This window comes from Pelophylax lessonae, assembly GCF_965119305.1.
Source record: "Pelophylax lessonae genome assembly, chromosome: 9".
Taxonomy (NCBI): Eukaryota; Metazoa; Chordata; class Amphibia; order Anura; family Ranidae; genus Pelophylax; species Pelophylax lessonae.
Genome location: NC_138776.1, coordinates 129152849 through 129297027, shown reverse-complemented (window position 1 = coordinate 129297027; position 144179 = coordinate 129152849). Strand labels below are relative to the sequence as shown.

Genomic DNA, 144179 nt, shown 5'->3' with positions numbered 1-144179 from the left:
ACCTCCAAGACGACCACTGCCTTGCTAAAGAAGCTGAGGGTAAAAGGTGATGGACTGGCCAAGCATGTCTCCAGACCTAAACCCTATTGAGCATCTGTGGGGCATCCTCAAATGGAAGGTGGAGAGCAAGGTCTTTAACATTCTCCAGCTCCAGGATGTCGCCATGAATGAGTGCAAGAGGACTCCAGTGGCAACCTGTGAAGCTCTGGTGAACTCCATGCTCAGGAGGGTTAAGGCAGTGCTGGAAAATAATGGTGGTTACACAAAATATTGACACTTTGGGCCCAATTTAGACATTTTCACTTAGGGGTGTACTCACTTTTGTTGCCAGCGGTTTAGACATTAATGGCTGTGTGTTGAGTTATTCTGATGGGACAGCAAATTTACACTGTTATTAGTGACCGACCGATATCGTTTTTTCCCCGCCGATACCGATATTTTGGTCATCTGGTATCGGCCGATATCTGCCAATATTTTCAGACATTAAAATGATTTTTTTTTTTTTAATGTCTACAGGTACTGTGGTGGAGGGATCTGGTGGTCTAAAAGACCCCAAACCTCTCCTCTGCACTTAAGCATTTAAAACGCCAAGTTTGGCTGCTTTGAATGCTGTAAGTTTTTTTAATTCGGCACCACCAGTACCCGGAGGTGATGTCATGTCATGACATCACTTCCGGGTACACGGCGGCACAGAATTCAAAGAAATGGAGACCCGGATCAGACGGCAGCAGTGAAGGTAGGATTCCCGGGTCTCCCGTTAGGATGGGAGACCCGGGTGAGCCGCGGAAGGCGGCGGGAGGGGGCGTCCCCTCCCGCTCCTTGGAATGACAGCCGAGCGGCTTCTCAGCTTTATATGGACTAGATATGGTCTTATACTTATTGGTTTGTGTGTGATGAAACTAGCGCTACTCATATGCCTATATTACAAGACAGCCGACCGTCGGCTATGGACACCGGTACCGGGGTGATGCCTCTAGCTGCAGGCATCACCCCGGTACAAGCACTTTCCCTGAAATATCGTCAATATTGGTAAATAAAGAGCCGATTCCGATATATCGGGGAAAGTCCATATAGGCCCTTGATATATCGGCTTTGCTGATAATCGGTCGATCTCTAACTGTTGTGCAAGCTGTACACTCACTACTTTACATTGTAGCAAAGTGTAATTTCTTCAGTGTTGTCACAAGAAAAGATATAACAAAATATTTTCAAAAATGTGAGGGATGTACTCACTTTTGTGAGATACTATATATACAAACAGACACATATATATATATATATATATATATATATATATATATATATATTATATATATTATATATATATATATATATATATATATATATATATATATATATATATATATATATATATATATATCCAATAAAAAAAATCGAATTTTTTCATCAGTTAAGGCCAATATGTATTCTGCTAAATATTTTTGGTAAAAAAAAAAAAATCCCCAATAAGCGCATATTGATTGGTTTGCACAAAAAGTGTAGCGTCTACAAGCTATGGGTACAAAATATAGTTATGGAATTTTTATTTATTTTTACTAGTAATGGCGGTGATCAGCGACTCATAGTGGGACTGATCTTGCGGCGGACAAATCTGACACTTTTTTGGGAACCAGTGACACTAATACAGTGATCAGTGCTAAAAATATGCACTGCCAGTCTGCCACTGTACTAATGACACTGGCTGGGAAGGGGTCAACATCAGGAGTGATCAAAGGGTTAACTGTGGGGCCAGCTACTGTTTTAGTATAGTGTGGGAGGTGCTTTTACTAGGGGAAGACATGGATCCTTGTCCCTGCTTTGCAGAAACACAGGATTCAATTTTTCCTTTCTGACAGAAGGACAATCTGCCTTGTTTACATAGGCAGACCGCCGTTCTGTCTGTGTACTGGGCGATGAGTGGGTGCGGGTCGACATCAAGTCTGTGGGACCCACTGATTAGTTCCCACTGTGTAAAATCACAGCTGAAGCGAGCTGGTGGTGGCGCACACTCGCACCCGCTACTGGGAAATGCCGGATCATGTATATATACGTAATCCTGTGCGGTGTGGCTGCCCTGTAGCAGTAAAACGGCCATAGGGTGGTCAGCAAGTGGTTAACCACTTCCCTTCTAGGGCAATTTTCCATTTTTCACACATAATAAAACCTACAGTTTTGGCAATAGAATTACTGTATATTTTCAGATCACAGAGGCTCTGCAGAGTAAGTAAAAACATTGGGGTGTTGGCGCTTGAAGGCTATGAGAACAATTATACTACAGCAGAGAATAATAGCAAAAAATAATACACACACACACACACATATACACATATATATATATATATATATATATATATATATATATATATTAGCACCCTACAGGTAGGTGCTAGGTAAATGCATAGTGGGTCTTGTCTGCCTAAAAGCAGGGCTATGATTTCTTTTTGGTAGGGTGTCATGGCTTCCAGGTGTGTCTGCTGAGGGGGGAATCTCCCCTCTGGCTCTGTGAGAGGCTTCTCATAGGGCAGTGAATGAAAACCCAATCAGGGACACATTCAGGCTTGTAACTACCCCAGAAGGCAGATTCTGCCGCTAAGGACTCTGGGAGTGGGTATAAGTTTGAGGGAGGTGCGTGACTCAGCATCTTTGGCGGGAAGCAGAGTCCGAGGAGGTAGAGGACGGCTGTCTATCCTCCTGTCAGAGAAAGCAGATGTCTCGGGTGCTGCCTGAGAATCCAGAGAGTGCTGAGTTGAGCTGAAGGGGATCCGGTGTGCCGAGAACCAGTGAGAGGGGTCCAGTCCCAGGAATGCCTACACAGGTCGTGAGTACTGAGGATTGCCCCTGGGGGTCTGCCTAGAGTCAGAGGGGACCACTCCGGAGAAGGTTCTAGGATCCAAGTATCAGCTAGCTGTAAAGGGGGTACCTGGTCAGAGGACCCTGAAGTGTGAAAGGAGGCGCCTGCAGTTTGGGCCCTGAAGAATTAGTGCACAGTGTGAGTGCATCAGTTGAGAGTTGCAGCCATACAGGAATTCACAACAAGCTACCTCAAGCCAGTGCAAGGCTGGAGGGAGTAGTCAGTGACTTGTGAGTGCCAGTAGGGTCAGAAGTTCGATATTCTACAGTCCTGGATCTTCTGGACTTAAGTCAGAGATACAGTGTGTTCAAAGCGTCAGTAAGCTTTGGTTCGCGTCGGATGGCATCAAGACAGCGCTAACGGGCATTTTTGCTATAAAAGTACCAGAATTGTACATAGTCAAGCCAAAGGAGTATCCCACTCATTCCCTTCGCCCATCCCCTAAAAATACAATACAACAACCAAACAAAGATGCCGGAGTTGTCAATGTCTCAGTTCTCAAACCCAGGGTCGCAGCTCACATTGGCTGGAGAGGTAACCGGTAACAATGGCAGGCCCAATGCCTGGAAAACCTGCTACATATAGTTTATATATATATATATTTACTCCAACAGAGAAAATAAGAGGGACCCAGGGATATTGCAAGCACAGGGTAGATTAAAAGTCCATGTGCATATCACAGGGGTTGGAGGACATGAATGGACTATGTGAGAGTCCAACTGGGGGATCCAGGACAGTCCAGGGGCTGATGGTTGCTACACAGGGCAGGCTTTCGGGAAGAGTGAAGTCAACTCTGCATAGTATAAGTAAAAGAAGAAAAGAGAGCGCCTCTGAGTGCAATCGATTTAAAATTTAAATTGCACTCAGAGGTGCTCTCCTTTCTTCTTTTACTTATACTATGCAGAGTAAGTAGATGGTAGTGAAATTTATGTTGCATAATATTTGCTCAACGGTTTATCAAATCTATATTAAGACTGGGTTCACACTTGAAACGGATGCGGCTGACAGCAGGGGGTCCAATGCATTCCTGTTCTCCATTTCAGGGATGAACCAGGCCCAAATTTTTTGCTGAATTCGGACCTGAAACTGAGCCAAAGATGCACAGGACCCCTGTGCAATCCGCTTTGCATCGAGAGCCGGTCACAATTTCCTGTCATGTGAATTGGATGCGGGGAGACCTGCACCCAATTTGCATAAGTGTGAACCCAGCCTTAGACGACAAAAACACTAAAAAGCATTTTATTGTACACAAACACAATTTAAACCCTATGTTTCGTACTGAATAAAAAATAAGGTAGTGAGGAGTAAATCGATTTTTCAAGCCTCAAAACTGCGTGCACCGGCAAAATGGCTAAAAAATTGTGATACCTAAAATTATCAATAGCTGGTACTTTATGCTTATACAGTTCAGTTTAGAGTAAATAAGGGAACTAGAATTATAGCTCTTACGTCTGTGGCTTTATATATGTGAGTTTGCATACATGTTTTTGCCTGATACTTTGCACTTGTGGGTGTTTGCAGGTTGATTGGGTAGTTTTGAATTTTTTTTTTTTTTTCTAATATATCTTTTATTTGACATTTATTGCTTGTAAAAGGGGCCCAACAAGCTCTGTATGTGATAGCACTGGGCAGGTGACAGGTACTCTTTATTGGGACATCGGGGCTCTTTTAGACCCCTAATGTCCCCACTGCCCTCCGAGTGCTTCCGGCTTCATACACAGCAGAGGAGATCAGAGAACAGATGGAGTGGGGGCAGGCCAGCAAGAGATGGTATGTTGTAAAGAATAAAAATGGATTTTTGTAAAATCTTACCGTAAAATCCTTTTCTCTTAGCTCATTGACAGACGTAGTCCTCGGTGATACACCACCTTCGGGTTATGTTGCCTCCACAGGAGCAGGACTAGACAGGAAATTAAAAAGCTCTGGCCACACCCTAGGGGCAGTCCCAGAGGGTATATCCTCTCTCTCTCTGCCTCAGCAAATCAGTTATGTGAAAAAGCAGTCTTTAGAGATTTTAACCCAACCCAACTCAAAAAAAAAAACAGAGGGGCGGGGACTACGTCTGTCAATGAGCTAAGAGAAAAGGATTTTACGGTAAGATTTTACAAAAATCCATTTTTCTCTAGCGCTCATTGACAGACGTAGTCCTCGGTGATACACCACCTTCGGGACGTCCCAGAGCAGTATCACAACTGAGGGGTGGGAAAATGAAATCAAATCCCAATCTAGAAGGCCCAACCGGTGCCAACTAGAAGTTTACAATGCTCATCCTTAATGATGAAACTCAACAAAAGAGAGAAAAAATTTTTCTTTTTTTTTTTTTTTTTTTTCAAACAGAAAAAAACCCTCGAGGTAGACCACCGGTCTCCTCAAATTGCGGCCTGCAAAACCTTGCGGCCAAATGAGGCATCCGCCGATGCCGTCACATCAATTTTATAGAATTTTGTAAAGGTATGTACCGACGACCAAGTGGCCGCCTTACATACCTGGACCACTGACGCCTGATGGCGAAAGGCCCAGGAAGTACTGAGCGCTCGAGTGGAGTGCGCCCTAACAGGGAACGGAGGACTCTGACCCTTAATAGAATAAGCCTGTACCACCGTTTGTCTAATCCATTTGGCAATGGTCGCGGCAGATGCAGGCAAACCCTTTCTGGGGCCATCCGTGATCACAAAAAGTGAATCCGTCTTACGGAATGATTCCGTAGCTTTCAGGTATACCCTGATTGCCCGAACCACATCTAAGGAATGCAACGCATGTTCCCGATGATGCTTGGGCTGAGGACACAAGGAAGGTAGTACAATATCTTCATTCAGATGAAAATCTGAAACCACCTTAGGAAGAAAAGATGGCTTAGGATGAAGTACTACCTTATCCCTATGAATCACTAGGTATGGGGACTGGCATGATAATGCAGCCAGTTCTGACACCCTGCGAGCAGAAGTAATAGCCACCAAGAAGACCACCTTCTGGGATAAAGTAAGCAAGGGAATCTCCCTGATGTTTTCAAAGGGAGGTTTCTGTAGAACCGACAAAACCAAATTAAGATCCCAGGGCGGTAAGGGCGCGCGGACTGGAGGAGCCAGGTGCCGCACCCCCTGGATGAAATTCCGCACCAAGGATTTGGTAGCTAAAGGTTTCTGAAAGAAGATTGCTAATGCTGAAACTTGACCCTTGATGGTGCTCAAGGCTAGCTTCTGCTCAACCCCTTGTTGCAAAAAGGCCAATATTCGAGACACCGAATAGGTAGGTGGAGGAAATCCTAAAGATTCGCACCACGCAATATAAGTCTTCCATGTGTGATAATAGACTTTGCTGGAAGTCGCTTTCCTTGCTTTAATAAGGGTAGGAATGACTGAAGTAGACAAACCTCTGTCCTTCAGTACTTGGGTCTCAATGGCCAGGCCATTAAAACCAGCGACTGTAAAGCACAAAGGTAAATTAGTCCTTGAGACCACAGACACTCCCTGAGACGAAGTTCCCACGGAACGTCTGCGACTAACATGTCCAAGTCGGCCAGGCCGGCTTGAGGAGGCCAGCCTAGAATTTCTAGGACCACTGGCGCTGATTGGATCTGAACCAGGCGTCCCTAGAGCTATCTGGCCCCGACCATCCGAGAAAGTCTGGTCGTTTTCTGTTTCCACACATTTACCAGATACCTGATAGTTATCAGGAAAGGTGATCTTTTCTGGTTGAACCTCAGGGACCGAAGTCACCCGACTAGAGGCTACTTGGCCTATCTGGTCAATCAGATCCGATTCCTGTGAGGTATCGGGACTAATCTTAGGAAAAGGTAAAGGAAAAGATCTATTCAGGGAACGGTAACTACCGCTTCCTGTGGTACTTAAATGTTGGAAGGGAAGAATCGCACCGGTAGTAGTGGTTGATGCTCGATCTAATGTCCTGAATACCGGTGAAAACGTCCCCCCACCCTGAAACCGGGTGGGGGCGCACCTTCAGGCTGTGTACTCCTTTACTTCGGGTTTGGCTGGGTTGGTCCTCTGCTTGTCCGACCAGCCCTTCTTGAACCCTCCTGGAGGAGTCTTGCCTTTCCCGGGAGTACCAGCCGGGCGCCCTTTATGGGCGGTAAAGAAAGGTCCTCGCTTGTTGCGAGGTCCCTTAGCTTTTGCAGCCTGTGGCAAAAAAGTGCTCTTGCCCCCAGTGGCATCCTTAATGATTTCATCTAGGTTGGCCCCAAATAGACGATTCCCCTGAAAAGGGAGATTGGTCAAGGTCTTTTTGGAACCTAGGTCAGCTGACCAGCATTTTAACCACAGCACACGTCTGAGGATCACTGCTAACTTAGATGCATGCCCTAACAAGGGAGTAGTGTCCAAGGCTGCGTCACAGATAACCCGTAGCCCTTGTATGATCTGTTCCATCAAATCAGATGTCTCCTGGGGAATATCTTTTCCCCTAAGATCTTGGCGTACCATTTTCGCCCATTCCGTAAGTGTCTGGGAAACTAGACCAATAACAATTACTGGTCTAAATGCTGACCCTATCAGAGAAAAGATAGTGCGGGACTCTGCTTCTATCTTTCGATCCACCGGATCCTTAAAGGACGAAGTGTCCTCCACTGGAATAACCGTGGCTTTATTCAGCCTGGAAATAGGCGGATCCACGACTGGTGGTACCGTCCATTTCTTAATGATGGATTCCTCAAACGGATAGCGTCTAGCAATACGCTTGGAAATAGTAAAGGTACGTTTAGAATGCTCCCATTCTCCTTTAATCTGATTACCAAAACATTTAGGTACAGGAAAAGCCTTCGCCGTCTTGATGGGCTTATTAGTCCCAAAAGGCCTCTCTGTTTCAGTTGCCTCTGCCGGTAAAGCCTCAAGTTTTAAGGTTTCTTGCACTGCCACAACTAGTGCGTCCACCAATGCTTCTTCCTGAATTATAGCAAGAGAAGAAGCGTCCTCCTCACTGTCTGAGGGGGCTTTACCTGGGATAACAGCCCTTGCAGAGGAACCTGCAACTGCCGTGACCATCTCTGAATCTGAGTCAGAGGTGTCAGATAGTATAGGAGTAGGCGGGGGTCGCTTCCTTGACCCCCGTCCCTGACAGGCCGCCTCCACCCGAGCCACCATAGACTCCAAAATTGCTGTAAATGACTCTATACTCTGTGCACTGGCGGGTCCCGAGGCCCCCTCGAGGGAAACAGGTGGGGGAATATGTGTGGCAGGGTCCATAATAACTCCAGTTACTTCCTGGATAATATAATTCAAAAGTAAAGAAAAAAACTTTTTTTTTTTTTTTTTTTCTTTTCTGACCCCCAGCGCCACAAAAAGCCCCTTAGTGTTACCTGCTAGGGATCCCTATCGACCGAGAGAGAGAGAGATAGACCCCCAGGCTCACCACTTGATGCTCAGAGTTAAACTGCAACAGCTTACAGCGCTGTCTTGACAAACAGGAAGTCTTTTGGCTGGCTGCCCAGGAAGAAAGGAGGCGGCTCCGCCCCTCTGCACGCCTTCCGGCGCCTCCCCCAAGCTCCACGAGGTGTAGGATCACCTCAAACATGGCCGCCCCCATGCTGGAGACACGAGGCTACGCCAAAATGGCGGCTCGTGCGATCCAGCAAAAAAAATGGCGGCGGCCTATACTGAATAGCGGTGTGCTGCAGGGCACACAACACTCTCTCTGCATGGGGATATGGCGTGGTTGGCGGTACCGGCCCTGGCGGACCGCATGGCCGTTCGGGAGGCCTGCTAATAGCTGGAGATCTGATTTGGAAGGCAGTCTACATGTCCGTGGCTTCTGACTGGTAGGTAGCTTATACTTAACCCATAAGATTCCCAGAATGCCACAGATTACATCTTTTAAACATGTATACAATAGATTGTTAGCTCCCAAACCAAGCCTCCTGGCTTTTGCACACATAAAATCACACTCAAAGTAGGAGGATTTGTGACATGTTATAGGATAGAAAGGACTCTTTCTTACCATACAGAGAGGGGCCCGCGTTCACCACAAAACCCGTCAGGGAAAAAGGGGGAACATACTACTCACCATACCGGAACCAGGCGGGCACCAACTCCTGACAGTACCCCTCTCCACCGGGGCGGGAGGGCTGTCGACCGATACGGACGCCGTGACTCATGGTCTTTGGCGTTTCAGCGAGACGTTTAACTCGCGGGTTCAGTCCTTTTAATGGGACTTTGTCGCGGCCGACCCAGCGCGGAGCTATGGCCTGCACGCACTCGTAGGCTGAACTGGGGTGACCACCGGATCTCAACATCCAGCCCGTCGCCCAGTTCAGCTTTCTTGCTTGAAGATCTCACAGGAACACTGGAGAAAAAAAGCTGTCTAAAAATCCTTTAAGAAAAAAATTCTTGCCAGGACCTAAGATCCCAGCAAGGTATCTAGGTCCTTACTCCTAACTAGACAGAAAATAACTGATTTGCTGAGGCAGAGAGAGAGAGGATATACCCTCTGGGACTGCCCCTAGGGTGTGGCCAGAGCTTTTTAATTGCCTGTCTAGTCCTGCTCCTGTGGAGGCAACATAACCCGAAGGTGGTGTATCACCGAGGACTACGTCTGTCAATGAGCGCTAGAGAAAAATAGTTTCGGGGGCATATTGAAATAAAAAAAACATATTTATCAGCATCCGATTCAGGAATTTGGTACCCACTGTTGATCCAGGGCTGGCTCATTTTTAAAGAGGTGTCACTCAAGAGAATTAGGGGACAGGTGGATTCATTTTTCTGTCACAAAACCATATTGCGTTTAGAACAACGACACTGACGTGCAACAATTTTGTCACAGCAGGTGGGAAGAGAGAGTACCCTTGCCGCCTTTAGGGGATCTGCGGGCCCCGAGGGACCAGCGCCCCCCCCGTTAACATTTTATGCACTGATGCAATCAGTGCATCCAGCAGTGCCCTTGCATGCGCATGTTGCGCATGTGCAGTAAAAAAGGAATCATCCTCACTGCAGAGCACCCGAAGTGCATGGATGCAGACCCATTAGAGTCGCTATATGCTAAGCTCACCCTGGGAGCATAACAAGCAGGGGAGGTCGCCGACCGCAGTCCCACACGGAGACGCCAGCTAAAGACCATAAATGACAGAAGAGGACATAGTCCCCTATAAAGGGGAAGAGGGGGGCCAGCCATGACGCAGACGGGCACGCAGCGTACCCCCTGGTCCAAGGGGGGAGCCAGGCAGTCCATATGTCCACCCCCCCTGAGGAGGGGGGGGGAGGGCTTGATGCCCATCTGCTGCTCTATCACCCTGGTTAGCAGCTCAAACCGACTAGTAAGCAGCTCAGTCAGCCAGCCTCGAATAGGCCCCAAAGCTATGACCTAAATTTGGGGCCCGATGCGGTCGCGAGTCCACCGTCAGCTCTATCAGCTTGATCAGCAGTTCAGACAGCCTGACATGGTACTCGGACAGCCACAAGCCGCAGCCTCAATTTTCAGCCCAACGTGGCAATCCATCGGCATCCGCCGGTCAGCCACTTCAGACAGCCTGACATGGTACTCGGAGAGCTTGGCATGGTACCCAGTCAGTCGCGAGTAGGCCGCAAGCAGCGGTCTCAATTTTTGGCCCGACCCAGCCGTGTGAGGCGATCTGTTGGCCCCCGCCAGTCGGCTCAGTCAGGCACTTCGGACAGCCTGGCATGGTACCCAGACAGCCGTGAGTAGACCACAAGCCGCGGCATCAATTTTCAGTCCGATCCGGCCGTGTGAGGCAATACGTCGGCATTCGCTGGTCAGCTCAGTCAGGCAATTCAGACAGCCTGGCATGGTACCTGGACAGCCACGAGTAGACCGCAAGCCGCGGCCTAGATTTTCAGCCCAATCCAGCCACGTGAGGCTTAGACCCACGGATGAAGAAACAGCTGCTCCCCTTCAAGCCTATAACCGTCACAGGGAGCCCAAAAAGACATTCCCGTCCCAGTCACTAATCCCCAGGGGGCCGGGAACTTGCTCAAAGACCCCCGGTGCGATACAAACAGCCCGGTCAGCAACAACTGCATCCATCCCCCCTTACTGGAGCAAGTGGCAAAGCCAGTTTCTACCTAACACAGGGAGGGGGTGTGGGGTAGGATGGAGCCAAAAGACCACCGTGACTGTTAGAGGGGCTGGGGAAATGGAAGGGGACCCGGGGGTCTGACCATCTCAAGGAGGGGCCCACGTCCACTCCGAGACCGCCAGAGGATTGGGGGGACAGTATTACTCACCATACCACGGTACCAGGTGGGCGCCACTCCGAACAGTCCACCTCCCATCCAGGGTGGGGGTGCTGCCAGCCACCAGGGGGTACGCTGCGACTCCAGGGCATTCCAGGTCGATCGTGTCCCAGCAACACTTGTCCACTCCCAGGCTCGTCCCCATCCATCAGGGCATGGTCGTGGCAAGGCCTAGTTTTGGACTATAACCTGCTCACGCTCGCTGGCCAGGCTGGGAGACCTTAAGGAACTAGATTTTCCAGTCTGAAACGGTTGCTTGTAGTTCTCCAGGAACTAACTATTGAATACAAAAAATCCTAAAATAAAAAAATGTCCCTATTAACAGCTAAGACTAAAGTCCCAGCAGGGAGCTAGGTCCTATTCCTAAACTAGGCAGAAACAAACTGCAGGCTGAAGCAGAGTGTGTGGGGTTATGCCTGCAGGGACAGCCCCATAGGTGTGGTAAAGTTTTTTTCCTGCCTAGTGCCTATTCCTGATAGGAAGAGCATAACCCATTGGTCTAAAGATGATGGAGCTGCGTCTGTCGATGAACGATAGAGAAATTATAATTTTAGTTTAGAACCTTGGTTAGAGAGTCTTCCCCATAATTGATGTTTGTTGATTTTTATTTGCCCCAGAAAACATACACAAAAGGACCTTAGGGACTTTTCTGACCTGGGCTTGTCTTCCGCTCATCTGTTGATCACGGTCACCTCAGATATATATCTTGCAGCTTCCAAGTTGTCCCTAAATGTCTGAGAGCACATCCAGTAGTTATTAATCATGTTGTCTGGCCATAAGCCGGATTCTTTCTGGAGGAATGAGGGAGATCTATTACATTGTTCCTAACAGCTAGAGTTACATTATTACCTTGCTCGGTTGTAAGATTTTATGAACTGTGGCAGTTGTATTGAGCTCTTGACCTCCACTGAACTGTTAGAATTGCCATTCTTCACACTTCTATAGGAATAATAATTTAGGTGAATCTATTAGAAGGTACTGCATTAACCAATTATGGCATTACAATTAAGGAGCTACAATATCTATGTCTCTTATTTTTTTATGTTCAATGCCATATAGAGGGGCAACCAGCAATTTAGATGTATCTTGATAATAGGATTTGTGAAGCATTGGAATACTGTTATAATGTAGAAAAATTAATACATCAATGTTTAAATATTGTAAGAATGATCCTGTGTGTATTCTATATTATACGCTGTTCCTGAGATTATAGTTCAGAACAGACACAACTATACCTAAATAAAATAACTTAAAACAACGTAAATTAACATATACTACAACTAAAACAAATGTAAAAGACAATACAGATGCAATCCACGTGTTCCCCGGAGACTTGACTTGGTGACGCTGACTATGACAACTAAGAACAGTGTACATCTGTGCGAATGAACAGCATTTGCCAAAACTGATGGAAAAATAATAATTGCCAGCATAGCTGACTTGGCAACAAAGTGTAGACCATGTGTAGAATCTGCCCATGAAGTGTAAAGTGTATAAAAAAGCATTTTTTTTTTTATATTGTTTTAAATGATATTGCGGTCAGTGTCCCAGCTGGGGAAATTCATGGCTCTGTTTGTCTTCTGACCATTGTCACAGACATAAAGTGAGGAGAAATTCACTGCAAAAAGCCAAACTGTATGATGTTATTTACATGCCCTACTTGCTTAATCTTCAGCCTGAATGCACATGAACGTAAACACAGATGTATGACTGTACAGCATAAATATATGCTGAAGAATGAGTTATTCATGATACTGAATAATAGAGGTTTCAGGAATTTTCCTATACTGGGCACCACTGGATAAACTTCTGGTAACCATCACTCAAAACTCCTCTGTGGACATAATTACCACATTTTCCCCCTTATCCAACAGTTTTAGAATTGTCCCACCAATGCTTTAAATTCCTAGTCTTTGTCGACTTGTCAAGTTATCATTTTCAGGGTTCATACACATTTTCACCAATAAAATTCCATGACTTTTCCAAGATTTCACGTAAATATTCATGACCTAATGTTTCATGAAATGTCTATGTATACATGTTATATAAGAAGAAAATCCATGTCACACCCAGCATATTTTTACTAAAATAAATGACAATCTTTGTAGTGTACAGTACCTCTGCAGTTAGGGTTTCGTTTCTGGATACAGCGTGACTCAAAATGGTCCCTTGTTTTACAGTGGATGAGATGGAAGCACCGCTGCCGCAGCTGGGAGCCGGTGTCACTTCAGGTGCACGGGTGAAAAAGCCAGCGATCAGATTGGAAGCTGTCAAGCACGCAGCTGCAGACTGGTGCTTTGCACCTTTAGCGTGGCTAGACAGCGCTGCCTCTCCCATGTTCGAAATGTCAAACGTTTTAGGACACACACTGTACATTTGGCGGACATGATACAGGAGGTGGTCAGAGGCTGCGGACATGATACAGGAGGTGGTCAGAGGCTGCGGACATGATACAGGAGGTGGTCAGAGGCTGCGGACATGATACAGAAGGTGGTCAGAGGCTGCGGACATGATGCAGGAGGTAGTCAGAGGCTGCGGACATGATAGAAGATAGAAGAGCACAGGGGAAGCAGAGAGCACTGGAGGAGCTGAAGGGTGAAAAAGCCAGCGATCAGATTGGAAGCTGTCAAGCACGCAGCTACAGACTGGTGCTTTGCACCTTTAGCGTGGCTAGACAGCGCTGCCTCTCCCATGTTCGAAATGTCAAACGTTTTACGACACACACTGTACATTTAGCGGACATGATACAGGAGAATGTCAGAGGCTGCGGACATGATACAGGATAAGGTCAGAGGCTGCGGACATGATACAGGAGGTGGTCAGAGACTGCAGACATGATACAGGAGGTGGTCAGAGGCTGCGGACATGATACAGGAGGTGGTCAGAGGCTGCGGACATGATACAGGAGGTGGTCAGAGGCTGCGGACATGATACAGGAGGTGGTCAGAGGCTGCGGACATGATACAGAAGGTGGTCAGAGGCTGCGGACATGATACAGGAGGTGGTCAGAGGCTGCGGACATGATACAGGAGGTGGTCAGAGGCTGCGGACATGATACAGGAGGTGGTCAGAGGCTGCGGACATGATACAGGAGGAGGTCAAAGGCTGCAGACATGATACAGGAGGTAGTCAGAGGCTGCGGACATGATACAGGAGGTAGTCAGAGGCTGCGTACATGATGCAGGAGGTAGTCAGAGGCTGCGGACATGATAGAAGATAGAAGAGCACAGGGGAAGCAGAGAGCACTGGAGGAGCTGAAGGGCACAGGGGGGGGGAAGACTGGAGAGAATTAAGGGGGGGGGGTTGGAAAGCATTGCAAGGGGGTTGGAAGGCGTGGGGGGGGGGAGCATGTAAAACCAGGGGGATGGAGAGCACGGGGGGGATGGAGAGCACAGGGGGAGGGGGGGGCTGAAGAGCACTGTCTGGGGGGAACTGCAAATCACTGAGGGGGGAGCCAGGTAGCACTGGGGGAGCCAGAAAGCATGGGGGGGGGGGAGATGAAAAGCACTGTGGGGAGCTGAAGAGCACCGGGGGGCTAAGAGCATGGGGGGGCTAAAGAACACTGGGGGGGCTAAAGAACACTGGGGGGGACTAAAGAACACTGGGGGGGCTAAAGAGCACTGAGGGGGGGCATTTTTACATTCAGCGTATAGCACTGGTACAGGTAGGTGTCCTTCTGGGTCCGCAGTTTGACCTTACTGTCACTCACTGGCCAGCAGCAGCCGAGGAGATGATCGTGAACCAATCAGGCATCGGGGAGGGCCGGCCGCGGTTTGCCTGGACACACTGACTGGCTAGCAGCAGCAATAACAGCCGGGAGATAACAAACCAATCACAGGCAGCGGAAGCGTCACTGGAGGGCGGGCCGGCCGCATGAACGTGATGACGTGGGGGTGCGGTAACCGAAACGGAAACATTTTGTATTTTACGAAAAATTCCTTTTTGCAAATTCAGTACAGACTTTCTTAGCAAACTTGCAAATGGCCGGATTTAGGGAGCGGAGGATGGTAAAATGGTCGACTTCCTTTTGAATCCATTTGGTTTCTTTTGCCATCTTTGTTCCAAAATCTCTATGTTCTCATTCTCCTCTGACAACTCATTTGGGTCCCTCAAGGCTCTGTATTCTCTTTTAAATAAATCCTTCCAGTCCGAGATCATCCCCCCTGATGGTAGATTATACTTTTTATTCATTTTAATTATTTTCTTACAAACAAGTTTTTATGACTATGAACTCATTCACATTGGTCTCAGGACAGATAGTCCCTTGGATATGACTTGATATTCCTGTTCTCTAAACTGTAGGAGAGTTAAATAGATGATCTGAAAGACTTCCCTTATACTCTCTTTAACAGGCACCTTAAAGAAGAACTACACTGTATCTGAGCACCACAAACCCCATTTAATTAATTTTTGTTTTTCAAAGCAAATTCACTCATTCGTGTCTCCATGTTTTATTTTGCTGAGAAAAAAACTGAAAAACAGCCACTAGCATTTCTGGCTGCAGCCATCTTGACTGAGGGCAAATGATTCATGTATAATTTACCTCCTGGAATTCATCTATCCTTAGTTCATGCATGCAGGAGGGTGTGCTTAGCTCAGTAAACCCCTCCTCCCTTCCTGAAGAGTTCTGGGATATAATACATAATTTGCCTAAGCATGGAAACCAGGAAGTAACTGGATATGTAAGGTATTAAGATAAGCAGAAAGTCTGTTCTATAGAGTTGAAATGTATATCTCTACACTCTACCTCTGATATTATTCTAGCTTGGAGGTGAACGCTCCCGTTATTTAGACAATAGAATGCATTGCCCATTTCACAGCACATATCAATACAGAGTGTTGGTTATGTGTTCACAGTTTGGGACACTCACAGTAGGTATGTTTGATCACATTGGGGACTAGATAGGTCCTGCACAAATAAGTACAAAGTTATATCAAAATAAGTACAAAGGTATATCGGAGTCACAAGGGCATGCCCTGCACGGAAAATTTGTTTAAATTGGTTTCAAATGTATGGTGTGCTACGCAAGTTATTTTGATATGGACTAAAAATAAAAAATTATTTTAGTCTATTTGTGTATAAGTAACCAAAACAGGGAAATTCTCACTTTTCAGAGATCATTTGTAAAGTGTAAGATTTAGGGTCTGCCTGGATCTCAGCAGGGTCTGCGCAATCCGATGGACAGTGGCTGACCAAACCTGAATCAACCATGTCTTTAGAAGAAGGTCATCCAATATCCCACTGTCGAAGCATGGTATGTACAGGAGCAAGCATCTTTGAAAACCCAAGGTGCTGTGGACAGGCCCAAGAAAGGGCAACACTTATAAAAGGGCAGAGAACCTCCAGCAAAACGATGCAAGAAACTTAGAAGTGCTGGGAAAATGGGAACATGCAATAGGCATTCCACAAGTTTTACAGAGGCTCTTAAGTCCCCATATGGAGACAAATTGACAGACCCAGCAGATTTCATGTGAGATTTTAGTACACAAAGGAAAAAGATAACCCTGATGACGTCAGACGCCTCTGACGAAACGCATAGGGTGGGATCAACGTGACACGTCACTTCCACCATCGGAGCGCAAGTGGAACGCATACCGGCGTCCCTGCTGAATGACAGAAGCCTAATTGATTTGCAACATTGTAAGTGAGTTCTATTTTGCACTTTTAATAAATATTAAACATACTGCACTATGAAGGATCTGTTACGCTTTCCTTAATCTTATGGTTTACCACTTTGGAGTCTGATTGGTGTGGATTGCAAGAGGAGAACATCTAATGATGTGAGGGTTTCGTCTCTCAATAATCCAACATGTGTTATCCATGCTTGCTTCTGATGAGGAGATTTGCTTTATGGTGGTGGATGAGAGCACAAATACCACGGTTCACTGCATGGAAGATCCAGAAGGAGATTTCTGTAACCCCTTTTTTCACAATTGGAGCACTTTGGCGTTTAATGGAAACTTTTTTGTATTCTATTTCCATTCACTTGTACATTGAGTGGTTTTGCACATTGTTAACCCTCCTCTTATGTTAGAATTCCGTTACTATCCATGATGTTAGGGTCAGTTTTGACCCGTGTTTTAAATCAGCCATAAAATACCCTCTGAATAATTATCATCAAATTTGTTTCTTACCTCTTGGTTACCTTCTTAGGCTTCTTTATCCTTGAAAATATTGGTTTTAATATTTTTGGTGGGACCCCTAGACCTTTCTTTTGATAGCATACCTCTCATTGTCAAATTTAAAAAATGGTAAAATAAAGTCAGCAACTCTGAAATGAATTTATCCTATGTTTCTTCACTTTATTTAGAGAAGCAGACAAGCAGGAAAAGAGATAGGCCCCTCCCTAACTACAGCTCACAGGGTTGAGAGGGGATTGGCTGTCACTGTTACTAAGCAGAGAGAGTGTTTATGATTTCAGTTTTGGAACTTATTTATTAGTGTCCTAAAATCCTATATTATAACTGGGTCAGAATTGACCCTAACACCATGAACGTCTTAATTTTCACGACAGTATTTTATAATTTAGTGAAAAGGATTATTTTTCTATTACATTGTTTAAATAGAGGTTCCTGACAAAGTAAAAAAATCTTGATGCAATAAACAAATTTATGTGATACTTATAGACATTCAAAACCTGAAAACGGGTCAGTTTTGACCCTAACACAAGAGGAGGGTTAAGGGAGCTCGGTTAATTTGATTTTATACAAAAGGAAAACATAACCACCATTAGATTTTTTTATGGGGTGGATGCCTCCTAGGCCATGATCCCAGTGGACTGAATCGTGAAGGTTCGTCAAGCCAAAAGGCAACATATATCCAACTGTCTGAAAGTGCAGGGGTTAGTAGTGAGGTGAGGCCTTTCCAGCCTAGAACAGCTGATACAATACCTATAATAACTATGGTGTGCCCACAGACAAGCTGTTGCACAGAGATAGCCAACAGAATATATAATTATATTAGGCCACACCAACAAGGTGGTGTCCAGCTGAGGGATAGATGACCGAGGCCCTTCATACAAAGACTGTCCTACAACAGCCCGTAAACAAGTTGGCAACAAAAAGGTGACTAAAGGACCAACGGCAGAACAGAGGGTAAATAGCCTGGCACAGTTCATCATAGGTGAAAGTGTATCAACGTGCCTTACAAAAAATTATATTTCATATTACATTTTGTTAGGGCTCATTCTACAATGGAATGTGGCCCCCTGCAATTACAGATTTAACGAGCCAGACTAACACTCATTCATAACACCCTGGACAGCAGACAGCTGTATTTTGCATATAGATTACAAGACGCTGATATGTTAAACCACCTTTCCATTCATTCATTTGAACACTTGACAGTTGGACATTTTGCATAGAGATTACTGACACCACCCATAAACAATTGACAATTGCTTACATTAACACATCAGGCAAGCTGAACACAGACGGGCCGACTCTCCAACAAAACACAGATTCAGATACAAGACACCTCATTTTGACACAAATGCATAGGGAAACAAAAGCCTTTCATGTACTGTTTCTGTGAGACATGTTCTATTGTCAAATTGACCAGTAAATTGTAAACCAGTTTAAAGCAGTTTTTTCCCGCTCAAACTTGCCTTAAATACAAGCTAAACTTACAATAAAATCAGTTGTGTCTGCGCTAAGTTTGAGTGCTATGTGTCGTCACAATTCCTGGCCGGATGAGAGAGAATTCACTATCTAAGGGGGGGTTAGCAACTGAAGGGCCGTATATCATCGTGAAATTGGCTCCTGACGAGATTTGAGTTAACAATAGGCCAGCATACAAACAGTATGCAAGTTATATAGTATCAGCAAGGGGGACAGACACACCACCTTAGGTCACCTTAGGCTATCACACAAAAAAGTAAGAAAGGCAGACAAAATCTGTAAAGGGTAGTTTATGGACCAACTACTGACTGGGAGGAGTGAAAGGCCATTTGTGACTGAGGCACCCTAGGCGTCATGCAAAACAGTATGTGGGTGAAACTTTACCTGCAAGATACACTCACAGACCTTCCAAAACGGGAGGGTCAAGAGCCGTTGTTACTAGGTCACCAGCAGGAGGTACGGGTGGATCAACCACGAGGTAGATGGAATTAAAGATCACCCGTGAGGACTTCACCATAGGCCACTGTGAGGACAGTATACCAGTGAGATGGAACCACCAGAGTCACTCACAGTGTATTTTAGAGCAGCAGGGGTTAATGGCCTTTAGTGACTCACTTCTGAACAAATTATATACATAAAATAACTATGAACATGAGATACTCACAGACCCCTACAAAGCAGTAGGGTTATTGGCAATGCGTAACCAGGGCACTACAGGCCACTGTGCAAATAGCATATATCGAGAGAGATAACTGATAAGGGTCACTTCATAAACCACAACAGAGAGACCTTACCAACAAGGGTTACTCACAGAACACTGAATAGCTGTACATTTGTCCCACTAACTATACATTAGAAGATGCTAGCATATTCTTTTTTGGAAAGGGTGCATTAGCTCATCTTGTTACCATATACCCAGGTCCTTTGAGTAGTCATTACTCATGAATTAGTAATAGTGTGTGTCATTTACTAGGCATAAGACATGCAACATGTGATGTTACAGTAGGTGTTCCTTTACATCACTGCCATCTTGCCAATGAACAGCCCCTGCTGCTTCCAACATTGGAACAGTCCCAAGACCAGCAGCTGTAGCCATATAGTATGTAGAGCATGTTAAACTATGTAACTCTAGAGCAAAGTTAAAGATGACACCTGTAGTAAGAAACATTTCATGTCTTCTCTATATATGTACAGCATTTCAGCAGGTAGGACATGTCAGTAAAGACCATTACTCACACTAGTGACCTACTGGGCTCTAAATAGCTATTGAATAGCCCAGAGATGATGCAACAAGGCAATTATGACCAGCAGTGCCAAAACAAATTCATCTTTGTCCAAGGATATTTTAGGCCCTGGGACAATAGCATTTCATTATTCAAAAATGGTATGTTTTTATGGAGATATGCTATTTTGTCCCTTTTTGTTGGTGTAGCGTTTTAAAATTGTCAAATCAACTGAACACACCTAAGACTTGTTTTTAAATTATATATATATATATATATATATATATATATATATGCATACACACACACACACACTATCTCACAAAAGTGAGTACACCCTTCACATTTCTGTAAAAAGTTTATTATATCTTTTCATGTGACAACACTGAAGAAATGACACTTTGCTACAAAGTAAAGTAGAGTGTACAGCTTGTATAACAGTGTAAATTTGCTGTCCCCTCAAAATAACTCAACACAGCCATTAAAGTCTAAAACGCTGGCAACAAAAGTAAGTACATGCCTAAGTGAAAATGTCCGAATTGGGCCCAATTAGCCATTTTCCCTCCCCGATGTCATGTGACTCGTTAGTGTTACAAGGTTTCAGGTGTGAATGGGGAGCAGGTGTCCTAAATTTGGTGTTATCACTCTCTCTCTAATACTGGTCACTGGGAGTTCAACATGGCAACTCATGGATCTGAAAAAAAAAAAAAAAAAGAATTGTTGCTCTACATAAAGATGGCCTAGGCCCTGGGCTATAAAAAGATTGCCAAGACCTTGAAGCTGCACAGTGGCCATGACCATACAGCGGTTTAACAGGACAGGCCATGCCATGGTCAACCAAAGACGTTGAGTGCACATGCTCAGCATCATATCCAGAGGTTGTCTTTGGGAAAAAGATGTATGCGTGCTGCCAGCATTAATGCAGAGGATAAAGGGGGGGGGGGGGGGATAAGCCTGTCAGTGCTCAGACCATACGCTGCACACTACATCAAATTGGTCTGCATGGCTGTCATCCCAGAAGGAAGCCTCTTCTAAAGATGAGGCACAAGAAAGCCCGCAAACAGTTTGCTGAAGACAAGCAGACTAAGGATGAGACCAAGGCGAGAAGTACAAAGACAAGTGTGTCTTGCCTACAGTTAAGCATGTTCATTGAGGGAACCATGAATGCCAATATGTAATGTGACATACTGAAGAAGAGCATGATCACCTCCCTTCGGAGATAGGCCGCAGGGCAGTATTCCAACATGATAACCCATGATGACCCCAAACACACCTCCAAGACGACCACTGTCTTGCTAAAGAAGCTCAAGGTAAAGGTGATGGACTTGCCAAGCATGTCTCCAGACCTAAACCCTATTGAGCATCTGTGGGGCATCCTCAAATGGAAGATGGAGGAGCGTAAGGTATCTAACATCCACCAGCTCCGTGATGTCATGGATGAGCGGAAGAGGACTCCAATGGCAACCTGTGAATCTCTAGTGAACTCCATGCCCAAGAGGGTTAAGGCAGTGCTGGAAACACAGCCATTATTGTCTAAATCTTTGGCAACAAACGTTAGTACACGCCTAAGTGAAAAATTCCAAATTGGGCCCAATTAGCCATTATCCCTTCCCAATGTCATGTGACTCAGTGTTAAAAAGGTCTCAGATGTGAATAGGAAGCAGAGGTGTTAAATTTGGTGTTGTCACGCTCTCATACTGGTCACTGGAAGTTCAACATGGCAGCTCATGGCAAAGAACTCTCTGAGGATGGAGTGCTGGCAACAAAATACACCCCTAAGTGAAAATGTCGAAATTGGACCCACAGTTTCAATATTTTGTGTGGCCACCATTATTTTCTAGCACTGCCTTAACCCTCTTGGGCATGGAGTTCACCAGAGCTTCACAGGCTGCCACTGTAGTCCTCTTCCACTCCTCCATGACGACATCATGGAGCTGGTGGATGTTAGAGACGTTGCGCTCCTCCACCTTCCATTTGAGAATGCCCCACAGATGTTTAATAGAGTTTAGGTCTGGAGACATGCTTGGCCAGTCTATCACCTTTACCCTCAGCTTCTTTAGCAAGGCAGTGGTCGTCTTTGAGGTGTATTTGGGGTCGTTATGTTGGAATACTGCCCTTCAGCCCAGTCCCCGAAGGGAGGGGAATCATGCTTTGCTTCAGTAAGTCATATTACATGTTGCATTCATGGTTCCCTCAATAAACTATAGCTCCCCAGTGGCGGCAGCACTCATGCAGCCCCAGACCATGACACTCCCACCACAATGCTTGACTGTAGGCAAGACACCCTTGTCTTTCTACTCCTCACCTGGTTGCCACCACATACGCTGGACACCATCTGAACCAAATACGTTTATCTTGGTCTCAACAGACCAAAGGATATGGTTCCAGTAATCCATGTCCTTAGTCTGCTTGTCTTCAGCAAACTGCGGGCTTTCTTATGCATTATCTTTAGAAGAGGCTTCCTTCTGGGACGACAGCCATGCAGACCAATTTGATGCAGTGTGTGGCATATGGTCTGAGCACTGACAAGCTGACCCCCCACCCCTTCAACCTCTGCAGCAATGCTGGCAGAACTCATACGTCTATTTCCCAAAGACAACCTCTGGATATGACGCCGAGCACGTGCACTCAACTTCTTTGGTCGACCATGGCGGGGCCTGTTCTGAGTGGAACCTGTCCTGGTAAACCACTGTATGGTCTTGGCCACCGTGCTGCAGCTCAGTTTCAGGGTCTTGCCAATCTTCTTATAGCCTAGGCCATCTTTACGTAGAGTAACAATTCATTTTTTTCAGACCCTCAGAGTTCTTTGCCTTGAGGTGCCATGTTGAACTTTGAGTGATCAGTATAAAAGAGAGAGTGAGAGCGATAACACCAAATGTAACACACCTACTCCCCATTCACACCTGAGACCTTGTAACACTAATGAGTCACATGACACCGGGGAGGGAAAAAGGCTAATTGGGCCCAATTTGGACATTTTCACTTAGGGGTGTACTCACTTTTTTTACCAGCAGTTTAGACATTAATTGGTTGTGCGTTGAGTTAATTTGAGGGGAAAGCAAATTTACACTGTTATACAAGCTGTATACTCACTACTTTACATTGTAGCAAAGTGTAATTTCTTCACTGTTGTCACATGAAAAGATATAACAAAATATTAACAAAAATGTGAGGGGTGTACTCACTTTTGTGGGATACTGTATACTGTGTATATACACATACATACACACACAAATATACATCCAGAAAGTATTCACAGTGCTTCACTTTTTTCACATTTTGTTATGTTACAGCCTTATTCCAAAATTAAGTAAATTCATTATTTTCCTCAAAAATCTACAAACAATGCCCCATAATGACAACATGGAAGAAGTTTGTTTGAAATCTTTGCAAATTTATTAAAAATAAAAAACAAAAAAAAAAAAAATCACATGTAGCATAAGTATACACAGCCTTTGCATGACACTCAAAATTGAGCTCAGGTGCATCCTGTTTCCACTGATTATCCTTGAGATGTTTCTACAACTTAATTGGAGTCCACCCATAGTAAATTCAGTTGATTGGACAGGATTTGGAAAGGCGCACACCTGTCTATATAAGGTCCCACAGTAAACAGTGCATGTCAGAGCACAAACCAAGCCATGAAGTCCAAGGAATTGTCTGTACACCTCTGAGACAGGATTGAATGGAGGAACAGATTTGGGGAAGGGTACAGAAAAATGTTTGCAAAATTGAAGGTCTCAATGAGCACAGTGGCCTCATCTGTAAATGGAAGAAGTTTGGAACCACCAGGACTCTTTCTAGACCGGGCTTGCCCGGCCAAACTCAGCAATCAGGGGAGAAGGGGCATAGTCAGGGAGGTGACCCAAGAACCCAATGGTCACTCTGACAGTGCTCCACTGTTTCTCTGTGGAGAGAGGAGAACCTTCCAGAAGAACAACCATCTCTGCAGCACAACATCAATCAGGGCTGTATGTTACAATGGCCAGACAGTAGCCACTCCTCAGTAAAAGGCACGACAGCCAACCTGAAGGTTTGCCAAGAGACACCCGAAGGACTCTCAGAACATAAGAACCATAATTCTCTGGTCTGATGAAACAAAGATTGAACTCTTTGGCCTGAATGGCAAGTGTCATGTCTGGAGGAATCCAGGAACCGCTCATTACCTGGCTAATATGATCCCTTCAGTGAAGCATGGTGGTGGCAGCATCATGCTGCGAGGATGTTTTTCAGTGGCAGGGACTGGGAGACTAGTTAGGATCAAGATGAATGCAGCAATATACAGAGACATCCTTGATGAAAACCTGCTCCAGAGCGCTCTGGACCTCAGACTGGGGCGAAAGGCTCATCCCCCAACAGGACAACAACCCCAAGTATACAGCCAAGATAACAAAGGAGTGGCTATGGGACAACTCTCTGAGTGGCCCAGCCAGAGCCCAGACTTAAACCCGATTGAACGTTTCTGGAGAGATCTGAAAATAGCGGTGCACCAATGCTCCCCATCCAACCTGATAGAGCTTGAGGTCCTGCAAAGAAGAATGGGAGCAACTGCCCAAAAATAGACGTGACAAGCTTGTAGCATCATACTCAAAGACTTGATGGTGTAATTGGTGCCAAGGGTGCTTCAACAAGGTATTTAGCAACAGGATGCACCTGAGTTCAACTTTTAGTGTCATTGAAAAGGCTGTAAATATTTATGTACATGTGATTTTTTTCCGTTTTTTGATAACATTTTAATAAAATTTGCAAGGATTTCAAACAAACTTCTTTCACTTTGTCATTTTGAGGAAAATAATGAATTTAATCAATTTTGGAATAAGGCTGCAACATAACAAAATGTGGAAAAGGTGAAGCACTGTGAATACTTCCTGGATGCACTGTGTGTGTGTATAAATATATACTGTATATATCTATTCATACACACATCAGCCATAACTTTATTGACCCACCTAATATTGAGTAAGCCCCTCTTTTGCCATCAAAACTGTCCTGAGTTATCCAGGCATGGATGCCACTAAACTTCTGAAAAGTAACACGCATAGGTGGGAGGAGCCAAGCCCGTGATGTTATACCCAGGAAGTGTTGAGCAGATTGCATGCTTGTCTAAGGAATTTTGTAAAAATTGCATAAAGGTAGTCAGACATCAGAGGGTGGCTGGAAGCAAAGGCATGATTCCACTGAGAGGCACTAATGCCCACTAAGGGACACACTGTCGGTAAAGAATTCAAAAACATACATTACTCAACCATACATTTTTCTTTTATCATGCAATGTCATTTAGAACAAATAAAATCAGGGTCAGCAAGGGAGCCTCTTCTCTCTCAGGTAAGTAACCAGTGATCACCACTGTAAGGAAGAAGTGGGGGTACTTCTCCATTGCAACCCAATGTAAGAGGGCCCTGGTTCTGTAAACCGACTACTCTCATACAGTACTCACAGTAAACTCCCCCTTCAACAGGGCTTCAATTAAAAGTGAGAGAACCTTGAGTGGACTGAAAGTAAGGCTTTCCTGTTTGAATCTGTGCAGGGAAGCAGATTGCTGGATTAGGATTCCTGGACAGTGATGTCTGCATCAGCAGTCAAAATAAGAAGATTCTTATTTTGACTGCTGATGCAGACAGTGCTGGCCAGGAATCCTAATCCAGAAATCAGCTTCCCTGTACAGATTTCAACAGGAAAGCCTTAAACTCGGTCCACCCAAGGTTCTCATTTTAACTGAAGCCCTGAAGGGGGAGTTTCTTTAACCCTGAAACATTTTGGAGGGCTTTTAACACCACATCAATAAACAAATTTAGACTCCTATCTTTTGGTCTGGCATTCCTTCCATATACTCACTTCTTTTCCTGGTAACTTGCTGGTGTACCCACAGTAGGGTAGCCTTGCCGGTTGTGAGCAGCCTAACCTAAGCTAGTGGGCTCTTCAAATGTTTTTTTGCCCTCTCTACCTTGTTTAAACTCATTTTAAAAGTCCCAGTGCCTCTTGGATGCCCATTTTTATTGGAGTCTATTTAAAAAGGAACATCACACTCCCAAATGATGAGATTTTGACTTTCCGTAAAATCCATTTCTCTTTCATTCATTGACGGACACAGCTCCTGATATTCATAACAATTGGGATATACTGCTCCCTACCACATTAGGACACTAGGCAGAAAAGAATTCTGGCTACACCCATGGGCAGTGCCAGGGGGTATACTCCCTCTGCTATAGCCACTCAGTTTTGTTACAAGCGGTGTCAGGAGAATTATTACTCCACAGAAGGGTGGGTGCTGTGTCCATCAATGAACATCAGAGAAATGGATTTTACAGAAAGTCAAAAATCCAATTTTCTCTTTAGTTCATTGATGGACACAGCTCCTGATATTCATAGCCATTGGGACGTCCCAAAGCAGTTAAACATGAGGGATGGGATCAACAAAAAAATGAGCCAACCAGGCAACAGGAGCTCAAGCAAACAACTGGAGCCCACCTGAAAAAAAAAAAAACACACCTTCAAAGAGGATCAGGTCCTTTCCCAGTTATGAAACTGAACACTATTGAAATACAAGCATCATCATGTTCAGGGCCAGACATCTCTTTATACCATTCAGCTAGGCTGTTCTATGGGCTAAGTGCAATATATGGTTAGTGTTTACTCAAGAAATTTATGTTTTTCACCATTATACAGCCTTTTTCCGTGCTGACCATCATACTGCACATATTTCAGTGTCCAGACGCTATACAGTGACTTATTTGCCTCATGTTTCTATTATTGTACACTAGACATATGCCGGTTTTCGGTAATTCGATATATCGCGGTATTGCATAGCCACAGTATTGTTATTGTGGCATTTTTAAAATACCGAGTTTCTCTGCTCCTCAGTCTGACTTGTAAATTGATACATTTCAGTGAGCTGGATGACTCATTCACTCACACAGCTAACACCTAACTATAAACAAAAATGATTACATTGTATCTTTTCCTTCCCTCTGCCAGGGAGAAAGGAAGTTTAACCTCTTAAAGACTGGATCTTTTTCTGACACTTGTTGCTTGCAAGTTAAAATCAGTTTTTTTTTTGCTAGAAAAGTACTTAGAACCCCCAAACATTTTATATATTTTTTTAGCAGAGACCCTACAGAAAAAAATGGCGATTGTTGTAATATTTTATGTCACACTGTATTTGCGCAGCAGTCTTTCAAACGCAATTAATAGACTTCAATGAATAAAAAAAAAAAAAAACGTAACAGTAAAGTTATCCCAATTTTTTTTTTTGTTACACAGAGAATCGTGATCTTTATTCCAAGCTAAAAAATCGTGATTCTCATTTTGGCCAGAATCGTGCAGCTCTAATATATATATATATATATATATATATACACACACGCATAGCAGCCCACATTACATTATTATATAGCCATCAAGCAGTGTCTGGCCTACCTGGTGATGACTGGTCCTGGCGCTCTGATCCGGTGGCCTGGTCTTTAAAGGGGCAAATCCTTGCGATCCAGAAGTGGTTAAACCTGCAGGAGGACCGGTGTTTTTATCTATTAATGACTTTACTATTGCTTTAGGCCTGGTTCACATGTATGCGGGTTGGGGGCCCACATTTGCACAGGCATAGCAGCCCATTGATGTGAATGGGCTTGAGCTGCTATGCCTGCATTTTCAGCTGAAAAAAGGTGCATGCAGAATTTAAAAAAATGCAGTGGCCATGAAATCCATCCTTCTTTTGCACCATGCGACTTACCTGCCGTTGCTGCACACGCAAACTGTTTTTAAATGCCGTGCCCACGTATACAAAAAATGCAGAAAGCTCGCCAGAGCAGGAACTGCAGGTTAGTCGCATGGTGCAAAAACAGGATGGATTTCAAGGCCACTGAATTTTAAAAAAATGCTGCATGCACCTTTTTTCTGCGGAAAATGAGGGCATAGCAGCCCGTTCAAATCAATGGGCTGCTATGCCTGTGCAAATGTGGGCCGCCAACCCGCATACATGTGAACCGCCAACCCGCATACATGTGAACCGCCAACCCGCATACATGTGAACCACCAACCCGCATACATGTGAACCAGGCCTAAAGCAATAGTAAAGTAATTTATAAACAACACCTCCTTCAGGTTTAACCACTTCTTGACCACAAGGATTTGCCCTCTTAATGACCAGGCCATCGGATCGGAGCCGAGCGCCAGGACCAGTTATCACCAGTTAGGCCAGACACTGCTTGATGACCTATTTTAGGCCTGGTTCACAGAGTCTGTACTGACTGACTATATAATAATGTGCATAAGTGAACCAAAGCCCCTAAATTCAGCAATGAAATTCAAGTGAGGTAGAAATTTAATAATTTAAATCTAATAATAGAATACCGTGATAATACCGTATACCGTGGCAAAACCTTAATCAATTAATCGCAGCATGAAAATCTGATACCGTCACAAGCCTATTGTACACTCAATGTTGTCTGTTTTGTGTGGGTGACACATGTGTGGTGAATAGGTGATGGGTATAGGTACATACTGTGGTATTCTATAAGCCATACATGTCATTGTACATGTGGTTTTACTTGAAATATTTTTCAATAAACGTGTGCACTTTATACATTACAACATGTCAAACTTGCCAACCATTAACCTCTTTCCCTATACCACTGCGGGGCTTTACCCCCAGAGGTATATTTCTTGTTTTTTCTTATATGCCTTTTGGTTATTTGGCGAGAACCCTATTGGCGACATGGTCTATAAATAACGATGGTACTGTTTCCCCACAGTTTCTTTTTAGTTTTTTGCCCTCCTAACCACTTCTGGACCAGAAGGATTTGCCCCCTTAATGACCAAGCCCTTTTTTTTGCGATTCAGCACTGCGTTACTTTAACGGACAATTGCGCGGTCCTGCGATGCTGTAACTAAATAAAATTGATGTCCTTTTTTTCCCCACAAATAGAGCTTTCTTTTGGTGGTATTAGATCACCTGTGTGATTTAAAAAACAAAAAAAAACAAAAAATATTTTTTACTTTCTGCTATATAACATTCCCCAAAAAAAAAAAAAAAAAAAAAAAAAAAAAAAAGTAAAAAATCTATTTTGTTCATCCCTTTAGGCCAATTTGTATTCGGCTACATATTTATGGTAAAAAAAATGCCAATAAGCGTATTTTGATTGGTTTGCGCAAAAGTCATCGTGTCTACAAACTAGGGGAGAGATTTAGATAATTTTTTAAAAAATATTTTTTACTAGTAATGGCGGTGATCTGCGATTTTTAGCGGGACTGCGACAGTGCGGCGGACAGATCAGGCCCCTGACATTTTTTACACTTTTGGGGGGACCAATGACACTACACTAATCAGAGCTAAACATATGCACTGTTACTCTATTACATTGGCAGGGAAGGAGTTAACCCAGGGGTGAACAAAGGGTTAAGTGTGAGCCTAGGGGAGTATTTTCTAACTTTATGGGGGGAGGGATTAGCGAAATGAACACAGAGGTCTGTGATCCTATATAAGAGGACCGAACCAAATGTCAGGTGAGAAAAAATAGTGGGTAAGGGTGATGGCTAGTAACATGTATCACTGACAGTACCCGTATGGAATTGTCCGTCTGATACCCGAGCCAGTTTTAAAAAGCTTTTTGATACTGGCTCTGCTATCAGAAGGGACAATTCCATATGTACACTAGCCTCAAGTGTCTGGCTGCTCTGCAGTGTGCAGACCCAGAACAATACACTACATGGAAGATTCGGGGACTGTCAGGACTACATGTTACTAGCCATCACATGTACCCACTTTTTTCTCTCACCTGACATTTGGTTCGGTCCAAAAGGATATATGCTCAGTTACCATTTACAACAGGGACCTTTGTTGGAGGCAACTGGGACCACCTTCCTGCTTTATTTTCTGCTGCTGTTGCTATTTTCTTTCCATTGGTCTACCTTTGGGTTCTATACCCCATCGCTATGTCAGTGGCTTTTTCACTTATGAAAAGCTATATACGCACATGATTTCCCATATCCATACCCCTGATGAAGGGCTTCTCCCGAAACATTTTGTATAAAAATATATCCTGATCACTAGGAATGTGATACTGCACTAATCTCCATGATTTTTGTATGATTATTTTTTCCTTGTATGTATGTATGTATTTATACACCTGTTTATTTGATTTTAACATGATTGATTACATTTATATCTTTTCATATATATGTTTGTTTGTGGTGTTCTTTTGACCTTTAAAATCACGCAACCCTGAGGGCGGTCCTTCCTTTTCGAAAACACCAAATTAGGATCCCAAGGCGGCAACGCAGCCCGCACTGCAGGAACCAAAAGTCAGATACCCTGATGAAAGGTACGCACCAGGGAGTGTGTGGCCAAAGGTCATTGGAAGAAGACTGCCAAAGCCGACACCTGGCCCTTGATGGTACTCAAGGAAAATTTCTGTTTAACCACCTGTTGAAGGAAGGCCAAGATCCAAGAAGGAGGGAGGAAGAACCCGCCACAGACTCACACCACGCAATGTATGTCTACCACGTACGATAGTAGATCTTCCTAGAGGTACATTTTCTAGCTTTCAACAGTGTAGGAATCACATATTTAGATAAACCCCTATCCTTCAGCACCTGGCGTTCAACAGCCAAGCTGTCAAAGCCAGCGATTGTAAAGCAGGATGGAAGATTGGTGCTTGGGACAGCAGATTTTCCCTGAGAGGAAGCGGTCAAGGAACGTCGGTGACCAGCCGCACCAGATCAGCGTACCAAGCCCGGCAGGGCCAGTCCGGAGCCACTAAAATGACCAGAATCCCTTATGCCTTGATCCTGCATAGAAGTCTAGGCAGAAGCTTGAAAGGAGGGAAGGCATAAGTCAGACAATACTGACCCCACTGGGCCACCAGCGCATCTGCGGTGTCTGCCAGTCTCCCTTGACCGAGGCCCAAACCTCTGCACCTTTTTGTTGAGCTGAGATGCCATCAGATCCACCTTGGGTGTGCCCCACTGGAGACACAGCTGATCAAACCCCTCCAGGTGAAGGGACCACTCCCGTGGTCCAACGTCTGCCGACTAAGGTAATCCACCTGCCAGTTTTCCACCCCAGGAATGTGTACGGCGGGGCTGGAACAAACCGTTCTGCCCCTTCCTAGATTGTCAGCTACTTCCAGAGCCGCCAGGACACTTCTTGTGCCCCCTTGGTGATTGACATAAGACACGGCCATGGCATTGTCCAATTGAATGTTCACTGGACAACCCTGAAGACAATCCGTCCAATGATCCAGACAGTCTGATCGCTCTGAGTTGAAAGACATTGATCGGTAGTCTGGACACTTCCAGCGTCAAGATCCCCTGAGCAGTATACTTGCTGAGGACGCCTCCCTAGCCGGACAGGCTGGCATCCGTGGTGACCACTGTCCTATACAAGGGGAGGAAGGATTTTCCCAGCCGAAGCACCAGAGAATGAAGCCACCATATCAGGGACCCCTTCATGCCCCGAATCAGCAGGATCTGATTGTCCACAGACTGTGAAGTCTTGTTCCATTTGGTCAGAATTTCCCTTTGCAGGGACCTCATATGTAACTGTGCAAACGTAACAGCCTCAAAAGATAGACGCCATCAGGCCCAGCACCCGCATGCAAGTCCGGAGGGATGATCATTTGTTGGACAGCAGGAGGTGAATTGCAGCCTGCAATTTCTGGAGTTTTGTCCAGAGGAAGGAGCACTCTGGCTAAGGCAGAGTCCAGAGTCAGGCCCAGATAATCCAGTTTGTGGACGGAACCAGAGCAGACTTCTGAAAATTCAGAATCCAGCCGAACTCCCACAGAGTTCGTATTGTGATCTCCAGGTTCTCCACCAGAGCAGAGGGAGACTCCACTTGCAGAAGGAGATGGTCCAAGTAGCCCAGTACTGCGATCCCCCGTTGGTGTAGCAAAGCTAGCACCAGGGCTAACACTTTTGTGAAGACCCGAGGAGCAGATGTGAGACCAAAGAGTAACACCACAAACTGATAATGCACCTCTCCCACAGCAAAGCTGGTGACTGGCACATATTGGAATGTGAAGGTAGGAATCCTTGATGTCGAAAGAGGCAAGGAACTCCCCCTGATGCAGGGATGCCACCACCGTTCGAATGGACTCCATTCTGAACTTCTGTACCCGCACAAAGCAGTTTAGCGCCTTGAGGTACAGGATTGGACGCACTTTGCCTTCCTTCCTGGGAACTGAACAGGTTTGAGGAAAAACCCTGAAAACTATCTAAGGTTGGAACCGGGACAATCACCTTTGAAGGAACAGGTCTTGTACCACCCCAAACAGGCCCTGTAAGCGGTCTGGGGATAGGCACAAGTTAGAAGGAAAAAACCTTGCCGGGGGACAAGAGCGAAACTCGATTTGTAGCCAGACCGAATGACTTTGTGGACCCCCACTTGTCGTGCACCAGGGAAGTCCACAGGTCCGAAAACCAGAGAAGACATCCCCCCCAACCTAGATATGGGTGAGGGCGCACCTTCATGCAGAAAAAGCCTTGTCAATGGGTCTCAAAAAGCCAGATTTTGGCTTACCAGACCAGGTTAGGTTGGATCCTCCAGAAGAGGCCCTGAAAAGCTTTGAGCCCTAGTCAGGCGACCCTGAGGAACGAAAAAAACGTCATGTTTGCCATTGGAAACAGCGGCGGCCATGACAGTGAGCTGAGAAGGAAGACTCACATCTATGAAGAGATTCCTTGCCCTTAGTAGCCTGCAGAAGAAAAGTACTCTTCCCCCCTGTGAGACCTTTTATGATGTTTTATCCGCAGACCGGCACTTGAGCCAAAAGACACGCCGAAGGACCACTGCCAAAACAGAGAGGTGAGCCATCAGGGCAACCGCATCCAAAGAAGCAGCACAGATAAACTGCAGCCCCTGGACCAGCCTTGGCAAAGGCAGGGGGGAGCGGTTCCCCCTCCAGGTCATGGTAGAGGAGCTTCCACTCAGTCATAGTTTGCGACACTAGGGCAATGGTGAATACCGGCCTCATTGCCGAACCAGCCATAGTATACATAGAGTGGGCCACAGCCTCTGCCTTCCGGTCAGCAGGATCCTTAAAGGCCGGGAACTCTTCAAGCAGAATCATGGTAGCCTTGTTTAATCTGGAAACCGGAGGGTTCACCACCTGTGGCACAGTCCACTTCTTAAGAAGAAACTCCTCATACAGGTAACGCCTTGTAAAGTGCTAAGGGGACCCCACAGAGATGCTTTGGTTGACCCCACTCTTTATTGACAATTCTGTCAAAATATGCAGGGAAAGGAAACCCCTTTGCCGCTTTGAATGGCTTGTGTCCCCCAAAGGCCATCTGCACCTCTGTCGCAGCTTCAGCTGCGTCGTCCATCTTTAGAGTCTCAGGCACAGATTCAATCAGAGCATCCACCAGCGCCTTTCCGTGCTATCAGAGGATTCCAGGAACGTTGTTGCAGACCCAGCAGGGTGACCCACATCCGTGGCGGCCAAATCAGATTGAGGATCTGATGAGACAGATGAGGCAGGGGGCACTTTTTGCTAGCCTGTTGGCCGCAAGCCACCTCTACCTGGGTCACAAGGGACTCCAGGACCGCCGTCAGTGCATGGATGGATGGTTGGAACCCAGAGGGCCCTGCAGCCTCAGAGAGGATCAGGTGGGAAAATATGCTACAAAGACTCCATGAGTCACCAGGGGACCCCACAAAAATTGTAACACGCTGCTAAGGGACAACCCCCACCGTGCTGGCAGCACCACCTGGTCGCCAGGCACCAAGGGATCCTCAGCAGAGGGAGAGGACCCCACCAGACTCACCACCCACAGAAACAGGCACCTGCAGCCACCAGGAGAATGTGCACTACACGTGCAGCGATCAGGAAGTAAAATGATCTAGGAGTCAACACCAGGAAATGAGGAGGGGCTCCCACCGCTGAAATTGCCACCCACAGGGCCCCACTGTTATGTCGGCCGCTATTTCCAATGGCAAACAACAACAAAATGGGTGCTGGACTACACACACACACACAGCCGCCGTGTATATAAACACACAGGCTACAACAAAATGGCAGCCCTGCATGGCACCACGAGGCTTACAAGGGCCCAGGAGGGAGACCAGACCTCAAGGATAGATCCAGGCAGGACGGGGGGCTCTGGCAGGAGCCCCCACCAGGTGCAACCCCCCCTGCACAGTCGATCATCTGGTTGCCGGCAGTGCGCGGGGGGGGGGCAGGATGAGGGACTTGCAAGAGGGGTGGCTGTGGGAAGGAGGGGAATCTGGGGGTCCGATCATCAAGGAAAAGCCCATGTCCACCCCAAAACGCCCCAGGGGGAGTGGGGGGACAGCTACTCACAATACCAGGAACCAGGTGGGCACCACTCCAGACAGAACCCCTCTCCATCAAAATGGGGGGGGGGGCTGTCAGCCAGGAGGAATGCTGCGACTCGGGCCGAGACCTGGTCGCATGTGAACTCGCGAGGCGTTAAACTCGCAGGCCAACCTTTGTCCAGTGGGGCTATATCGTGGCCAACCTAGCGCTGAGCTGAGGTCTGTGTGTGCTCGCTGGCTATTCAACCCATTGCCCAGTTGATTGTACATCTCACAGGAAAAAATCCAGGAGGGAAAAATGTTCTATCTAAAACATTTTGCCAGGACCAAAGATCCCAGCAAGGAAATAGGTCCTTTCTCCTGACTAGGCAGAAAAAAACAGTGGCTATAGCAGAGAGAGGGATTATACCCCCTGGGACTGCCCATAAGTGTAGCCAGAATTATTTTCTGCCTAGTGTCCTACTCCTGTAAGGGACAGTATAACCCAATGGTTATGAATATCAGGAGCTGTGTCCGTCAATGAACCAAAGAGAAATTTGTTTTTAACCACAAATAGTGATCATTTTCTGTAGTAATCGGATATTTACAAACCAAATTGATCCAGAGCTGTTGTCCTCTCTCACCCTGATATCCTCACACAGGTTCTGTCCTGCGCCTCCATATCTCTTCTTTATGTCATAAGGGCCAGCTGTCTCTTCCTGATTCTTCAGCGGGCCTCCAGATGATCTGGTGCAGTGACGGTTAACATACTACTCTATCAATGGAGGCTAGTAATGTCACCTGGGATACTGATGTTACATATCCTTTGACGCAATATTTTCCCTCAAAACAGAATGTAAGCAGTCACAGTGCCAGATCTCTCTCCGCACATGCACAAGATATGTGTCGGGTCTGTTTGACTAAGAAGGATTCTCCTCCTGCAGCCTCCAGGGACAAACGTGACGTTAGCATCCCAGGCGGCTGCAGTAAGAGAATGAAATGTCATTCTCGTCTAAGTGAGAATGGCAACGGGGGGGGGGGGGGGACAGAAGCACCACGAAAAATAGGAAGAAAAAAAAAGTACTGTAAATACATTTTTATTCAAATCAGTGTTTATTGAGAGGTGTAAAGGAAGGAACAATCTGTTACAGGCTGCATCAACATGTAAAGCGATTAACTTCAAACATATAATCTGCAACTATGTAAATGACATGGCACACGATAAGAGAGCTTTTCTACTGCAACCCAGTGGAACAAAGTCCTCCTTCACTTCCACTCAAAGTAAAAATCCTTTTCCAATTTGCACCAATGTAAGAGGGCCCTAGTCCACTACACTGACACCCTTCGCCCCCTACACACTGTACATAGGCTATGAAGATTAGTGGGGGAAGAAGTCCAGTCACTACTTCCCATGACACGCTTTGGCCATTAGATAGAAAACAGCTGGACCAGGAGCTTGTCATCTAATATCTATGGTTACTTTTAGAGTACCATCACCATGGACAAGGCAGAACAGTGACCAGGAAAGACTGAGGGCTATTAAGACAAATACTGAGAAACGTTTTTATTTATTCGTTTTTGAGTATAGCTTTTGGCTCTGTCTGCCTATCAGAGGAGCAGCAGGTAAATTCTATATTGCTCTCTTAACAGGAAGCAGGATCTGTGAGTTAGGTCTGCTCAATGTGCTCAGTATGTGATTCATGTTGTCTAGGGGAGTGTCCCCATTTGTCCAATGGGGAGGCTCATTGGAACGGGGAGGAAACCAGGCCAATGAGTACACAGGCTTTGATACAGCCCCAGTGATTGGCACAGACTGGTTGTCTTGGTGTATCGTGGGGTGTGGTATAAAGGCCAGGGGCACAAGTGCTCGGAGTCTTTGGCTGGTGAGCAGAGTCCCGGAAGGAGGGTGGTGGCTGCCTCCTCTTCTGCAGCGGCTGGTGTATGATCACAGGCAGTCAGTCTGGTGAGCCAGGAGTGAGGAGCTGAACCCAGGGGTCCAAAAGAGCAGACTGGGAGGAGCTGAGACACTGGAGAACCTGGAAAGCAGTATCGTGAGTACAGGGGATTGTGTCTAAGGGCCTGACCAGGAAGGGGGCCACTCCAGAGAAGAGTAGTCAGAGGACAGGTGTCAGCTGGAGTGAAAGGGGGTGCTAGACGAGTACCCTGAAGATAAGTACTAAACAAGTGTCTATTCAGGAACTTTACCTCAGATTCATCTAGAGGCAAGGTGAAACTGCGGCCTAGCCACATCCTCAGCTAGAAGTCCTCAGCATTGTGAATAGTTCAAGTTCAAGCGTAACCACTGGCCCTATAATTCTCCTCTGATGCCCCTATTAGGCCATTCTTACTTTTTACCAGGGAATATGGACCCTGCTTTTGGTAAGTGGCTCCCTATTTTCCCGCCTACACTCCATCATGTTACTTCGGCCACAGGAGTGCAATCCCTTTCAGAATTGATCCCCGATTCAACAACAACCACCACCACAATGATTAAATGGCAATATAGACAAATATTTGGATTTGTTCATGCTTTACCTAAGCCTATTCGCTCATTGGCAGAGTTTAATCCTATTGAAGAGATCATGGCAAGGTCACAAACAACCAAAGGCAGCTTATCTGACTTATATAAAGCATTAATAAAAATTGAGAAGACATCGGGTAGCCCATTTTTATTTAAAAGGGAACAGGACCTAGACCGCCCTTTAACTGATCAACAATGTAAACAGATATTACAGCTAGTACATACTTCTTCTATTTCTACACAATCTTCAGAACTAAATTATAAACTGTTGTCTAGATGGCATTACTCTCCTAGAAAGTTGCGGTCAATGTTCCCAGACTACTCGGTTCTCTGTTGGAGGGGATGCGGAGAAGAAGCCTCTCATGCCCATATATGGTGGTCATGCCCGGTTCTGCGCCCATACTGGTCCTCTGCGTTGCATTGGATCAACATCATCCAGGGGCATCCAGTGTTGGATGATCCCTGGGTGGGCCTGTTCCATTGCTCAGGGGAACCAGTGGGCAGGTATAAGCGATCTATTACCCCTCATCTATTAGATGCGGCAAAATCCCTAAACTATGGAAAAAACCTACTATCCCTACTGTCCAAATGTGGTTAGAACAAGTCGCACATGCAGCTCGGATGGAGGATCTCTCTCTAACTTTAAAAGATCAAAACCATACATATCTTAAAAGATGGGCTGGTTGGCTTTCCTTTACATGTTCATTGGAATATATCGAAACTATGTCATCTAATACAAATACTTTGACTTAAGAAGTCCACGGAGGTCTCCGGATGATACCTTCCTTTTCTTCCCTTCCTTATCCTTTCCTTACCCTCTCTTTCCCTAATTTTTTTTCTCTCTTGTTATAATCATATAGAAGTTTAGTGTGACAATTTGATCCATATATGTCACATATCTTACATATGGCTATTTGATTTGTAATTTGAACAATGACATATGTTAATATGTTGTAATACGTTATGCCAATACGGCAAAATGACCTATTATTTGAATAAGGATATGTACTCACATACTATACCATGTTATGCTAATATGGCCATATTTTGCATTTAATGTTTTGTTTGGAATCTTTTGCATTTTTTTTTTTCATCTTTCTTCTATTTTCTTGTTTTTCTTGCTGGAAAATCCTTTTTTCTTTTCAATAACAAAAATTAAATAAAAAAAAAAAAAAAAAAAAAGTTCAAGTTCTGGAGTATCCCACTCATCCCTTCTCCTATCCCCATATACAGTGGGTACGGAAAGTATTCAGACCCCCTTAAATTTTTCACTCTTTGTTTTATTGCAGCCATTTGCTAAAATCATTTAAGTTCATTCTTCTTCCTCATGAATGTACACATAGCACCCCATACTGACAGAAAAACACAGAATTGTTGACATTGTTGCAGATTTATTAAAAAAGAAAAACTGAAATATCACATGGTCCTAAGTATTCAGACCCTTTGCTCAGTATTTAGTAGAAGCCCCCTTTTGATCTAATACAGCCAGGAGTCTTTTTGGGAAAGACGCAACAAGTCTTTCACACCTGGATTTGGGGATCCTCTGCCATTCCTCCTTGCAGATCCTCTCCAGTTCTGTCAGGTTGGATGGTAAACGTTGGTGGACAGCCATTTTTAGGTCTCTCCAGAGATGCTCAATTGGGTTTAAGTCAGGGCCCTGGCTGGGCCATTCAAGAACAGTCACGGAGTTGTTGTGAAGCCACTCCTTCGTTATTTTAGCTGTGTGCTTAGGGTCATTGTCTTGTTGGAACGTAAACCTTCGGCCCAGTCTGAGGTCCAGAGCACTCTGGAGAAGGTTTTTGTCCAGGATATCCCTGTACTTGGCCGCATTCATCTTTCCCTCGATTGCAACCAGTTGTCCTGTCCCTGCAGCTGAAAAACACCCCCACAGCATGATGCTGCCACCACCATGCTTCACTGTTGGGACTGTATTGGACAGGTGATGAACACATACCGCTTAGAATTAAGGCCAAAAAGTTCTATTTTGGTCTCATCAGACCAGAGAATCTTATTTCTCACCATCTTGGAGTCCTTCAGGTGTTTTTTAGCAAACTCCATGCGGGCTTTCATGTGTCTTACACTGAGGAGAGGCTTCCGTCGGGCCACTCTGCCATAAAGCCCCGACTGGTGGAGGGCTGCAGTGATGGTTGACTTTCTACAACTTTCTCCCATCTCCTGACTGCATCTCTGGAGCTCAGCCACAGTGATCTTTGGGTTCTTCTTTACCTCTCTCACCAAGGCTCTTCTCCCCCGATAGCTCAGTTTGGCCAGACGGCCAGCTCTAGGAAGGGTTCTGGTCGTCCCAAACGTCTTCCATTTAAGGATTATGGAGGCCACTGTGCTCTTAGGAACCTTAAGTGCAGCAGAAATCTTTTTGTAACCTTGGCCAGATCTGTGCCTTGCCACAATTCTGTCTCTGAGCTCTTCAGGCAGTTCCTTTGACCTCATGATTCTCATTTGCTCTGACATGCATTGTGATCTGGAAGGTCTTGTATAGACAGGTGTGTGGCTTTCCTAACCAAGTCCAATCAGTATAATCAAACACAGCTGGACTCAAATGAAGGTGTAGAACCATCTCAAGGATGATCAGAAGAAATGGAAAGCACCTGAGTTAAATATATGAGTGTCACAGCAAAGGGTCTGAATACTTAGGACCATGTGATATTTCAGTTTTTCTTTTTTAATAAATCTGCAACAATGTCAATAATTCTGTGTTTTTCTGTCAGTATGGGGAGCTGTGTGTACATTCATGAGGAAGAAGAATGAACTTAAATGATTTTAGCAAATGGCTGCAATATAACAAAGAGTGAAAAATTTAAGGGGGTCTGAATACTTTCCGTACCCACTGTAAAATAAAACATCAAAAAGAACAACCCCTAGACTGTCCATTGACTGAGCCGAGAAAGTAAAGTGTTAATTTTCTGCATGCAGTTGCTAACGGTAACCCAGAGGGACCCGATAAGGTGAGAAATCCAGCAGCCCTCAAGAGGGCAGTGCTACATTTCGTTAAAAGATTATTGTATGTTTAAAGTACTGTATAAAGCAATCTGTATCTGATATCAGCCTTTAGGTTTATTAGTTAGTGGAGGAGGGCCACGGGAGATGAAATAGGGAGCTTAGTACTTGAACGCACACTTAAGAGAATCTGTTACCAAGAGTGCTTGGGCATGCAGTCACTAATTAGATGTTCCTGTAGAGTTTACTAGTGTTCAGAATAATATAAAAACACAATACTAAGATCAGTGTGCAGCCATGATAATGTTGAAAAATTTTCAGAGTTCAGCCCTCTTAGTTCTACATAATTTCACAAAATACTTATAAAAACGATCATGGATTTAAAACTATTTCTCTGCATTGCTTTAGTTATTTTTCAGCACTGTGACATCACTTTATACATTGCCATTATGGATATCTGCTGTGCATCCAAGTGATTAAATTTAAATAACATATATAACTTAAATGGTACAAGAGTGTAATAATACCTCCACATAAGGTACGGTAAATACATTTTAAAGTACGCAAGGCTTTAGTAAAAAGGAGAGGAGGGAGGAATACAAGACTGCAAACTTCAATTTTAGAGTGCAGGTCTGCTTCAAGAAAGACTCCTCATTCCTAATAAAGAACAATTTTATTGAGATGCCAACAATAATACATTTAAAACAGGTGCATCCATACCTAATGTTACAGAAATACTATTCATTATACAAATTTGCAAACATATAGCTCCTATCGCCTCTGCAGTTCCTCCCAAGTGACATTATAAATGCCATTATTGGTGCAGCAATCTATCCAGTACAAAGTCCGCAGAGGCCAGACCCGGAGTAGCCAACCATCTACCCAACCCCTTCTCAAATTTGTAAGGGGAGCCCCTATGTTGATATATACATTTTTAAATACGCAATGTATTACCCAACTGTTCAAGCCACATCTCATGCGTAGGAGGTTCAGATGCAGTCCAGGGTATTAACAAGAGTCTACGTGCCTAAAAACAGGGCTCTCACTGCCTGTCCTGGGTGACCGTATCAAGCATGCCCAAAAAGCATTGTCTAGGATCAAAAAGGGACCACTACACCTAAAGCAGTGTTTACTGTGGTCACAACCTTGGACCAATAGCGGTGCAATTTGGTGCATCTCCACAACAAATGGATAAGGGTACCTGTCTCCCCCCTGCATTTACCACATAATGCATCTGGCCTCATCCCCATCAGATGTAATTTAAGCGGAGTATAGTGAACTCTGAGGAGGATATATAGTTGGGAGGCATTCAATGAGCAGGTCATGAAAGTCTCCAATACCCCCTCCCATTGTTCCCCTGATATTTCTCCCACGTCTCTCGCCCATTTTTCACAGGCATTACTAGGAAATTTCTCTGAATACATCCCCAAAAGAAGCGCATAGCAGCCCAAAATAAATCCCTTAGTTATAGCCGTGTGTTGCATAAGGGAAAACACAGGAGTTGGGGAGAGCTCAATGCGTCTGGGCTCTTATAGCATGCTGTAGTTGAAGATAAGGGAATTTCAAATTTAGTGAAATATTAAATTTAGCCTGCAGTTGAGCAAACAACAAAAAATTTCCGCCTTCAAAAATGTGGTAGAGGTGTATCACCCCCACAGCTCTCCACTGGACTGCGTATTGTAATTTTAAAAGCTCAGGGTAGGAAATATTATTCCATATCAGGCTATATTTCATGAACCCAGATACGCCTTGTAACTGCTTGGTTTTATCACATATTTTTTGGACAAGTCTATACGTGGGAAATGATTTATTAGATTTGGAAAATAATTGCGCCTCCAGGCCTTCCGCCGAAGACTTTGCACCACTATATTGAAGCATAACACGTAACGATGAGGCCACCGGGCCAGCCGCCAGTCCCCCCCCAGATGCTGTAACTGTGAAGCTATATAATACAGCCAGGGGTTCGGGAGGGAGAGCCCTGCCCCCTCCTAAGGCTTCTGAAGTTGTTCCAGCCTTATCCTAGCAGTACTTCCCTTCCAAACTACATCCCTAAAAATAGAATTTATCATCCGAAAAACCGGCAATGGAATCACCACCGGGGAATTATTCAGACAAAGTAATTGAGGCATGAGAATCATTTTAACTAGACTAACACGTCCGGCAACAGATAGCAATAGCTTCCTCCAGATCTTGGCCCGATCTTTGAGTTTTACCAGTAGTGGTAGTACATTAAGTCTACAAAAATCCAGCAGGACTGGCGAAATCACCAGCCCTAGGTACTTAAATGAAGCCACTACCGGAACGGGACAGAAACTACTCACCAACAGATCCACCGCCCAATCTAGGGGCATCAGAGCACATTTCATCCAATTGATAGTAAGCCCAGAGTACCTCCAAAATTCAGTAATAATGGCCATAGTTTCCTTGAGCGAGGAATCTGAGTCCCCCAGAAGCAAAAGCATATCATCTGAATATAGTCGAAATCTTTTCATGAAAGAACCGTACTTGAACCCCACAATATGCTCATTATTTTAAATACACACCGCCAGTGGCTCGATTGCCAGGGCAAATAACAATGGGGAGAGGGACACCCTTGTCTGGTTCCCCTCTCCAATTGGAACCCAGCAGATTGCATTCCCCCTTCCCTAATAGATGCACAAGGCGCATTATATAGTAAACGTATCCAGGAAATAAACCTGGGACAAAACCCAAATCCCCGCTAGATGGCACACAGATATTCCCACTCCACACTGTCAAATGCCTTGTTGGCATCTAACGACAGTAGTACCCTCTGTCCCCCATTGTCAGTTGGAGTCTGCATATCAACATATAGCCTCCTCAAGTTCACTGATATAGATTTATTGGGCATAAGTCCTGCCTGGTCCTCGTGTATTATGGAGCTCACCACTTTATTCAATCGTTTGGCGATAACTTTTGCCAGAAGTTTCACGTCAGTCTGCAGAAGTGAGATAGGGCGGTATAAATTTGGCTCAGTCACTGGTTTATCCGGCTTAAGTATCAATACTATGCTAGCTTTAGTCATGGATTCGGGCAACCTCTGTTTTACCCTTGCCTCACTGATTACCTCTAACATTTTGGGCAACAATATTTTTGAGTAATTTTGATATACCTCCATCGGTAACCCACCATCCCCCCGGGGCGTTGGATTTGGGAAACAGACCTACCGCCTCCCATAGTTCTTCCATTGAATGTGGGGCCTCCAATTGCAACCTTTGAATATCCATAAGCTGAGGAAGGGTAATATTTTGTAGATAAGTATGTAATTCTTCGGAAGAGTAAGTCGCCCGAGATTCATACAAATCAGTATAAAATCTAACCAATTCCTGCATAATCCCCTACTGGGAATTAACCATTTTACCATTCTGAAGTGTCAGGGCTAGAATAGCTGGAAACGATGGACGCACATTAACAATTTTAGCTAAGAGGCGGCCGGTCTGCTCCCCCCTCCTGATAAAGGTTTCCTCTCCGCCTTTAAATTCATTTCTTTAGTCAATATATCTTGAGCTGCGAGCCAGCTTGCCCTAGTGGCATCCCCAGGGTCAGCCACATACTCCTCCTCCAACTCCAGCACCCGCCATGTCAACTCCTCCTCCAATTCCCTTGTGCAGGATTTAATTTGATTTATTGCAGAAATAAAAATACCCCTAAGAAAGCATTTAAAGGCATCCCTCATTCAGATATATTTATTTTGTGTAAGACCCTAAAGTCTGCTAGTTGCTCTGTAAACTACTTGGCCCAATCCTGATAAGGTTCCAGCTCAAAGGTGTGCGAACACCATCAAGAACGCTCTTATAGTTTAGATTCCTCTTTATTACAGTTCCTAATAAACCACATTGAAATGTACTGTAGGGCTGGACCTAGTGTTATATGGAACAAAAAGTTCCCAAACTACGTCTGTATTAGGCATTTCTTACCATTAAAAGCCTGTACTCAAATCCTTTGCCTCAGGTACTCAGATCACATCCAACTTTACTGAAGCTAGCCAAAGCCCACTGCAACCCCTACCATGGACCACCCCTCTAGGGTTTTACCCAATACAGGCTTGATACCATTTTGTATTTTCATCCATATTTATGAAAAAAGACTGCCATTGTGCTGTACTAGAAGCATAAAATCATGAATTTATACTTCTATTACAACACAACAATGTCAGCCTGTTTTCATAAGTATACTGGTCTCCACATAATAAATGTATAATCGAAAAAAAAATGCATCAATCTATAAACTACCTATATGTTCAACTTATAGTTTTAATGCATCATGCCTAATGAAGTAGCCTGAGTAGCTATGAAATATACTGAATGTGTTTTTTTATGTTTACCAAATAAAGCTCCTTTTGATATAGAAGACATAAGAGCTGATCTACTAAAACTGGAGAGTGAAAAAACGAGTGCAGCACTGCATAGAAGCCAATCAGCTTCTAACTTCAGCTTGTTCAATTAAACTTTGACAATAAAACGTGGAAGCTGATTGGTTTCTATGCAGAGCTGCACCAGATTTTGCACTTTTTAATTTTAGTAAATAAACCCCATTGTGTCATCCCAGTCCTCTTCCTCCCAGAACACACACTTTTTTCCACCAAAAAGAGACTACAGCAAATCGGACAACTGATGAGGTCCCCATCCAAATATCTAGAGAGTGATCTATTACAAAAGGTCTACGTGGGGAAACGCATATTCTCCGTGTACATTAATATCGGTTGCCGCCATCATAGGTTTTAAGCAACTTTACAGATGCAAGTACAGATATATCCTGTTTATCTGACAATATTTTAGGACAAAACAATACACTATAGTGGTGCCTCTCTCTTTTTCCAAGAGTCTACTCTACAGAGCTAAATGCTATCCAGATAGGGCTTACATCAGTGGCCTCTAAACTGCGACCTGTGGGCCAGATGTGGCCCTTTGCTTGTCTTTATCCATCCCTTGGGGCACTGTTCCTCCCACTGTTGCGGGGCACTATTCCTCCAACGGACACCAACTACAGAGCTCAACTCCTTCAACTAGCACCAACAGAAGGGCATAATTCCTCCCACTGACACCAACGATGAAGCACTATTCCTCCCACTGACACCAATAATGGGACACTATCCCTCAACTTATACCAACAATGGGGCACTATTCCTCCCACTGACACCAACAATGGGCACTATTCCTCCCACTGATATCAATGATGGGGCACTATTCCTCCCACTGACACCAACAATAGGGCACTATTCCTCCCACTGACAGCAACGATGGGGCACTATTTCTCCCACTGACACCATTGATGGGGTAATATTCCTCCCACTGACACCAACGATAGGGCGCTATTCCACCCACTGATACTAAGGAAAAAGCACTACCCCCCCACTGACCCGAATGATGGGGCACTATTCTTCCCACTGATACCAAAGATGGGGCATTATTCTTCCCACTGATACCAAAGATGGGGCACTATTCTTCCCACTGATACCAAAGATGGGGCACTATTCTTCCCACCGATACCAAAGATGGGGCACTATTCTTCCCACCGATACCAAAGATGGGGCACTATTCTTCCCACCGATACCAATAATGGGGCACTATTCTTCCCACCGATACCAAAGATGGGGCCCTATTCTTCCCACCGATACCAAAGATGGGGCACTATTCTTCCCACCGATAACAAAGATGGGGCACTATTCTTCCCACCGATACCAAAGATGGGGCACTATTCTTCCCACCGATACCAAAGATGGGGCACTATTCTTCCCACCGATACCAAAGATGGGGCACTATTCTTCCAACCGATACCAAAGATGGGGCACTAATCTTCCAACCGATACCAAAGATGGGGCACTATTCTTCCAACCGATACCAAAGATGGGGCACTATTCTTCCCACCGATACCAAAGATAAGGGACTATTCTTCTCACCGATACCAAAGATGGGGCACTATTCTTCCCACCGATACCAAAGATGGGGCACTATTCTTCCAACCGATACCAAAGATGGGGCACTATTCTTCCAACCGATACCAAAGATGGGGCACTATTCTTCTCACCGATACCAAAGATGGGGCACTATTCTTCCCACCGATACCAAAGATGGGGCACTATTCTTCCCACCGATACCAAAGATGGGGCACTATTCTTCCCACCGATACCAAAGATGGGGCACTATTCTTCCCACCGATACCAAAGATGGGGCACTATTCTTCCCACCGATACCAAAGATGGGGCACTATTCTTCCCACCGATACCAAAGATGGGGCACTATTCTTCCAACCGATACCAAAGATGGGGCACTATTCTTCCAACCGATACCAAAGATGGGGCACTATTCTTCCAACCGATACCAAAGATGGGGCACTATTCTTCCCACCGATACCAAAGATGGGGCACTATTCTTCCCACCGATACCAAAGATGGGGCACTATTCTTCCCTTTGATACCAAAGATGGGGCACTATTCTTCCCTTTGATACCAAAGATGGGGCACTATTCTTCCCTTTGATACCAAAGATGGGGCACTATTCTTCCCACTGATACCAAAGATGGGGCACTATTCTTCACACTGATACCAAAGATGGGGACCTATTCTTCACACTGATACCAAAGATGGGGACCTATTCTTCACCCTGATACCAAAGACTGGGCACTATTCTTCACCCCGATACCAAAGATGGGGCACTATTCTTACCACTGATACCAAAGATGGGGCACTATTCCTTCCACTGACACCAACATTGGGGCACTATTGCTCACAAAACCAATCATAGGACACTATTCCTCCTTCTGATCACAGGTGCTATGTAATTTCTTTACTACCACTGACCACTAATCCTTTAGGAATTGTTTACTCCCACTGACGCCAGAGCATTTTCTATTCCCACTGGCCAGAGCATTTTCTATTCCCACTGGCCAGTTTGGCCCCCTTAAGGATAGTAAATTGGCCCTTTGTCTAGAAAGTTTGGACACCCCTGGTCTACATATAATTGAATTTTCCTTTTAGTTTATGACATACCAATGCCTGTATCAAACGCACACATAAAAGTTAAAATGTTTAGATTTGTTTGGCCATTCTTCAGCGTGACAATTTTCTATCAATAGAAGGCCCTTCTCTATTATGCTAATAAATGTCCATGTATAACTAGATTTACAACTTGTTTACTAGCCTTTAAAAAAAACGCATCTTTGTTGTATTTATATGGTGACATCATTGTCATTTTTAGTTTAGGAGACACAGGGCTTACTCTTAAATTCTCAGGAAATTTCAGCCCAACAAATATAGAATGCTACTGGAATTCCACCCATCTCCCCCACAGCCTTGTGTCAACCATGACATGAAATGAAACAGAAATCTCTGCCCCATATCGGCAGTGACAGCTCATTTATTGCATGGGGACTTTGATTCAAGTCTCTTTCCAGCATCTTTTAGTCATCAGACTGTCAGTTGATAAAACTAGTGCAAAACCAACAGACAGCTGTTACACCGGTACAGATAGAATGACTTGCATTGCTGAGCTCTTTAGTCACTCCCAATGAAATGGTCATCTCACATTTCATACTAACTGGGGTATGCAATGTGGTTAGTGTATGGGATTTTTTTTTTCATCATAAGGCCCATTGCTACTCCTGCCCTCCCCTCCTGGATTCTCACATGACACAAGATCTGGCTAGTTAGCATGTCTGGAATGAGAAAGCACCTATCTCTGTGTCTGAGCTAGGTCCATAGATGCTGGTTCCCAGGTTGGAACATTACCTCATTCAACCTTGCCAGAGACACAGTATATAAAGCACAACGGGGCAAGGCTTAGAGTAGAACTAACTTGTCTTAATTAAGGTTAACATCAGGAAAGGACATTGCAAGAGACCACAGGCAAAATGCTTCTGAAAGTAGAAGACCTGGTATGTTTATTGTTCTATTTTTCTATTAAACCTAAAATCATTGTATCGGAGTATTTATGCTGTGAACTAAATATTTCACTGCACTAGTTTTATTTTTTATTTTATTTTTTGTCCTGTCTAAAATTTGGGTGAATACTAGCTTAACACCTTTACTAAGCCTTTATTCATGTACTTTTTGAGGTTTTCTCCTGAACAAGAAATGTTTTCAAATACATGCAAGTTTAGAATGTATGATCAAGGGTACAGTAGTGTGTGTATATATACATTCATACATGTTATTTAGTGTTCCAATTGTGATCATGTGAAGATATACTAAACATCTCAACATGAAAGCAAACCCAAACCAAGATGTTTCTTAGTCCATAATCTATCTCTCAGAGGACCATAAAATATATATTGGATGGAATTTATGAGCTGCTATTAACCACTCACAAATTTATCTACACTACAAAAATCAGTAGCATTTGCTTAGGTTACTAAAAAATAGGATTGCCAATGATTGTTACCTGGATCTTGGTCAAAGTTTCTACTGATGCTAGTGCATGTACAAGATCCTTAGCTTCTTGGAAGAATAGGGCCTGTATTGAATACAAGTTTTAATATATTTCCCCACATTGAAGATGGTTGGTGGGTTTAAAAAACAGTACTGAACATGTTTATTACTTTCCTGCTCTACTATTAGAATGACAATGTAAAGGGATTCTATTTAAATCAACAAAGTATCTTCAACTTTCCTCTATGTAGCTGCGGAATATCCATTTGCATAAAATGCAAAAATTAGTAAAAAGCAAAACTCTCTCAACGGCATGAGTTATTTCCCTGTGTGTTAATCCCTCACCCAAAACAGATCTTTGTGGTTTCCTTAGTAGATTATATTTCTCTGTAATTTGCTTAGCTTTTGAAATACATTTTGTCTAACTGATCACTGCCAAGACTAGAGAAACTGGCTAAATGTAGTTAATTTTCCTTTCTTTCCCAAATAATTTTGGTGTAAATGGATCATCATTTCTGTAGGTCATCTGAGGAAAATTTTACATCTGCTCTACTGTATATTGATTTTTCAGTTGGCCAACAGATTGATAAACATATAAAAGATTTTATTTTTTAATTTTTTTTTTTATGGTAACTACCATATATACATGGGGTGAGGTTTTATATGTTTGTTTATATGAGCAGGTGACTGGAAAGATGACCAAATTAATTTAGGTGTAACTGGATCATCATTTATGTATGTCATCTGGGGAAAATTGTACATCTGTTTGTTCATGTATATTGATTTATCAGTTTGCCAACAGATCGATCAACATAAAAAGGATTTTTTTTTTTTTTCACAGTAAACTTCAATATACATGGGGTGAGGTTTTATATGTTTATTCATATTAATCAACAGGTGACTGGGAAGAACACCAAATTAATTTTGATGTAAATGGATCATCATTTGTGTATGTCATCTGGGGAAAATTGTACATCTGTTCTTTCATGTATATTGATTTTTCAGTTTGCCAACAGATTGATCAACATAAAAAGATTATTTTTTTTATTTTTTTACGCTAAACTACCATATACATGGGTTAAGGATTTTTATGTTTATTCATATGAATCAACAGGTGACTGGAAAGACGACAGAAAAAGACACTGGAGATTTTGAAACAGGAAATTTTAGGCATGGAGAATATGAAAACGCCGTAACACTAGAGAAACAGGATGATTTAAAGACAACTTCAAAATCACTGCTTGAGCGTGAGGAGGAGAAACAAGCAGAGCAGAAAAAGCTCAAAGCCGAGGTATTGATAATCATTATACCTATATAGTGTGCAGTCTGTACAGTGCAGGGATGTATTGTCACAGTTTCGCATTTATTTGTATGTGCAAAGAATAGAATACTTGCTTTTCAAAAGGTTGTGGTAACTGGTCAATTGTCCAATATCAATGAATTAGCCCAGTTTTACTAGCCATATTAGCTTTATGAATACGGTTAATTATGTGATCATGGGTACCTACCCTAACCAATCTGTCTAGAAACACTCCTATCCAATTTGTCTAGTCATAATCAATTTTTAACCATGCTGTCTAGATAAAAGCAATCCTAACAAATCTGTCTGGCAATAAGAACTCATAAAAGGCGGCCCATGGGCTTAGCCATAAAAATTCATATAACAAGCCCAGTACATTTGCCTACATAAGCATAATAAAAAAAGCACCTCTTGACTGACGGGTAAATCCACAGTTAGGAGACCTGAAACACAAAAATCACAAGAACACTAGGATATAAGCTCCAGTCACAATTGCCAAATGTAAAACTCCAATGGCACCAGTGCCAAGGTCTTTTGTTGAGTCTGAATGCTACAATGTCACCTTGAATACCTACGGTAACAAAAAATTGCATCCTGTAGCAAAAAAAAAAAAAGGACAGAACATGCTGCACTAATAAGCAAATCTGCTGAGGATATCCCCACTAATCCTTTAGGATGCAGTTGTTGACATTTTATCAAACCACAATGTGTATGAACTTTAACTACATAAGCGGTCTCATGAAATAAAAACAAGACAGAAGATGTAAAGACTAATTACCACATTATATATGTTACAGATTACTGTGAACAAAGATAGAGATATTATAGGCAAATCTAAAACAGGCAGATGGAGTCTATTAATTTCAAAATCAAACGATGTAGCTACCTAAAATTGAAAATTTCAGTAGTTTAAACAGAATAATTAAATTTGATGAACAATCAGTTGTTGTGGCAGACTGCTCTTTGCCCCATTAAATAAATATGCTGGATGTTAAAGTACAGTACATCTAAAATCCATAACATTTTGTTTATTAATTTGACTAAAGAATAGTTAAAATCCCTGCCAGGTTTTCTTTTGCCATCTGTATCCCATTTGAGAGATATCTCATCACCTGGTCTGTGGACAGAACAGGAACTCTCCCCAAGGACAGGTAAATCCAGCGGTCACTGGAAAAAAAAAAATCGCAATAGTTCCTTTTCTGATTAAAACTCCAGATCTTGGATTTTCCCTCAGTTACAGCCCTGATAATAGTGGGCACTAGGAAAAAGAGTGAGGAAAAAGAATATCCACAGTGGGGACATAGAGATAGCAACAGAAGGTTCTTACCCTTACCCACTTTATGAAAAAAAAAAAAAAAAAAGATTTGGATGTAGATAGACTTTAATTCCTATCCTACTAATTGCTATGACATCATACGATATGCGTAGTAAAATCATTTTACAATAAATGGCTAATTGATGATCATGTAAAACTTCTTGATTTGTCTTTAGCTCCTCAAAAAGAAAATAGATGAAAGACCAAAACTAGACAACTTGGAAGATCTGCAAACTATAATAAAACTAAGAAAACGAAAAAGATGCAAAAAAGTAAAAGCACCTGTGGTCAAAGAACCAGAACCAGAGCCAGTGGTAAGTTTTAAATATTCAGAATAAATAATGAATTATGTGGGAAAAATGTAATACTCACAAAAAGCACAATCTATCATTTTAAGATTGAACGTGTGGAAGAAACAACATTTTTAAAAGCTGCACTAGAAAACAAGATGCCCATCATTGAAAAATTCCTGGCAGATGGTGGAGATCCAAATACCTGTGATGAGGTAAGATATTTTTTTATCTTTATAGATTACCTATAGCATATGCTAAAATGAAAAATATTTAAAAGCAGGAGCTGGCAAAGCTGAGAAATCCAACTGGCACTTAGCTCAAATTCCCATCATGCTTGGCATGGAAGCAAGAAGCTGAGCATCAATGGTGGATGTTGCAGTTCAGCAATAGCTGAAATACAGGAGGTAGCTAGACTATTACAGTAAACATCTCAGCTTCTCACACACTAAAAAACGTATTTCTTAAGCTCATCTACCTTAATAAATCATTGTTCTAATAGAAACAATCTCCATAGTTTAAGAATATGACTGAGGTGCCTGTACATGAACCCACTGACCGAACACTTATTTATATCTTTGTACACATGCCCATGATCTATGAGCTATGTTTCAATAAAATGTATTTATGTACATATACTCATGCTTCCATTGTCCACATTTAAATCAAATATTGAATAAAATAAAAAACAATGTTCACATTAGTAGCGCATTAACCACTTAAGCCCCGGAAGATTTTACCCCCATTCCGACCAGGGGGTATTTTGCGATTCGGCACTGCGTGACTTTAACGGAGAATTGCGCGGTCGTGCGACGCTGTACCTAAACGAATTTGGCGTCCTTTTTTTCCCACAAACAGAGCTTTCTTTTGGCGGTATTTGATCACCTGTGCGATTTTTTGATCACGCGCTATAAACAAAAAAAGAGCGTCCATTTTGCAAAAATAGCAATATTTTTCCCTTTTTTTTATATGAAATTCCCCCAAAAAAAAATGTAAAAATCAAAATTTTTTAAAATTTTCGGCCAATTTGTTTTATGCTACCTATGTTTGGTAAAAAAAAATCGCAAAAAGCGTATTTTGATTGGTTTGCGCAAAAGTTATTGCGTTTACTAACAAAGGGAAATATTTTTGTCATTTTTGTTGTTTTTTTTTTAACGCGTAATGGCGGCGATCTGCGATTTTTTTTGCGGTACTGCGACATTGCGGCGGACAGATCGGACCCTTGACTGACATTTCTGACACTTTTGGGGTTACCAGTGACATTTCTACAGTAATCAGTGCTATACATATGCACTGTTACTGTAAAAATACACTGGTAGTGAAGGGGTTAACTTTATTTGAGAGGGAGGGGCTGTGTGTGTCCCTAGGGGCGTGATTCTAACTGTGATTGGCTGGGGCTTCAGCTGTATGCAGAGTGATCAACGGATCTACATAGTAGATCCATGTGATCAGCTCTCATACAGCGAGGAGAATGACAGGCAGCTTGTTTACACAAGCTGCCTGACTTTCTCCCTCTCCCCCGCCGATCGCAGAGTGGCCGGCGGCGATCGGGTCCGCCGGTCACACGCGCGGGGGGGTCCGTGACCACTCGGGAGCGGGAGCGCGCCTCCGGGGGCGCGCGCTCGCTCCCTAGACCCTCACAAGCTAGTGACGTAGCCCTACGTCACTTTGCCTGTGAGGGGCTGACCGCCGACGTAGATAGTCGTGCGGCGGTCGGCAAGTGGTTAAGAGAGCGATGTGAATATTGTTTTTAATTTTATTCAATATTTGATTTTATGTGGACAATAGAAGCATGAGTACATGGTTTTAACTTTATAGCTGGAGCTAGTATATTAATCTTGCAAGTGCACATTGATTCATCCTAAGCGCTGGGTGAAAGAGACTAATGCTGGCCATACACGTATAGATTTTCGTCCGCAAATTTTCGTTTCAAGAAAATTCGTTTGATTTTCTAAACGTTAGTGGGGTTAAATCGATGTCCTTTTTCGACTGCAGCGACGGGAAAATTCGTAGGGGCAGAAGGGAAAACATTTCTCGATCAACGAATTTTCGGGCAGTGTATGTGGTAATCGTTCAGAAATTACATTCATTTTAAAATTAAATGTTAAAAGCAAAAGACAATTTTCGAACGACATTCGTCTATTCAAAGAATGTTCAAAGAATGTTCGTACGAATGTTCTACGAATATTCCCGTCCAAAAATCTATACGTGTATGGCTAGCATTAGTCTTTAAACGGATCGCTTTCCTTTTGTACTGCTATTTATGTACATAGCGAATACCCCTAATTCAAAGAATTAGAATCCTAAACCCCACAGAAATCTTATACAAGATAATTCTCTCAGTACAACCTGATATCATGCTAAGATGAGGGAAAAGCACCAACACATATGAATATCTGACCAGATTTCTGTATCTTTCTGAAGAATGATGGAATAATAAAGATCACCCATTGGGCTCAATCTTGATAGACTATCAAGGGGTTCAAGTATAGGATATACTGCATGCAGGCTACAGTAAATTCTTCGTAATCAGTAAAAGCAGTGGTATAAGTACAAGTATTTAAACATGGCACAAATTGGTGAATAGAAAATGCTCCGATGAGCAATCAAATCTTCCTTTTTAAATGCATAAGTAGTGTTTCTCCTCAGAAGCATTGGGCAATGTCCAGTCAGCATTCTGCTATTACTGTATTTAAGCAATATACTGCTTGCCAATGTCCCTGTAATATGTATTTAATTAAGCACCTCCCAGGGAGGCAAAATGGCTTTAACAAATGACAGTAGATCAGTGATGGCGAACCTTGGCACCACATTTCCCTTGATACTCAACCACACTGCAGTGTGTATTAGCATCATGGGAAATGTAGTTCCAAAACATCTGGGGTGCCAAGGTTCGCCATCACTGCAGTAGATAATCTTGCTAATTATTCCTTTACCTAGTTTTTTTTTTAAATATAGATCTGGAGACGTTCAAGAGTTGGTGCACAGTAGTGTCAAGTTCAGTCTCTCCAACTTGCTTAAAATTTAGGGAATCTAGGTGTGCAATCCCTGCACCTGAATCCCCAGACCTGGCAATTTGCTATGACCACTAAAAGTCGGTCTTTTTGAGGAAGTTGTACAGCAACAGAAAGAGCAAGACACTATGACAAGCAGGAGCAAATCTATTAACTTTGGTGCTGGAAAGCATAGTGAGAGATCATCAGAAATAGGAAATGTCCTTATGACTAATATTCTTAGTGTAAATATACAACTGATGAATAGAAGACAAGATGGAAAGATTGAGAGATCAAATGTCTGATTTGCATAAATACACCTGGGAAGCCCCTTTGCTGAATAATGCCAAGGGAGAAGTGGTGCCAATAATAGAGACGCCATTCTCAGACATGAGAGCGCAACGTACAGGAGTACCTGGGCCCTCAAGCACTGATGTCAAAAGAAAAACCCATCAATTAAAAGGGAGCAGTGAATGCTTCATTAAAAATTGGTTTTAGCATTTTTTCCTAAGATTTTAAAAATTGCACTAACCTTCTGAATATTAAGCTCTATATCAAGCCCTGAGACATCCTCATTGGCAGACTGTCTGTCCATCATAAAAAGCACAGTTTACTCTACTTTCTTTATAAACCTGGCTCTCTTTCCTAACAGTACAGACGCACGGCCCTGCACAGAGCATGTTCGGAAGGACACCTTGCCATTGTTGAGAAGTTAATTGAAGCTGGAGCAAACCTAGAATTCCACGACATGGTATGTGAATTTTTCCAATACATCAGTCATTAAAAATGAAAATAGCCACAACAAAGAAGCTAGCAAGGTTGCTGGAGAGGTCACTGGAAAATATTGCTAAATTACAAAACTATAATTTTGTTGACAAAAGGCTGCCAAATTTTGCAAGGCACTTAAGCCACAAGGGAAAATAATAGACTCATGCCGATCTACCTTCGCACCCTCCTGCTAAGTGCAATAAAAGTGGTTTCCCTTGGTTAGCATTCTCCATGTAGGTAATAAACTATTCATACAAGTAGTAGGAAGTAACAAGCCTGAAAAAAATTAAAGGCCCCAATCAAAGATTAATTCAATTTTATCAGGCAAAATATCCACCAAGTAGGATTTAATTTTCCTTAACTTGACAACTAAAACCATTTACATGCAATTTTGAATTGTAATTAACACATTTTTAATAAAAATGCACTCTATACATAGTATACCTTAATATCAATGAAGCATATAAAAGATGACTGTTCTTACTATGTAGACTTACAGTCAGCTACAAGGGCTCATGGTTTGGGATAGAAGTATTTTGAATGGTACCTTGAACTAAAGCCACCACACAAAAGGGACTATTCATAGAAATAATGGGATAAAAGTAGTTGTTGCTCTGCTTTTCTGGTAATTATCTGGGGAAATATAGGGACTACATCTGCACTTGCCACCATTTTCCTAAATTTTTTGCCTAAAAATGGGCTGAAGGGTTACAACCTATGCCAGTTATTTGTGTGCCATTGCGGGAAGTTTCCTTTTACTTTTATCCCAAGGACACCTCATTAAGTTAGAAAAAAACATCTCCAAAGTGAGTGAACTCCTTTCAGAATGCCCCCTCATCTTCTGTCATAGTAACAGTAGACACTAAGACAAATAGAGTAAAAAATAGCTCTTTGCTGGTGGCTATTGTTACAAGCGTCACAATCAATGCCATTTTACTTTCAGTGATGCTACACAAATGCTTCACTGTCCTGAAATAACCATGCAGTTTGTAAAAGAGTGACGTCCTTTATCTTAAAAAGAATTAAGCTTGATGAAGGATTCTCCTCAAAGGCACGCTAACAAAATATAGTTCCATGTAGTGAAAAGTAGTTAAAGAAACCTCTGACAAACAAGATACTATAAGATATATAATCCCCTTTTTTTTTACTCTGTAGTCAACTGAGACCTACCAAAATCACAAGTTTTCTCTACCCTTACCTGTCTGAATTCAGTAGCAGGACCCAATTGGTTAAGGGGATATTTTTGTTCTGTTCACAGCTTGAATCAACAGCAATTCACTGGACCTGTCGAGGTGGAAGTGTTGAAGTTCTGAAATATATACTAAACAAAGGAGCAAACATCAACGCAAGAGACAAGGTAGATTATACTTCTTGAACACCATTGCTGAAATGTACCTCAAACTCAAAATTAAGTATTAGAATCAGAAGTATTAGTATTAGAATCACTTTGTGTGCATCCAGCAGCGATCGCTACAGGTAATTGTTGGCTGTGCAGAGAGCAGTGAGTAACTGCGGCCATTGGTGACCTATCATAGCAAACGGGGCGGACGGCAGGAATTGGATTTCTACCACTACTGTTTGCACCGGCCCTAATCGCTGGTGTGAATGTAGCCTAAACGTTTAAAGTCAACTTGGAGCATATATTATACATATATTAGTAGATAAATTAAGGACAGGCATGCCAGGAGGGAGCCCATTCCTTGTTAAAAACACAGGGACGCATTAGAAGCCCAGGAAGGACTCTAAAAAACTAGAATGACAGCTATCCTAGTAACTCCATAAAACTGTCAGATGTAAATGAAAAAGATAAAGCTTGATACACAACTTTAGTTGTTCAATATCCTTTAGATTTACCTTCAACTATGTAGTGCAAGGGTGTGCCTGATTGCATACAAATTGAAAGTGTTTAAGTTTGACCTCATAATTAAAGGTTTTGGTAAATCTAAAGGGAAAAAAACCTAAAGACAATTGTATAGTGTGTATCCAGCGTAAAGCTGGATACACACTATACAACTTGTGTTGGTAGATTTCCTTTGGATTTACCTTCAACTATGTAGTACAAGGGACTGCCTGATTGCATACAAATTGAAAGTGTTTAGTTTTGACCTCATATTATATGGTTTTGGTAAATCTAAAGGAATACATCTAGAGAAAATTGTATAGTGTGTATCCAGCTTTAGTCTAGGAGGTGGCATGCACCTTGATGGACTAACCTCACAGGGGTAGATTTACTAAGACTGGTGTACTTAGAATCTGGTGCAGCTGTGCATTGCAGCCGATCAGCTTCTAAACTCAGCTTGTTCAATTAAGCTTTGACAATAAATCCTGGAAGCCGATTGGTTTCTATGCAGAAGTGAGCCTGATTTTGCACTCTCCAGCTTTAGTAAAGGAAAAAAAAAATCATAGTATTCTTGCACATTTATACAAATGTCTGAATTCCTGGAGTTCAGCTTTATGTATGAATATGGCTTCCCATAAAAAAAATGCGTTTACTATTCTCTTAGTCCCCCCCTTTAAAAATACCACAGACCTGGTGAGCCTGTCAGTGAAGTCCACCTAATGCAGCTTCCTGTGATGGTGCAACAACAATGCTGCACTGCTCCTAAATTCACAACACAGTTGCCACTCTCATGCAGACCGTTTCTGCTTGCACTGCAGTGGAATGAGAAGATACAGGGTACATAGCCATCAGCATTGTCATCGCCGATAAGGCTACAGCTAGTCAATCAGCACCCGACACACCTTGCCCACACCATTTCTTTCTGGACTGATAGCACTGCCTCAGTTATTAAAACCCTTAAGGCCTGAACACATAAGTAAATCTGAAGTAAAATTTGGTCCAACGAACGATCTGCCGATTTTAGGATTGTTAGTATAATGCTTTCGACAGCCGATTACGAATTTTCGCACGACAAAAACTGGATGTGCAGGCTATAAAATTTGTATCGTACATCAACACAACGTTAGATTTTTGTTTAACCACTTCAGCCCCGGAAGGTTTTACCCCTTTAATGACCAGGTCATTTTTTGCAATTCGGCACTGCATTACTTTAATGAAAAATTGCACGGTCGTGCGACGCTGTACCCAAATACAATTGATGTTCTTTTTTCCCCACAAATAGAGCTTTCTTTTGGTGGTATTTGATCACCTCTGAGGTTTTTAGATTTTGCGCTATAAACAAAAAAAAAGAGCGACAATTCTGAAAAAATAAACACAATATCTTTTACTTTCTGCTATAAAACATTCCCAATAAAAAAAAAAATGAAAAAAATTAATTTTTTATCAGTTTAGGCCAATTTGTATTCTGCTACATATTTTTGGTAAAAAAAAAATCCCAAAAAGCGTATTTTAATTGGTTTGCGCAAAAGTTATCGCGTTTACAATCTACAGGATTTTTGGACTTTTATTTATTTTGTTTTTTATTAGTAATGGCTGCGATCAGCGATTTTAAGCGAGACTGCAACATTGCGGCGGACAGATCGGACCCCTGACATTTTTGACACTTTTTGGAGACTAGTGACATTAATACAGTAATCAGTGCTAAATATGCACTGTTACTGTATAAATGACACTGGCAGGGAAGGGGTTAACACTGGGGGTGATCAAAGGGGTAATGTATGCCTAAAGTGCTTACTGACTGTGTGGGGAAAGGGCTCTGTGACAGGCACAGAGAGATTGGGGTTTCAGCTTAGCCGAAAACTCCTGATCTCTCTCTGCCTGTGTGACAGAAGACCCGCCTGCTTTGTTTACATCAGCAGGCAGGTCTTCTGTCAGTTTCTCTGATGATCGCGAGAGGCCGGCGGTGATCGCTGCTGCTGCTCCCACAGGTGGTTTAATCACAGCGGGAGCGCGGCTCTGGTGGCGCCACCGAGACTGCATGCACAAAATCACGTAGATCTACGTGATTTTGTGCTGCCGAGCCACCCTGCCACAGTATATCTGTGTCGGGCGGTCGGTAAGTGGTTAAATTGTAAAGTTTTTGTCCGAAAAAAAAAAAAAAAATAAGAGCAAGACTACTCATGCTCGGAAACGAAAGAATGCATACAAAACAATGCACCACATGACATCACTTCTGAAGTTGAATTCTGTCATATGAGAATTTTCGTATGAAAGTAACCTCTTCACTTACCATATGATACTAGTGTGCAACAAAAAATGGATGAAAATTAGTCCGATAATCTGATTGTGTGTATGAGGCTTTACATTGTGAGCTGCAGTGTCAGGGAGGGGGAGTGTGGGAGACACAAATAAAGGATGCTTTGGCTCACTCAAAGAAAATAAAGTAAGTTTGTGCATGACACAGCAACTGGATTTGGTACTGGTTTAGACTGTTGAACAGGAATCTTTAGTTGTATTTGAACCACTTACCGACCGCCCGTCGTCATTTTACGTCGGTCCTTTGACGCTAAATACCGGGGTTATGGCAGGATATAGCTGCCATAACCCCGGTATTTTTGAAAACGGCGGGCGATCGGCTTTCAGGTAAGGGTGGTCCCAGTGGCGGATTCGCCGCGGGATCACACTTACGGTGCGGCGGAAGAGGTGCCCCCCCCCCGCCGCATCCTGGTCATTTTCCCCGCTTACCAGACCCGCCGGCATCGGGGAAAATTATCCGATCCCAGATCCTCTTAGACAGGAAGTCGAGTGAGGGCAAGATGGCCCTTATTCGACTCTATGGTCTTGGAGGACCGGAGTGAGGTCAAACATTTTTTTTTTTTTTTTAGTGTACTTGTGAGGTCTGAGGTCTTGATGACCCCAGATCTCACAATAAAGAGGTCCTATCGTGCCTATTTCTATTACATTCCTTGTAATAGGAATAAAAATGATCACATTTTTATTTTTTAACTGTGTAAAAATAAAAAATAATAAATAAAATAAATAGGGGGAAAAAAATAATAATTAAAGCTCCCTGTCCCCGTTAGCTCGTGCGCATAAGCAAACGCTTACGGAAGCCCCGCTCACATATGTAAACGGTGTTCAAACCACACATGTGAGGTATCGCCGTGATCGTTCGAGCAAGAGTTTGAGCTCTAGACCTCCTCTGTAACTCTAAGCTGATAACCTGTAGACATTTTTAAAGTGTCGCTAATGGGGATTTTTAAGTAGCAAAGTTTGTCGCCATTCCACGAGCGTTTGCAATTTCGAAGCATGACATGTTGGGTATCTATTTACTCGGCGTAACATTATCTTTCACATTATGGAAAAAAATTGGGCTACCTTTACTGTTTTTTATTTAATTTAAAAAAGTGAATTTTTTTCCAAAAAAAAAATGCGTTTGGAAGACCGCAGCGCAAATACAGTGTGATAAAAAAATATTGCAACGATCTCCATTCAATTCTCTAGGGTCTCTGCTAAAAAAAAAAATGTATAATGTTTGGGGGTTCCAAGTAGTTTTCTAGCAAAAAAAAAAACTGATTTTAGCTTGTAAACACCAAGTGTCAAAAATAGGCCTGGTCTTAAAGTGGTTAATTGTATGGGGACACAGACAGTAAAAAATCCTGACAATGGTTCAAACCCACCCATTCAAATCTTAGGAAAAAAAGGCACCAAAATAGAAAAAGAACGAACTTTCGCTGTTATTCTGTAAGTGCTTCAAATTATTTTGAAAAACCTTATATTTTACCTTAGATCCTATCCAATATGATGATTGTTCACAAGTAGTGTGGACAAGGCCTTATTACAGAAAACAAGTTTTATTTTAGAGATAACAGCCTGTACAATATGCTAATATAAATAGGAAATATGTTCTCTGACAGATTCAGTTAGTGTTACAGTTGAAATAGCAGATCTCGCAAAATGAAATCTTATTGGTTTACATATGCAGTTATTTATATATTCGCAAACTCATGAGCTACTGATATCCTCATGCAACTATTTTTACCCAACTGCACAAACCCATGTACAGTTTAGTGAATGATCTCCATCTCTGTTTCTCTAGCTGTTCAGTACTCCTCTCCACGTAGCAGTCAGATGTGGAAAGTATGAGTGCGCAGAACATCTCATTGCATGTGAAGCTGACTTAAATGCCAAAGACCGGGTAAGAATAACTGTTGTATTCTAAAAAAAAGTCTCAGGCTTGGATGTTATTATTACTATACAGGATTTATATAGCGCCAACAGTTTGCGCAGCACTTTACAATGTGGGGGAAGACAATACAGTTACAGTACAATTCAATACAGGAGGAATCAGAGGGCCCTACTCAGAGCTTACAATCTAGAATGCAGTTAGAATCCTTTATTAGGCAAAAATTGATAACATATCTCTTCCAAAACGCCAACAACTGGTCTCCCCAGTTTTTAGACCTCTACAGAATGTTGCTAAAAGAAGACGGTATGCTACAGCGTGGTAAACACAACCCTGTCCCAGTGAGTGTTGCCGCCAATTTCAAAATAACTATTTTTTTTTCCCTTAAAATAGACATTTTCTTACCAAATCTGAAGAAAAGTCATCCAAGCTCCTACAGCACAAAAAATTGGGGCATGCTGGGTATAGGAGGAGTAATATGGGCACTGGCTGGCTTACAATTTTTCTGTTTGCCAGTATCCCAACCACCAGTATAACTCAAATGTTTCTGAATTCTCATTTCTCTAAATGAGATGAGAAATATGTTTAAACTAATTACAGAAGTTCCTATTACATAAGTAGTTTTTTATAAAAGATCCCCAGACACAGGTAACGACCAATATTTGAATATGCATGTATGTAGAAGGATTATCATGGGAAATTTACAAAAAAAAAAAAAACGGAGAGCAAAAAAATAAAAAACACCGTACAGATGAACTTCAAGGAATTAAAAAAAACCCCTAAGGCCTCTTTCACAGGGGCGCTCCGTTTTTGTCGTCCGTTCAGTCACTTTTTTTTTAATGGACACGGATGACACTTGTGTCATCCGCTCCGTATGCCCGCATATCATCCCATCCGTTTGCGGATGATATACGGACATAATGTATGTCTATGGGATTGCGGATGTCAGCGGATAACACCGCTGACATCCGATTTTGCGTCCTTTACGTTTTTTAAACGGAAGAAAAATAGGGTTCTGTTCCATTCCAAAAAAATGGAACAGAGCTGAAAGGATGCAAATCGGATGTCAGCGGATGGTCATCCGCTGACATCCACAATCCCATTGACATTCATTATGTCCGTATATCACCCGCAAACGGATGAGGTGATATACCGAACGCCCGTGTGAAAGAGGCCTAAATTACAAGGAAAGGTTGTGGCCTACTAAACAGTTAACAACTGATTTCCAATGTTTGGCAATCAATTCCAACAATATGAAAACTAAAATACCATATATTTTCTACTAATAACTAAATTTGTAACTCATTCTGTCTTTTGAAAAAAAAAAAAGCCAAACATTTTAAAATATGCCAGAAAACCAGTTTAATGCATTTGAATTTTGTAAAAATATGAACATATTTTATCCACAGGAAGGAGATACACCAATGCACGATGGAGTCAGACTAAATCGTTACAAAATGATGAGACTCTTGATTATGTATGGGGCCAATTTCTCAATCAAAAATTGCGTAAGTTCCTGACAAACTTTTTTTTTTTGCAATCAATTAAACTTGACGTTAGACTAAATACAAAACTTGAGATTGAGGTTGTTACTTATAGCCTGGGTTGACACTTTGCGGTGCGGGACACGCATGTGAGATTTAAGATTCATTTTGTATGGCTCAGATTTACAAAATTGTTTTTTTTTGTCGCACCTGAATCGGATTGTTCACACCCATGTGATCAGATTCTGGCAATCACACTGCATTTTATGAGCTGTTTCAGGGTGTCATTAATTTAACATTTGACACCCGCAGCAGATCGCATGAACGTTGTGCAATTTCAATGCAATGCGGGAAATGCACAGGATTTGCTGCGTTTCTCGCATTGCATCAGTGTGAACTTGGGCTTAGAGAAGACTGTAAAAACATCCAACTTTAGGAACTCAAAAATATGCAAGACCTAAAATCTTACCTTTCAAGTCTAATAAATGGAAGAATACTGTTTAACCACCTGACTCCAGAGGGTTTTACTCCCTTCATGACCAGGCCCTTATTGCTATTCAGCACTGTGCTACTTTAACTGGCACTTGCATCGTCATGCAGCACTGGACGCAAATAAAATGTATATAATTTTTTTCACACAAATAGAGCTTTCTTTTGGTGGTATTTGATCTGGGTTTTATTTTGCTATAAAAGCGAAAATTTTGAGAAAAAAAAAATATTTGCTATGTTATAAAACATATCCATTAAAATCATATTTCTTAAAAAAATTTAGACCAAAATGTATTTTGTCACGTCTTTGGTTAAAAAAATAAATAAATAAATATTTGCATAATAATTGGTTTGTGTGAAGGTTATAGGGTCTACAAACTATGTTATATATACACTGCTCAAAAAATTAAAGGAACACTTTGAAAACACATCAGACATCAATGGGGAAAAATATCATGCTGGATATCTATACTGATATGGACTGGGTAATGCGTTAGGAACGAAAGGATGCCACATCATTTGATGGAAATGAAAATTAGCAACCTACAGAGGGCTGAACTCAAAGACACCCCGAAAATCAAAGTGAAAAAATTATGCAGCAGGCTAGTCCATTTTACTGAAATTTATTGCAGCAACTCAAAATGGTACTCAGTAGTTTGCATGGCCCCCACGTGCTTGAATGCATGCCTGACAACATCGGCATGCTCATAATGAGACGACGGATGGTGTTCTGGGCATTTCCTCCCAGATCTGGACCAGGGCATCACTGAGTTCCTGAACAGATTGAGGAGCAACCTGGTGGCGTCAGTTGGACCGAAACAATGTCCCAGAGGTGTTCTATTGGATTTAGGTCAGGTAAACGTGGGGGCCATTCAATGGTATCAATTCTTTCATCCTCCAGGAACTGGCTGCATACTCTCGACACATGAAGACAGGCATTGTCATGCACCAGGAGGAACCCAGGACCCACTACACCAGCGTAGGGTTCTGACAATGGGTCCAAGGATTTCATTCCGATACCTAAAGAAAGTCAGGGTGCCATTGTCTAGCCTGTAGAGGTCTGTGCGTCCCTCCATGGATATGCCTCCCCAGACCATCACTGACCCACCACCATACCAGTCATGCTGAACGATGTTACAGGCAGCATAACATTCTCCATGGCTTCCCCAGACCCTTTTATGTCTGTCACATGTGCTCAGGGTGAACCTGCTCTCATCTCTAAAAAGCACAGGATGCCAGGACAGGAAGCCAAAAAAAGGTCAATGGCCCCCACCTGTAAAATCATTCCTATTTTGGAGGATTAATTGTTGCCCATCTAGTGCACCTGTTAATTTTATTACCACCAAAACAACTGAAACTGTTTAACAACCCCCTCTGCTACTTAACTGACCAGATAATATCTCAGAGTTGAATTGACTTGATGCTATACTCTGATTAAAAAGTATTCCTTTAAATGTTTATTTTTTTTTAGCAGTGTATATTTGAAAATTGATCAATCCTGATGTACTGACTGCCTTTCTCATTTCCTGAGGCCCTTAAAATCGACAGGACAGTACAAATATCCCCAAATGACCCCTTTTTGGAAAGTAGAGAGTCTGAGATATTTAGTAAGAGGCATGGCAAGTCTTTTGAATTTGCAATTTGTGTCACAAAAGACAGCAAACTTTTGAACTGTCAAGAATGGGTTACATCATACATCTTTTACAAAGTGTCTGTGTCCATACCCACTAAATCATGCTGACTGGAAACATAACTTATGCAGACAAAAAAAGGAAACACATTTCCTGCCTCAAGGGTGCTGGACTTTTAGAATGCTTGAAAAATACTGTGACCACATACAGAATCTAAAATAAAGACAATAAGCAGGTTATTTTAACAGATAGAGTTGTATATTTTTAGGATTACAATTTGATGCTGCAAATCCATATAAAAAAATAGTACTTAATGGAGGTCTTTAATCGCTTGTCGACCGTATAACATAGATAAATGGCGGCAAGGTGGCCATTACTTCCCCTAGTAAAAGCATCTAACACAGTACACCAAAACACTGGTTAGATAAATATTTTATCCCTTCCCAGTCAGTGTCATTAGTACAGTGACCGTGCATATTTTTAGCACTGATCTCTGTATTAAGTGTCACTGGTTCCCAAAAAGTGTCATTGTCCGGATGTCCACTGCAATATCGCAGTCCCGCTATAAGTCGCTGTTCGCCGCATTACTAGTAAATAAAGAAAAAAATAATCCAATATATATTTCATAGTTTGTATACACTAACTTTTGCGCAAACCAATCAATATACGCTTAATTAATTTTTTTTTTTTTACCAAAAACACGTAGCAGCGTACATATTAGCCGAAATATTGCAAGTAATTTAGACATCTGTGTCTGATTATTTTCCTTTTAAATTGTCCTAACAGGCGGGAAAGACACCAATGGAACTTGTCCTCCAGTGGCAAAACGGCGCCAAAGAGATATTCGGTGGGCTTCAGGAAAAGTCATACAAGAGCTCTCACATACAAAATTTCTGACATAAAAACGGTTTAAAGAGGCATTAGCTATGGCACATTTTTTTTTTTTTTTTGCTTCAAGAAGCTTTGATAGGACGATTCCAGATTTTTTAAAATTTCTTGCACTTTGAATTTTTTAATTGTATTTATTTATTTATTGATTGTTACTGCAAAGGCATTTATGTTATGTGCTTTATATTAATTCCATAGGAAAGAAATATTTATGTTGAATAAATGTGGCAGATAAGCTGCCCCAACGTTATTACTGTTGATAAGTTATATGAAGAACACAAATACTTGTATTTTAATCTTGTTGAATGTAAGTAGAAGAGCAACACACGCTGGGCATTAGCAGTTGTGTTGTGACCAACATGACAAGAAATACAATGGACAAAGCCAGAGAGAAGACTCTTGGCTGTATGTTTGGAAGTACCAGGCTTTGGCAGTGGTGTGGGCTATCCTGCTTGTTAATAAATAGTGAGGACAGGCCCTTTACCTAGCAAAGCTACTAAACTAGAGAATGGAGAGAACTAGAATGTTAGGGATGCATGGGGGTTTTATCTGCAGTGCCAGAACAGAAACATTACCGTGTTCGGATTTGAACTTGCCTATTAGGTTAGGTTGGAGCTTCAGCCTGAACACTAGGCGTTTCTGTTAAAGCAATGGGCATCATTTATAAAATAACTTCCAAAGGAAACGTAGGCAAAACCTACAACAACCAGATTCCATTTTATCTTTATGGCAATTTAGCATAAGGAAAGCTAATCCTTTACTGGTTGCTGTGTCTAAAGGGTGTGGAGCATGGGTTCCAAGTTAATCTTTAGGGTCCCAAAAGAAAAACGCCACATTGACTTTGGAGTTTTACTACTGCAAACAATAGCTCTATTTTTCCTTTGACCTTCCTTTTATAAATAAGCCCGAATAAAAGTTGCTACGGCTCTGCACAAAAATCAATTTTGAACTACACTGAAAAAAGCTAAAGAATTAGCATGCTCTTTAAGAGTCCCCCTACAAGTAACTTGCAAGAAGGGTAGACATCTCCCTAGAGCCGGAACGTGTTCTCTAAATTTGGGAAACCATTAAATTGTGTCTCCCCTGAAAGTTAGAAGCACCCCAGGAGAACCTGGCAGCCACAGCCCCAGAAAAGTTTGTTGCCTTGTCAGAATGATCTCGTCTTTGGCTTAGTTTTCTATTTCAGTAATGAAATTTGAAGGAATACAAGAGGACTAGCATGTTGACAAGTGACAGAACAGAGGCTGCAGCTGTTGGTGGATTTCCTGTGGCTCTAGTTCACAGATGTAGAATGGACAGCAAGCTACTTTATGATTAGGATTGCTTGAACCAGATGTCCTGTATGTAGGATCTTCTCATTATGTGAGGTTTCCAAGATCCTCCAGAGACTTCAGGTTTTTGAGCTTTTACCGAGAAGGATGAGAGAATGGGTAAGACACTAGAAGGAAAGAGACAGAAATGCAATAGAAAAGGGAAAGTTGTACTATAGATTGTTCTTTTATACATTTGTATTGTATTTTCTGTACATTTTCTATTGAGTACATTATGAAGAAGAAAAAAAAATGCTGCACATCTTTATATAATGTACCAATATAATGACATGGAATGGAACAAGGGTACAAATGCTGACCATCCTTTGTAATATTGCATAACCTATTTATTCTTAATGTAGACTGTATCTCATGAATTAACTCTGCTCGTATCACAGTCCTACTGTAATGATATAATGTGTGGGCACACTGTCCCGTTTGCATTGCACTGTGCAAGGCTGCGAAGCTGAGACAAGAGTCTACATGACTGAGATCATATGCTAGTGAAGCAGACATGTATAAGCTGTTATGTAACATGAGAAAGATTTAATTCCTGGATGAGCAGTGGTGCTAGATCACCACCTGGTGGAAGTTATCTTGCAACAATCTCTGCTCTCCTGCATTTTAAAAGATGAATTACTACTAAACAATGAAGCAAAAACTAATTTTGTGTCACTGTGGCGTCAAGTGTACTTGTCACATATCCCCAGTGGTCACTGACCCTTAGTAGGATCTATGATTTCACTGAGGAGTTCTGTGCACTTAAACAGGACACTGAGAACTATACAGAAATAAGATCTGCATTATAACTTATTTCCAGAGCTCCTGAATAATCTATCTTGGGTTTTGGAAAGAGAGAAACCACAAAAATACACCAAGGGACAAACTGGATTTTTTTAAAAAAATGATTTAATATTTGAGATTACAACAAAAATAATACAAATATCAAATATTCCATTATTGTTTTATGGTTTCAGAGGAAAAAAAAAAAGATCTATTCTGTACAAATGTTCAACAATAAACTTGTTAAACTATTCTGAACTTCTCAGCTGTCTTTCTTTAAACAATTAGACTTTGTATCTGTCAGAAAATATACGTTCCAAAAAAGAAAAAAAAAAATTGAAAAAGTTTAAGGTCTAATTTCACCCTTTGTAAAAAAAAAAATGTGCACTTATTATTGTTTTACATTGCAGCCTTTAAGGCATTGCACCCGTAATGGGCAGAGTCTAGTCTAAAGCCCCGTAAACACGCAACGATTATCGGCCGACCGATCACCACTCTGGACAAAAGTCGGACGTTTTGTTGGTTGGAATGTGCCTAGACTGCACACAAATTTTCTCACCCAACAAAACTCTACTTCAGAAGTGATGTCATGTGTTGGGTTGCTTTCTTTGTGTTCTTTCTTCTCTGAGCATGCCCAGACTTGCTCATCAGATTTTTCCCTATCGAAATCTGTACTGACTGCACGAAAATCGGCCGTGTTTGGACGGCCAAGAAAAATTTTATAGCCTGCACACCGACTTTTCGGCCGAAAAAAATCTGGAGTCGGTTGTCGGAAGCATCATACTAATAAGCCGAAAATCGGCAGATCGGACGTTGGCCGAAAATTCCCTGCCAATTTTCGACGCGTGTGTATGGGGCTTAACTCATTACCAGGAAACTGTGAATGAAGGACATGGCCGGATGGGCGGAGTCCCGCATGGCTGCGCGGTTTTTCAATAATGAAAGCGGGAGCAGAGTGGGGGGGTGGGGGGTGGGGCGAAGATCCCCCAGCCCTAGTCACAAAGCACTGGCAGCAGGAGGTGGGTCACTAGGAGCATGTTAAAGGTTACCCCCTAAACAAGGTGAACTTAGTCTTTAACACAGTGGAAACTACCCACTAAAAAATGTTATTCCTTTTTAGCTTTTTTGGAAACTGGCTCTTCTGCTGATCCTTCATCTTCTACAACTTGAGGTTTCTTCATGGTGTATGTAATGCCAAAAGCAGTCTTCCTGGTCTCTGCAGTTAAAAACACATAATTAAATGAGCTGTGTACTGTGCCTACCAGGTTGGAACATCTTTATGAAAATTAAGGACAGCAGATTACTAGAAAATAGTGGAAAATTCACCATAATTGAATAAAAGCCCTCCATCTCATTTGTTTGCGACATGGTCTCTACAGGCTACAGCTGAATCTATATCTTTCTGATTAACAGAAAGACTAGGTTTAACCTGGCCAGTGTGACCATATGAGCACAGGGTCATCACAGGGCCACTTTTGCTATTGGTGACCTAATTCAAATGTTCTATGCGATTACTACAGGTTTAAAACAGACATATCTGTCTACATCTCCATACATTTGCTTCATAAAGTCAAAAAGAAAGAGGTCTGATCTTTACACGAATGATCGAGTAGTAGGGTACATTCCAGGCAAATAAGAAAACTGCCTAAGGTCCCTTTCACACGGAAAGTCCGTTCAGATCCGCCTGTCAGTTTTTTTGGCGGAACTGATTGGACGCCCCATGCATCTCTATGGGGGATCGGATGTCAGCGGAGACATGTCCGTCGACATCCGATCCGTCAAAACTGGATGGATGGAAACCCTATTTTCCATCCGTCTGGCGGATCGGATGAGAAAGGACAGACGGTCCGTTCCCATCCGATTCCCCCATAGAGATGCATGGGGACCTGACAGCTGTGTCTCCGCACACAGCGTGGAGACACAGCTGTCATCCGCCTGCTCAGCGGGGGATCGGTGGATCGATCCCCCGCGGAGGAAAACTGACGGACTCCGTGTGTGAAAGGGGCCTAATGAGCCACAGTCTACCTGCCAAATATCGAATATACACTCCAACACTGATCTACAGTAACGATAGCTATATAAATCTAGCTGTCAATATTCTTACCTTCTGTTCACTGGTTCAGACACCACTCTCTCTCTCGGAGTCCACACACAGAGCATGAGGGCATTTTGATGCCTTTTAGCCTAGATAAAATGCTGCATTTGTCTTTGAGTGAAAAAGCTGGAACCACCCATTTTCCGTCATGTTAATTCTTGCCCATAAGTCTGATCATTTGAACATCAAAACACATTCCCAACAATTGACACAAACAGAACACCCATGCACACTTTCACTATATTGTCAAAAGTATTGGGACGCCCGCCTTTACACACACATTACCTTGAATGCCATCCCAGTCTTAGTCTGTAGGGTGCAATATTGAGTTGGCTCACCCTTTGCAGCTATAACAGCTTGAACTCTTCTGGGAAGGCTGTCCACAAGGTTTAGGAGTGTGTCTATGAGAATGTTTGACCATTCTTCTACAAGTGTATTTATAAGGTTAGGCACTGATGTTGGACAAAAAGGCCTGGCTCTCCGCTGGGGTGGAGGAACTTGACTGGCCTAAACAACCGATAGAACACCTTTGGGATGAATTAGAGCAGAGGCTGCAAGCCAGGCCTTCTAGTCCAACATCAGTCCCTGAGCTCAAAAATGCGCTTCTGGAAGAATGGTCAAACATTCCCATAGACACACTCCTAAACCTTGTGGACAGCCTTCCCAGACGAGTAGAAGCGGTTAGAGCTGCAAAGGGTGGGCCAACTCAATATTAAACCCTAGAGACTAAGAATGGGATGCCATTAGTCATCCCAAAACCTTTGACAATATAGTGTATTTGCAGGTTAGCTGCAAGGACTGCTGGAAAAGTCCATAAAATCGCAGCTACATCCCAAGCAGATTCTGTGTTCCTGCTTGTAATGCATTCCCACAGATCAACCCTAATGTTCTTCGTTTTGGAGCAGCTAAACTGCAATCTTTGTCCTGGCTTTGAGAAGGTACTAAACCACTGAACCACATTTTTTTCTATTCCAAATCCAATAAGCTGTTTTTGCAGGGAGCCTGACGTTTTAATTTAAAGTGGAATTAAAGGCAGATTGTTTTTGTTTGTAAAAAAACAAATGTCATACCTGCTGTGTGCAGTGGTTTTGCATCCGTTCACACACAGCGTGGCTTGCCCCCCGCTCCCTCCTTTGTGCATTGGCTGCGATTGACAGAAGCGGGAGCCAATGGCGCGGATTAATGTTCTAGCGGGGGGGGGGGTTGTTGAGAATCATGTGGGACTATAGTTACTTGGACAGCCATTTATAAATAGCTCTCGTACGTTCAAATTCAAGTACTGTACTCGTTCCAAGCCATCTCTTTAGACAAGTCCAACATGTGCATGTCATAGACTGCCAAATCCTAGACCATTGTACCATTGTATCTGAATTTCCAATTTATCCTAGACCAATAATTGTATCTGAATTTCCAAAATGATGGTGTTACAATGAATTTAGGCCTTAGAAAAAAGATCATTTGTTATTATAGCTATATGCTTTTACAGGATGCAAAGAAGAGGAAGGATATGGCTTTTCAAACCTGGTTAACGATGGTACAGTCTCCTAAGGATGTTTGAAAGCTACACACCTCGCTTTGCCAAGTATTCATGAAAGACTAAATCAGGTTAAATCTAGGAATATTTTACTTCAAAAATATTAAGCAGATTTCAACTTAAAAATCTCTGTAAAAACGATTCTACTATTCTTCTCTCATTTTGTATTAGGCTTTACAGCACTAATGCGTAACAATTCAATACTGCCATTCATTGGCATTTTGTATAGTGAATGTGCTAATAAATTTGCTTGTGTGAAAAAAAAAAAAAAAAAACCACCCTTACCTTTGATGAAAGAGATCCTCTTAATAAGTATAGAGAGACTTACCGCCATGCAGCAGTGCAGATCGGCAATTGATAGACAGGGCAGCCTTTGCAGGTCCTTCAGATAACCCAAACAGTAAACCTCTGATAATATGTTTAGTATTTCTAACACAGAATGAGATATACCTGTCGTTCTAGTATCATGTTTTAATGTAATTTGATAGAAATCACAGGTATATATGAGCAAATATTCTAAATCTCCAAAAAAAACAACTTCCTATATCATTACATATGGGAAACAGTCATACTTGCACCCCCCTCTTTTTCATATGATTAGCAAAGGAGGTACGCGGCATCATGTGCCTCATATAAAGCCCCACATCCCCCCGTTTTTAACTTTTAAGCATACTTGCACATTGATAATGCAGATCTAATCACTAGTCAGAGAATCACACAGTCATGGTGGCTTCATTAAAACTATGTGGTTTAACTTCAGGCTAGAGCAGATGTATACTTCCAAGATTGATTAACGCAGTATTAAACCGAAAAGCAAACAATCATATTGCAGCTCATCAATCCTTATATGTTATAGCTGCATTAATTTTCTTATTTTTTTAGGTTCCCTTTCTTATATTTTCATGTGGTGATCCTGCCAGCAAGTCTGTTGCAGATGTAGCAGTTAGAGCATTGATGCAAATCTTTGACAGGGGTGCTTACAATGAGCAGTTGCATTTATGTAAAACAGTTATCCCAAAAAAGGAAAAAAAAAAAACTGTTACGGTCACTGCTTATAAAGTAGAAGCTGGAGTTCAGCTTCAATTTTTTTAGAGTATCTAAATCTGGTAGTACATCTAAAAGGGCCATACATACTATAAGATTTTCTGAAGACTTTTTCCTTCAGATTTACCTTTTCTATGTAGTGAAAGGGCCTGCCAGATTGCATACAAATTGAAAGTGTTTAGGTTTGACCTCATATTATATGGTTTTGGTAAATCTAAAGGAAAAAGTCTTCAGAAAATCTTATAGTGTGTAAGGCCCATTACACTCCTCTCCCCCCAGACTGACAATGCTGCGGTCCGCAAGTGTCTCTGTTGCCTCTCCATCAAAAGTGGGGGCGCTCTAATACAGGTGGTGTGTTACTGGCCAAATCACCAGGTGAAAACAGAGGGTTTAAAAAAAAAAAAAAAAAGAGAACACAAATGCAGCCACCACATTTAACCACTTTAAGACCGAAAGGATTTGCCCCCTTAATGACCAGGCCATATTTTGCAATTCGGCACTGCGTTACTTTAACGGACAATTGCGCGGTCGTGCGACGCTGTACCTAAATAAAATTGATGTCCTTTTCCTTTTAGAGCTTTCTTTTGGTGGTATTTGATCACCTCTGCGATTTTTATTTTTGGCGCTATAAAGAAAAAAAGAGCGACAAAAAAATTATATATATTTTTCACATTCTGCTATATAACATTCCCAAAAAAAAAAAAAATCAAAATCAAAATTTAAAATTTTAGGCCAATTTATTTTCTGCTACATATTGATGGTATAAAAAATAAATAAATAATCGCAATAATAGTATTTTGATTGGTATGCGCAAGTTATTGCGTCCACTAACTAAGGGAAAGATTTATGTCATTTTTATTGTTTTTTTTTTTTTACTAGTAATGGCAGGGATCTGCGATTTTTTGCGACATTGCGGCAGACAGATCGGACCCCTAACTGACATTTTTGACACTTTTGGGGATACCAGTGACATTTTTACAGTAATCAATGCTAAAAATATGCAGTGTTACCGTAATAGTCCCATTGACAGGGAAGGGGTTAACTCTATGGGTGATCAATGGGTTAAATGTGAGCCTAGGGAAGTGTTTCTAACTGAGGGGGGCGTGGCTTCTGAAATGACCATAGAGACATGTGATCCTATATAGAAGGATCAAATCGGCTCTATGGTCATTCCAGGGAGAAGTACGGTCGGCTGTATTTACAACAGCTGACCGTTCTCTCTCAGCGGGGAACGATTGTGGGTGTCAGGCGGCAATCGGAGCCACCTGCCTGCTGCATCGGCTTCCCCGCTGATGAGCCTCCTGCTCGTGACTGACGTATAGCTACGTCGGTTTGCCCAGGAGCGGCTGCCTGGTCGTAAAGAGGTTAAAGGATTGGTAATCTGCAATAATTACATTTTTGATTTGAGTCTAATACCGCTTTCATTTTATGGAACTTTCTGGGCACAAAACCCTTATTAATGTAATCCATTCAAAGTTTTAAAAAGGATACAATGTGGAAACATCATACGGACCTCTCAGTTCAAGCGGCTGCAATTTAAAAAGAAAAGAAAAACTCAAAAAAGCATTCACTTTTTGGGAAGGTTTTTAGAAGGATACAGAAATACCATAGCTAGGCATACATATTTTGCCTTCAGGAACTTGGCCTCTTCATATTTTACAATATCTATATCTTCAGTATATGTACACATGCACAGTTACATACACAATCACTAGGTTATCACTTATATTATGTTTTATATATTCCCCATGACTGGGAAACAGGGTCAATGCAGCCAAATAATATAAAATGTAATTTCAACCCTTGTCTACTTTTGCTTAAGATAGGTCTATCGCTGGGAATTGAGACAAAAAGGAGGAGGAAAGAACTTACCCTTTCTGCACCACTTGAAATAATAATGTTCTACATGAAAAAAAAACAAAAAACAAAATGATCTATGTGCAGACAATACAAAGCAGATTAAATCAAATAAAAGCTACCACTAAGGATAAAGAGGGAGCTGGGAATGTATACGTGTCCCTTGGAAAAGCTAACTATATTAAAAAATGGTGGATCTGCTCTGCATAGAATCAGCTTTCAGCTTTTTTTTTTTTTTATGTCAAAGCTTAACCACTTACCGACCAGCCACCATAGTTTTACTATGCTGACCGTCGTCATTACTAGTAAAAAAAAATTAATAAATAGAAATGACATAAATCTTTCCCCTAGTTTGTAGACGCGATAACTTTTATGCAAACCAATCAATACACATTTATTAGGATTTTTTTTTACCAAAAATATGTGGCAGACTACATATTGGCCTAAATTGATAAAAAAAACTTTAAAGAGTTACTGAATATAGAGCGGGCATTTAGGTTTTGGCTGGACACTGGTGGGCTGACTCGCCCACTAGATGTCTTTGAGATCAAAGTCAATATATCCTTGCCATAGTTTGTGTTTGCATGCTTCAAAAAGACCACAATGTAGGCAGCTGGACTAACAAATTGTAAACTTGCTGAACAATATGGAAAATTGACTTGGAGAGGCTGACAGCATCAGTAGGCTACATGGGTGCAGAGGCATCTTCACATGTGTTTATATGCTTGAGAGTGACTGATGTTCTGTGTAGATGCAAGAAGGAGGCTGATAAAAATCAATGACAGGCTGCTGACATAGCAGCTGCACAGTCTTCCCTCACACCTGAGCTTTTAGGCTTTATGCACACTGGGTTCTTCTGAAAAACCAGTGTCAAAAACACGCCTAAAGCTGCATTTTTGCAAACATGTTTAACCACTTTAATACAGGGCAGTTAAACACCTTCCCGCCCAGACCAATTTTCAGCTTTCAGCGTTCTCACACTTTGAATGACAATTGCTCAGTCATGCTACACTGTAACCAAACAAAATTTTTATCATTTTTTTCACACAAATAGAGCTTTCTTTTGGTGGTATTTGATCACAACTGGGTTTTTTAATTTTTGTGATATAAGCAGAAAAAGAGCAAAAATTTTGCAAAAAAAACACTTTTTTTTAGTTTCCATTAAAAAATTTTGCAAAAAATTAATTTTTCTTCATACATTTTGGCCAAAATGTATACTGCTACTTATCTCTAGTAAAAATAACCCATATTAGTGTATATTATTTAGTCTGTGTGAAAGTTATTGAGTCTAGAAGCTATGGTACCAATTCCTGAAAATTGATCACACCTGATGTACTAACGGCCTATCTCCTTTCTTGAGGCCCTAAAATGTCAGAACAGTACAAATACCCCCCAAATGACCCCTTTTTGGAAAGTAGACAGTCCAACGTATTTAGTAAGAGGCATGGTGAGTTTTTTTAAGTTTTAATTTTTTCCCACAATTCTTGGGAAAATGAAGAAAAAAATTGTTTTTTCTTTTTTTTCCCACAAAGTTGTCAATTTATAAACTATTTCTAATACCTAGCATGTACACAGCAAAAATGACACCCCAAAATACATTCTGCCACTCCTCCTGAGTATGGCAATACCACATGTGTGAGACTTTTACACAGCCTGGCCACATACAGAGACCCAACGTCCAGGGAGCTCCTTCAAGCGTTCTAGGAGCATAAATACACTTATAACTTTCTGACTACATATCACACTTTTGAAGGCCCTGACTGGCCAGGACAATGGAATTGCCCACAAAATGACCCCATTTTGGAAAGAAAACACTCCAACTTATATTCTATGAGGCATTGTGAGTCTTTTGAACATGTCATTTTTTTCCACCAGTTTTTGGAAAACGTGGGAAAAAAATGAAAACCTATTTTTTTTACACAAAGTTGTCCATTTATAAGATATTTCCAACACATAGCATGTACATAGCAAAAATGACACCTCAAAATACATTCTGCCACTCCTCCTGAGTATGGCGATACCACATGTGTGAGACTTTTTTACAGCCAGGCCACATACAGAAGTCCAACATTGAAGTAGCACCTCCAGGCGTTCTCGGAGCATAAAATACACTTTTCATTTCTCAACCACCTATAACACTTTTGAAGGCCCTGGAGCACCAGCACATTGAAAAAGCCCACTAAATGACCCCATTTTGGAAAGCAAACACCCCAACGTATAATCTATGAGGCATAATGAGTCTTTTGAACATGTCATTTTTTTCCAGAATCTTTCGGAAAATGTGGAAAAAAAATGAAAATGCATTTTTTTTTCACAAAGTTGTCCATTTATAAGATATTTCCAACACATAGCATGTACATAGCAAAAATGACACCTCAAAATACATTCTGCCACTCCTCCTGAGTATGGCGATACCACATGTGTGAGACTTTTTTACAGTCAGGCCACATACAGAAGTCCAACATTGAAGTAGCACCTCCAGGCGTTCTCGGAGCATAAAATACACTTTTCATTTCTCAACCACCTATTACACTTTTGAAGGCCCTGGAGCACCAGCACATTGAAAAAGACCACTAAATGACCCCATTTTGGAAAGCAAACACCCCAACGTATAATCTATGAGGCATAATGAGTCTTTTGAACATGTCATTTTTTTCCCGAATCTTTCGGAAAATGTGGAAAAAAAATGAAAACGCATTTTTTTTACACAAAGTTGTCCAATTATAAGATATTTCCAACACATAGCATGTACATAGCAAAAATGACACCTCAAAATACATTCTGCCACTCCTCCTGAGTATGGCGATACCACATATGTGAGACTTTTACACAGCCTGGCCACATAACGAAACTCAACATCCAAGTAGCACCGCCAGGCATTCTAGGAGCATAAATTACACACATAATGTTCTGACTACCTATCACACTTTTGAAGGCCCTGGAGCACCAAGACAATGAAATTGCCCACAAAATGACCCCATTTTGGAAAGAAAACACTCCAACGTATATTCTATGAGGCATTGTGAGTCTTTTGAACATGTCATTTTTTTCCACAAGTTTTTGGAAAATGTGGGAAAAAAAAAGAAAACTTATTTTTTTTACACAAAGTTGTCAATTTATAGGATATTTCTAGCACATAGCATGTACATAGCAAAAATGACACCCCAAAATACATTCTGCCACTCTTCCTGAGTATGGCGATACCATATGTGTGGGACTTTTACACCGCCTGGCCATAAACCGAGACCCAACATCCAAGTAGACACCTTCAGACGTTCTAGGAGCATGCATTTTACATCTAATTTCCTGACAACCTATTACATTTTTGAAGGCCCTTCATATTTCTAACACATAGCATGTACATACCAATTACACCCCAAAATATATTCTGCTGAGCAAAGGGTAAATAAATGATTACCTGTGGTTGTAGTAGTGGTCCACAGAGGAGAGCATCCAGGTAGAAGGCAGGGATGTGGTCCGTGACAGCAAAAGCAATCGGACAGGCAGCAGGCAGAAATACTGTCCATAGTCATTACAGGCAGCAGGCAGGAGTACTGTGCATAGTCATTACAGGCAGCAAGCAGGGATACTGTCCATAGTCATTACAGGCAGCAAGCAGGGATAGTGTCAGCACAGCCAAGCATTGGTCCAGGTAGCAGGCAGAGATGTGGTCTATAAAGCCCTGGGTCATTATATGCAGCGTTATGTTCAACCCCACAAAATATTGATCCAGGCAGCAGGAAGGAACATCACGCTTAGGCCTCTGTCAGGAAAGAATGGGGACAGGGGTAGAGGCTTCTCCCACCCAAATCGCTTTGAAGCCTCCGGACTCCAGACCCTGTTATGGGAACACAGAAAACCAAAAACGGTTTTTCCATACTCCTAACTCTCTTCTGAAGCCCCTCACATATATGTGAGACCCCTGTCTACTGAAGTAGAAGGGCAAAAGATCAGTCCAAGTGGCAGGCAAAAAGCGTGGTTGATTAGCAGGCCGGGTCGGTACACTTGGAAGTCAGAAATTTGGTTTAAATCGGCAGGCAAAGGCATCGTTGGTAAACAGGCTGAGGTCGGTACACATGGATTTCAGAAACTTGGTTTTCAAAGCGGCAGGCAAATTCATCGTCGGTAAACAGGCCAGGGTCTGGTAACGTAGAAACATGGTAGCATGGTGATCTGGAAGGGTATTTCAAAAAGGGAAATGGCAGTCTTAAAATTAAGGGGATCTAAAATCTTATGGCTGTATGGTAGATTTTGAAACAATCTCCAATGCATAGGCCAGGTTGGGAGGGACAATCGGGACAATGATAACTTGTGTCTCTTCGAATTCCATTACTGCTGCACACACGACATCTCTTTTGGCGCCTTCTTCCTGATTCTGTGGGGGGAATACTATAGGGAAAATGTTGCTCGTGAAGTCTACTCACACTATCTGAGCGAATGCTTGCTGGGGCCGGTCCTCGTTGGTATATTAGGGCAGTGATGATTTCTTCAATGTACTTGAGGTAGTGGAGGTGTGGGTTTCCGGGTGTTTTTTGATGGCAGACAAAGGAATTGTACATGGCCAAATGAAATAGGTAAAATGCAACTTTTTTGTACCAGTAACGGGACCTTCTGGTTGATAAATAGGGCTGCAGCATCTGGTCATTTAAATCCACCCCCCCCATGAACAAATTGTATTCGTGGACGCATTCAGGCTTTGTAATGGGGCCACGTCTTCGGGGAATCTCCACCACGGTGTCATTGTGGATGGTGGACAAGATGTAGACATCTTTCTTGTCCCTCCACTTCATGGCCAACACTTCCTCATTCCTCATAAATGCGCTTTCCCCCGGTTGAAGGTTTTTTTGGACCAGAGGTTGTGGGAATCCCTTCCGATTTTTTCTGCTAGTACCACAGGCCAGGGTTTTTTCCAGGTATAGGTGGCGAAAAAGGGGAAGACTGGTGTAATAATTATCCACATAAAGATGGTACCCTTTTTTGAACAGGGGGTATGCCAGGTCCCAGACAATTTTCCCACTGGTTCCGATGTATGTTGGGCATTCGGGGGGCTGGAGCTGGGAGTCTTTGCCTTCATAGACACGAAAGGCGTAGACATACCCAGTGGCTCTCTCGCATAATTTGTTCATCTTCACCCCATACCTGGCTCTCTTATTTGGGATATATTGCTTGAAGTGCAGCCGGCCAGTATAATGGATCAGGGATTCATCCACACAGATGTTTTTGTCTGGGACATACACTTCAGCAAATTTTTGTAAAAAATAATTTATTAGGGGGCGCAATTTATATAATTTGTCGTGGTTGGGATGATCTCGGGGAGGGCACTGTGAATTGTCACTAAAATGGAGGAAGCGCATGATCATGTCATACCTTGATCTTGACATGACAGCGGAAAAAAGAGGCATGTGGTGGATGGGGTGGCTGGACCAATAGGCATGGACTTCATTCTTCTTAGAAAGCCCCATGTTGAGTGTAAGTCCCAAAAATATTTTGAATTCGTCCACTGTAAGACGGCGCCAATTGAACGGGCGGGCATAGGAAGAATCGGGGTTGGAGGCAATAAATTGACCTGCGTAAATGTTGGTTTGGTCCACAATGTACTCCAGCAAGTCTTGGGGAAAAAACAAATAAAAATAATCCAATAGCGAAAAATTTGAAGTGTTGGGCTGCACACCTGGCTGTGCGGTGAAAGGGGGGATTATCGCTGTTCCTGAGCTGGCAGGCAACCATACGGGGTTTGCCAGGGCATCGGGAAGGTGGGTTTGGGCCCGGCTTCTTCGGGTTGCACTAGTTATTCCAGTGCTGGTACTGGGCTCCTCTTCTTGGGGTCTAGCTGCGGCGGTGTTGGTGCTGCTAGATAACGGAAAGTGTTCTGGGCTTACTCTCCTTATCCTTTTAGGAGGACGGACTGTTTCCTCCTCGGATTCAAGGTCCGATCCACTATCCTCCACTGGCTCATATTCCGAACCAGTATCGGATGATGCGAGCTCCCCGGCGCTCTCATCACCTGACTCGGCTATCATTTCAAATGCCTCCTGTGCTGTGAAAAACCTTTTGGCCATACTGGCGGTACTGATTGGTACTGGCGGTACTGATTGGTACTGATGGGTCCTGGCGGTACTGACAGTACTGGTGGGTATTGGCGGTACTGGTGGGTATTGGCGGTACTGGTGGGTATTGACGGTATTGGCGGTACTGGTGGGTACTGGCGGTATTGGCGGTACTGGCGGGTACTGGCGGGTACTGGTGGGTACTGGTGGGTACTGGCGGGTACTGGTGGTACTGATGGGTACTGGCGGGTTTTTAGATGTTCCAGATATGATGACAGATCCACAGATCCAGATGTTCTGACAGATCCAGATGGGCTGTGAGTGACACTGGTGACAGGTCCTCTTTATTGGGGGGGGGGGGGGGGGCTGTGTAGTGCACTTTTTACTACAATTACACAGTAAATGTACTCACTGATCACTGATCTCTGCTATTCTCCTCACACGATCGGTGTGTGTGAGGAGAACAGCTTAGATCAGTACTATCAGCTTTCCATTGTTATTGTTGTGACCGGCTGTGATTGGACACAGCCGATCACGTGGTAAACAGCCAATTTTATTGGCTGTTTACCCTGATCGGGTATGCGCTGTGTCCGAGGGACACATTACATGCCCGATCGCTGCGGTGCGCGCTCTCAGGAGCGCGCAGCAGCTTGTTATCCTGGCCGCCGTCATATGACGTCCGGTCAGGATAACTCAACCACATTCCCGCCGTCATTTTGCAATAGGGCGGGCGGGAAGTGGTTAACCAATCAAACTGAGATTGGTTTGATCAGCTGCTTCTCAGGCCGGTACAGGCCAGGTAAAGACTGAACCAAAACTGGAACAAAATCCCTTGCCACTTCTAGCTTCATTCATCTAGCTTCATTCATCCTCTGTGGGCAGCCAATCTGCCCGCTTACATCAGTCCTGGCTCCCCATGAAACTAGAGAGCTCCGGAACAACAACAGATGGCAACAGGATGGAGGGGCCTGTTCTGAGCCCTGTAAATGTGATCAAGCGGCTGTAAAGCTGCTCAGATCACTTTTACCTGAAACCAGATCCCCAGCTCTAAAAAATGACACCAGGATCATGGCAGCAGCATATATATAAATCCAAAGCTGGTTTGGAGGCATTGACAGGTCTTGCAGATGAGGAATATCAAAAACAGCAGTGTTTTTATGGTCAACGTTTCGATGAAGCTCAGTCCATCTTTCTCAAGACTTGAGAAGAATGGACTGAGCTTCATCGAAACGTCGACCATAAAAACACTGCTGTTTTTGATCTTCCTCATCTGCAAGACCCGTGAATGCCTCTAAACCAGATTTAGATTTATATGAATTTCTTTGTGGGTGAGCACCTGGGCATTTACTTCCAAGCATAGTTTCTTTTTTTTTTTTTTTTTTTTTTACACATACACACTGGATGGGAAGTGGTTAATGTAGATTTTCTGCGTTGCACTATGTCCCCTCTTTACTCCTGCTACTTATGCTGTCTGATCAGTGTAAAAAAAAAAGTGCGTACTGGGGGGGCGTGGCCAGCGCGGGACCGTAATGGACGTCTGATCCCTCGCTCCGGCGTCCGCTATCCAGCGACATCCAACCAGCTACGCTAGGCATCCACCCTCAATATCCACACCGCTGCAACCCAGGAACACTCCTGCACCGATCGACATGACGGGGAAACGAAAAGGAGTGAAGGGGCCGCAGAAACTCACAGCCTTCTTCCCGCCGCCATCCCGGAGCGGTCGACAAGATGGCGCCGGCGGCTCGGGCCTTGCCGCTCCGGAGAGGCAGAGGGTACACTACTCCGATTTACCGGACGAACAGCAGTCCGGCGACCTACAGCGAGCAGGTACTGTGTCCCCCTGCACCCCTGAACCCTCCAGCCCGACATGCTCCAGCCCGGTCAAATCCAAGATCAGACTTGATTCCCAGGCCCAGGCCTCGCTACTAGGCCGCACTGCACGCTCTCTGCTCCCTGTGCAATTAGGGGCATCCCCTATAGCAGACTTCCCCACTGTGGGAAAGCCGATCCTGGACACTGCTCTAAAAGACATGATGTTTACTTTTCACACATCCCTGCAATCTGATATCATGGCTTTGGCAAATAGATTTACAGCGGAAGTCCACTCCCTAGGAGAAAGAGTGCACAATGTTGAATCATCTATGACTGACATGGTGGCCACAGTAAATGAACTTGTAGACGCTCATGAGGAAAACTTATCGGAAAGCCAGTGGGTTAAAGCTAAAATAGCTGATCTGGAGGATCGCTCCAGAAGGAACAATTTAAAGATCCGGGGCATTCCTGAATCAGTGCCACCGACAGAGCTACACAAATTTGCCTTGGAAGTTTTCACAGCCCTCCTGCCTGAAGCGTCCCCTTTGGATCTAACCATAGATCGCATTCACAGGGTTCCAAAACCTCCCTTTCTGCCTCAACATATTCCTCGTGACACCTTACTGCGTGTACACTTTTACCACATCAAAGAAGCTCTCCTACAAAAATCAAGGGTGTTGGGCCACCTCCCTGAACCGTACGCCAATGTCCAACTTTTTGCGGATCTATCCAAACACACCTTAGATATGAGACGGCAGCTGTCCACGATTACAAAGGCTCTTCGGAACCATAATCTCCCCTACAAATGGAAGCATCCCTCTAAAATTGTGGTAGAGAAAAATGGCTCCTCATTCAGCATCACATCTCTAGAGAGAGGTCTCTCGTTGTTGCAATCCTGGGGCATCATCCCAGAACCTGCTCCTCCGGCTAGAGCAAAGAAATCCCCAAGTCGCATTCCCCAGCAATGGCACACAGTGCAGCATGGCAGCGCCCACAACATTTGATGGTCTAACCGAGCACTATGCCAACCGCGACACTTGTTGCATTATGCTTTATTGTGGTTGCCGGCTTAATAGGCGGATTGCCTGGAGCCCCCTTAGCCCGATTGGCTAATAACCGTTTACCCCTCCATGGGAGATGGCTACGTTGCCGCTGATCTCCACTCTCTCTGCTTGCTCCAGCAGTTTGGTCATGTTTTTCTTCTGCATTTTTCTTTTTTGCTGTTTTCGTTTTTGTTTTGTCTTCCCCCTCTATGCAGGTACTTACCCATCTGCCAAGATGAAAGATTTCTACCATATACCGTCACGCACCACCTCATCCAGACTGCTCACGCTAAGCAGCGCCTCCAGGAACTCTACTGCAGCTGTCATCTCCATGCAATATCCGGAGCCCGTGGATGCCATCTAATATTGTTTGGTCACGTCCGAACAGTGAGTAGCTACACCACATGCGGCCTTTTAGTCTCCAATGACAGTTAAAGTCCTGTCACTGAACGCTAACGGTCTGAATCACCCGGCCAAGCGAGCCTCACTTTGGCGAACTGCTCTCAAACATCATGCACAGATAGTATGCGTTCAGGAAACACATTTTTTGGACTCTCACGCTCCCACTTGCTCTCACAGGGACTACCCTTTGATATACACAGCTTCATGTTCCAGGAAGAGGAAGGGGGTAATGATAGCCGTCCACAGAACTCTGGACTTCACACTATGCTCCTCCATCGCAGATCCCAATGGACGCTACCTTATATTGACTTGCACCATAGATGGCATGTCCATGTCCATAGCTTCAGTGTATGCCCCCAACGTCCATCAGCTAAGATTTCTGAAACGTACACTTTGCACTATCAGGAAGGCACAAAAAGGCCCCCTGCTCCTATGCGGAGACTACAATTTACCCCCGGACAGAACTTTGGACTCTTCAACTACCTCTACTAGGCTTCAGCTGTCACTACAGGGCTTTATAAACAAAAATGACTTATATGACATATGGAGGTGCCACCACCCCTCTGATAGGATGTATTCGCATCATTCTGCGGTTCACAATTCATATGCTCGTATTGACATTATATTGTCTGATAAATAGATCCTCCAGGAGGTCCGTAGACTCCGAGATAGCCCCAATAACCTGGTCCGATCATGCCCCTGTAAGCGTTACATTTGTGGTGTCCCCTAAGGTCCGCTCGGATAAACCTTGGAGGGCGCGAGCAGACGTGCTCAAGCACCCGGCAAATGCTGAAGCCCTCAAACAAGCAGTAACAGTTTTTCCAGAACAATGCGGGGTCGGTATCGGGGTCTGCGGTCCTCTGGAATGCCCATAAGGCTTTTAGTAGAGGGGTATTGAAACAATTGCAACACAAAACGAATAAGCAGCGTTCCAAAGCTATAGATGATCTGACAAGGGAAATTGCATCGGTTGATGCCCAAAACCAATCAGCCCCATCCATAGCCTTTAAGCAGAAATTAACGGTACTCAGGCAGGAACTTAGATCGCACCTTCTAGATTCTTATGAGCGTAATCTCCAAAAAGCAAAAGCTAAAATTTTATGCCACAAGTAACAAAGCAGGTAGGATGCTCGCCGCCAAGCTGAGAGGTCAAAGGATACAACATAAAATCCATTCTATCAAACACCCTACCACAGGAAATAAGGTACATGACCCTAAAGACATAGTAGACGCCTTCAGTAGTTACTACGACTCACTGTACAATCTCCAAGGGACCCAAACGTCCTCTCCAACCCCAAAGCTTATCAACGACTTTCTTGACTCTATCGCGCTCCCCACACTGAGCCCGCAACAGACGGAGTTACTGAATCAACCATTTACGGTTGAGGAGGTAACGTCCACCATCTCCTCATTGCCATCTGGGAAATCTCCTGGCCCGGATGGCATGCTAAATGAATATTACCTTCAACTAAAAGAAGTAATAGCACCACACCTATGCTCAGTTTTCAATGAGGCGGCGTCCTCGTTCCCCTCTGAAATGCTTAAGGCAACCATAATCACTCTGCCCAAACCAGGCAAGGAACCCGACACGCCACAAAACTTTCGGCCGATTTCGTTACTGAATACAGACGTAAAAATCTATGCCAAGACGGTGGCCACTAGACTCATGAAATACTTACCCCAACTCATTCATAGGGACCAGGCAGGCTTTACCAAGGGTAGGCAATCAGCAGACGCAACTAGACGTCTTATCAATATCATCCATGCGGCTCGCACTGACAGAACGCCTTCTCTGCTCCTTTCTATGGATGCAGAGAAGGCGTTTGATAGAGTGCTTTGGGGATACCTGCGGGAGGTCCTCAAGCGCTTTGGCATTGTGGGCAGAATGCATTCTGCAATAATGGCTTTATATGCCGGCCCCTCGGCACAGGTGTTGGTGGACGGCACTCTCTCGTCTCCGTTTGTGATTACGAATGGGACGAGACAGGGCTGCCCACTGTCCCCTCTCGTCTTTAATATGGCGATAGAACCCCTGGCTCAGAAAATAAGGACTGATCCTAACATTACCGGCATCGACAAATTCCCTGGAGCATCGTATTCGCTTATTCGCGGACAATGTTATTCTCATGGTCTCGAATCCTGCAACGTCCCTGCCACGTATAAGACAAATATTGACCGATTTCGGATCTATATCCCTTTATAAGGTGAACGATGCCAAATCATGCATCCTAGATCTGGGGGTCGATGGCACTACGAGAAATCTCCTCACCAGATCTTTCCCATATAAGTGGTCGGACTCGGGCATAACCTACCTGGGAATTAAACTTACTAACACTACCAGCAACCTATTCCAAGCTAATTACATCCGACTAAAATCCCAACTGGCCAAAGAACTCCAATCCCTCGCCAAATCTGAACTTACATGGTCAGGGAGGCTAGCAGCCTTCAAGATGTGCACCCTACCCAAGATCTTATACGTGTTCAGATCGCTACCGATCCCGGTTCCCAAATCATTTATAAACTCCCTCCAAAGCATGGTATCCACTTACCTGTGGCAAGGCAAACGCCCTAGATGTGCGAAGAGTATCCTTATGAAGTCTAAAACAGTGGGGGGTGCATCCATGCCGAACCTGATGGACTACTACCTAGCCACAATTGTATCGCAAATGCGAGCGTGGTTCCAGCCGGTCCCGGATACTCTCTGGGGCCTGATGGAACGGGCAGTAACTCCGGAACACGATCTGTTCACCTGGGTATGCAGTAGGAGACGAGGGGATCACCTCCCACGTTATGTATCACCAACGATCCGGGCATCGGTGACGGCATGGCTGCACCTTACACACACCAAATGGAAGAACACGCCTTTGGTAACGATCCCATTTCCAGTGACGGGTCTGACTCGATAGTACCCGACATGGGCCTCACAGCTTGGCGGCGATCTCCCCCTATCTGTATACAGGACCTTTACCAAGCGGAATCCGTGCTACCGGTCCAGACGATAGCAGCCAAATGGCGCTTGGGTGGTGGCGAATGGTACCGATACAACCAAATTATCTCTTGCATACATCATAACCCACAACTAAAGTCCAAAGTTCCTGCCAGTGTATGGCAATACCTGTCTCTACCTTTACAGTCTGCTAAAGGCATATCCCTGATATACTCTGCACTAGATGAAAAAGGGGTTTTCGTTAAGACTCCCCCCTTATTAAAGTGGGAACAAGACCTAGGGGCTACCTATTCCACATCCCAATGGACAAAAGCCATAGTGATGAGTAACAAAGCCACTCTGAGTGCATCCCTAAGGGAACTATACCTTAAAGTCACCCTGAGATGGTACCTGACCCCTACAGTGATTGCGCGCTTTGCACCTACATCATCGCCCATGTGTTGGAGAGGCTGTGGGGAGCATGGTACTTTAACACATATTTTGTGGGAGTGTCCACCGGTTATAGCATTGTGGAAGAGTGTGTTTGAAATGATCTCTGATTTTATAGAGCACCGAATGACCCCATCCCCTAGCATGGCTTTGCTCCATGTTCCGATAGCACTAATCCCCCCAAAGGTTCGCAAACTTGTGATTAATGTATTGCTCGCTACCAAGATCTGTATCACCAGGAAATGGAAGGAGGTGTGTACACCTACTTTGTCAGAAGTGATAGCTACAGTCCAAACCCATAAAACCTTTGAACTGCTCATGGCACCCACCGTGGGCAGGTATCAAAGAGAGGTGCAAGAGTGGCATCCCTGGACTCAGTGGTACAATACCTATATACGGAAGTAATGGCAAAAAAAAGTATAATATATATATATATATTAGTTCAGACAGATTGCACTATTAGTCATATACTGAGGTCTATAGGCATAAGTGGGATCACAATAATTATAGTTCATGGTCATATACAACGTATTGTTGATGGTTGTTGTTGTAGCTGATGTGACTACCCTGTTTTAAGCTCATCTGAGAGGACACCTAAGTGAAACGCCTGCAAGTTATTTTATTTTACCCTGAATGTTTTGATTTCTTTCCTTGTATGTTTGAAAAATTCAATAAAAACATTTGAAAGAGAAAAAAAAAGTGCGTACTTAGTTATTTTCAGCCCACTCGGGTTCAGTCTTGTGATCCTACAGCTCCGTCTCCCCTGTTTCAGTCAACAGCTGCTGCAGGGGAGAGGAGGGAGTGCCAACAGCTTGGACATGGGAGTCTAAGAGTAACGTCACATCCTAGAATTCCCAGCTGTGGACAAGCACTCCTTCCTCTCCCCTGCAGCTGCCATTCACTGATGCAGGGGAAAACATAAATGGACCAGCACAGGTTAGACAGCATAGGAAGCAGGAGGAAGGAGTGGACATTTTTAACCATTTCAATAATGGCCACTTTTACCCCCATCTTGCCCAGGCCAATTTTCAACTTTCAGGCTGTCGCAATTTGAATGACATATGCGCGGTGGTCATGCAACACTGTACCCAAACAACATTTTTATAATTTTGTTAACACAATTAGTGCTTTCTTTTAGTGGTATTTAATCACCACTGGGGTTTTAATTTTTTTGCTAAATAATCGAATAAAAGACTGAAATTTTGAGGAAAGACACTTTTTTCTTGTTATACAATTTTGCAAATAAATAATTGTTCTTCATAGATTTAGGCCAAAATGCATTCTGCTACATTTCTTTGGTGAAAATAACCCAAAATCAGTGTATTTTATTTAGTCTGTAGGAAACTATGGTATATATCAGAAAATTGATCAATATCAAGGTACTGAAGGCCCATCTCCTTTCTTGAGGCCCAAAAATGTCAGAACAGTACAAATACCACCCAGATGACCCCTTTTTGGAAAGCAGACAGGGCAAGGTATTTAGTAAGAAGCATAGCAGGTTTTTTGAAGTTGTAATTGTCTTAATTTTTAGGAGAATGAAGAAATATACAAAATATGAAAAAATAAATAATTCACAATTTTTTTTTTTTTTTTTTACATACGGTAACCAATGCAGTACAGCGTCATCATATAACTGGCGTGGCAGTGATCAAGGAAACCGACTGGCAACAGTACAAAAAAAATATATTTTTTTCCCCTTTTTTATGTTTAAATTTTTTTTTTTACACTGGGACCAGAGCAATATAATGTTAACATAGTAACATTGTACTACTTTGGGGAATTGATCAAAAAAAAAAAAAAAAAAGAAAATGCTGTACACATTACGCTTGCTTATAGCAGTGAATTTCTCTTTCATTCATCGACAGACACAGCGCTCCATAAATCATACCTACTGGGTTATATTACCTTCTCCAGTAGTAGGACTAGGCAGAACAAAAAACACCTGCCTACACCCATGGGCCGTCCTCAGCTGGTATATAACCCCCCTCTCTGCTATAGGTATTCAGTTTTAATCTGCCTTGACAGGGGTAAGGACTTAGGCTCCCTACTGTGATCTCTTGGTCCTAGCAATTTTTTCTCCTTCCTTTCATCTTTTTTTTCTATTGGGGAGTCTACGATCAACTGCCGGGCTGGATAATCTAGATCCAGTGGTCCCCCCAGCCCATCCAGTAAACACGTGCAGACCGCAGCTACACACTTAGTCCGCCATGACATAGTCTCACGGACAGAGGCTGGCCCAAGAGGTAAACGTCTCACAGGGTCGCATACTACCTAGCGCTGGTCCGAGTCGCAATGGTGCCTTGCCTGACAGGAGTTCTGTCTGGAGCGTCACCTGCACCATGGAATGGTAAGTACAGTCCCCCCTCTCCCGTCTGGGAGGTTTTGTGGTGGACGTGTGTACCCTCCTGAGATGGTCTCCCCCGCCATTTCTCTTTTGTTGAGGTGGTGTGAGTCCTGCCCTGGGGGGGGGGGTTCCAGTGCAGAGGGCACAGCGGAGACCCCTAGGTGCATGCCCTAATGTGTGTGGGTATGATGCAGTTTGGGGGTCCCCAGTACAGAGGGCGCAGCAGTGCAAAGTGGGCAGCAGAGTTTCCCTAAATGTTGTCCCTACTTGGGGTGTACAGTATCTTTAGTGGGGGGTCCCCTTGCATGGAAAGCAACGGTTTAGAAGGCACAGAGTGAAGCCGGCGGGAAACTCATGGAGAGGCCGGAAGCTCTTCCTCTTCCTGTCCCAGGATATATGACGCAGATAGCGTCCATATGTTGCTAGATCGGAATTGTGGTGCTTCTCTGGTGGGTAGGGTGAGTCCTTGGGGATCCTTGTTATCTCTCAGTTGATGGGTACCATGAGCTTTGGGGGGAATCCTTTAGTGGTGCCAAAAGATCTTTTGTACTGCAAGGTTTTCTTTTTTCCCTATGGAGCCTCAGGCTTACATCTCCCCCACTGAACCCCAGCTTCCCATGGTTGCGCTGACACTGGTCCTACAGTCCTTAGTATCCTGGGTGGAAGTGACATGTGGGCAAAGGCCCAGGAGGAAGCGTCCCCCGCCTTCCTCCATCCAGGGAGGCTTGATATCACACCCTCAGATTCATCCGATAGTGAGGATTATTGCCCCATGGTCGCAGCAGCAAATGAAAAAGCGCTATTAGACACATTTATTACTGCAGTGCGTGAAACTTAAAAAATGAAGGATGCTAATGTGGCCACGGACATGGCTGTGTCCTTTTAGTACGCATAAGTCACCTCACACTCCAAAAGGTGTTTCCTTATGAGGAATGGGAACAGCCAAAGTTACCCTTTGTGGTCCCCAAATGTTTTGCAGTACGTTACCCTTTTGAGGAATCCCTTTTAAAAAAGTGGACTAGTCCACCAGTGATGATTCTGTTTTCAGGTTGAATAAAGCAACCATGATCCAATTAGAGAAATCCCCGTCCTTTAAAGACCCGGCTAAAAGGAAAGCGGAGGAAGTGGCACGCAGCATGTTTACTATGGCTGGTTCAGCATTGCCTCCAGTCTTTGCCTGCGCCCTGGTGTCTCAGACCCTAACTGAATAGGCAAAGCTTTTATGCCAGGGCCTGGGGGGTAAGCAGGTTCCCGCTGCTTATGTTGATTTAGCACACCAAATGGTCCATGGGCTGCAGCTTATTTGTGATGCAGCTTTGGATTCAGTTCCTGTACTGTCCAAACTTTGTTTCAGCGGTGGCGATTAGGCGCATGCTGTGGCTCAAGAATTGGTCCGCAGACCAAGCCTTCAAGAAAGCCCACTCTGCCTCTCAAGGCGATCGCCTGTTTGGGGCTACCCCGGATGACATCATTAAGGGTCTCACGGGGGGGAAGAGTATCTTCCTTCCATAGTCTAGGAAAGGGAAGGAGCCTCATCGCAGACGGGGGGGTCCTCCTTCTCAGCCCATAGAAAATTATTTTGTGCTTCTAGGACTGAGAAAAGCGATCTTTCAAATCTTCCCCCGGGAGGTTCCAAGAAACCTAGGCCTGGTAAGCTTAGCTCTAGCTTCCCTGGGCCCGCAGACAAGACCCCTTCAACATGAAGGTCTGCCCTCACCCATTATTGGGGTGTGGGAGGGACATCTTCGCTGGTTTTAGGCCTGGTTTTAGGCCTCTTTCGTGAGCATCAAGGTCTGCAAAATGTTTCTTTTGGGGGGGGGGGGGGGGGGGGGGCAAAATTTTAGGTCCCGAGTCTTCTTGTGCGAATTTAATTTCTGCAATGGTTCGGGTGATGTCTGAACTACCTAAAAAAGGTCCCCCCTTTTCCTGTCCAGGAAATTACCTAGGTCTGATTTTAATTCAGACCTGGGTGGTCCTTCCTCTGGACTAATTTCAGGAACCACAGGCCCAGATTCATCGGCTGCTGTCACACAGACAGTTCTCTCTCCCAACTTGCATGCAGGTTCTGGATCTGGCGTATCACCTTCAAGACAGTTCTGCTAGCACAGACCTGCACACAGCTCCTTCAGCAGGTTCAGCTCCACAGGAGGATGCCGAAGTTAGTGGCGAGGTCACGGATTCCTCTGGTAGGCGTCGCAAATGTCCTAGGGGCACAGTAAGGCCAGTATCATCCTCAGCTCAAGCTTCTTCCGCGATTCCTGTGAGAAATCAAGGGCAAGGGTCTTCCAATCAGTCTGCTGGCCCTAAACGTCCCTCGGAGGCTACCTCTCAGAGAAGACCAGTTTTCCCAAGGGCTGACCTACCATCCTGATTTACATTCACTGGTTTTAATGGCTTAGATTTTGAAAGCCAGGTACTGAGGGATAGAGGTTTGTCTAGATCAGTGATCCTTACTATGATGAAGGCGAGCAAGTCGTCTTCCAGCAAGATCTACCATCGTACGTGGAAAGTGTACATTTCTTAGTGTGAGTCACTTGGCACTCATCCTTGCTCCTTTTCTGTGGCTTGAATCCTTTCTTTTCTTCAACAGGGTGTTGAGCAGAAGTTGGCCCTGAGTACCATCGAGTGCCAGGTGTCTGCCTTGGCAATCTTCTTTCAGCAACCCCCTAGCCACGCACTCTTTGGTTCGTACCTTCATTCAGGGGGTTCCACATGTGGCCTCTTTTGCCATCATGGGTTTTAAATTTAGTGCTTTTGGTTCTCCAGAAACCTCCATTTGAGAATATTTGGGAGATTCCCTTACCTACGTTATCCCAGAAGGTGTCATTCTTGGTGGCTACTATCTCGGGCCACAGGGTTTTGGAGTTGGCGGCATTATTACGAGTTATTTTCCCTACCCCTTGTGATGGTGGCGGGTATGGCCTTCTCATCCAACTCATGACCAAAGACCAGGCTCACACCCTGCCGTCACTTGCGTAACAATGCCATTCTCAGCTGCACCCGGCACACAGATTGTCCAGCTTGCGGGACCACAATCTAGATGCCAGCAGACAGAGCGATTGTCACTGGGCTGATTAAACAATTAACCCTTTCTCTGCCACCACCTCTACGTTATAATGAGCCCAGAGGACACTCGTAATTTTAGAAATACCAATTATGACTTTAGAATAATCATCTGTAACACGCACTGTCACCTCAGACAAGAATGTTCAGATGGTTTACTCTATACAGTAGCGCTCTTCCAAGAGGCAGGTTCTGGTTAGCTAGCGTTTAAGTGCTTAGCGACAAAGTAACACTTTTCAAAATAAGGTTTAATTATAAGAAAGGTTAAGATTGGTGCAAATAAAAATATTTACAGAAAAATGGTTTACAAAGAAATAGAGACACAATTCAGCAATTTAGAAGAATATATAAGAATTAGAAATGGAAATACTTGCATTCAAAAGCCCTTGTATTATCTTAGTATCTAACTGGTAATATGAGAGAACTGAGAGCTCCATCAGCTCCTGTCTTTTTCTCTGGCCCGCAGGGGGTGTCACCAGAAGTACTTGACCAATAACACAGTGGCCCTGGGCGGCCCCGAAGGCTCATAAACTGCTAAGGGACCTCCCGGTTAGACAAATTTCTAACAGAAGTCATATCTCGAAATATGTAATGGTTACATTCTAGAAACTGATATTTTATTGTCCGGCAATAAATTTATTATCCACAGACACTAAACACGGGTTATCTCAGAATAACCTCTGACCTGTAAGGCATCTGATCGCTAGCTTGTCCATGTGTGGTCTTAATTCGATCAGTATTTTATCTGGCATTCAACTATCTACTTTTTGTCAATGCGTCATGTTCGGGTAAAAAGTTATGAATCGGATATGGGTTTGTGAGATGTAGGCGTTACATTTTAATTAACAACTGGGCTCGTGGAAGTTACAAGGCAACCTCCCTGGCCATTTGCTCAGACCTCTGTCTGCATTTGAGATAAGATGGGTCTGTTAAGATAAGGCTGCTTTGAGTACACATTTGCTGCTACAGCTTTAAACGAAATGGTCGCCTGTGTCACTGGGCAACATAGATGCCGTGATGACAAAATGGCGTCCTAACGCACGACACCATTACACCCCTCATTTTCCTTTTGGCACTGCTTTTGGATGTCCCAGTAGTTATGATTTATAGAGCACTGTGTCTGTCGACGAACGAAAGAGAACATAAGATTTTTGTACTTGTACGTCATTGACGGACACAGCACCCACCCCTCTAAGGTGTTTTTAATACTTCTAATACTGCTTGCTACTAAACTGAATACCTGGGTTATATGCCAGCTGAGGAAAGCCCATGGGCGTAGCCAGGTGTTTTTTGTTCTGCCTAGTCCTACTCCTGGAGGAGGCAATATAACCCAGTAGCTATGATTTATGGAGCGCTGTGTCCGTAGATGAAATGGATTTTACAGCAAGTACAAAAATCAAATTTTTATTGCTATTAGCAAGCATTTTACTGAATGAAACTGATTCAGTTTGTTCTGTTGTGATTAGCTGTGATTGACCAGAGCTAAATCAGATAGTACAGATGGGCTGTGATTAGCCCTATCTGTACCATGTGATTACATTGACCAATCACAGCTAGCAACACAATTGTACACGATGGATGGCATGAAAGGAAGCCATTCATCGTTTTCAACTGTCTTGTGTTCTGCTGTGATTAGTCACATAGGTCACATGGTACCCTCTGCAAGACAGTACACTGATTAGTCTTTGGCTGTGTCCGGTGGATATGATATTCACTCAGGAAAGAGAAAGCACCCGCCTGGCCGCAAATCTGCTATAGGTGGGGCGAGAGGGTGTTAAACATAATTAGTGTTTGGCAGGAATTCCACTTTAAGTGTCCCAAAACACTTTTGGTCCACATAATGACAACATAACAGCCAGCACTTTCAAAGTAGACAATGACATCCAGAACAGGCCACAGGCGGTCTCCAGTCCTACACTGTATCCCTGCTGTGCAGCATCATTAAGGTTACATTACGCCAGCATTGGCATACTGTGAAATTAACCTGCAGCAGGCAGTGTCAGCATGACTACAAGAGCAAAACTGACTAAATGTGTTTCAGCTAAATACATTTGCTTTTTGGGGATTTTAAAACCTGTTATGTAATCATGCATTTTTAATTTTAGCCCCCACAAAATTATATACAAGAATTAAGGTGATTTTATTTTTTCTTCAGGTCATTGTAACATTTTGTAAGCTACAACACTTCAGGCTCAGTAAGATTGAGGACCAAAACTGTGGCAAGGTTATACAAGGCTGCACAGAGCAATTAAAACTGAAATATGTGCAGCGTTCTATTCTTAAAGTGGTATTAAATCCAAAAGCAAACATGTATTATATTGCAGCTTACCAATTAGCTGTAAAGCCTGCATTATTTTTTTTTTCTTTCCTTTATTTTCCTCAGGTGATTTGATCAGTAAGTCTGTTTTTCAAAACAATAAGCTCTCCAACAAATGTATCAGTTAACACTGTTGAGAAACACTTTTGCACTAACAGGGGTGCTTACAATGCCCAGCTTTTATTTATTCATGTAAAACCTTTTTCCCCAAAAGAAAAAAAACAAAAAACTGTTGCTGTATGTAACTGCTTGTGCAACTGCAGTGTAAGTTGGAGTTTGGCTTTAATTTGTTAGTGTATTTAAACATGCTAGTACATATAGCACTCCCCTCCCCCAGAATATTAATGCTGCTGTCCAAAGGGGTCTCTCTTGCTCATTCATGTGGGGGTACTCTAGTACAAGAGGTGTGTTACTGACCAGGTTATCTGGGGAAAACAGAGGGGGAAAAGCCTACATAAAAAACGAATGCAGCCACCACAAGGAGAGGTAAGCTGCAACATATTACATTTTTGGTTTGGGGTTTCATGCCACTTTATCTCAATATTGCTCAAAATGATAATAAACCTTTAATGTGGCAAAATGGAACATAAAATGTGCATCTTACTATTCAATCCCCTAAAAGTATACATATACAAAAACAATATTACAAAGGTTATACTTGTAGCGCAGCGCTAATCCTGACCTTTCCTTTGCAGGTCTGCATTAAATTGAGTGCATTTGAAATAGTATATCTTCTTAATGTAGAATCTTTGATGGCTGGAGTGTAAATCAGTTCAAAAAAGATGCCACGCTCAATTGCCTAGAAGGAGGAGGATAATAAAATTGTTATACTGAATACTGATGAAACTGGAAGCTATTTAAAATCAAAAAGACAACCAAAACAAAATGTCCCTATTTAGGATGGGGTGGGACAAAATTCAACCATTTTAGGAGGCATCCTATGCTGTCTAAGACCCCAGTACACAAATTTACCCCATCCCAGAATGTACAGCGCTCAGCATAAATTAGTACATCCCTTTTGAAAAGTAAGGGTTTTTTTTTTTTTTTTACATATTTCGATGAACACAATTTCAAAAATGTTGACCAAAAGGTTTTGAAGAACATTTGTTTAGCTGAAAAAGTTATGTTAATAATGTAACCTGGATTACAAAATCTTCAGTTTTACTCAAATTGGTTGATGCAAAAATAAATACACCCCACAACAAAAACGACTCCATCTAGTATCTTCTATGACCTCCATGATTTGTAAGGACAGCACCAAGTCTTCTAGACATGGAATGAACATGTTGGCGACACATTGCAACTAGGGGTGCACCGATCCGATATTAGGATCGGGTATCGGCCTCGATACTGACAAAATAGCTGGATCTGGGAGATCCACGGCCGATCCAGGTTTACATGTTTACAATGCAGTGGCGGCTGGTGCTCCTTGGGCAGGGGCGGCAGACAGACCGCACCATACACCCCCCACCCCCAACCACACCAGGCCACACACCATACCCCCCCCCCCCCGCCAGCTCACTCGCCCAGGCAGCAGCAGCAACGGCGGGTCGGCGGCTTCAGCTTCTTCCCCCTCAGTGAGTCTTCTGAGTCTCCTCCCCCCTCCTCCATGGCCAATGGCACGGCTTCTCCTTTCGGCCAATCGGGAAACGGGTCTCAGGACCCACTTCCTGATTGGCCAGGAGGAGGATCCGTGTGACAATAGCGAATATTCATTCGCTATTGTCACACAACTGGGTGGGCTCGGGGTGCAGTGCTCTGCGCCCCGAGACCCCCCCTTTTTTTAGCCTATTAGTGCCTCTGGCTCTAATCACATGCTGAAAAAAAAAAAAAAAGCCCTATTGAACTCCATGCGTCTGGCGCCCCTGCATGTAGATTAGGGGGCCGGACGCATGGATGGGGGGGGGGGGCGGTGCCCCTGCTCCTCCAATGCACCAGCTGCCATTGACAATGTTTGGTAACTGTCAGACTACTATTTGACCAACACACTGTTTTGTTTCTACTGCTACATTTTATTTATTTAAAGACGTTTGATTACATTCTATTTTCGATTTCAATGCACAATTGTTTTTCTAAATAAATAAGAATTCAATACATTACATACATCTGTTATTTTGCCTTAATTAGGTTTAGTTAGTAAAGTCTGGTCCTCTTTAAGGAAAGTATAAGGTGGAAGGTATACAGTTTATTATTAATTCAACAACAGTATCGGATCAGTATCTGGTATCAACAGATACACAAAGCCCAGGCATCGGTATCGGCAGGGCCGGTACAAGGGTTGGGCAGGAGGGACGGCTGCCCTGGGCGCAATGGTTTATTGCAGGGATGTGGGTGCCCTGACCTTAATTCCAAGGGAAGGGGGGCGCAGTTTGACATCTTTGCCCTGGGCGCTGGATGGCCTTTTCCCAGCACTGGGTATCGGGACTGAAAAAGTCGGATCGGTGCACCCCTAATTGCAACATTATCTTTTTCCATTTTTCAAGAACGACCTTTTTTAGAAGCCTGGATGGAGTGTTGCTTGTCTCTTCAGAATTCCCCATAGCTGTTCCCTGATTGGGTTCAGATCAGAAGATGGCTGCTTAATCATTTTCACCCTGTTCTTCAGAAATGCATAAGTTGCCTTAGATGTTTGTTTTGGATTATTGCAATGTTGGAAAACTGGATTTTTGTAAGAACTTACCGTAAAATCATTTTCTCTGAAGTTCAGACAGACGCAGTTCCATCTTCTTTAGACCATTGGGTTATGCTCCTTCAATCAGGAATAGGCACTAGGCAGGAAAAAAGCTTTACCACGCCTGTGGGGGCTGTCCCTGCAGGCATAACTTCACACTCTCTGCTACAGCAGCCAGTTTAGTTGCAAGCAGTGTTTAGAAGACGGAAAAACCCCATACACTCAGAAGTAGAGGGGTGGGTGCTGCGTCTGTCGATGAACTTCAGAGAAAAGGATTTTACGGTAAGTTCTTACAAAAATCCAGTTATCTCTATTATTTGACACACGCAGCTCCATCTTCTTTAGACCATTGGGATGTCCCAAAGCAGTATAATCATGAGGGGTGGGAAGACAATGCAAAGAAGACGTAATTCCCCAAAGGCTAAACCTAGCCAACCAGGTAAGATGGAGCTCAACCAGGAACAACTGGAGCTTACCTTGAAAAAAAACATACACCCTCAAAGGGAAACAAAAAGTATTTTTTAAACAGCAGCCTGCAAACCCTTGCAGCCAAAGGAGGCATCCAAATATGCCAACACATCTACTTTGTAGAATTTTTTGAACGTATGCACAGACTACCAAGTTGCCCCTTTGCAAACTTGCATCACTGATGCCTGATGGCGAAAAGCCCAAGAGGCACTCAGCGCTCTAGTAGAATGTGTTCTCACTGGGAAAGGAGGAACCTGACCCTTTAGCGAATAAGCCTGAACTATCGTCTGCCTGATCCACCTGGAAATGGTCGCAGCAGACACAGCCAATCCCTTACGATCCCTCAGTAAGGACAAAAATAACATCAGATTTTCTGAAAAACTCAGTAGCCGCCAGGTAAACCCTGATCACCCGAACCACATCCAAAGAATCATAAGATAACAAAAATTCCCTGTAACAGCTAAGACCGAAGTCCCAGCAGGGAGCTAGGTCCTTTTCCTAAACTAGGCAGAAACAAAACTGGCTGCTGTAGCAGAGTGTGTGGGGTTATGCCTGCACGGACAGCCCCCATGGGCGTGGTAAAGCTTTCCTGCCTAGTGCCTATTCCTGATAGGAGGAGCATAACCCAATGGTCTAAAGAAGATGGAGCTGCGTCTGTTGATGAACGATAGAGAAAAGTGCACAATGACCAAGGGCACAGAGTGATAGCAGAATCTTCTCTTTCAATATAGACAGTATATCTGTGAATTCATGATACAATTTTAATGCAGCTCCTCGACACCAGAAGCACTCATGCAGCCCCACAGAAGGATACTGCCACCACCATGTTTTTCTTTGTATTCCTCACCTTTGCGACACCATACAGTTTTGAAGCCATCAGTTCCAAAAAACCTTTACCTTGGTCTCATCACTCTAGAGTACACAGAGTCCCAATAGTCATCTTTTTCAGCATGGGCCCTGGCAAATTCTAGGCTGCTTTTTTGTGCATGGGCTTAAGGAGAGGCTTCTTTCGTGGACGACACCCATGCATGCCATTCTTCTGCAGTGTACGCTGTATTGTGCCATGGAAACAAATGCCCCAGTTTGGCTTTCTACTTCTTTAGCTAACTGCAGTGAGCTTGCATGGCGATTTCCTTCAACTCTTCTCATCAGAAGACACTCCCGTCAAGGTGTTAACTTCCGTGGATGGCCTGGACGTCTGGCCTTATGACATTTCTCTTCCATGTCATGCCATTGCGGACAGCATGAAATCGAAAGGGATTTTCTTTGTTAGGTAATGCCCTTTTATGATCAACTGTCTGCTGGACACCTGTTTAATGAATAATTGGCCTCACCTGTAGTTGAATTCTTGTTGATTAGGATTTTGTCGCCTAAAATTTAGATTTGCTCCTATGACTTTAATTGGGGTGTATTCATTTTTGCAACATGGTCTTGAAAGAATTTGTTGGGAAAAATTCTTTGTGTGTGCAAACTAACAATTCCTGGCTACAATCAATGGCTCGCATTTGTGGGAGTATTTTATAGTATAGTGTCTCATGGAAAATGTAGATTCTGAAAGGAAAATAAAGATTTTGTGGCAAATCTGTTGGGGTGTACTTATTTATGCTGAGCAATGTATGTGATAACCAATACTTGCCTTTCTTTGGAGCTATTGTTGTTACCAACCTAAGTGAATTAAATTTCCTTGAAGAAGTAATGTTGAGTAAAAGAAAAGAATATCAAAAACCACAAGAGGAAAGAGCTGACAGAGGTCGGTCTATTCAGCCGATGAAACTGACTAGCATTATTTCCTTTTGCATTCACAGTGCTGAGTTCAAAATGATGATTCGCAGGAAATGAGGTAGTGTGAACACTAGAGCTCAGCATTACTAATCCTAATACAAAGATTCTCACTGTCCAAACTAAAGTGGGAAAGCTCCAAGTACCCCACTTACCCATACAGCCAAATCTAGTGAAAACAGTATGAGGTCTGAAAATGGGATTTGAGAACTAATTATATCATTTTTATAATCAACTTGCTCTGCCTGTTAAGACTTACAGCACTTATAGGTGGTCTTCGGAAAAAGAAGGGAGCTTTTTCTGTTACATTGATGCAGATGACATCCACGTCAATGCTTGTACAAGCAGCCTAGTAGAAGACAAATAAACGCATTTAAGTAATGAAAAAAATACATTTTTCAATACTGTTCATTACTGAAATACTGTACATACTTTAAAATGTTTATTGTGCATGCAAAAGTCACAGATGTCGGGGGAAATATAAAAACTTGGAAAATGATTTTTGGTTCAGAACCAAGTTGGTGGAAAAAAAAAAAAACATATTGTTTTTTTTTTTTAACAATTTGATGGTTGTGTTGTTGTGGAAAACCATCTTCAGAATGCTTGCACTGCCTCTCCGAACACAGTTGGACTAGAAGTTCATGCAGAGATACTTCATTATCAGTCACATGTGAAGTGGGTTGTTAGCGATTACAACCTATCACCGCCACTGGCATATAATCGCTCATGATTGTCTGTGTCTAGGGTCATGTATCGCAGGTAATCGCTCCATGAGCAATTATATGAGAGTGCCTGTGAGAAGCTGCAAGAGCTCTCATCCTACCACTGTTTTCAATGGGGCTTGTCCCAGCAGCTGTTAGAACCTCCCTCTCTCTGGGTCTCCTGTATCTAAATTGCCAACATCCCCATTCCCAAGCCATTTTTTTAAAATTTTTTTAAGTTTTGAATATAATGCTCTTGCACCTTATGGTTAGTGACTCTATATCAAATTGGATCCTTCCAATGTGAACAACCACCTTCCAATGGAAGCAACAAGCTACCAATGGAAGCAGAAAGAAAAAAAACCCAAACAACTTTTGTATAGAGTATTGGGAAACGGTTGACAGTTTTTTGGGCTATCTGTAATTTATTGGGGAGTTTTTATTTCCCTCATTGTTATGTAACAAAGAACCAAAGGGAAAATCTGAACAAAAAAAAAACAAAAAAATACACAAGGAGATTTCTCCTCCCACACCACTGAAGGGAAATTTCAACAAAACACAAACAGCCAAGAAGAAAATGGAAAACGGAAGAGGGGGTCTAACACTTCACTAATCTATCCTAAACTCAGGAATATGCTTAAACATCCACTTTAAAAAACTGAATTTTTGTAAAATCTTACCTGTAAAATTCCTTTCTCCGAGTCCTCCGACAGTCGCCGCCTCTTCGTATTCGTCACTAATGGGGTTATTGACCTTTGCTCCGTAGGAGTGCTAGGCAACAGAATATATTAATATCAAAGCTTTTAGCATATCCCACCCCCAGGGGGTGGTCCCCTCAGTCAATACCTCCTTGCTTCCTGCATACCAACTCAGTTTCAGTAGAATAGCAGTAGAGTATACAAACAAACCCCAAAAGAGGGGCGGGGGCGGCGACTGTCGGAGGACTCAGAGAAAGGAATTTTACAGGTAAGATTTTACAAAAATTCAGTTTTCTCTTACGTCCTCCGACAGTCGCCGCCTCTTCATATTCGTCACTAATGGGGACGTCCCAAAGCAGTGTAGACATGAGGGGTGGGAAAAACAGCAGCCGCGCCTAAAGCAACGCAATACCCACATCAGAGAAAGGAACCTTACCAAAGTAAGAGAACCAACTGGGCAAAAGGAAAACGTGCTCAACAGGAGCAACAACCCAGGAAAAAACAAGTAACTCAGGGGTAAAAACACCCCAACAGCCAAAGGCCCAAATAAGGGACCCTAAGGCACTGCCGCACTAAGGACTTTACGGCCAAAAGAAGCATCCGCCGATGCCTGAACATCCACTTTGTAAAATTTGGAGAAGGTGTGAATGGACGACCAAGTCGCCGCCTTACACACCTGGGCCACAGAAGCCCGATGATGACAGGCCCAAGACGTACTCAGAGATCTGGTAGAGTGCGCCTTCACAGGCACGGGAGGAACCTTCCCCCTCAAAGCATAGGCCTGCTCAATGGTCTGTCTGATCCATTTGGCGATGGTAGAAGCCGATGCCGCCATACCCTTCCGAGGTCCCTCAGGAAGGACAAAGAGAGAATCCGACTTGCGAAAGGATTTAGTCGATGACAGGTAAACCCTGATCGCCCGAACAACATCCAAGGAATGCAAAGCCACCTCCTTCGGATGCTTAGGCTTCGCGCAAAGCGAAGGCAAGACAATGTCCTCATTGAGGTGAAATTCAGAAATTCTCTTCGGAAGAAAAGATGGGTTAGGTCGCAAGACCACCTTATCCAAGTGAATCACCAAATACGGAGACTTGCAGGACAAGGCCGCCAGCTCCGACAACCTGCGAGCCGAAGTAATCGCTACTAAGAAGGCAACCTTCTTGGACAACAAAGACAACGAGACCTCCCTGATATTCTCAAAAGGAGCATGTTGTAACACGGACAGAACAAGGTTCAAATCCCACGGAGGCAAAGGCTCCCTCCTAGGAGGGACCAAATGTCGCACCCCTTGAACAAAGGTGCTAACCAAAGAGTTAGACGCCAAAGGACGTTGAAAAAGAACGGCCAGTGCAGAAATCTGACCCTTAATCGTGGCCAACGCCAAACGCTGGTCCACGCCCGTTTGAAGGAAAGCCAACACTCTCGATACCGAGTATGAGCGAGGGGAATACCCCCTGGACTCACACCAGGCAAAATACGCCTTCCAAGTACGGTAGTAAATCTTCCCCGAAGAGGCCTTCCTGGCCTTGATCAAAGTGGGAATGACCTCAGGTGAGAGACCCCTATCCTTCAGGACCTGGCTTTCAACAGCCAGGCCGTTAAAGCCAGCGACTGTAAAGCAGGATGGAATATCGGCCCTTGAGACAGAAGGTCTGCTCGAAGAGGCAGACACCACGGAGCGTCGACCGCCAGATTCACGAGGTCTGCGTACCAAGACCGGCGAGGCCAGTCCGGTGCTACCAGAATCACCGTTTTCGGTTCCGAGGCCAACCTGCGAAGGAACCTGGACAGCAGCTGAATCGGTGGAAAGGCATACATCAGACGATACTGATGCCAGGGCGTCACGCGTCTGAGGCGTCTGCCCGAGGATCGCGCGTCCTTGCCACGAACCTTTCCACCTTGTGATTTAGACGAGACGCGAACAGGTCCACATCTGGGGACCCCCACTTCGCGCATAAGATCTGGAAGACATCCGGGTGAAGGGGCCAGTTTTCCACCCCCGGAATGTGAACTGCAGAGATCGCCGGGACGTGCGTCTCGGCCCAAGACAGAATGTCGGCTACTTCCCGAGCCGCCCGGGCACTCCTGGTGCCCCCTTGGTGGTTGATGTAGGCCACCGCTGTGGCATTGTCCGTCTGCACCCGAACTGGACGGCCCTGAAGCCTGTCCGTCCAACGCAGAAGACAGAGAGATATCGCTCGCAATTCCAGAATGTTGATCGGAAGGGAAAATTCCTCCTCCGACCAAGTTCCCTGGGCAGACAAAACGCCCAGAACACCACCCCAGCCCGACAGGCTGGCATCCGTGGTAATCACCGTCCACGACAAAGGACGAAAGGACTTGCCCCCCGACACCGCCGGGGACTGGAGCCACCACAAAAGACCCCTTCAGGTGAGATGGCTTAACGACAGCCGCAGATCCAGAGATTGCGGACGCCCGTCCCACTTGGCCAGGACCTCCGCCTGAAGCTCCCGCGTGTGAAACTGGGCAAAGGGAATCGCCTCGAAGGCCGAAACCATCAATCCCAGACACCTCATACACGTCCGGAGGGACGAGCACTGATTGTCCCTGAGGGACCTGACTTCGCACTGAAGTGTCCGAAGCTTGTCTTCCGGCAGGAAGACCTTCGCTTGAACAGAGTCCAGAATCATCCCCAGGTAGGGAAGACGAACCGACGGACACAACGTCGATTTTGGAAAATTTATCGTCCAGCCGAATTCCTGCAGAGTCTGCATCGTGATGGACAGGTCGTTCACCAGACCCTGACCGGTCGCGGACCGAATCAGGATATCGTCCAGATACCCCAGGACAGAAATGCCCTGGGCCCTCAGTAAAGCCAGAACCGGCGCAAGCACCTTGGTGAAAACCTGCGGAGCCGAAGCGAGACCAAAGGGCAACGCCACGAATTGATAATGATCCTCCGCAATGGCAAATCGAAGGTACCTCTGGTGACCCTCGAAAATGGGGATGTGTAGGTACGCATCCTTCAAGTCGATGGAGGCCATGAATTCCCCCGGAACCAGGGCAGCCACCACCGAGCGCAGGGATTCCATGCGAAACTTGCGAACCCGCACAAAGTGGTTCAGAGCTTTCAAGTCCAGAATCGGACGCACTTTGCCCTCCTTTCTGGGCACAGTGAACAGATTGGAATAGAACCCCCGAAATCTGTCCCGATGAGGCACCGGAACCACCACTCCCTGGGCCCGCAGGTCCCGCACCGCCAGGTGCAGATCCTGCAAGCGCTCCGGAGTCAGCTGAAGGTTTGAGGGGAAAAATCTGCCCGCCGGCCGAGAGAGAAACTCGATCTTGTATCCAGATCGAACGATTTCCTGAACCCACCTGTCCCGAATGCGGCCCAGCCAGGGTTGAAGAAAACCGAGCAAACGTCCCCCCCCCACCCCAGAAACGGGTGAGGGCGCCCCTTCAGGCCGCATTGTTATGGGCAGCGGATCCGGACTGGCCGGACTTCTGCTTACCCGCCCACGGCTTCTTCTGGGAGCCTTGGCCTTTGAAGGGCTTGCCGTTATAGTGCGACCGAAAGGACCCCTGAGAGGACCTAAACTAAGCATTCTTCTTACCGCGAACAAACTTATTCTTGTTAGATTGGGGCAAGAGAGTGCTCTTACCCCCAGAAATACCCTTTATCAGGGTATCCAAAGATTCGCCAAAAAGGCGGGATCCCGCGTAGGGCAAATTTGCCAGAGTCTTGCGAGAAGATTGGTCAACCGACCAACATTTCAACCATATCAGGCGACGGTTCAAGACCGCCACACTAGAAAGGCGCGCCGCCAAAGGGACCATATCCAAGTCCGCATCACACAAATACATGACACCCTGATGAATCTGATCCACCATAGCCAAAGTTGTCGGCGGGGCAGAGTCAGTTACCAGAGTGCGCCTGAGCACCTGCGTCCAATCCGCAATAGCCTGGGCTGCCATAATGGAAGCAAAAATAGGCTTCAGCATAGAGCCAGCAACCGTATAAGCATGACGGGCCAGAGATTCCATTCTCCTGTCCGTCAGGTCCCGGAACACCGGGGTATCCTCAGCAGGGATCGCAGTTGAATTATTCAAAATCGCCACTGCGTGATCCACCTGAGGCGGTACACACCAACGCTCATCAGTAGCCGGTGTAAAGGGATAACGCAGCTTGAATCTACTCGGCACAGCAAAAGGCTTTTTTAAATTGCGCCATTGCTCATCAACCGCGCGCTGAAATTCCGTAGAGCAAGGAAAAACCTGCGATGTTTTGCGTTTCCTCTGCGTCCCATAAGAGGACATCAAAGCAGGAGGACATGGTTCATCCTGCAAATGCAGCGTTTGCTTGATAGAAGCAACCAATTCATCCATGAGTGCAAGCTCTTCAGACGAGCCAGGGGGAGAATTATCAACCCCTTCCACCTCAGCCTCCCCGTCGGACCCCACAAGGTCCAGGGATGAGTGAGACCCTGAGAAGGGCACTCCAGCCATAGCAGCCCCATCGCCCTCTGAATCAGAGGAAATAGACACCCTGGGCCGTTTTGTGGATCGATCAGCCACCAGCATCTGCACCTGAGCAGCTAAGTTAGCCACAATAGTGGCCAGATCAGCCCCCTCGGGGGGAAACAGCAGCCCCTTGGCCCCCCACCAGGGTGGGAGGAAACTTGCAATCCTGAGAATCCATGCCCCATCAAAAAATTAATAAAAGGTACTGCCCCTTTAAGATCGCGGCGAGCGCTGCCCACCGCACCCACTGAACACACTGACCCCCACAGGGATAAGAAACTGGGCAAGGAATACAGGAAAAAAAGAGATATAAAACCTGGAGAGCTCACACAGGCTGCTGCACCGATCGCTGTCCCAGAGGAAAAGGAAGTGATGCAAGACTGACCGCCCCTATGAAGCCTCTGCAAGGCTACACAAACATGGCTGCTCGGCTGAGGACAAAACCCTGGGCAAAAAGAACATGGCGCTGACATGTGGGATCGATCACCGCTCAAAATGGCGGCGTTTGGCGCCAAAAACGTGTGCAGTACCTCACAGGACCTGCCACCATAATTTTTGCCCCAGAAAAATGGCGGATCGCCGCAGCGATCGCCACACAGCATGTCTAAAATCTTACTGCTTCATATGACACCCAGCAGAGCGGGAGAGCCCCCCCCCCCTCACAGCCCACACACAGGCAGCAAGTGCACACAGGAGCTGACAGGGAACACAGCAGTCACACAGACATGCAGGGTCACACAGTCCCAGACTGACACCCAAAAAAGACAGGTCCCCACATAGAGATACACTTACCAGTCCGGATGGCGTGGGGAGCCTGCTTCAGTGACCAAACCGCAGTACTGAGGACAGGGAGTGTCGCAAGCATGACGCAGTGGAGTTGCGGTGCGAAACCGCAATGGCGTCCAGTGAGTTAGCCACCTCACCGATAGCATCCCTGCAGCGAACAGGGATGGGTCGTTCAATGTGCCAGGGCAAAACCTAAGCTGAACGCTCGATGGCAGGCTGGGAAGCCCCTGGCCCTGAGCCCTGGGATCCAGGGTGGCCAGACTGAGACCCAGCTCCGCACGATCATCTTCATCAGAAGAACTAACTAACGCTGGAAATAAACAGCTAAGTAAAAGAAAGAGAAAAAACTTCAAATAAAATCAAAAAAGAGAAAAGTGGCTGAGACTAAGAGCCCCAGCACAGGAACAGCCTGCACTCCTGAGCTAGGCATATGAAACTGAGTTGGTATGCAGGAAGCAAGGAGGTATTGACTAAGGGGACCACCCCCTGGGGGTGGGATATGCTAAAAGCTTTGATATTAATATATTCTGTTGCCTAGCACTCCTACGGAGCAAAGGTCAATAACCCCATTAGTGACGAATATGAAGAGGCGGCGACTGTCGGAGGACGTAAGAGAAAGGAAAGATTCATATTGCTAGAGTAATTCTTGATAACATTTTATATAAGGAGCAGAGGTCAGAAACACTTACATGAAATAGCTTCTCAGTCTTGGGATACACAGCCACAATATCATAAGGTCTTGTTAACGTTGAAGTTGACCTCTGAGAGATATACAGAATGAGGAAATGTGAGATATACTTGCTTATAAATAAATATGCTTTCCTTATATTGTTTTCTTCAGTATACTGAGTGCAATTCCAATATGCTAAACTTACTAATTGCCACATGTTTGCAGAGTGTAACACAAATTTAGCATTACCAAATTTAGTAACAGGACATTTTATTTGTCACATTGCTTTTCATCGTTATTCCAATTATCACTTGTATACATGTGTGTTGCAGGGGCTTTTTATTAAAAGTTTTTAAAATGATTGTTTTTTTAACTAAGGATTTATCAAGGATAGGATGACAGACCCATTGCTCTTGTTTTTCAGTTAAAGGGTTTGGCTACAAAGGTTTTGTTTTTCACTTTTCATATGGAACAGGGGAGGAGTTTAGAATGTAGACAAGATCCTTATTAGGCCCCTTTCACACTTATGCGACCTAAAAGTTGCACAATTTTACAGCAATTTTGACTGGACTTGAAGCAATGCCTATGTCTTTGGACCTCAAAACACATTAAAATTGTCCCAAAGTAGTGCAGGTACTACTTTGAAGTCGTTGCGACTTGAAGTCATACAGATATGAACGGTACTCATTGGAAATCATGGAGTATGACTTGTCATGCGACTTTGCAGTTCCAAATCGCAGGACAAGTCGCACAAGCGTGAAAGGGGCCTTACTGTGCTAAGCATATCACAACTAAAAAACTAGAAATTCTGATCTTTGTACTTGGTTCCAGGTTAGCTCTTAGCAAATTAAGGCTGCTGGATCAGCATGGTAGTTGGAAAAGCAATCGATTTTAGAAGGAGAGAGCAGCAGTGGCAGCCTCAACACAGGTGTTCTTAAAAAACAACACTATCTGCTGAATGGTGTATTGAAACATGTGGTGTTGTGCTAACTCTAGTATCTTAAATTTAATGTGTACGCCAAACTGAAGACGGGTCTAGGCAGACTTGCTATTGTTTTCCAGGAGTTTGACCTCATCTCTCCAGCTTGGGCACAGGTTGCAGATTCTGAATGGAGCTACAACGGTCAGGGCTAGTAAAGCCAACACATCCAAGTCACTGAAAACCCACACTGGATCTATTGAGGGCCCACTTACCGAAAATACTGCAGCATTTAAGATTTTTTTTTTTACCAGTTATAAAACAGAATATGGAGTACGTGCTGTGGTACACACACTTCATTATTTAGTATAGAGTTGTGTTAATCACAATATTGCTATTTCAAATATTTTAATCCCGCAGAGCAACTTTTTCATGTAAAATGTAACATTGTATTACAACAAAGTTTTGGGCCTCGAGTTTAAACTAGCTCAAAGACTGCAGTAGTACATCATATCTGTAAGAAAAGGAGTGAGCCTGGGGCATTTTCTGCAGAATACAGCTACTATGTTCATAGTTCAATATTATCCAAGCAGACCTGCTTTTAAATTGACAAAAAAAAAAAGTTTAATAATAAACATGGTATACTTAAAGAGGAACTCCAGTCTCGTGCCCCCCCCCCCCCCAAAAAAAAAAAAAAGTCAGCAGTTTAAATACTATATCCAATCGGGCGGGAGGGTGGAAGCAAAAGTGTCAGTAAACATGGGATGGTACTCTAGTGAGGTTTAAACCAGGAGGGGAAATGAGGTTCACGTGCGTATTGCTAGAGCATCACCCAGAGGAAAGGAGTAGAGGGACAAGGTGGACCTTAGTGGAATTTTGTCATCTACATCAAGACCATGAGAGGGTCAACCCAACATCATGCCATGTGCAGAGGTGGGGAGGGGGATGGGTGGGGTCTCTTGGGGAGAGAGGGGACGGGTCGGGCTATGGGGGAAGAGAGGAATCAACGGGGGAAACAATGTTGTGCCGACTCCACGTTAATATTTGTTCATGTTGTCTCCCCTTCGGAACTCACGCCTAAGCCCTCGTTGAGGATCAATAGAGGACACCCTCTGTTCTTGCACCTGGCCCTAGGCAGGGTGTGAGATGGAGGCGTAATAAACTGCAGGAGGCGGGAGGGGAAGGAGAGATGACATGAACTCCCTAAAACTGCTGACATATAATGTTAGAGGATTAAATACACCAACTAAACACAACAGACACCAGGTATTAGAGGAGCTTAGACAAACTTTTGCCAGTATACTATTTTTGCAAGAAACACACATTTCACAAGCTACAAATGTGAAAATATATTCTAAATATTTCCCGGTCTGGTACTATGGTGATACACCAACCAAGAGAGCAAAGGGGATGGCAAATGGTTTTTCGAAGGATGTGAGGTTTTTTCTAGAAGAAAGATTGGTCGTTCCAGAAGGCCGATTTATCTTCTTGAAGGGTCAACTGCTGGGAATCCGAGAGGATATTTAAAGAAAATATTAGAGAAGTTGGCTTTATTCAAAAAGGGCAGTGTGTTCCTAGCAGTTGACTTCAATTTCTGCATAAATCCGTCTCTGGATTGCATGCACGGGCAATGCTCGCGTGCACGGGAAATGGGAGGACACAAACTTAGGCTGGTAAAGAATAGGCTCTTTCACTATCAACTGGTAGATGCTTGGAGAATACAACATCCAGGAGAGAGACTATTCATTCCATTCCCCGATGCACTTTATTTACTCAAGGCTAGATTATATTAGGAAAGAACATAGGTTGATAGAAGCTGTCGTTAGAACATCAATAGGAACTATGACTAGATCTGATCATGCCCCAGTTAGAATGGAAAAAAAAATCTCAGGATTTCCGAGAAAGATAAATATTTGGAGGATTAATGAAGCTCGAATACTGGATGTAGAAGTAGGAAAAAGCATTGCTTAAGAACTGGAACAATATTTCTCAGACAATGAAACCCCAGATATTTCAAACACTCAAAACACTACTGTATGGAAGGCTCACAAAGCTTATATCAGAGGATTACTTATTTCAATAGGTTCCGGGAAAAAAAAAACTATATATATATATATATATATATAAAAACAGACTAATAAAAGGAGATACATTAAATAGAACAGAAACACAAAAAGAGTCTGGAGGGCGGGATACAACAAGCCTTAGTATTAAAAGAGAGATGAACTAAAGGAGCTATTGAAAGAAGGGACCAGACATAAATTTAACAGTGTCGCCAGGGAAAAATATAAATGGGGAAATAAACCGAGGAAATATCTAGCAAGAATGCTAAAAAGTCCAATAATTATATAGAAAAAATAAAAGATCATAGGGGGAATATGGTATATTCAACAACCGACATAGCTAAAGCTTTCCAAAGTTACTACGACGTCTTATACAACGTATGGCAAAAGGAATCACATGAAGTAGAACAAAATAGAAAACAAAAGATACAAAAATCTATAAAAGAATCAAACTGACAAAATTACCAGCTGACAAACTATTAGCACTAGAGACACCAATTACGCAAAAGGAATTAAGCAAAAGGAGATAATGGAGGCGTTAAAAAAACTCACTGACTGGGAAAAGCCCAGGTCCAGATGAGTTTACCACCCGGCATTACAGAAGGTTTAAGGGAATACTATTACTGAAACTTTGTATTTACATGAATGGGATAGGAGAAGAGTTGAAAATGAGACCAGAATAATAACAGGCACACATTATGGTAATACCCAAAGAAGGAAAAAATGCAACTCTATGTTCCAATTACAGACCAATAGCATTATTAAATTCAGACACAAAACTATATGCAAAAGTATTAAATTAAAATACTTAATGGCAGACTGGTTCAATCCAAATCAGACAGGATTTATCCCAGGTAGAGAGGGGGTATGGGAGGGGATTATGTGCATTGTAAAGTATATGGAATGTTTTAACTTGTTTTGTACACTTTGCATTGAAAATTAATAAATAAAAAAAAAAAAAAAAAAAATATATATATATATATATATATATATATATATATATATATATATATATATATTTCAAATATTTTAATCTTGCAAAGCAACCTTTTCTGGTGAAATGTAACAACATTGTATTACAACATAGTTTTGGGCCTCTTGAGTTTAAACTAGCTCAAAGACTGCAGTAGTACATCATATCTGTAAGACAAGGAGTGAGCCTGGGGCATTTTCTGCAGAATACAGCTACTATGTACATTTTTTTTTTTGCAGGGGCCAGTGCAATGGAGCGGAGAATATTTTCTAAGGAGACCTGCTTTTAAAGTGACTAAACCAATCAATGGTGATGAAGGATTTGGGGGTTTTGGTAGATAATAAGCTTAATAAAAGCATGCAGTGCCAAGGTGCGGTTTTCAAAGATAGCAAAATCCTTCCTTGTATAAAGAGAGGTATGGACTCCAAAGAAAGATATAATTTTGCCCATGTACAAATAATTAGTAAGACCTCATCTGGAATATGCAGCTCAGTTTTGGGCATCAGTTCACAAAAAGGATATAGGGGAACTGGAGAAAGTGCAGAGAAGGACAACCACATTGAGAAGAGGCATGGAGGAGCTCAGCTATGGGGAAAGATTAGAGGAACTGAATTTATTCTCTCTTGAGAAAATGAGATTAAGGGGGGGATATGATCAACATGTACAACATAAGGGGTCCATATAGTAAACTTGGTGTAGAGTTATTCTAAGGTTATCACAGAGGATAAGACTCTACGTTTGGAGGAAAAGAGATTTCGTCTTCAAATAAAGAAAGGTTTCTTCAGTTAGAGCTGTGAAAATGTGGAATAGACTCCCTCAAGAGCTGGGTCTAGTCAGCTCAGTAGATTGTTTTATAAAAAGGGGCAGGATTCTTTCTTAAATGTACATAATATAACTGGGTACTAATATTTATAGGTAAAGTTGATTCAGGGAATATTCGATTGCCTCTTCGGGGATCAGGAAGGAATTTTTTCCCCTGCTGTAGCAAATTGGATCATGCTTTTCTGGGGTTCTTCGCTTTCCTCTGGATCAACTGTGGGTATAGGATTGTGTTTATGGGATTGTAGGATTTTATTGGTTGAACTAGATGGACTTGTGTCTTTTTTTTAACCCAAGTATGGTCATGGCTTTGCACTCTGAGAAGACCGAAGGCTGAGCAATCAGCAGTCATGCGATTACTCCGTTCTCTGGCTTTGTGCCAGTGGAGAGCTGCAGCATAGGGGTGATTATGTATGTTTGTTTTTTATATAGCCCATACATCTCCTTTTAATACCAGATAGCAACATACCAGAGAATTGTAATGTGATGGATCAGATGCGATTATGGTCAGTCGAGTTAAAATTTTGATTGGTGTTGATTTACCCTGTAAATAAAAATAATATAGGTTTAGTATATACAGTTCTTTATCATACAAAGCAGTCTTGCAGATTTTTTTAGTTTGTAAGCCAAAGCACTAAAATTAAAACTTGAAATTAACATTGCTCAATTCTTCGCTGGTATTAACAAAAAAAAAAAATGCTTGTTGAATTGATCGTCTGCTGCAGAGGTCTTCAAACTTTCTAAAGCAGGGGCCATTTTACTGTCCTTCAGGCAGGACTGTGCCCAGTGGGCGTATACAATGCCCGGTTTTTGGTATTAGAGGGTGAAAAAGTTGGTGTCAGTGGCAGGAATAGTGCCCCATTTTTGTTATCAGTGGAAGGAATATTGTTAAGTTCAGTGGCAAGAATTATGCCCCATAGCTGGTGTCAGTGGAAGGAATAATGCTTCAAGGGCTTAGATAAAGGACTGCTTCTGGCCCCAGGGTCACAGTTTGGAGACCACTGATCTACCATATAGTGCAAAAAGTGTTTAACTCAAACTAGACTGTTTGTCTTAACAACTGCTGCCTTCTACAGTTCTCAGCTACCTGGCTAGAGCAGACAGGCTGCCAAGTGATATCCACAAGAAACGTCAGACGTACAGTAGTTAGAGCGACGTGTAAAAAGCCAGTGACTGCCAAAATTGTAATGGACAACATTACCTCCTAATTTAAAGAGAAAACAATGAGGAATAGAATAGACCTGCTCAATTAATTCCAGATGCAGAAAAGAGTTGGTAGAAGTTATTTTGGGGATACTGCAAACCAAAGAAGCCCAAAGAATGTAATTCTAAAAGGAAGACAAATCTCTAATTTAGAAAAGTAAAACAGAGGCCAAAGTTACAAGAAGTAAAATTTGGAGGGAAGACCAAGGCATTTACATAATTATCATTCACAAACGACTTTACCTATAGAGATGATTTTACTAAAACATATTTGGTTGAGAGGGGCTCACATAAAGAAGTTTATCAGCTCTGCATAAAAATGCAATGTGATTGCAATCTAAATTACCGATGGTCCAAGAGAGGTCATAGACAGTACAACAAAAACAGGCAATACACTGATTTTGAGAACTTGCAATTACTGGCCATACAATACTGCAATGTTGTAATGCTGCAAGAGCGCCTCAGCCAAAGACATATTGCCTATCTTTTAGGAGAAATATTTGTTTAGAGACGCAAGACATGTTTCCAAGTTAGTATACAAAATACTTCTTGTTTTTAGCCTTGACATTTAACTACAACTACCATGCCAAGAACCTTTAAATGAGAGCTCCGGAAAATCTCTCTGGAAAGGACATCAGGAAGCATATGCAATTACACTTACCACTATCATGTCCTTTCGGAGTTTCAGCTCATTAAAAAAAAAAAAAAAAAAAAACTATGCCTAACTGGAGTAAGCCCTCTTTCACACGGGGTGGATTCCGTTTCGATCAGCAGGGGATCAGCTCTGTGTGGCGAGTTGCAGTGGTACTTATTTAGAATGGAACCCCAACCCACACTGCAATGCGCCACAATATACCTTGCATTGTGGTGCACTGCATTAAAAAAAAAAAAAAGCCGTAGGTCTGTTTTTCTTTACGTTGCCGTGCATAGTCAATGCTCAGTGACAGGCTGCCTTAAAGTAACATGCATTAACTTGTATGCAGTAGCACAGAGCAATGAAAGAGCATAGTGTGAAGGGGGCCCTCATTTTTTGATATGCACTGCCGGCATTGTGATTTGCACAATATGCAGACTTAGGAGTGGGATTTCCATAGTGGTAGGCACAGTATGCGCTTTCCCTATTTTAAACTTTAATTTTAAAAAATCCCACTAGATCCCTCACTCTGCATTTTCCTGGATCCGGAGAGCACATCTCCCCCTCAGTAAACACGGTCTCCCCCCCCCCCCCACTTCACATTGTGAAGTCAGTGTAAACGAGGCCTAAGAGTCAGAATGATAGCCAGGTAACCCGCACTTTAACACCGGGGGGAAGGGGGGGGGGGGACAGCATTGACATCCTCCATACTTTTCCCACAGTTTGCTTTTCAGGGTGTCATCAAGTTGGATGGTTTCATATAGTTCTCACTATCATAAAAGTGTGGGTGTGAGTAATCTCCACCAAAATATGAGACCTGCAGTGTTTTTTTTAATTGATTACTCTTCCAATGGGGGAAAGACATTCTATTTCACGTTCAGGTGATGCAATTCAATACAGTATAGACCAGAAAAGCAGTACCTGCCAGTTCAAAAATAATTTATATCAGATGAGTAGGAATGGTTTCACCTTTAATAGGATTAATGGTGAACTCCAGTCAGATATAAAAGACACAAATTACTGCATCTCTGTATTATTACATTTTTATTTTTTATTTCAAAAATTACATTTTTAAATGTATTGTTTAAATGCAAGCAGTGTAGGGCAAGCCATAGATTATCCAATTTTCTTTCCTACCACAATGGATGGAAGAAAAGAAAATGGCTCGATTCCCCCATCAACAGTCAGTGTTGATGGGGGAATCCCTCCCACTGTACTATTGAGCCTCCCCTGTCAACAGAACACAATGGTTAGTGTTACTGGCTATACTGTAGCCAGTGGCACTGGTCACTCTGGAAAAAAAACAACAGGTCGGTTGTACATAAGTCGTTCGATCGTGTAAATCCAGGATGCCCATACATGAATAAAAATTTGGCCCGTCTCTTCTGACAATGCCAATTTTTGAGCTATGTATGGCCTGCTTAAGTACCTGCATGTGACTTGGAATCAGCCTCTTGCAGTTTCTACAGCAGAGCTGCATGGGAAAGGAAGCAGCAGCTCAACTAGCCAAGAAATTCTTGTGATGACAAGAAGCATGCTGATAGGAAGAGAAACCAGAGTGACAGAAATTAAATCACCAATGTGCTTGTTCTCTATTCAGTGTTATCCTACAGGCCGAGGCAGCCTGGAGATAAAGGAAGTAGGTTGAATGATATTGGCTGTCACTCAACTCTGAAGATTGAGGACATCTTGCGGAGGGAAAAAAGTACTGTGGGAGAAAACCCAGAAATAAGGCGATTTACTGCAGCAAAAAGTGCTTTTTTACTTTCTCTTTTAAAGGCCAATTTTATTTCCATTTGTATCTTAGTTGGAGTTCTGCTTTAATATGTACTGAATACTTTTTTTATAGTTTAAATGTCTTTTGTAGTTATGCACTTCATTAGATTCTATAGTAATCATTATTTTAATTTTACACCACCATTTCATTACCTGAACAGTAGGAGGTGATGGGAATAAATCTGCAGGACATATGGGTTTCCCAATTTCCTAAGGAAAAAAAAATAAATACAATCGGTCATTCAAAGCCAAAAACAATAATAAGATCTTTTGGTTGATTAAATACAGCGATTTTTAAAAAGGGCAATATACTAAGCCCGACTATATAAACGTTATTCACATTTTAAAGCTGCTTTTCCACAGCACAATGAGCTTTGTCAACCTAGTCTAGAAGTGTGTTACTGGCAGGCTCGTCAGAGAAAAAATAAGCTTACAAAATAAATCAGAAATGCAGACACAACATTAAGAACAGGTAAGGTGCAACATACAGAACATTTTTGTTTTTGAGTTCAGATACACCAAGTGGGATCGGGGCAGTTTCCTAAATTTTTTCAGTTGCTGCACCCTTAAAAATATGCCAAATCTTGAGGCACCCCAGTCTAAAATGTAAAAAAAAATTAAATCAGTCAATTTATCAATAGAAAACTTGAACCTTGGACAATGCACACAACCACCTTTATGAAATTAAAATCAGAGACCTCCCTATACATCAGAGCCCCCCCCAATAGATGAGAGCCCCCATCACATCAGAGAACCCCAATGACAGAATCTCCCATTCCTAGAGACCTCTCATCAAATCTGAGCCCCCCCCCCAATTACATAGCCCCTCACAAACACACAGATCCCCTTTTACAGTGTCCCCAAATCACACAGTCCCTTTTTCATATCAGGGCCCTACCTTTAGACTCCAGCAGCGCAGCAGAGGGTGGGGTAGGAGCAAGTCTGGATGAGCTGAGGAATATTGGGGGCAGGCTTTTACACCACCTGCCCTGGATCAGGGTCATGCGCTGCCATGGTGTGGATGGGCTGGCTGCGAACACCACTACGTAGAATGTATGTCATGGCCCTAGAGGAGTGGTTCTCAAACCCGGTCCTAAGGACCCACTAACAGGCCAGGTTTGCAAGATAACTGAAATACATCACAGGTGGTATAATTTGCTGCTCAGTGATTGCAGTACTCTAATCTGCATCTCCCCAAGGTAATAATTTAAATCTGGCCTGTTAGTGGGTCCTGAGGACTGGAGTTGAGAACCACTGCCCTAGAGCATCTTTGCTTCTTATAATGCTGGAGGCCAGTCCACCCGCATTATGGCAACTAATGACGCTAATCCAGGGCATACTGGTTCTCAAACTCAAGGCATTCTTTATCTAAATGATGTCTCGGTGAGCTAGAGAAGGAATCCACCAGCGGAAGAAGTTTGCCATAGCTGACTGAGGATTAGATAATCCTCAGTCATCACTATGACTCTCGGAGGCCGGGCACAATGTTATGATGTCACACGCCGCCCCAGCAGTTGTAAACACTGCGATGTGTTTGGATGGAAAGCCTGAGATTTTTTTTTTTTTTTTAATCTCAGGCTCTCCAGCCTAGAGGAGAGGTGTAGGGTCTTATAGACCCCAGATCTCTCCATAAAGAGGACCGGTTATGCCCTATTCCTATAACAATTGATGTTTACATTCCTTGTAATAGGAATAAAAAGGGATACAAAAAAAATAATAATTTAATAGGGAAAGTGTGGAAAGTGTAAAAAAAAAAAAAAAATTAAAGCGCCCCTGTCCCCTCAAGCTCACATGCAGAAGTGAACGTATACATATATCACGTCCACATATGTAAACAACATTCAAACCACACGTGAGGTGGAATCAGCGCAAACATTAGTGCGAGAGCAATAATTCTAGCACAAGACCTCCGCCATTCCACGAGTGTACGCAATTCTTAAGCGTGACACGTTGGGTATCAATTTACTTGGTGTAACATCAGCTCTCACATTATAGAAAAAAATTGGGCTAACTTTACTGTTCAAAAAAAACAAAAACAAAATAAATAAATCGCATATGAAAAATTGCTGCGCAAATACAGTGAGACAAAAAATTGCAATGACTGCCATTTTTATCCCTAGGGTCTATGCTAAAAATATATATATATATATATATATATATGTTTGGAGTTTCGGAGCAATTTTCTAGCAAAGAAAATGGGATTTTTGACTTACCGTAAAATCCATTTCTCTGATGTTCATGGACGGACACAGCTCCTGATCTTCTTAAACATTGGGTTATACTACAGGAGTAGGACACAAGGCAGAAAAAAAGTCTAGCCACACCTATGGGTAGTCCCAGGGGGTATACTCCCTCTCTCTGCTATAAGTACTCAGTTTTGTTACAAGCAGTGTCAGAAAAATTACAACTCCACAGAGGGGTGGGTGCTGTGTCCATCAGAGAAATGGATTTTATGGTAAGTCAAAAACCCCATTTTCTCCTTCATTCATCAACGTACACAGCTCCTAATCTTCATAACCATTGGGACATCCCAAAGCAGTGTTAAACATGAGGAGTGGGAACAGCGAAAAATAAAATTCCCAAGGCGAACTATAGCCAACCAGGTAAACAGGAGCTCAACCAAAACAACTGGAGCTCACCTGAGAAACAATACACCCTCAAAGAGGGCCAGGTCCTCTTAACAGCAGCCTGCAAATCCTTGCAGCCAAAGGAAGCACCCGCAGATGCCAACACATCCACTTCATTGAACTTTGTGAAAGTGTGCATCATCGACCAGGTGTCCGCCTTGCAAACCTGCGTCACTGACGACTGACGGAAGGCCCAGGAGGCCCTGAGCGGCCGAGTAAAGTGCGCCTTGACAGGGAAAGGAAGAACCTGATCCTTGATGGAAAAGGCCCGAATCACCGTCTGTCTGATCCATCTAGAAATGGTCGCAGAGGAAGTGGACAACCCTTTCAGAGGCCCATCCGTATGCACAAATAGGGATTTGGATTTCCTAAAAGACTCTGTAGCTGCCAGGCACACCCTAATTGCCCGGACATCATCCAAGGCATGAAAAGCTATTTCCTTTGGATGTTTTGGACTGGGACACAGGGAAGGCAATACAATGTCTTAATTCAAAATGAAAATCAGAGACAACCTGAGGAAGGAATGACAGACAGGGAGAAGAATCACCTTATCACTGGGAACCACCAAGTAAGGTGAACGACAGGGTAATGCCGCTAATTCTGACACCCTGCATGCAGAGCTGAAAGCCACCAAAAAGGCCAGCTTCTGGGACAGCATAAGCAGGGGAATATCCCAAAGATGCTCAAAAGGATGCTTCTGGAGCACTAAGAGCACCAAATTGAGGCCCCAAGGCGGCATCAGAGACCGCACTGGAGGGGGTCAAGTGCCTAACTCCCTGAAGAAAAGTACGCATCAAGGAGTATATGGCCAAGGGCCGTTGAAAGAAGACCGCGGATGCCAACACCTGACCCTTGATGGTGATCAAGGCAAGTTTCTGCTCAACACCCAGTTGAAGGAATGTCAAGATCCGAGCCACCGAAAAAAAGAGCGAGGATAAACCCCAAGAAATTCACACAATGCAATGTACGTCTTCCACATATGATGGTAGATCTACCTAGAAGTAGATTTCCTAGCTTTTAACAGCGTTGGCATCATCAACTCAGACAAACCTCTATCCATCAGCACCTGGCATTCAACAGCCAAGCCGTCAAAGCCAGCGACCGTGAAGCAGGATTGAAGATTGGTCCCTGATAGGAAGCTTCCGAGGAACGTTGGTGACCAGCCGCATCAGATTAGCGTACCAAGCCCGGCGAGTGTAGTCCAGGGACCACTAAGATAATCGGAATTCCTTCTGCCTCAATCCTGCATAGAAGTCTTGCCAAAAGCTTGAGAGGTGGGAAGGCGTAAATCAGACAATACTGATCCCACGGGGCCAGCAGCGCATCCGTGGCATCCGCCAAAGGATCCCGTGCCCGAGCCACAAACCTCTGCACCTTACTGCTGAGTCGGGATGCCCCACTGGAGACACAACTGATTAAACACCTCTGGATGAAGGGAACCACTCCCCTTGGTAATCCACCAGCCAGTTTTCCACCCCGGGAATGTGTATGGCGGAGAGGGCTGGAACAAACTGTTCTGCCCACATTAGAATGCCAGCTTTCTCCAGAGCCGCCAGGACACTTCTTGTGCCCCTCTTGTGATTGACATAAGCCACCGCCGTGGAAGGAGCACTCTGGCTAAGGCCGAGTCCAGAGTCAGACCCAGATAGTCCAGCTTTGTGGACAGGACCAGAGCAGACTTCTGAAAATTCAGAATCCAGCCAAACACCCTCAAGCTCGTATGGAGAGTTCCAGGTTTTCGACCAAAGCAGTAGGAGACTCCGCTTGCAGAAGAAGGTCGTCCAAGTAGCCCAGTACCGCGATCTCCCATTGGCGTAACAATGCTAGCACCGGAGCCAACACGTTTGTGAAGACCCGAGGAGCAGAAGCGAGACCAAAGGGTAATGCCACAAACTGATAATGCTCCTCTCCCATGGCAAAGCAGAGAAAGTGCTGGAGACCAACACATATTGGAATGTGAAGGTAAGGGTGTCGATGGAGGCAAGAAAAATCCCCCTGATGCTGGGAAGACACCACCGTGCAAACAAATTCCATTCTGAACTTCTGCACCCGCACAAAGCAGTTCAGCGCCTTGAGGTCCAGAATTAGATGCACCTTGCCTTCCTTCTTGGGGACTGTAAACCAAATTGAGTGAAAACACCTGAAAATGTTTTGAAGTCGGAACAACTTTGGGCAGGAATGATGGACAGGGGATGAAGAACCACTTTATCCATATGGACCACTAAATAGGGACTGCGACAGGATAATGCCACCAATACCGATACCCTGTGGGCTGAGGTAATGGCAACCAAGAATGTTATCTTCTGAGATAACATAGGCAAGGGAATCTCCCGAATATTCTCAAATGGAGGTTTCTGGAGAACCAAAAGTACTAAATGTAAATCCCATGGTGGCAAAAGAGACCGTACAGGTGGAGCCACATGTTGAACACACTGAATGGAGGTACGAACTAAAGAGTGAATACAATAGTTGGAAGAAAGCTGCGCACAAAAGAGTACACTAAAAAGGCTGCTCGTACAATAGTATATCAAACCATAAATATGCACTCTTTAGTTCGTATATATGTAAAGGGAGGTACAGCGCCACTAGATAAATAAACTAACTAAAAACTTGCAGAGGTAAATAGAGTCCATAAAGTCCACATAGAAGAATTGGTTCGGATGCAGAAAATATAGACGTAAATCCAACATCAATCTTGTAAACTAAGCTTCTGGCAATAATCACACAAGGCAATAAAGGATGTACCCTTACCGGAAAGTTGGACCCCCTGTTAAGGAAGGTCAAAACAAGCAGTTACATGTGAGTGCTTTACTTTTATTTGTGAATAAAATTCTGTACATACTTCACTATGTGCGCCCCCATTTGTATTCTTGGAGGTTATCCCTGGTGTACTCCTGGGGATTATGAGGTTTACTGAATCCATGGCCCTGCCCGGATATTCCGTGGACGATTGGAGGAGAATTGGGTGCATCGTTTGTTCCTGGTGATTGACATTGCACGTTTGTTTTGACCTTCCTTAACAGGGGGTCCAACTTTCCGGTAAGGGTACATCCTTTATTGCCTTGTGTGATTATTGCCAGAAGCTTACTTACAAGATTGATGTTGGATTTACGGCTATATTTTCTGCATCCGAACCAATTCTTCTATGTGGACTTTATGGACTCTATTTACCTCTGCAAGTTTTTAGTTAGTTTATTTATCTAGTGGCGCTGTACCTCCCTTTACATATACGAACTAAAGAGTGCATGGCTAGGGGTCGCTGAAAGAAGATTGCCAAGACAGACACCTGGCCCTTGATGGTACTCAAGGCCAACTTCTGATCAATGTCCTGTTGAAGAAAGGTTAAGATCCGAGCCACAGAAAAGGACCAAGGATGAGTGCCAATCAACTCACACCAAGAAATGTACGTTTTCCACATACGATGGTATATCTTGCTGGAAGATGACTTCCTCGCCTTCACCAAAGTAGGGATCACTGATCCAGACAGACCTCTATCTAACTAAGCCATTAGCCTTTAGCTAAGGCATTAAAACCAGTGACTGTAAAGCAGAATAGAAGATCAGCCCTTAGGACAACTGGTCTTCTTTGAGAGGAAGCCCCCAAGGGACGTTTATGGCCACCAGAATGATTGGAAGATCCTTGACCTTGATTCCTTGCAGAAATTGTGGAAGAAGCCTTAGCCAAGGATGGTACTGGTCTTACCGTGGCCCTTGGACGCCTGCAGTGTCTGCCAGAGGAACTCGTGATCTCGCCACGGACCTCGGTATCCTCCTGTGGAGCCGAACCTGCTAAAGGAGCTGCATGTAGGCCTGTGCAAACAGAACTGTCTTAAAAGGTTGATACCACCAGACTCAGAACCTGTATGCAAAATGGAAGAGAGAACTATCTGTGTGACAGCAGCAGGTGAATCACGGCCTGTGGTTCCTGAAGTTTGTCCAGAGGAAGGACCACCCTGGTCAGAATTAGAATCCAACCCAGGTAAATCCATTCCCTGGACAAGGATAAGGGGGGACCTTAGGTAGTTTGGACATCACCACAAGGAATCCACACAAGGAGACTCAGAGACTCAGGACCTAAAAAACCTGAAAAAGGACAAGCTTTGTCCCCTTTTCTGGGTACCCCCAAAATAATAATTTTGTGGATCCCCTTGACGTTCATGAAGGAGGTCCACATGGCCGGAAACCAGCGAAGATGTCCCCTCACTGCAATACTGGGTGAGGGCAGACCTTCATGCTGAAGAGGTCTTGTCTGCAGGTCCGGAGAAAATAGCTCTAGGCTTACCAGACCAAGGATGCTTGGAACCTCCTGGGAAAGATGTGAAAGATCTATTTTCCTTATTCTCCATGCCAGAAGCACAAATTAATTTTCTATGTGCTGAGAAGGAGTGCCCCCGTCTGCGACGAGGCTCCTTCACTTTTTCTAGACTAAGGCTCCCCCCCGAGATACCCTTAATGATGTCATCCAGGGTAGCCCCAAACAGGCGATCGCCTTAAAAGGGCAGATCAATGAGAGATTTCAATGAGAGAGGCTTGCGTCCGCGGACCAATTCTTAAGCTGTAGCACGCACCTAACCACCACTACTGAAACAAAGTTTGGACAGCACAGAAGTTGTAGCCAAAGCTGCATCACAAATAAACTGCAGCCCATGGACGAACTGGCCCGCTAAATCATCATAAACAGCAGGGACCTGCTCAACCCCCAGGCCCTGGCGCAAAAGTTTGGCCCATTCAGTTAGGGTCTGAGACACCAGGGCTGAGGCAAAGACTGGCTGCAATGTTGAACCAGCCATAGTAAAATATGCTGCGTGCCACAGCCTCCACTTTCCTGTCAGCCGGGTCCTTAAAGGACGGGAATTCCTCTACTGGGATCATGGTAGCTTTGTTCAACCTGAAAATAGGAGGGTCCACCACTGGTGGACTAATCCACTTGAGTAACGTACAGCAAAACGTTTGGGGACAGACACCTGGCTACATCTGCCACATTCTCAATTTTTAAAGTCTCACTCACTGCAGTGATAAGCGCGTCTACCAGCGCTTTTTAATTTGCTGCTGTCATCATAGCGTAATCATCCTCACTATCGGATGGATCTTGGGGTGTGATATTAAGCCCTCCCTGGACAGGCCGTGTCCATGGCGGCATCAGGCTCAGAATCAGATGAGACAGACTGAGCAGGGAAAGGCGGGGGGGGGGGGGGAACGCTTGCTCCTAGGCCTTTGCCCACTTACCACTTCCACCCGGGACACTAAGGACTGCAGGACCACCATCAGTGCAGCCATGGGAAGCTGGGGTTCCGAGGGACCTGCCACCTCCATGAGGGGGTCACTGGGGGAGATGTGACCCTGAGAATCCATAAGGAAAGGAAGACCTTGCAGTACAAAAACAATCTTTTGGCACCACTAAAAGGATCCCCCCAAGGCTCAGGGTACCTATCAGCAGAGAAAGAGATAACAGGGACCCCCAAGGACTCACCCTACCGATCAGGGGACCACCGAAAATTCGGACCCAACATCACCATGGATGCCATTACTGTTTATATGTTTCAGGCAGAGGAATAGGAAACTGAGGAGGAAAGGAGGAGCTTCGGCATCCCCACGAGGCTTCAGTCGTCTCCAGCATCTCCCAGACTAAGGGAAAGTGGCTGGCCGAAACATGGCCGCCAGCTGGAAACCAGCCCGACTAAGGAAAAATGGCCTCCATCAGCTACAGCATGCTGCTAGGATCTTCCCTGTGCCCCCTGCAAAGGGACCCCTTCCTGAAGATAGGACACACGTTCGAGGAGACTCCGCTGTGCACTCTGCACCGATCTATGCATTGGGACCCCCCAGCACTATACCCACACTGCAAACAGTAGGGCATGCGCCTAGGGGTCTCCTACACTAGTAACCCTCCAGACTACCAGGGCAGGACACACCATCTCAGGACCCTTACAGAGTGGGGATAGCGGGGGAGACCTCAGGGGGCCTGGAACCCCCACCAGACTCCAGGTCCAGACAGGGGGGAAAGGGAGTGGGGGGAAGCCCAGCTCACTGAGGGATTTTAAAGGATGGGAGGAAGGAACCTGCAGGCAGGTCTGACCGTCCTTGAAGGTTACCCATGTCCACCCCAAAAAAAAAAAAAACGCCAAAAAAGAGGAGAGGAGGACTGAACTTACCCTTCCATGGTGCGGGTAATGCTCCAGACAGAATCCTCGCCACCAAAGTAGGGGAGCGGCCGGCCAAGGTACAGCTGCGACTGCAGACATTTAACTTGCGGGCCAGCCTCTGTCCACGAGACTAAGTTGCAGACGACCTAACGTGTAGCTGCAGTCTGCACACGCGCGCTGGCTGGGCTGGGGGGGGGGGGCCCACTAGATCTAGATTACCCAGCCAGTCGCCCAGCCCGGCAGTTGATTGTAGATCTCCCAGGAGAAAAAAAAAACAAAAAGATGTAAGGAAAAAAAAAAAAAAATTACTAGGACCAGAGATCCCAGCCGGGAGCCTAGGTCCTTACTCATGACTAGACAGATTAACCACTTGCCGACTGCCTAACGCCGATCTACGTCGGCAGTCAGCCCCTCACAGGCAAAGTGACGTAGGGCTACGTCACTAGCTTGTGAGGGTCTAGGGAGCGAGCGCGCGCCCCCGGAGGCGCGCTCCCACTCCCGCGTGGTCACGGACCCCCCCGCGTGTGTGACCAGCGGACCCGATGTCCGCCGGTCACTCGGCGATCGGCGGGGGAGAGGGAGAATGTCAGGCAGCTTGTGTAAACAAGCTGCCTGTCATTCTCCTCGCTGTAAAGACACTGATAAAACGGATCTAGTATGTAGATCCGTTGATCAGTGTCCTTACAGCTCAAGCCACAGCCAATCACAGTAGAAAGCACGCCCCTAGGGATACACACAGCCCCTCCCTTCCAAATAAAGTTAACCCCTTCACAACCAGTTTATTTTTACAGTAACAGTGCATATGTATAGCACTGATTACTGTAGAAATGTCACTGGTAACCCCAAAAGTGTCACAAATGTCAGTCAAGGGTCCGATCTGTCCGCTCCAATGTCGCAGTACCGCAAAAAAAAAAAAATCGCAGATCACCGCCATTACGCGTTAAAAAAAAAAACAACAAAAATGACAAAAATCTTTCCCTTTGTTAGTAAACGCGATAACTTTTGCGCAAACCAATCAAAATACGCTTTTTGCGATTTTTTTTACCAAACATATGTAGCATAAAACAAATTGGCCGAAAATTTTAAAAAATTTTGATTTTTACTTTTTTTTGGGGGGAATTTCATATAAAAAAATGTGAAAAATATTGTTATTTTTGCAAAATTGACGCTCTTTTTTTGTTTATAGCGCGTGATCAAAAAATCGCACAGGTGATCAAATACCACCAAAAGAAAGCTCTGTTTGTGGGAAAAAAAGGATGTCAAATTCGTTTAGGTACAGCGTCGCACGACCGCGCAATTGTCCGTTAAAGTCACGCAGTGCCGAATCGCAAAATACCCCCTGGTCAGGAAGGGGGTAAAATCTTCCGGGGCTTAAGTGGTTAAAACTGATGACCCAGAGCAGAGAGGGGGGTTATATACCAAGCTGAGGACAACCCATAGGCGTAGCCAGGTGTTTTTTGTTCTGCCTAGTCCTACTCCTGGAGGAGGCAATATATATGACCCAGTAGTTATGATTTATGGAGCGCTGTGTCAGTTGATGAACAAAAGAGAAAACTTCTTATGAGCCTAGAAGGAGGGCCCACCTCTACGACGAGGGTCCTTGCCCTTAGTAACCTGCGGAAGAAAAGTACTCTTCCCCCCCCCTGTGAGACCTTTAATGATGTCATCCAAGGTAGCACCAAACAGGCGATCTCCTTGAAAGGGAAGATCAGTCAAGGCCTTTTTAGAAGTCTGGTCCGCAGACAAGCATTTGAGCCAAAAGACACACCAAGAGGACCACTGCCGAAACAGAGAGCCGAGCCACTAGGGAAGCCACATCCAAAGAGACAACACAGACAAACTGCAGCCCCTGGACCAGCTGGTCCGCCAGCTCAGCAAAAGCAGGGGGGAGCTACTCCCCCTCCAGGTCATGGCAAAAAAGCCTAGCCCATCCGGTCAGATTCTGCGACACCTGGGCAATGGTGAATATCGGCCTCAGTGCAGAACCAGCCAGGATATACATATTGCGGGCCACCGCCTCCACGTCAGCTGGGTCCTTAAAGACCCGGGACTCCTGAACCGGAATAATGGTTGCCTTGTTCAAACTGGAAACTGGAGGGTCCACCACCGGTGGAACAGTCCACTTCTTAAGAAGGGACTCCTCATAGGGGTATCGCCTAGCAAAATTGCTTTGGGACCCCAAGGGGACGCTTTGTTCGTACCCACTATTTAGTGACAATTCTGTCAAAATAGGAGGGGAAAGGGAACACCTTTTCCACTCTGGATGGCTTGTGAATGCCAAAGGGTGACCCACGTCCGTGCTGGCCAAATCAGATTCAGGATCTAATGAGACAGATCAGGCAGTGGAAGGCAGGGGGCACTTTTTGCCACCCTGTCGCCCAAAAGCCACCTCCACCCGGGACACCAAGGATTTCAGGACCGCTGTCAATGCATCGATGGATGAATGGGACCCAGAGGGCCCTGCAGCCTCAAAGAGGGGATCGGGTGGGGAGATGTGCTCTAAAAGACTCCATGAGTCACTAGGGGTACCCCACAAAAAAGTGTAAAACACTGCTAATGGACAACCCCCACCGCTCTGGCAGCCCACCCGGTTGCCAGCCACAGAGCACCAATCGATCCTCAGTAGAGAGGGAGAGGACCCCACCAGACTTAGCACACCACAGAAACCAGGCACCGCAGCCACCAGGAGAATCTGCACTGCACTAACGATGATCAGGAAATGAAAAGATCATGGAGTCAGCACCAGGGGATGAGGAGGTGCTCCCATCGCCGAAATCGCCACCCAGAGGGCTCCACTGACATGGCCGTCACTATTTTCAATGGTAAACCACCGAAAAATGGCCGCCGGACTACACAATCATGGCCGCAGAGCACACAGCCTACAAGATAGTGGCCCATAACGGCACCACCAGGCTCCCAAGGGGGAACCCTAGGCCTCAGAAAATGGGACAGGCGGGAAGAGGGGGCCCCTGGCAGGAGCCCCCACAAGGTACAGCCCCCCCCCCCACAGCCGACTGCCCAGTGGTCGGCAGCGCACCCCCCCCCCCCAATTGCCAACACAGCACCCTGCCCCCACCCCAGGCCGTGGACCAGGCCACCCCACAGTCCCAGCGTCAGTAAAGGAGTGGGGGGGGCGATATGGCCCACCAGACTGATGAGGGGGTGCCTAACGGAAGGAGGGGAACCCAGGGATCCGACCGTCCCATGGAGGGGCTAATGTCCGCTCCAAAACCCTCCAGGGGGAGGGGGGGCAGTCACTTACCATACCAGGAACCAGACGGGCACCGCTCCAGACAGAACCTCCTCTCCATTAAAATGGGGAAGGGGGGGCTTGCGGCCAGCAGGAACGCTGCAACTCGGGCCGAGACCTGGTCGTATGCGACCTAGCAAGGCATTTAACTCGCAGGCCAAGCCCCCCCTCTGATGGGGCTATGTCGCGGACGACCAAATAGACTGTGCACTTTGTAAAGTGCAGTTGCATTCTACAAGTGCAGTTGCTCCAGAGCTTAGTAAATGAGCAGAAGCTCTGCTAACTTCCATCATCCAATCATGTGCAAGCAAAAATGCTGTTTTTTATTTTATTTTCCTTGCATGGGATTGCGTATTCTTTGCAAAGTTAACCACCATCTCATTTACTAAGTTCTAGAGCAATTGCACTTGCAAAAACAACTGCATTATGCAAGGTGCACAGTCTATTTGTCTTTAGTAAATCAACTTCAAAGACTTCACTGATGAAGCTACAAAATGTTTTGTTTAATACAGTAGCATTTCCAAATTTGTGATGTGACAAAGCCTAAATGGCAACGCAAGTATTAGACCACGTGTGATCTGGAACAGAAAAGTTGTCTTGTCCCGTTGGTGAATAGGAACAAGCTAGGTGAATGAATACATGGATATAGGGGATTTATCAACCATGACACCACAAACTGTAGCAACACAATGTAAGCCCATCATTACAAGGTAAGGCAAATAACACAGGGAATACAAAACATTAATACCTACAAACATTTGAAAAAGTGTAGAATACCTTTAAAGTAAAGCTTAACTCTAACTAGATGACACCAAATGGCCAATTTAAAATGTTGAGCAGATATCACTATTTACCTTCCGTTCTACTTCACTGGGCTACACAAACCACAGATCATGCATAAAATGCACCCTGTTGTTCGATAAACAATTGCCATGTTTCTTTTCTTTTGGAAAATACTATTCTTTTTATACTTTTCTATATCTCAATGCTGCTCATCTGCAACCACTTTCTATCTACTTGCACTTACTCCAGTGGCGGTTCCATGACTCTGCTCAGGTTGGTCCTTCTAATGTTGACAATAGTGGAACATGCCTCTGCATTAAATGTTAGCTCTGATACCTATATAGTCCCTGCTAGAAGAGCATATGACTGGGTAACAGCGCAAAAAAAGGGTAGTTAGACAGGGACAGGGCTTTGTCACACCATAATAAGAGCAAGGACAATAATGGCAGGATTACCAGATATTATTTTAAACAAAGCTGTAGAGTTAAAAAGATTGAACATTACTTGCGAAATTGCATGTTTAAGGATATATGAGATGTTGGTGATTGGCTTTACAGCTACTTTAACAGTCACTTGTATCTAGAATTTAAAGCCCCACTCTGGGCAGCAAAAGTAAATTATCCTTGCAGTAGGGCCTCCCTGCACTGCATTCTCTTTACTTACCTTATTTCTCATTCTGACAGGCTTTTATGCCATATAAGTGGCCCCCCGAAGATGCTTTTCTTCACTGCTCCACCAGTCACAGGGTGACGTCATTATGCACAATAAAAGACCAGCAGTCCTGCATTGCGCACGGAGAAGATGAGGGCCCACCTATAACAGGAAGAGAGGAGGAGATCGCTGGCTGCAGAGGGACTAAGGTGAATATAATGTATTCCTCCTCCTCTAGGCTTAGCAAGTATTTAACCCCTAGAATTGGCTGGGGGGGGGGGGGGGGGGGTTGCTTGGTTGTTTAGCTTTAAGTATATGCATATAGAAATACATTGATATAAAACTTACCGTCTTCTTCTTTTCAAATGCAGCTACATGATTGACAGCAACAGTAGAGTAGCCGACTAGATAGGGGAAATATAAAACATTAATTTGTTTGGAAATGCGGTAAATAACATTAAATTACAAAACAATAACTTCAAAAGCTTCCTGCTGTTTAAACGAACAACACAAAGCAGCAACTTCAATAGGTTTTAGAAGACAGCAAGGAAGTCTGTAGGGTACAAACCACAAAAAGTTTGGAGACATCAGATTGGACAAAGACTATTACATCTACCACTCCGTCTACAATATATCACCACGTGCAAAAATTACTTCTAACACTACTCTAACTACAACCCCAATTCCAAAAAAAAAAAAAAAAAATCGGAATTGGGGTTGTAAAAATACTAAATATGAATAGGTTAGTAACAGTGCAAAAAAACTGAAAAAAAAAAAAAAAAAAGACTTTTTTTTTATATATAAAAGTATTGTATGGAATTGACCATTGGGATATATGGTGTAACTGGTCCTGATTGACCTCTGTACTTCTTTAAGTTTTTAAACAATTATTGCATAAGGAAAAGCTATGTGATTTTATAGAATCATTAGATTAAAGTGTTGGCACCTTAAAAGTCCCATATTTTAAATGTTTTGTATATATTTGGGGATGAGGATGCAATTGGTTTTCCCACTACCCATCTTCCGTACAGGTTAGGAACATAGTGTTGACTACATTTAACTAATCACAGGCACTAATGGCCCAAATAAACCTATAAATGATGCAAGTTACTAAATGAAAAATAAACACTATCTGGCTGCTGCACATTGATTTCAGGTCTTCTATGTCTGAGCTATATAAAATGGTTTTAATGATTCAAGAATTAAAAGCATAACCCTTAAGCAATAAAGTGATTTTATTCTAATTTGCAACAGCATAAAACTAATTAGTTTGCTGCTGAAGTTAGCTCAATACAGTATAAAATATATTTTTATTTGTTGTTTTATGCGTTAATGCAGTTCAACTGCCATGGGAAAATGATGGGGCCTGCTACTGCTGACCTGTCCTTAGTTAATCTACAAGTATAATGCCCCTTTAAAGCAACTCTAAAGGTTCAAATTGTAATTTTAAAAAAAAATCCCAAATGGTTTTGCACAGAGCAGCCCTGATTCTCCTCTTCTGGGGACCCCTGCCGAAACTCCTGGCTCTCACCCCCATCGAGTGCCCTCATAGCAAGCTGTTTGCTATGGGGGCACTTGTGCGGGCTCAATCCCTGTGAATCAATGAACTACAAGTGCCGACAGCCACAAAGGTAGTAGTCAATAAACTAACACGGCGCTGTTGACCCAGATGCAGATTGTCACTTGCCACGTCGCCTGCCACCAGATAAGCATGGTCACTTGCCACCAGATGCGGATGGTCACTATCCTGCCACCAGTTGGGGGGTTGGCTTTAAAAAAATGTTTTCTTTCCCATTTATTTTATTTTTAACTCGGTTTTTAAAAAATAAATAAATAAATCTGATCAATTTTATTGCTGTCTCAAGGAATGTAAACATCCCTTGTGACAGTAATAGGCAGTGACAGGTACTCTCTATGGAAGGATCTGAGATCCCTCCACTGCTCTTAAAAGTATTAAAAACTGAAAAAATCTGCATTTTTGAATACGGACAGTTTTTTTAAATCGATGCAATTGGCAGCCGTGTAAACCTGAAGTGACAACAACTGGCATACCGCCACAGGAATGCAGTCAAAAAGTTTCACACAATTTGGCAGGACTGGTTAGATTGCCCTGGTTTAGCCCCAGCGCAGCGTTTTCTGGGATTCTTCTCACCTGACTTTTCTCTTTTTTCTTTGTTCCTTTTTCCCTTTATCTTCTTTTCTGCTTCTATTATTCTTGTCTCCCCCCCCTCTATCCTTCCTTCCATTTTTTTTCCCTTTCTTGGGATAGGCAGCTTCCATCTATTGCCTCCTCTGCTGTGGATGAGGCTTGGCCTTCTCTCCTTTATTTCTATTTGACTTTTATATGGATGTGATGGTTTAGAGCCCTGGTGCTCAAGTAGGGGGTCATTTCCTCCCTATGTTAATTTATTGGGGGGATTGTACTGCTGGTATAGAGAGGTATTCGAATAATGCATACCGAACCCTGTTAATTTTGGTACTTCGCAGCGTTTATGTTAATATTAGCTAGAAGGTGTTCTGGTTTCATATATATCCTACCACCAGTGTAGTTTTTGGCATCTCTGTATTGCTATGTAAATTTCCTTAGGTTATGATGTATGACCCCTGCGATAGGTGCAAACATTTTGTATATGTTCATGACTGTCTTTATCGTGTATGTTCCTATCTTTTTCTTTTGTTTTCTCAATAAAACCCTTTTTTGGATTAAAAAAAAAAAAAAAACCTGAAGTGACGCATGACGTTGCTTCCAAGTTACATGATCTATTTCGGCTTCATTCGGGACTCCAACCAGCCGGCAGACGTGTCGGCTGGTTGCTCAGGTCTCCCTGTGGGATGGGAGACCAGGGCAAAGCCCCCTCTCGCTCACTGGGATAACAGCCGCCGGCTGTTATCTTCTGAAAGCCGACCGCCGACTTTAAAAAACAGTACTGGGTTGATGCCTGCAGCTGCAGGCATCATCCCGGTACAACCACTTCTGCAAACCGACGCAGTTAGTGAAGGAAACAGAAAGATCAGGTGGTTATTCCCTTCACCCACAGAAAAAATTCAAGCTCATCTCACTCCAATGAACCTCAATGAACACATAAAAAATAACAGATCTAAGTGCTCTCTGTTACTTAAAATCATGCACATTTAATAAGGTGTAAACACACAAAAGGATCTTCCTGAATGTCAGCATATATCCAAGAAACAGGACGCCAATCTCGTGTCGGCAGGACGGGACAGCAGTGGGTGAGGCCATCAAATGTGTCTCCTCCTCCCGTACGCGTTACGTCCTACAGAACTTCTTCAGTGGGGTTGAGCAGTCACCCTCTCCCTGATATACAATGTGGGCTACCATGGAAACCATGGACCTTATAGCTAAAAGTGACCTCTAGTGGTAAAATAAAGGTATATACAAAAACACCCATGGCCACTACGCCCTCTAATGGCAGTTTCAGGGTATATATATTATTATAATAATATATAGTAGTAGTAACTTACACAAGTAAAAAGCTTTGCAGCATCTCACACAGATCCAAAACGATCACAATGTATCCATGAATATTGTTTCAACCCGACAAGATGGCCGCCACGTCCCCGTCTGCATGTGCCCCACGCGCCATTGGCACCTCCCTATGCGTTTTGTCACAATATATGACGTTGTCAGGGGTCTCTATTTAGTATATTGCGCTGCACTGTTTGTTTATGTTTGAAGACTGGGTTAAGTGATGTACCTTTTTGTCTTCAGGTTGCAATTTGATTGTATTAGTGATTGTTTGCGCTGATTATATCTTTGTATCTGTTTTTAGCGCTTGCATTGGCTGGGTCCCAGAGTGAGGGCAGGCAGTGAGAGATGATGTAATCTCTCTGCTGCCCATGACTGCACAGTGAGGGCAGAGCTGTGGGGATGCAGGGTGGGCGGTGAGAGATGATATCCCTCTGTTCTCTCGTCAGGACAGTATACTACGAAGGAAACTCTGAAGACGTCACCGGAAGTGACGAAACACGTCAGTTTGGACCGCATTACGTCATCACGCTCACCTAGCTGGAACGCAAGCCGGAAGCTAGCCGCGAATCCGTGAGAAGGACGTGCAGCCCGCACCGCTGACCACCAGGGATAGCGTGTATGTGTATTTTAAATTGGAATTGAACCCGATGGATGGGAAATAAATAATTTTAAAACGTTATTACGCTATTTGGAGCATTTCTTCTCTCCTGTCTACTATACCTGAATATCTTATCCCGGAGTCCAGAGGAGCCATTACCAGCCCAGAGGACTATTTACAAGGGAAAAGCCACTTGGCCCAGGGGGCCATTAAAGCCTGAAAGGTCTTAGTGTCATATGACACACAAGACCCACGCCCTCTGGTAAGTGACCCACCCTATTCAATTTTGGAACAAGCACTTTTTGAACGATCAAGCCAGAGCACTTGCACTTTTTATGGATAAATATTCACTGAGGACACTAACCATTTGAGCACCAGTCACGATTATTGGACTTTTTTTTTTTATATATCTCTTATCATATTTTTTATATATATCTCTTATCGTTGATCATATATTTATTTAATTCAGTCACAGTTATCTAATTTTATTGGAATATTAATCATTGTCACTTTAATGTTTTATATTATTTATCACATTCAATTTCACGCTTTTCAATATGGTTTTATCGCTTAAGTGGTAGTTATGGAGGCATAATAAGCACTTTATAAACATCAGCTATTTTATTGGTAAATCTTAGGACTATAGTCAGTAGTGAGATAGCAAGCGCTGTAATTGGCCTTTCTTAAAAAGACCATTCCCTGGCAGTATACTACGAAGGCCTTTAAACAAACCCCTGAAGAATGGAGACACAGAGTACTCAATCTTCTTCTCCCCAACACTCAAGAACAATGAACACAGAAATGCTCAGTACTGAGCTCTTGTTCATTCACAAACAGAAGAACAGTAAACATTAGAGCATTTTTTAAACTCCCCATTCTGAAGAGAAAAGCTAGTGATGAGAAACTAGGGGGCTGGAGGCAGAGCACGTAGTTCAAGGAGGGCAAAAAAATTAATCAGATGACAGGGAGAAATAGCTGAGACAGCAGGCAGTGGAGAGCACATACTAAGTAGTAAATTAGTGAGCAGTGGAAAGTACACTGTATTAACAAGATGTGAAGATGTGAAAAGTTTAAAAGAAATGAAAGAAAAAGGTCGAAACAGAAAATGACTTAATTTGACTGGAAATTTTAGAGCAGATAATGTATTTTAACATTCACCAATCCATTACTTTATGCATGGCTTTTTCACAGTGCAATCAAACCTGCCATTTTATGTAAAATTATTCCATCGTTTTGTTTTTACTATCTCTAAGCCCTGTTCTCATTTTAGAGATCAATGCAGATCTAAAATATAAAAGTGGAGCCATAAAAAAGCAATCACTGGAGACTGCACATATTTCCAGAAGGGTCTGTACAGTTGCACAGCAAAACATACAACAATAAGAAAACACCAAGGAAAGTTTAGTCTGAAGCTTACCATACAGGTTAATAATTTAAAATAAGTGCTGCGATACCACCTAAAAATACCATAAATCATATAAACATCACTCACATGAAACAACCATATAAAACAGGGTATACAATCCTGTGCTATATATTGTGCTGATATTCCAAATGTGTTGCTATGCAGAAGAAATGGATAACAAATAAATGGAATAAAAATAAAAGATTGTGTGTAAAGCGACAGTTCTTAGAACAGTGTGACATCCATGTTAGAAAATAAAGTGCGCCCAGTGCTTTCGTGACCACTTCCCGTCACCACTGTGCTCCCACTTTATTGGTAGGTTACAACGCATGTGTGATCATATCCAGCGTGTAATCTCCTAATGGTATCCAGTGCTTCCCCTGATGAAGTCACGTGGTGCCTGAGGTAACTTGTAGGGCGGAGGAGGGATCACGGACCAGAAATTATGTCATACCAAGTAAAGTAATAGTTTTAATGAATGCCGGTGAATTTTTACTTTATTGTGATCATATTTTTATATCAATACATTGGTTATTGATGATTTTACACTATTGGGAGTGTCCTCTTCATTTTCACACGGTACAGGAATAATTGTTACCGAGGGTACAGCACTCTTGAAAAGGGACCAACACACTTGTCCTCCAGGAAGCGCATCAGCACCCTGGTGAGAAGGAGGCCATACTGCAGGACGCTCAGCACTGGATACCATCAGGGGATTACAGGCTGGATATGATCACACATACGTTGTAACATATCATGAGAGCACTGGGAGCACAGTGGCGACGGGAAGTGGTCACAAAAGCACTGGACGCACTTTATTTTAGAATATGGATTTCACACTATCCTAAGAAGAACTGACACTTTACACAAAAACTTTTATCTTTATTTTATTTATAGATTATCCATTTCTTCTGCATAATATATTGGCATATTTGGAATATCGGCATGATATATAGTCATACAAAACATGATTGTATACACTTGTTATTTCATATGGTTGTTTCAAATGAGTGATGTTTATATGGTTTATATGTTAAATGGTATTTTTCGGTGGCAGTGCAGCACTTATTTTGATTTATTATTTAGACGCATTGTAGGAATACAATTGTGTGCATGCAGCAAGCTTAATTATTATATACGTTATAAGTTTTCTCGTTCACACTTACATATGTATAGAATTTTTAAACAATCATACACATTTTTGGAGTTTCACCCCATTTTGTAGTGTTCAATAACAGATGTGATCAGGTAGCGCAGGGGTTAATTTATCACATTGTTATACGTTATTTGATTCTAAAAATCACTTTAGATTTACCAAAAACTACAAAACTTGAAGGCCTACCTAAGTGATCTATTCGATATGTATTCAATCAGCCAGGTCTTTGCACTACATAGCTGTCTGCAGATCTAAAGCCCATTGTACCGTGTATAGCCATCTTTCAAAGATTGTAACGTATGTCCAAATTAAAGTAGCAGTAAAGGATCAACATTTTTTAGCTTCATGCATTCTATGCATGAAGGTTAATAACCTCCTGTGTGCAGCAGCCCCACCTAATACTTACCTGAGCCCCCTCTTGATCCAGCGGTGTGCACAAGAGCAGTGGCACTCTTCGTCCTCATTGGCTAAGGCAGCAGCAGGAGCCAATGAGGAGAGAGCAGGGGCGGGGTGGGCTATGCTCCGTGTGTGAATGGACACAGAGCAGTGGCTAAGGAGCAAGCCTGTTCGGGTTCCCCCCATAGCAAACTGCAGGAGCGCCGGCGGGGGACCCAAGAAAAGGAGGACCGGGACTGCTCTGTGCATAAACACTGCACAGAGCAGGCAAGTATAACACATTTGTTATTTATTTTTTAATCTGCTTTTAATATCACTTTAAACACATGTAACTGCAATACTTACGATGTGCTGCCATCTCAATAATACTTTGTAGCTTTTTTACATCTGTGCAGTTCATAATATTGAGATCCATAAAGGTGGCCATTCTGAAATTAGAAATATATATGCAAAACAAATATTTCTACATTGAACAGGTTTTTTTTAAATTACAAACTGATTTTCTACACAGCATCAACAGTATCAGAGCCTAATGTATACCTAAAACAGAACGGTTTATATAGTAATACCATCAAGACAAGCGTTAAATTGATTACATTGAACTAAGAATTGTTCCGTTGTCCCTAGTATGAAGGAAATCATGCTTTGATTGTACACACGTTAAAGTTGTTTTAAACCTCAGATATAAAATATGAACAAAGTATATCCCTTTATCATGTACTTGTCTATATCCAGAGCACTAAGGCTCCATTCACACCTGGGCATTCCGGAAACCCAGGTGATTCTGTTTGCAATTCCAGAATTATGGCAAAACGCTTGACTTCTAATGGCACCCCAATTGCTGTGCGATTTTGCCGCAATAAATCACAACACGCAACAATGTCATCCAATAGAAGCTCCTGCTCCTTTTTTGGCACGATTGCAGCACAAATAATCTCGTGGCAAAATCGCACCAGGATTGCGGTGTTATTAGAAGTAATGGCATTGCAAAAGCATTGCATGTTTTGCCGCGATTCTGGAATCGCTGACAGAATTGCACGCAATTCCGGAACGCCCACGTGTGAATGGAGCCTAAGTGCGATTCTGCCTGCTGCTTTATTCCTCTGCTCTCAGCATGAATCACTAGTGACAAGTTTTCCTGACACCAGGGGAAAAAAAGGTGACGAGAGAGATCTCCAGCTTATTGACAGCCTCAGTACTGTTCTTGTGTGAAGGGGGTGTGTCATATTCCTCCAATCAGCTGTCAGATCTCTCCTTGCTGAGCTGTGCAGAGTGTAACTTTTATGTCCACCACCTTTTTTCTGACAGCTCAGACAAGCTTGATTAATTCTGGACTTTGAACAGATGTAGAAAAGACTGCAGATAAACAGGTACAACATATGTAGGAGGATTTGTTTAATCTCTGTGTATCATCCGATGCCAGTCACTTCACTGGGTATATATAAGGGTTTACAACCACTTTAAATAAAATGTCAAGGGTTGGAAGATAAAGTGCCAGTTGGGGAAGCCATATACACATGTACAGTCACCACAGATGTGCCATTATCTAGCTCTGGTTTATCACAAAAAATAGTAGCACATAGGACACAATCAGAAAATGCATCAAGGAATGACTGTTACAAGTAACTTGTCCAGCTATCCTAAAGCAGCCATGCTTTGCTTCAAGCATGACATACTAAAGAGATTACGTAATGTCCTTTAAAACCTAAGAAAACCATGCAAGGCTATCTACAAACAAGCATCTAGAAGATCCTGAACCCTTCTAGCTCAGCTCAAATGGGAGGCTTTGCTTTAGCCCTGCAGAAACATACCAGTGTCATTCACAAGTGGACTCAATACACCAATAAAGCCCATTTCCATGTGTAAAGCTTTCCAAGTTCCATGCCAGCAATATTCAAAATCTTTTCTTCTTTCTTGCACCTTGATACCTGTGTGATATGCCATGTTTTTCAAGAACCTCCCATCACTACAGGGATTAACAAAGGTTCACCAACGATCGCTTTTATACGTCCTTGGAAACAGCCGCCCCTCCCACCATACTTCCTGGGCTCTGCGTGCCCTAACTTGCATGGTGGGTGCCACCGGGTTGAAGGGAGACAGCCAGCATCCGTTCTCTGGGCTGTCCTTTCTCTTATGGACTCAGAAGGGAAGTGTAAAATGTCACTTCTGGGTGTCTATACAAGCTGGGGAAGCACCCAATGCAGTGCAATCCGCAATAGATTCATCAGGTTTAGACCCCTGGTATTTCATGAAAAAGAAGCTGGCACCAAAAAACCATCACATGAGACTTTTTGTCCTTTTTATATGTGATGAAAAAAAGTTTAGTAAAAGTAAAATTTAAAAAAGCAATTAATACCCCCCCCCCCCAAAAAAAAAAAAAAAAAATTGCCTCCCAACCCCACATACAAACGTAAATGCACAAAGCACTAACTGCGCTATGCGTGTTACATATATCCGTGCATGCCACACTTATATACATGCCAAAGCAATAATTATAGGCCATTATTCATTGTAATACTAAGCCGATGACCTCTAGGGGCTTTGAAAGTGATATTAAAGATAGAAATTAGGAGAAAGCAGCAAAAACAATTGGCTCTCACTGCTTTCAATCACACTCAGTGAAGAGGGAGGGAGGGGGAAGGGGCAGCCCCCCTCTGTGTGTCTTATTAAGGTACACAGCGAGACTTGGTAGCAAGCATGCACGAGTACCCCTATAGCAAGCAGCTTGCTATGGGGGCGCTCAGCAGATGGGAGGAGCCAAAAGTGCTGACAGGGAACTTGAGAAGAGGAAGATCAGGGCTGCTCTGTGCAAAACCATTATAGAGCAGATAACATGTTTCTTGCCATCCATTGCGTACAATTGTGTTGCTAGCTGTGATTGGTCAATGTGATCACATGGTACAGACAAAGCCAATCACAACCCATCTGTACCATGTGATTAGCTCTGGCCAATCACAGCTACTAACAAAAACTGAATAATTCAGTTTCATTCAGTAAAATGCTTGCTTATAGCATTGTAATGCACTGCTTTAAGCAATATTGTGTCAAAAATAAATAAAAAATCTTAATCACTTTTCCAGAGTAGTACAATGGTAACAATATATTGCTCTGGTCACAGCGTGTTTAACCACTTGCCGACCGCCGCACGACTATCTACGTGGGCGGTCAGCCCCTCACAGGCAAAGTGACGTAGGTCTACGTCGCTCGCCTGTGAGGGTTTAGGGAGCGCGCGCGCGCCGCCGGAGGCGCGCTCCCGCTCCCGCGTGGTCACGGACCCCCCCGCGCGCGTGACCGGCGGACCCGATCGCCGCCGGCCACTCTGCGATCGGCGGGGGAGAGGGAGATAGTCAGGCAGCTTGTGTAAACAAGCTGCCTGTCATTCTCCTCTCTGTATGAGAGCTGATCACATGGATCTACTATGTAGATCCATTGATCACTCTGCATACAGTTGAAGCCACAGCCAATCACAGTTAGAATCACGCCCCTAGGGACACACACAGCCCCTCCCTCTCAAATAAAGTTAACCCCTTCACTACCAGTGCATTTTTACAGTAACAGTGCATATGTATAGCACTGATTACTGTAGAAATGTCACTGGTAACCCCAAAAGTGTCAAAAATGTCAGTCAAGGGTCCGATCTGTCCGCCGCAATGTCGCAGTACCGCAAAAAAAATCGCAGATCGCCGCCATTACGCGTTAAAAAAAAAAAACAACAAAAATGACAAAAATCTTTCCCTTTGTTAGTAAATGCAATAACTTTTGCGCAAACCAATCAAAATACGCTTTTTGCGATTTTTTTTACCAAACATAGGTAGCATAAAACAAATTGGCCGAAAATATTAAAAAATTTTGATTTTTACATTTTTTTTTGGGGGAATTTCATATAAAAAAAAGGGAAAAATATTGCTATTTTTGCAAAATTTACGCTCTTTTTTTGTTTATAGCGCGTGATCAAAAAATCGCACAGGTGATCAAATACCACCAAAAGAAAGCTCTGTTTGTGGGAAAAAAAGGACGCCAAATTCGTTTCGGTACAGCGTCGCACGACCGCGCAATTGTCCGTTAAAGTCACGCAGTGCCGAATCGCAAAATGCCCTCTGGTCGTTTAGCAGCCAAATCCTCCGGGGCTTAAGTGGTTAAAAAACAAAATTGTAAATGAAAAAAAAAATATATATATATATATATATATATATATATATATATATATATATATATATATATATATATATATATATATATATATATATATATATATATATATATATATATATAGTTAAATTACTACATTTTTTGTACTGTCACCAGTCAGTGTCCCTAAAAACAGCCACACCGGTTCTACAATAACGCTGTACTCCACTGGTGACAGTATTAGATCATTTAAAAAAAAATTATATAAAAGTTTTTCTTAATATCTTCATTTTCCCCAAAAACTATGACAAAAAAAATTACAGCTTCAAAAAACTTGCCATGCCTCTTGCTAAATACCTTGGACCGTCTACTTTCCAAAAGGGTAATTTGGGGGATATTTATACTGTTCTGACATTTTTGGGACTCAAAAAATTAGATAGTCTGGCAGTACATCAGAACTGATCAATTTTCAGATATATACCACAGTTTGTGGACTCTAAAATTTTGCAAGAGGCTAAATAATATACACTTTTTGGGGTTATGCTCACAAAAGAATCTCGGACCTGCCTGGTGTGTTCCTTGTTCTTCATGATGCTCTCTGCGCTTTAAACGGACCTCTGAGACTATCACAGTGCAGGTGCATTTATACGGAGACTTGATTACACACAGGTGGATTCTATTTATCATCATTAGTCATTTAGGTCAACCTTGGATCATTCAGAGATCCTCACTGAACTTCTGGAGAGAGTTTGCTGCACTGAAAGTAAAGGGGCTGAATAATTTTGCACGCCCAATTTTTCAGTTTTTATTTGTTAAAAAAGTTTGAAACATCCAAAAAATTTTGTTCCACTTCATGATTGTGTCCCACTTGTTGATTCTTCACAAAAAATTAGTTTTATATCTTTTAGGTTTGAAGCCTGAAATGTGGCAAAAGGTTGAAAAGTTCAAGGGGGCCGAATACTTTCGCAAGGCACTGCATGTGTGCTAACTAAACCTGTTTTTAATGTATACTGTTAGACAGGTTAATTCAGTTGGTAAGCAGGCTGGTTGGTGAGTTGAGCTGGGATTTTTTCTGGTTTTTCCTGCTGACTTGTTGCCCTGGTTCTCACCGGTGCTAGAAACACAAGATTTGCTGTGTTTTCCTGCATTGCACTGCTTAGCAATTACACGGCGTCCATGCAATCTGCTGCAGGTGTCAATATTAGATTGACACCCCGAAACAGATTGCAAAATGCATTGCAATTGCCAGAATCGCACCGCATGGGTGTGCACACCTATGTGATACGATTCAGGTGCAGAAAAAAAAAAAAAGGATGTGATGCAATTTGAGTCATACAAAATGTATGATTTAAAATCATACCGCACAGACATTGCATGTAATTTGCACAAAATTGCAGTTCAGTTCTTGTGAATCACATGTGGTGCCCACACCGCAAACATTGCGGGTGCGGGCGGGAGTGGAACACAAACATTGCGTGTGCAGGCGGGAGTGGAAAACATACATTGCGGATGCGGGCGGGAGTGGAAAACATACATGGTGGGTGGTCCTGGTCATACATTCAGCAGGTGCGGGTCTAAAAAAAAACAGCTCTAGCCAGGACCATGCTTCTTGGTTTAATACACTGCCCCTTTCCCACCAGGGTTCTGCTTCCTATTTATATAGGAATGCTGTCTGCTCATGCCCACTGGCCTCTATAATGCCACATTTACATGCATGTAGTGTATAGTTTTGTACTCATCTAAACACAGCAATATAGGAATCAATAGGGCCAAACACACAGCCACGTCTACAGATGGAAATGTACGTTTAGGGCACACAAGAAAATAAACCAAGGCCCCTTTCACACTTGTGGACCGTTCATCCGCCTGTCAGTTTTTCAGGCGGATCTGAACGGATGCCCCATGCATTTCTCTGGGGCATCGGATGTAAGCGGAGACATGTCTGCTGACATCCGATCCTGTCCGTCAAATGGAAATCCTATGTTTCCATCCATCTGGCGGATCGGATGAGAACGGCCAGACGGTCCGTTCCCATTCGATTTCCCCATAGAGGACAGCTGGGATCTGACAGCTCTGTCTCTGCACACAGAGTGGAGACGGAGCTGCCATCCGCCTGCTTAGGGGGGAAATCAGCTGATCGATCCCCTACTGAGAAAAACTGAGTCCACCAACAGAGCGAAAGGGGCCTTAGACACGTGTGTGTCCCTGGTCATACAGATGTACATGTGCAAAGCCATTAGAAGAACTATATGCCAAAGCACATGTAACTAGCAGTCCTCTGGGCGCACTGTGCCTGTAATGACCTGAAAACCCATATATGGGGGTGTGAATGGCCCCCTTGTCACACCTCTACACTCAGTTTACAGCCAACCACGTGCAGTCTTTCAGCCAATGAGAGCACACTCTTCCTACAGTATAAACCCCACCTACAGGTTCAAACTAGGGTTGCCACCTCGTCCCTTTAAACCAGGACACACATTAAGGTAAACAGGTTCTGTGGATGATTAAGGTGGTAATTGAACTCACTTGGTGCCTTGTGGGCATTATATTATCCTCAGAACCTGTGTAATTAATAGGGGTCCTGGAAAAAAGGGATGAGGTGATAACCCTAATTCAAACACTTCCTTCTCCCTACACTCCCCCCAAGCTCCCTCTCCGCCAATCCTCGTCACTAGCAGCCCCTCAATATCTCCTGTGTGCCCCCACACAAATCTGTACCTGGTGCACACTGACTCCCATGTGTTTGTAGCCGAGTCCCAATCTGTCCCGCCTCCTTCCACAATCTGACCAATCACCACACAGAGCGCGACTTCCGGGCTACATCGGGCCTCATGGCTTTCCCTGGGCTAGAGAGAGGAAGCGCGCTGTTACGCTAACTAAGGGCAAAGTGCTTTTGGCCCGGACGTAGGGGGCGGTGCTGTAGTGTGCCGCAGGAGGAACACGTGGCTGATCAGCTGTCGGATTGCTGTGTGGATGACAGTCCGTGTTCCCTGGGTTCTGATTGCTGACATGGAAATGAATAGAAATGATTGGGCTGCTGTTTGCATTCACCTGTATGTGCAGATTTAGGATCCGTTTGATGGGAGTACTCATGAACATGCATGTCCCGTGTGTTAGAAGCTGTACAATTATGTGCACCCTCACACTGTACATTACCATACGTGCAGCGATCCAGGTTTTAAAGCAGTATTATTATTACCTTTTCACTTCAATACTGCTCACTTTCACCCCTTCCCTCCCCAGTCCAATTTTCAGCGCTCTCACATTGGAATGACAATTGCGCTTTCTTCTGATGGTATTTAATTAGCACTGGGTTTTTATTCTTTGCTAAAAAAAGACAACATTTTGAAAAAAGAAAAACATGTTTTATAGTTTGTTATAAATTATACAGGTAATTTTTCTCCTTCACTGATGTGCGCTGATGAGGCTGCACTGGTGGGCACTGATAGGCAGGACTGATGGATACTGATAGGCAGGACTGGTGGGCACTGATAGGTGGCACAAGGGGTGGGCAGAAGGAACGACTGCCCTGGGCACTGTGGTATCATGTGAGGTGGGGGCAGGGCCAGATTAAAATAGGGGCTATTGGAGCTGCAGCTCCAGGCCCCTACCTTAATATAGGCCCCGGGTTGGCCATATTCACTGTTACCGCTCTTCTGTCACTTGTAAACACAGAAGTCTGGCTTCTATGCTCGCTTCCCCAGGCAGCTCCCTCAGAACCTCCCCACACAGCACGAAGGCCGGACAAGGAGGGACAGTTGGCGATGCATGGATGTGTTTATGGGCTTCAGAGACAGCATCCCATGTTGAATTAGGCATGCATGGCTGCACCCTTCCTCCTCTGGGTGCATGCCAAGGCACGGCCCTTAAGGCCCTTCAAAATCCTCAGCACCAAGCCCATGATGCTCTTAATCCGGCCCTGGGTGGGGGCACCACAAGGGGATGGGGGGAGGAGATTAGTGTTGGAAGGGGGGTTTTAGGGGATTCGGGGGGTTATAAACAAGCAAAAAATTGGGGGAGCAAACCCTGAACATGTATATCTAAAGCCGGTGCAGCTATGGACCAAGCAACATGTATATTAAAAGAGAATAGCGCACACATGCAAAAGAAATGACTCTCAAATATGGAGACAATCCATAAATAAAAATGGGGATTTAGTCCCACCATATGGCCATATCGTGCTCAAGCCCACCACTGCATCAAAGTACCCCATTATCAGTGGGTCCTACACTATCCATAAAAAAGGGGTGAATCCAGCCTCTCTTACCCTTGGAGACAACACTCCTTGCTGGGATAGATGTGCTAATGCACTGCAAGAGACTCCTCCTATATCTACTTGATAGTGGACACTGATAGAGTACAGGTGTGTGTGGGGGGTGGGGTGCTCAACCCCAGAAGTCTGGTCAGACCGAATACATAATAAACATGCAAAAAATTGGGGGAGCAAGCCCTGAACATGTATATCTAAAGCCAGTGCAGCTATGGACCAAGCAACATGTATATTAAAAAAGAATAGCGCACACATGCAAAAGAAATGACTCTCAAATATGGAGACATTTTCGGGGGGTTAGCATTGTTCTAGAAGGGGAAATTGGGGAGGGGTGCTAAGAGTAGTGATTTAGGGAGATTTATGTTGGGAGGGGGAAGAAGATTTGTGCTAGGTGGGGGTTTTGGGGGGAATATGTGCTGTTAGGG

General features: G+C 43.6%; 2 protein-coding genes across 2 annotated transcripts; one reads left to right on the top strand and one right to left on the bottom strand.

The window, feature by feature from the left end:
* The first annotated feature begins 47377 nt into the window (after positions 1 to 47377).
* Positions 47378 to 65315, top strand: ANKRD1 (ankyrin repeat domain 1). The gene is made up of 9 exons (XM_082266844.1): positions 47378 to 47506; positions 49114 to 49290; positions 50791 to 50928; positions 51012 to 51119; positions 54550 to 54648; positions 55924 to 56022; positions 60605 to 60703; positions 62101 to 62199; positions 65082 to 65315. Exons 1-9 carry the CDS (start codon positions 47483 to 47485, stop codon positions 65190 to 65192), a joined length of 954 nt encoding a protein of 317 aa, XP_082122970.1. The 5' UTR covers positions 47378 to 47482; the 3' UTR covers positions 65193 to 65315.
* Positions 65316 to 68331: 3016 nt separating this feature from the next.
* RPP30 (ribonuclease P/MRP subunit p30) lies at positions 68332 to 142342 on the bottom strand. Its single transcript, XM_082269312.1, has 12 exons — positions 142203 to 142342; positions 135702 to 135784; positions 128660 to 128715; positions 115012 to 115068; positions 111715 to 111789; positions 106491 to 106562; positions 99391 to 99480; positions 94896 to 95012; positions 73822 to 73851; positions 73441 to 73478; positions 71234 to 71313; positions 68332 to 68492 (listed from the first exon to the last, which is right to left on the bottom strand). Exons 2-12 carry the CDS (start codon positions 135781 to 135783, stop codon positions 68383 to 68385), a joined length of 807 nt encoding a protein of 268 aa, XP_082125438.1. The 5' UTR covers position 135784; positions 142203 to 142342; the 3' UTR covers positions 68332 to 68382.
* Between the last annotated feature and the right edge of the window lie 1837 nt (positions 142343 to 144179).

What these genes read in the sequence shown, in the direction of transcription:
- RPP30 (XM_082269312.1), bottom strand. Translation starts at nt 135,783, where the DNA reads ATGGCCACCTTTATGGATCTCAATATTATGAACTGCACAGATGTAAAA. An exon ending in CATTTGAAAAGAAGAAGACG is followed by an intron (nt 115,069 to 128,659) that starts GTAAGTTTTATA and finishes TTTTTTCCTTAG; the next exon opens with GAAATTGGGAAACCCATATG. An exon ending in TGCAGACCTGCAAAGGAAAG is followed by an intron (nt 73,852 to 94,895) that starts GTCAGGATTAGC and finishes TTTTTCATGTAG; the next exon opens with AACATTATTATTTCAAGTGG.
- ANKRD1 (XM_082266844.1), top strand. Translation starts at nt 47,483, where the DNA reads ATGCTTCTGAAAGTAGAAGACCTG. An exon ending in ATCCAAATACCTGTGATGAG is followed by an intron (nt 51,120 to 54,549) that starts GTAAGATATTTT and finishes CTTTCCTAACAG; the next exon opens with TACAGACGCACGGCCCTGCA. An exon ending in ACCTAGAATTCCACGACATG is followed by an intron (nt 54,649 to 55,923) that starts GTATGTGAATTT and finishes TTCTGTTCACAG; the next exon opens with CTTGAATCAACAGCAATTCA.